The following is a 144179-nucleotide window of genomic DNA, read 5'->3' on the forward strand; positions in this document are numbered from 1 at the left end:
TTACTAAAAGTTGTTTAACTAATCAAGTTAGCTCAATTTTCCTAGTTGAAACCATAAAATGTAAGAAAATATAGTGTCAATATCTTTTATTTTCTTATTAAAATAGAAGATAAATTATTTTTTCTAATTTGTCGTTGCATTTCATTCTATGTATGTATATAAGATTAACTATGCAATTAATGTGTGTTTATCTATATGCAGATTGTCCCAACAATAAAGGAAAAGTGGCCGGTCAATCAATCAAAATAATGCAAAATTATATATAAAAGAGGATGATACAAATTTTGTTCATGCCATTATTAGTGATGGTTTTTACATTGTTCTTATTCAATAACTGCCTAATTCTCCTGACATGAATATTAATAACTTAGGATGATTTCGAGCGATTCAAAGCTTACAAAAAGAAAAATCATGCAAGAATATCAATAAACTACTTGATGTTGTCGATGCAAGTTTCAAATAATTGACACCACAATATTTAAACAAAGTATTTTTAATTGTAAAAAATTGCATGATTTAAGTAATGAAGGTTAAGGGGGACAACTCATACAAAATCCCATATATGAAACAAGACCGTTTGTTGAGAGTCAACAATATCTCAAATCACTTAATTGTTCCCATAAAATTAGTGCATTAATGTATTCAATAACTAATTGAAAAAAGGTGAGGTAAATGGACTTGAAAGAGTTATGAATGATCTAGGATATTAGAGGTATGAAAACATGTATTAAAAACTCGTGTGGAAAATATGTTGTTTTTGAAATGTCAGGTTTTTCGACCAACCGAAGGCGGCCTTCCTTGAAGGCTTTGGCGCCAACATTCTGAAGGCGATACAATTTCTTACTTGATGTACAAACAAGCCATGCCACAGGCACAACGACGCAATTATCAGTGGTTGGCTCTACCACTATGCTAATAGCCTATCGTGCGAGCCTCCCGTTAGGGGCCCGGTATTCCAAAAGCGAGAAAAATCCCATCCCTTTTTTTCCTTTTTTCGCCCCCATTGCCCCCCGTGTGGTGACATGGGGACGTAACAAAGAGGATCCTATCAACTTGTTTCGACCTAGGAGAATAAGCTCATGAGTTTGGTCTTACTTCACTGTCGAGAAACGAAAGAAGACTTCCATCTCCAAGTTTTACTCACACATAGCTCCCTGCCTTTTGTTTTGGGTACGAAGCAGTATCAAACCAAAGTACCCAACAAACATTAGCTCTCCCTGAAAAGAAGGTGATCCATCCGTACCTTCCAGTACCTTATTACGACTTCACTCTTTAAAAAGGACTTGATGGGTATATAGATCTTTGATCTTGTTATCATTGCTGGATAAGAGATTTGTACACCTTGTCATTTCGTAGTTAAGCAAAAAGTAACTCATTATTTGATAAGCACCGGAAGATACATCATGACTTATAGGCGTAAGCATGTTTGATTCTTTTTTATCATCATACTCACTAAGGAGGATTTTTGCCATGAACTGAAATGGATCACTCGCATCTTTTTTTGTGCTTATTATATTCTCATACGAGTTCGAGATATAAAATTTCTTATTATATTATACCGTTCTATAGTCGTTCTATAGTGAAAAATGATTCAACAAGCTATCTCACTCTATTGACAGACTCTCTAATAGGTCCTTTGATACTCGTATAAGTGAGATTTGACTTTCTTTAAACTTGAATCCTTGTCCTAATATCGGGATTCTTTTATTGTCTTCCTTCTGTAGATGTAGTAGAATACAAGATTTCCAAGGTTTGTATTGATTCATAAACTGTGCGAGAACCCAAACTATTAGTACGTGAAAAGGTTGTGAATGCTATTTAGTGAAGGCCCTTCTTCAATAGAAGGAGATGAGAGAGAATTTTTATGAGAGAGGGATTTGGCCTTGCTCTTCGCCTTATTGAGTTGATAACATCTACACCGGAAACAAAAACTCTACCAACGGTTATTGCCAATAGTTCCTATGTTCACAGCTCAAATATTTCCAATGGATAGGCCACCGGAATGACAGCTCTACCCTTGAGAACTCTTATGATGAGGAAATACACTGGTTAGAAAACCAAGAGCAGATAGAGTAAGAGCTCTACGAAAACGGTTACATTTTTAACTTTCCTTTTTACAGGGCATGTCCTACCATAGGGTGCAACAGTGTGGAAAGAAGGCGAGTTGTTGATGATTTGATAAAATGCTAAGAAAGATAGATTGACTATGCTCTTTAGCAAACTGACTTCCTCCTTTGGTATGTGCATCATTTCTTCAGTTGATGGGACTAGGTTAATAGCTGAAATTTAATGAACAGAGTGATAGATCCGGCAGGAAAGGCTAAGCTTTGGTGCCATCGTTTGTCTAATATACTTAGTGTGCCTAGTGTACAAAGGAAATATGGCTTCGGGCAATGTCACTTCAAATGAAAATCCTATTCTATTGGATATTGAAAACTAGGATATTGATTTTGGTTCTCCATAATTGCTTCTTTATGTTCATGCACCGATGATAGACTATAAAAAAAACTATACTAACCATGACATAAAAAAAAAAAGAATGTACGGAGATAGCATAGGTGCTTTTGCTCTCGCATAGATTGAGTATGTTCGAGTTTCATCTTGGCTAGGGTGCTGGAAAAAAAAGTCATTAAAGCAAGCTCTTTAAGGAGTCAATGTCCTTATGCGAACCACTATGTACGGAAACAAGGAATCCATACCCGTATATACTGGAAAAGTTCATTAAATTAGAGGAAATTATTTTATTGGACGAAATGATAAAAGAATACTCGGAGACACATCCCCAAAAGCTTTCTATAAGAATCCACAAAGAAACGATCCAATTAGTCAAGGTACACAATGAGGATCGTATCCATACGATTTTACATTTCTTGAAAAATATAATCTTTTTTGTTATTCTAGGCAGTTATTCTCTTTAGGTAATAAAGAACTTGTTGTTCTTAACTCGTGGGCTCAAGAACGGTGGGTTGCCTGGGTTGCCTTTTGAATTTAGTAGATAGAATCAATTAATAGATAGATAAAAAGTAGGTGAGTGAGTCCTTACTAACTTGAGTGAATTCGATCACCTAGCAGGCCTTTGATTTGGTAGGTAAGATCGCCAAAGCGTATCATCATATTTGACTACGAAGAAAGGTACTCGAAGTGAGACGGAACCATCTTGTGGAGCGAAAATTGTGAAAATAATTTAGTGCATGTATTATTTTGTAAATGTTATGAAAACTTTGTTTTGGACAGGAGTACATACATACGTAGTGATGTAGGAATAATCTTTGTAATGAATGCAATGTTTGAAATGTTTGTTTTCACAATTTTAATTTAATGTCATGCTAAAAAAATTCGAGTTTACGAGTGAAAACACGATTCTTTTGAATATATTTAATAAGATAAAATGCAAGAAAGTGAACATCAATTCAACGTAGCAACAACAAACTATTAGAAATATTCACTAACAGTGAGCAACAGGGTATGCACATATCAATATCGGGATATAACAGATACATATTGAAGGACATCCAGGTCTAACAAAATGAAATAAAAACACAATAATATTCATCAAATTTAAAGATTTTATACGAAATTAGGTAATTGCATCAATAATATAAAAATTTTATATTGAATATTAGATTTTATGAAAAAATATATACATACTAGGAATTCGAAAAAAACTATTGTGGAAACAAAGTCTTAATTTTAAAAGAAAAAAGATAAGTAAAATGTTCAAGTAAAACCAACTGAATCCACTCTTTAACTGGACGAAACAGCTAATTTAATTGCCAAATACTACCTTGTAAGAATGTGCATAGAAGACCCTAAACTAAACAAAGCCTTGGAATTGAATCTCTCTCGTCTGCCTCAATATCTATCTGTCTCTTCTATCCATCTTTGCTGCTCGATATCAAATTCGCTAATGGCCGCAGCGGCATTTCAATTTTTGCTCTCCTCCTCCTTCCTTCAATCATCTTCGCGACCGCCCATCGCTAAACCCACACCCCCTCCTCAGACACTCCGCCGTCTACCAATCTCCTCCTCCTCCGCCGACACTCCTCCTCCGTCGCCATCAACAACGACCCTGAATCCTCCCCCGAAAAAGCACTGGAAAATCGGGGAGTATCCCGGTGTCTCTCAGACCTCCACTCCACAATTCTCAACCAACAACAACAACAACAACAATAAAAGGAGAACCCCCATTAAGAACATCAAGAAAAAGCTGGACAGGAAGAATGTCGCCAAGGCATGGGCTAATACTGTTACTGAATCTCTCTCCGAAGCCATTGACAAGAAACAGTGGCTCCGGGCTCTTCAGGTTCCTTTCTCTTTCTAACGTTTCTTCCTTCAACCCTATTTGCTTCCTCTTCGTTCTTTCTACCATTTTCATTCATGTTCCTTATTCTAGATTATAGCTACTTTTCCAATGGAAGAACAATCTCAACCCTCGGCATAATAATTATTGATTTCGATTTCTTTCAAGAGTTGAAGATTAGATTAGAGGGTAACGGTATATGTCCCATGTCCTGTGTATGGTTTTCTCAATTAAAAGACATAATAGCGGGCTAGAATAGCCTTTATGAACGCTGTGCTTTGCTTTTCTTTTAGGGGTCCGTAGTTACCTTTCAAGCTATGGCGATGGATACTTAGAACTCATGCATATTGTTGGGCATCAAAATTTTAGGTTTTTGGGATGCTAAAGATGCAACCCTTTTACCAGCCAAAGGAAGGAACTTATATGAAGCTCTTGGTTCTTCTTGGGAGATCTGGGCAACCTGGACAAGCCTGCCAGCTGTTTGATGAAATGCTTGGAGAAGGATTAGAGCCAACATCCGAATTATATACAGCATTGTTAGCTGCATGTTGTCGAAGCAATCTGATTGATAAAGCTTTCAACATTCTTGGACAAATGAAATCCCTTCCTCTTTGCCAGCCTGATGTGTACACGTACAGTATACTGATTAAGGCATGTGTTGATGCCCGTCGGTTTGAAATGGTTGAGTCTCTCTACGATGAAATGTCTGAACGTTTAATTGTGCCAAATACTGTTACCCAAAATATAGTGCTAAGTGGCTATGGGAAGGCAGGGAAATATGAAGAGATGGAGAAGATTCTTTCCAGGATGCTTGACAGCACGGCAAGCAAGCCCGATGTGTGGACTATGAATACTATTATTAGCTTATTTGGTAATGAAGGTCAGATTGAAATGATGGAAAGATGGTATGAGAAGTTCCGAAACTTTGGAATTGAGCCAGAAACACGCACGTTTAACATTCTGATTGGTGCCTATGGAAAGAAAAGGATGTATGATAAAATGTCATCAGTAATGGAGTACATGCGAAGGCTGTCATTTCCCTGGACAATCTCGACCTACAATAATTTAATCGAGGCATTTTCAGATGTCGGGGATGCAAAGCACATGGAGTATGCATTTAATCAGATGCGTGGGGAAGGCATGAAGGGGGACACGAAGACCTTTTGCTGTCTGATAAGAGGGTATGCTAATGCAGGCATGTTCCATAAAGTGGTTAGCAGTGTTGAGTTAGCCGGAAGATTGGAGATACCCGAGAATACATCATTCTTCAATGCAGTTCTGTATGCGTGCACAGGGGCAGATGATTTAATGGAGATGGAGAGAGTTTTCAAGAGAATGAAGGAGAAAGGGTGCCAACCAAATTCGGCGACATACTCTATAATGATGGATGCTTATAGGAAGGAAGGCATGAATGACAAGGTGTATGATCTGGAGCAAGAACAAGCAGAGCAGCTGAAGTTGAATGCTAATGCTGCTGAGATGATGATGGAAGGAAAACAGAATGTTGAAATAGAGGGCAGCCCTGATGGTGATCTGATGACAGAGTTGCTCCAATAAAAATGATCACTAAGAGATAATGAAATGAATGTTGGTGGTTGATGAAGTTGAGTTAGATGCTGTATTGTGTATATTCAATATTCATTTCTATCACCTGAAGGAAGGAAGGTCTTGCAACTGGAGTGGAGTGACATTAGCATGCATACATACATACTTACAATCTCAGAGGATATTTTGGAGATGGCAGATGATGAATTCGTTCCAAGTCGAATTGCAGCATACATAGCATTGATGGAGGTGGAGGTGTTTCTGTGCTCAGTGAATTGGTACGGTAGTAGTTAGTGGTCACACTCACAATCACATTTCAAGAACAAGAAGGGGAGGGAGGGAGGTGTGTGTATGCTCATGCTCATGCTCATGCTCTACTCAAGGCATTATTCATTTGATTGTGTTTAGGGATGGAATTCGTGCTGTTGCTGCTGCTTTGCTTTGATTGTATGTATGTATGAATGTATATTAGGCGGTGGTTGGCTGAATTATTAGTGACACTTATTTATTAATCATATACTACTTTTTAAGTTATCGTGTATATGAATATCCCAAGCAGAGTCAATAACAAGCAACACCATCCAATCCTTAGTAAGAATACAGTTTTAGTTTTTTTTTTTTTTTTTAAATTCAAATTTTATGTTTTTATATATATATAACATATATTTCATTAAAATTCAAATTCAAACTAAAAAAAAAAAATAAAAAATTCAAAGAGGATTTGTATAATTTATAATTATATTTATACTATACGTATATGAGAGAGAGAGAGAGAGAGTGGATCAGTGGACTATTTTTTATCCTCCCTCTCCTCTCCATCCTGCAGTCCTTCTTCAGCGCATTGTGGGGTACCAGCTTCTAATTTATGAGATGCTGCGATGAAGAAGAAGAAGACTTATGAGGTATTGAGATTGAGATTGAGATGGCGTCGCAGCAGCAGCAGCGGAGGAGGAGTGTCGATGGAGGACACGCACGCACAGCCAATTATTCCTTCGATGACGACTTATGTCTTAACATTTGATTAATTCCTTGGGCTTTTCCAACGAATGCGACCCCTTCCCTTTTCCCTGCCTCTCCTCCTCTCGACTGCTGTTTTTCCCGATAATTGTCGAATCGGGTTAGGTGCCGCTGCTTTCCATTCTAATAGTTCCATCTCCGGTTATTTGCAGTTAAGATTCAAGCAGCAGGCAGCAACACGAATCAATCATACAATCCGGGGGTTCCTCTCTGTTCTGTTCTGTGCTGATCGAACACATTTTTGAAGCGGTCCTTGCTCTGTTTGCCATTTTCGTTACTTTGGTGAAGGTTCAAGTAAAATGGGATCACATGTCAAGTTAACCACTCTCAAACTTCTTATTCCTGAAGATTCTAAGTTACAGTTACTCGGCAACTTGTTGACCTCTTCCCACCTGCATCGCTCACTTGCTGTCCACAAATCCAAGTAAGTGTGTCGATTAATTTCTTTCCAACTACTGTTATTCACTGAACCCTATACCTCTATCTATGTATCTTGTATAGGAGGATGACAGGGTCTCTTAGAAGTGCTGCTGATGATAGTAGGCTAAATTCTATCCCCTCTAATGACCCCGGTGGCGGAACTCGTCTTATCAAGACTATCCAAGCTATTCGATTGAAGATACTAGCAAGGTCGAAGAAGTTGATGAAAAACCTGCCTGTTAAATTGTTCTCTTTTTTAGTTGGTTTCTATTGTGCCACTGCTTTTGCCACTCTGATTGGGCAAACAGGCGATTGGGATGTGCTTTCTGCTGCTGTGACTGTGTTTGTGGTCGAGGGAATTGGGGCCCTTATGTACAAATCCTCACTTCCTTTAGTGGACAATATAAGGAACTTAATTGTCGTCTTCAATTATTGGAAAACTGGGCTGTCCCTTGGACTTTTTCTGGATTCCTTCAAGTATTGAAAATGGGACTTACAACCTGTTTAAGTTGCATATTCCTGAAGACAACATAAAGCCTGCACATCTTGGAGAAACATACATGCCGGGAAATGTTTTCTAGGCGCAGACACTGTTGGTGTGGTTCATTTAACATGCTCAATGGCCTTCAGCTTCAGGTTTGCTTAATTCTTTCATCCCAGAGGTTCTTTTATTTATTTGTTTGTTTTTAGTTGAGGTGGAGGCATGGTGTGAGTCAATAATTGTGTAAAGAAGAATTTTTTTGAAGTATATATAAGTATACTGAACATTCCTTCAACAGATAATTACTCTTCACATTAACAAAATGCCATTGCCTTTGAGCTTCTACAGGTTTCTTTGTCTTATTTTCCAGGGCCAGACATTGGAAGGATCAATTCAATGAAGATTTTTGAACACCCATTTGTATATTTTTCTTAATATGAGGGAGTTGTGTGATAAACTCAAGAGCCAAATATAGAAAGATGCATGCCTTGCACAACTCTAAGGCTAATTTCTGTTCCATTGAATACTATTAGAAGGAATGGAAGGAACTGATACGGTAGCCGGAATTATAAGCACTTGTTAAATGTATGGCATTGGGAATGCTGAAGGAGCTATGATGGTTAACTTAGGAACACGTGGGTGTTAACGATGTGTGTATGTGTGATATCCCTTGTTCTTCTAGATGTTGTGGTAGTGGACAAGCTTGTCTGGATATTGATTAAATGGTTGAAGGAATGGAATAACTAAGAGATATTCAGTCAGCATTAAGTATCATTCATCGTTGTACTATAAATTATTGAAAAAGATGACCTGGCCATCTTCATCTCTTTTGCTGCCCTTTGTACATGCTTTGCTTTCAATCTGCTGGTGCTATCTGTTATGAATTCGAAGCTTCTGTCTCTTTACAGTAACAAGTAGCTGCGAAATATGAAGTGATGGCTAACATTCTTTTGGAATTCAGACAACATGGGAAGGAAAAACATAATGCACGGAGCGAACACAGTTCTTAGAATGGTTTTGAGTGGTGAGGCTGAGATAGAAATGATTGGAAGGCATGTAGAATAAGTAGCTCATCATGTCATGGTCATTTTACTGGTACTTGTGGAAAGAAGAGAATGTATGTATGAACATGCCATTTGCAACGAAAAACATAAGATCTTCGCAGGATGACCCGGAAGGGGTGAAGAAGCCAATACCTACTCCTCGTTTGAATGGAAGAGGGCAAGCCAAGGCAGATAGCATAATATACGTAATCGGATGGCTGTGGATGCTTTACTCTGGTGATGCACTTGTGTCTATATCTGGTGATGTAATTGGATGCTGCTAGATTGATTAATTGTTTTGTTTGTATTTTTACACGCCACATCATTCACTTATTATGTGAAGATAGATATATAGGTTTGAAAGATGAAACTTGCCTGGGAATTGGTAAGTTCATCATGCTTTCCTGGTACTTTTAAACGACAGACCATGTGTGTCGGGTAAGACCTGTAGGCATCAGAAGTTTGAACTCGTGATCCATTCCCGTAATACTACGTATCTTTACCGGACTTCTGTTTGGGTATTTGAACATAGTATTCATGTATACTTTCCTGGCGGAGAAATTGATATTGCTCTCGCAACCCTTGTCTTCAAATAAATAAGAGTAAATTACACTAATATTCCTATGTGTTTAGTGAAAAATTGCACAAAATACTACTCCCTTCCACATATTGGATGTTCTAGAGACGAGAATTTAGATTAAATATAACAAGTAAATAATTAAAAATGTATTAGTTCCACATATTAGATGTCCTAGACACGAGAATTTAGAATAAATATAACTAGTAATTTCGGGTGGACAGAAACAGTCAATTAATTATAAACAATCAATTAATTATGCAAAATTTAAAATTATTTAAGATATTTTACTTTCTTTTATTCTATTTATATATAATTTGCATAATTAAATCTGTATTTACAACTAAACATCAATTTTACAATTTTACTAAAAAATTATTTTATGCATGCTTCAACTTATAAGACAAAAAATTAAATATAAAGTATTTCATACATTTATATTAAAACATAAGAGCATATTATACAGTAATAATAATTAATAAATAAATGAGAATAACAAAGGATAAAAGTAAATAAATAGGAAAGGCAAGTTAGGAATAATGCAATATTATATTTTTGTTCAAATAAATTAAGGTAAACATAGTTTATACTATACTAACAAATGATTTGCTTGTTAGTTACATAACACACCAGACAAAGGACAATCAATCCCTTGTAAATATCCAAGAGCCACGTCTACACATTTTTTTTTCTTCTCTTCAATGTGGAAAATTTTTTCCAAGAACTAACAACAAATTTTCAAATGGCCATCCTCTGTTCCTACCAGAAACAGCCGTGAGAAAGGTAGGATACTAATGGCTGTCAATGCAGACATGTTCTTTGATTCCCCATCCGCCGTATACAGGTGCTGAGGGGTGACAGAATACTGCCCATCCTGTGTCAACCACATGTATGCACTTCAATATTCAAAAGCACATGAAGAAAAAAGAAAACGCCAAACAAATAAGATATCCAACCAGAGGCATGAGAGCATGTGCTCACAACCATGTAACATACACATTTAATCATACTGCTGCAAATTGGGGGAGTTTTATAAAAGGAAAAAAGATACTCTTTCTTTATTCGCGGTCTTCATAACTGAACAATTAATGGATCTTCTAACTTGAAACAAACAAAATGATCATGTGTTCCTGCTGTTATTTATTAATTTTGTTCTTGGGTGGAGGTGGGGGACGGATTATCCATTATTTAATACCAGAACATATCACACACACACACTAAGAGAGAGGTACCTCATCTGGAGAGCTGTTCAGGGAGGAAAGTCCAATTCTATTTCTGCATACTGAGATTACATTTTGCCCCCACACTGAGAAACCTGAAACTCCACTGCTATAACCTCTGAAAACTGTTTGTTCTGCTGTCCAATTCCTAAGAACGTTTCAGAAAAAACACAAGAGTAAGGGAGGGAGTGTCAGCAGTGCACATTATCATTTTTCAATGGATGCAGTGATGTACAACAAAAGCTTCTTGTTGCACATTATGTTCCATCACTATCTAATATCGCTGTCCACCAGCTGCAGTATAAACTATGCACCACAGCAATGTGCTTCACTCAAATCATTCTTGTCATGATTAAGTTTCCTTTTCCACCCAAATAAACTAAGACCATACACATGGAGTTAATAAAAATTGTGTGTGACACTCCAGGAACCCTCTTTGAAATTGCAGAAGGAACTAAGGCTCAGTAAAAGAAGTTGCTGTTTCCAGACTCCATAATTGAAATTTAGCCAAGAAAAATTCACCATCATTTTGAGGTTGATAGCAGACTAATACTTTCAGAGATGCAATTAGTTCCATGAATGCAATATAAGATTTACCTAAAAAAATCGCTACAATTTAAAAATGCATTTTGTATGAGTAGCCTTCTATGTAATGGAAATAAGACCCACTAATAAATATAGTATTTGTTCATATTTGAGAATTCCTAAAAAACTCTTGATATTTTTGCGTTATATATTTATATATAAAAGTGTTGATGATGCGGAAAGTAGAATATGTGGCTATTATTAATTGGAAATAGCTCCATGGAGAAGCTAGTAGGATATATGTGTAATATATCATTTGGTTAGAGATGAAATGTGGTATTCTATCTTCCTCCTCTAGCTTTCTGTTATCTTTTTTGGTCTCTGTTTAGCAAATTGTGATGTGATTTGGATGCAAAGATATGTAAGATTTGTGATATGGTTACTCCTAACTAGAGTGGTATAAGAGCACTCTTCTCTTAGGGACCTATGAATTGAATTCAAGAATTAAGATTTGAAGATAGATGGCTGCTACAAATCCTTCAGGGACAGGTCCTCCTATTTTTTACGGGGAAAATGATTTCATATGGGCAACTAAGATGAAGGTATATTTAGAGACTTTAATTTTATGGGATATTGAAAAAGAAAGAGACCCTCTTCCATTGAGACAATCAAACCCTAGCACAAATAAAATTACATGAAGAAGGGAAGGTCAAGAAACCAAAAACTGTCATGCATTTATTCAATAATGACAGAGACTGTGTCACCAAGATAATCACTTGCAAAAGTCCTAAAGAAGCTTGGGACAAAATGAGCTTGAGGGAAATGAAACGGTGAAATCTGTGAACGTTTTAACTCTCAAAAGGGAGCTTGAGTTGTTAGAAATGAAGGACAGTGGATCTGTTAAGGAATACTCTTCCAAGCTTATTGATCTTGTAAACGAAAATATATTAGGGTTTTGTACATTGTAAAATCATTTTTTTTTTGTCAATGAAACAGCGATATTCTTCCTGGTATTAGAGCCATCGTAATCCCGTCATCCATCCTACCCCGCTGCGCCGCCCCCCGCTGCGGCGCTGTCCTTTTTTCTTTCTTTCGGTCTGGCTGTCCATTAAGGCTGTTCGGTATTTCTCCTCCTAGGTTGGATTGTTATTAGGTTATGGCTTGGATTTCTGTTGCTTTTGTGATAATGAATTTATAGAGTTCTCTTCAATTCAAATATTGTCCCAAATATGTCTGCTTCAACGTCTTTTATGGGTGTTCTTTCTTTAACCCCAGCTATTGCTACCGAACGATTGGTTGGGGGTTCTAACTATGGCTCTTGGTCTAAAGCTGTCCAAATGTAGTGTACAGGTCAATGTTTGGCAAATCACCTTGTTATTTCTTCCGCTCAGATTGTTGACACTGAGAAAGCTGCATGGCTTAAGGTTGATGCTTTATTGTGCAGTTTGCTTTGGCAATCTATTGATCCAAGCTTTCATTCAGTTTTTACCAATTTTACAAACTGTTATGATCTCTGGAGACATGTGTAAACTTTATATACCAATGATATTCATTGCCTCTACAGTGTGGTATCTAATTTGGGCAATCTTTGTCAACACAGATTGACAATTCCAGAGTATCTAGGTAAATTTTCATTCATCAAAGTTGAACTCAATTCAGTTTTACCTCCAGGGAAAACGGTTGCGGAGGAGCTTACTCAGCCTGATACATTCTATACAGTGTTGTGCACTAGTTGGTCTTGGTCCAGATTTGAGTCCGGTTCGTGATCAATTCCTCTTCAGCTCAACAGTTCCGAGTCTTCATTTCATGATGTTTATTCTCGCTTATTACGTGTCTCATCTGTGGCACATCCGATTATTGATTCCGGAGACAAGTCTCCTCTACTAGCTTCACCTTCTTCACATATGCAAGGTGATCCTGGTCCTCATGGGAGCTCTCGTGGGACCTCTCGTCCACGCTGCACTTATTGCAACAAGTGGGGCCATGCTTGTGATAAATGTTTTAAATTGTATGGCCGGCCACCTTGGGCTGTTGTGCAGGTTGAAACTCCTCAATTATCGGGTAATTCTGTCACTTTGATTGGTTCAGACTATGAGGAGTATCTTGCATACCAAGCTTCAAAGCAATCATCTCATTTACTCGTTGCCTCTGTCGCTCACACTGGTACCTCTCTTGGACCATGGGTCCTTGATTCTGGCACCTCTCATCACCTATCTGGTAATCCAAAATTGTTTTCCAAATTTCATAAGTCTACCTTATTACCTGATGTTACTTTAGCTGCTGGGCCACGAGTTTCTGTTAAGACTCGGTGAAGCTCAACCATTGTCATGTGTTCCCTTATCCTCCATTCTTTTTGTTCCTCATTGTCCATTTAATCTTGTTTTTTGTTAGTTAATTAACCAAACTTTGAATTTCTCAATAACATCCGACTCCGATTCCTTCTCTATTTTGGAACGCAGAATGGGGAGGACAATTGGCAAAGGACTTGAGCTCCATGGACTGTACCACCTTGACCACCCTCCACAACCTTCATTCCCAATTGCATGTTCCACTCTCCTCAACTATTACACCAATGGTTGAGTCATCCAAGTCTCTCTAAGTTGTGTCGGCTTGTTCCAAGTCTTTCTAGTTTATCTTCATTGTCCTGTGACTCATGTCAGCTAGGAAAAAAAACTCGCGTTTCGTTTCCCCGGCAGGTTAATAATAGGGTTGATATGCCATTTGCTTTAGTCCACTCTGATATATAGGGTCCGTGTTGAACTACTTTTGTATTTGAGTTTCAGTACTTTGTTACCATTGTTGATGACTTCTCAAGATGTACTCGGCTTTATTTGATGAAAGTTCGTTCTGAACTATTTTCTATCTTTTAAACATTATGTTGAAATTCAAAATCAGTTTGGTGTGTCTCTTAAAATACTCTTCGGACGAATAATGCCACTGAATACTTCTCTACTCTTATGATTCAATTTATATTATCATGGTATTTTACATCAGTCCTCTTGTGCCTATACTTCTTAGCAAAATGGGTTGGCTGAACGCAAAAGTCGCCACCTAATTGAGACTGTTCGTACTTTGCTTGTCCATCATCATGTTCCTTTCCGATTTTGGGCTGATGTGTTACTGCCTGCTATCTTATCAACCATATGCCGTCCCCGGTTCTCCAGAATAAAATTCCCCACCAGATGTTGTTCCCTCAAGATCCTTTATATCATATATCCATTCGTGTCTTTGGGTGTACTACATTTGTTTCATGATCACTCATTGGGTCGGGAGAAGTTAGCTCCACGTGCGCTGAAGTGTGTTTTTCTTGGCTATTCTAGGGTTCAAAAGGGTTATAAGTGTTCCTCTCCTAATACTCGTAGGTATTACTTTTCAGCCGATGTTACCTTTTTCGAGTCCACATCTTATTTCTCTCTGTCATCTTTGATCCCGTATGTCAGCCACGTGTTATCTATTCCTTTCTCTTCTCCTCTTCTTTCGCGTCCACCTCTTCAGGTTTATAGTTGTCGTCCTCGCCCCCAAGTGTCCCCCTCCGATGGTTCTACCGCTCATGTTTCTCCAGCGTCTATCGATTGTCCTGACTCTCAAGACTTGCCATTGTCTTCTTCTCCTGCAGCTCCTATCCTTCCGGACCCTGCACCGTTACAACGAGGTACTCGTTCTTCTCGTAATCCTCATCCCATTTACAATTTTCTTAGTTTTCATCGTATGTCTCCCACATACTATACTTTTGTGTCAAACTTATCCTCCATCTCATTTCCTAAATCCCTTCGTGAAGCTCTTTCTCACCCAGGTTGGCGACAGACAATGGTAGATGAAATGGATGTTTTGCATGCTAATGGTACTTGGGACTTGGTGCCTTTGCCTTTAGATAAGTCTCCCGTGGCGTGCTGTTGGGTTTACGCAGTTAAGGTTGATTTGGATGGTCAAGTTGCTCGTCTCAAGGCCCGTTTGATGGCTAAAGGCTTCACACAGGTCTTTGGTAAGGATTATATTGAAACCTTCTCTCATGTTGCCAAAATGTCTTCGATCCATCTTTTTATTGCTTTGGCTGCTATGCATTCCTGGCCTCTTCATCAGCTTGATATTAAGAATGCATTTCTACATATCGAACTTAGGAGGAAATTGATATGGAGCAACCACCTGGATTCGTTGTTCAGGGGGAGTCTGGTCTTGTTTGCAAACTATGTTGTTCGCTTTATAAATTGAAACAATCTCCGCGTGCCTGGTTTGGTCGATTTAGCAGTGTTATACAGAAGTTTGGCATAATCCGAAGCGCATTAAACCATTCTGTCTTTTATATGCACACATCATGTGGTAAGTGCTTATACTTTCTTGTGTATGTTGATGATATTATTATCACCGGAAATGATCAAGAAGAGGCCACTTAGTTAAAACAACATCAATTTAAGCATTTTCAAACTAAGGATATGGGACCATTGAAGTACTTTCTTGGCATTGAGATTGCTCAATCACGTGACGGTATTGGTCTTTCATAACGAAAGTACGCATTGGATATTCTTGAAGAAACTATTTTGTCTAACAGCAAGCCCATAGACTCTTCTATGGATCCAAATTTAAAGCTTCTTCCGGGACAAGGGGAGCCATTAGCTGACGCATAAAGATTTCGTAGAATGGTTGGTAAGCTTAGCTATATCACACTTACTCGACCTAATATATTTTTTGTTGTAAGTGTTGTAGTCAATTTCTTCAATCTCCATGCGATAGTCACTTAGATGCTGCAATTCGAATCTTGAAGTACATCAAAGGGTCTCCTGGTACAGGATTATTATCAAGGTCATACTGAAGTAATTGGCTACTCAGAAGCTGATTGGGCGGATCCCCAGTTGATAGACGCTCTACTTCAGGATATTGCATATTTGTGGAAGGTAACCTTATCTAATGGAAAAGTAACAAACAAAATGTTGTTGCTCGCTCAAGTGTAGAGGCAGAATATCGAGTCATGGCATTAGCGACATGTGAGCTTATTTTGGTAAAATAGCTTCTTCGTGACCTCAAGATAGTGGAAGTTTCAGAAATGAAACTATTTTGTGACAATCAATCAAGTTGCCTTGCATATTGCGTCTAATCCAGTGTTTCATGAGAGGACTAAACATATAGAGATTGATTGTCATTTTATTCGGGAGAAGGTGTTATCTGGATGCATCGCCACTCACCATGTTGCTTCGAATGAGCAACTTGCAGACATTCTTACCAAATCTCTTAGAGACCCTCGAATTAAATTTCTATGTGACAAACTTGGATCATACGATTTGTATTCTCCAGTTTAAGGGGAGTGTTAGATATATTATGTATAAAAATATTTTGTATTTATAATAGTATAAGGACAATTTAGGTATTTTGTATAATTTTAATATATTATGGTTTTGTATATTGTAAAATCATTTTTTTTTTTTTGTACATCAATGAAACAACGATATTCTTCACAAAGGAAAAAAAGAAATCAGTATTGGTTTTGTAAGAAGTAAAGACATGTAGAAAAGAGTGGTAAACCTGAGCAGCAGCAACATGACCTGAATCAATCACAGCTTGCTCAACAAGCTAATATTGTGGAAGAACAGAGAGATAAAGGAGAAGTTAGCCTTTTATGATCTTTTTATTTTTTATTTTTTATGACGTGGAAACCCGCAGTCGCTACCCAAAAGTGCGTACTGGGTAAACTCCCGGCCGAACCTAGTACCCTGCAAACTAGGTCAGACAAAACAAGTATTTTATGGTTTATTGATAGTGCGTGTGGTTTAAACCTCACATATGTCACGAGATGAGAGTTTATACTTCAAACTTAATAGAACTATAGAGAGTCAAAGACTAGAGTGAAGATTGGCAATGGTCAGATGCTACAAGCTGAAGGGAAAGAAAACATAGAGGTGAAGACCAAGAAAGGTACTATGCTCATGAAAAACATTCTCTACATTCCAAAACTAGCACGCAAACCAAGTGTTGGTCAGTTCCTACAAAATAGATATGATTTATCTTTCAAGTATGAAGGTAAGGTTGTTTTATCTATGATATGCGCAATACCTTGCTTGTCAAATTTCCACTGGTTGACCGGCATTTTCCACTCTATATGCATACGGAGGTTGTTGATATGGCTAATATATCTAAGGTGTTTTTTTTGCTACTATATCTAAGGTTGATGTGTCAAGGTTGTGGCATAGAAGATATGGACATAATCATCATGGAGCTCTTAGTCATATGGTTAAAAATAACTTGGTTAAAGACATGCCATTTCACTCTAATCCAAATGAAGTGTGTACTGTTTGCCAACTTGGAAAGCAACACGAGTAATATTCTCAAGTCAGAAGCATGGAAAACTGAAAGAAAGCTACAACTTGTTCACTCAGATGTTTGTGGTCTTATGAAATTCGAATCTTGCAATAAGTCAATATTTGTGTTGCTCATAGATGACTTGACAAGAATGACTTGAATATACTTCATCAAGCAGATATTACAAGTGCACAAAGTGTTCAAGAGATTTGAAGTGAAGTTGAACATCAAAGTGGCTGCAAGTTATTAGGCATTCGAACCAATAATGGGATAGAGTATAATTCAAGTGCTTTCAACAATTTTTTTCATGATAATGGCATTGTTCATCAGCTCACAAGTCACAACACCATATTCTCCTAAACAAAATGGAGTTGTGGAGAGGGGAAATCAAACTATTGTTGAAATAGTGAGATGTATGCTACTTTAGATGAAGCTTCCAAGCAGAGGCTGCTTCTACTATTGTATACCTTCATAATAGGTCCTATACTACTTCAATGAGAGATACTACACCTATTGAGAGTTGGGTGGAAGCAAGCCATTTGCAAAGCACTAAAAAGTTTTTGGGTGCATGTGTTGTGTACATGTTCCAGCAACCACAATTGGAGCAAAAAATACAACCTGGAATTTTTCTTGGTTATGCTTCAAGAACAAAAGGTTACTATCGAGATATTTTAGATATTTAATTTATGGTTTAAATTAGATTTCTATTATCTAGATTAGGTCATTACTATTTGGTTATATTCATTAAATTAAGTTGTTCTTATTTGCGTCTGTTGAGTCTATATCATGCTTGTTTATAGGCCCCTGATTTCATTATTAATAATATACAATTTTTAAATTCTAAAAATATAACATGGCATTAGAGCCACGTTCCTTCAGGTACGTTCAACTTGAAATTTACTCGGAGATCTCTTGATTTTGAGATCCTCGCTGTAGTTGCTTTTGAAAAGTGTATGTTTGATCATTGATTGTTTGTTGTAATTCCATTCAAAGCTTGTTTTTGAATGCGTTTGGAATCTCATTTTCGACTCTACCTTCATATAAGCTAGTTCTGTTTGCGACTCTAACCCCATTATAAGCGAATCCCATTTCGACCTGAGCTATGTTGTGAGCGAGCCCCATTTCCAACGTTAACTTAGTTGAGAGCATTGCTTTTGACTCTGATACAGTGAACGATTTTGGCTACGTCATTTTCATTTTCAATCTCTCTTAGTTTTCGACACCACTTAGTTTAAAGGAGAATATTTATTGAGATATTTTAGATATTTAATTTATTGTTTAGATTAGATTTCTATTATCTAGATTATGTTATTATTATTTGGTTATATTCACTAGATTAGATTGCTATTATTTGAATCTATTGAGTTTTTATCATGGCCCGATTTTGAGATCTTGGCTGCAGTTGTTTATGAAAATTTTATGTTAGGTCTTTGATTGTTTGTCGTGATTTCATTCAAAGCCCCATTTTCGACTCTACCTCCTTATGAGCGAGTCTCGTTTCAAACTTTAATTCAATATGAGCGACTCTCTAACTCCATTGTAAGCAAGTCTCATTTCCAACTTCAACTCAATTGAAAGTGTTACTTCCTGAGCAATTTTGGCTATGTCATTTTTTATCTCTTGAAAAATTCAAAGTTGTTTCTTCGACACCACTTGAGTTTGAAAGGAAATGTCGAGATATTTTACATATTTAATTTATAGTTCAAATTAGATTTCTTTTATTTAGATTAGGTCATTATTATTCATTAGATTAGGATGTTACTATTTGAGTCAAACGAGTTTTTATCACGCATATCTATAGGCTTTTAATTTTATTATAAATAATATACAATTCTTAAATTCTACAAAATGTAACAATTACTGACTTTATGATTTGAAGAAAAATAAAGTGAATATCAGTCGAGATATTATCTTTAATGAAGGAAGCTATTGGAATTGAAAGTTATAACAAATAGAAAATTGAAGGATATGGGAGAGAATTCATCAAATGTTGACAATACCAGTTCCATTCTCAAATCAATGATGATAATTTAAATGAAAATGAGTTGTTTTTGGATAACAAATAAGACCTTGCTATCAAGTTGTTTTTGGATAACATATAAGACCTTGCTATGTCAAAGAATCTTGTTTTCCATGGCATAACTAAACACATTGGTGTTAACTTTCATTCAATAAGTGAAGCTGAAGCAAATGGTGAAGTTGGTATGGTTTAATGTCGATCTGAAGATCAATTGATCTGACATGATGACAAAAAGGCTTCTACACAATATGTTTGAGAAGCTTAGAGATCAGATGGGAGTTTTAGCAAAATCTCAAAGGAGGTGATCGTTGATATTTGAGATTTCCTAAAGAACTCTTTTTTGATATTTTGAGTTTTATATTTAAATTCAAAATGTTGATGATGTGGAAAGTAGAATGTGTGGCTATTATTAGTTTGAAATAGCTTCTTGGAGAAGCTAGTGGGATATATGTGTTTTTATATCATTTTGGTATAAGATGAAATGAAGTATTCTATCTTCCTTCTCTAGCTCTCTTCTCTATTTCTCGTTCTCCGTTTATCAGATTGTTATATGTGGTTTGCATGCAAAGATTTGTGATGCGTTAGTTCTATATGCAATATTAAACTCAATTTATATTTTTTTTAACTGCATGATCCAATCAATTTCACCAAAGATAAGAATACATCAAATTTGAGAATAGGTCAGGATTAAAGAAAGGAAAACATCAGTGCCTGTTGGCACTATGTGACAAGAAGTTTACCTTCTCAAATCCCAAATCTTCAAAGTTTTGTCAAGAGAGCTAGAAACAAGCTGCTGATTGTTAGCGGCAACTAACTGCAAGCATAGAAAAGTTGTGTGAATATAAACTGTTATCTCATTTTTGCATCTTGAAGCTGGCATACCTTCGTCACGTAACCATCATGAGCCTGCCACGATGCAATAATTTTTCCACTTCGCATATCAAATAGCCTGCAGTAGCCAGTGCTTAAAGCAGTTGCTATCCAGGACGGAAAGGTTGCAGTTTCATCAGGATTAACTTCAGCAGAGCTCGATGAGCAAATGGATGACACAAGGGGAGGGAAACCCGAATCTATGGATTCACTCCTCCAAAGTTGTAGTTTCTGCCCTTGATTGACGTCAATAAATCTGAACACAAGAACGGTAGTCAAGACATATCAATGTACAAAAAAATGTGATTAGCATTTCAAATAAATAAATACCTGAGAGATCCATTTCCAGTCCCCACCAAAAGCTTATCACTGAATTCCAAGTAGTTCATCGTAGTATATGAATTTCCATGAAATGCAGTACTAAGGATCCCACCAGGTAGTGGATTGAAATTAAGCACGTGGTCTAAATCTCTTTCAATGAATTGTGTAGACCCTGAAGAAGTCTCTGAAAACACAGAAATAAATTTTCCAGTTTGTCCATTCCATATATGTACTGTCCCATCACAAGAAGCTACCCTTGCAGAGGAAGCTAAGACACAAATGTCATTCACAACCTGACAATGAAAAGTCAATTACAGAGACGTCAGATATTTTTTTATCATTTATGCAGTGACAGAGCACAGCAAACCCTGAAAAAGCTAATACTAAAGCTAACCCTGAAAGGTCTTTACCCTCAAACCACATATCCATGAAACAATGAATAGACAACAATTTAAAATTCTACTACCTCCCTGTTCTACATACACAAGTATTTGATACTCAAAGTCTCAAACAATAGCTATATGCATTTTTACCAGTAAGCACTAATGACAAAATTATTGCACATATATTCTAGCAAAATCCTTATTAACCTGTTACTAATAAGCTGCATTGATTCTTGAATGGATGCAAAATACATATGGCTAGTCATGCAAAAGAGTAGGCGTGTTTGTTTGGGGGTTTGGATTTTGAGTTGGGATTTGAATAGTAAAAATTTTGAATTTGAATAGTTGTATGATGTGATATAAATAGGTGTTGATGTGATGTTTTGAATGTAAAATTGATTTTTAGTATAATATAAAAAATGAAAAATAGGTGTTTGATTTGATGTTTTTGGGGGGAAAATTTTGGATAAATAGTAGGATTTTATCAAAATCATACAAACGAACACACCCCTAGAAGACAGTATTCTTCCAAAGAACAGCAGAAACGCTGAGAAGCAAAGCATCCCACAGAATATCAACCTTGCATAAGAAAATTGTAAGAGAAATGAAATATGGAAAAACTAAGAATTGTAGAACAAAAAAACATAAGTACAAAACAAGCAGACAAATATTGACTTCTAATATGCAAATCTTTAATAGAATGAACAAATAGTAAATCTATAGTTCTGAAAGATTAGCCTGATTTGTAAACATGATCAAGTGTAAGAGTTAGCCATGCAGAAAGATTTAATATCAACTCAAGGATTATAAATACTTTGTAAGGTGTATAACTGTAGCCCCAATATGCAATTATGAATATACCACTTGGAAGAAATTTGGAACAAGACAAAGTATACAGTCAAAATGATGGAAAAAATAGAAGTAGAGAGTGCATTGTGTACAGTTCAGTTACTATCCAAAAGGGATGGAAACCATTGGCATACAGTTTGTTGATCTTTCACTCAATGCTCACCATAGTACCTTACAAATTTCATGAACTTTACATTTCCCATATATCTCCTCTTTAATTTAGATATAAGTGAAAAAAATAAATAAATAAATAAATAAAATAATAATAATAATAATAATAATAATAAAAGGAAAAGGAAAGCAAAGAGAAAATGATAATACAGAGGAAACGGTAAGTATTCGGAATGTCACAATGTAAACAAAATTCTTGCATTGCAAGACTTCAAAATCTTGCACATAATGTATTTTAACCATAAAATAAATGAAGCAAACCTCATCATGGCCATTATAGCCTAATATAGAGTTAACTCTTGACAATTCCCATTTCTGAATGCTTCCTTTGAATCCTGGGCCAACTCCAGCTGTGAATACTGTACACTCATTTTGACAAACAGCAAATGATCTCAGAGCTCCATGATGTGCACGGATGGATTGTATCACTGTTGCTCTAATTTTCCATGGTAGATCATCCTTTGGACCACCAGCACGGGCAGAAAAATCAACCCCATTCAAGCCAGCTGCAGGACTGGGGAACCAATACCAAGGCTCCTGCATCTCTAAATTTAAACTTGCTCCATGCCTATCTGCAAGGTTTTGATGATGCTCAGACATAACTTTGCTTGGAAGGAAACTTTTGGATCCTTTTTTACCCTGTGATTGTGGTCTTGACCATCCAACCCCATTGGGTGAAAAATGGGCAGGCACATTCTCTGATGTCGAGGCCCTGTTGTATGTGGATCTTCTTCCATTCATACTCTCTGAACTATATTGCACGAAATCTCCTGTATGCACCCACTGAAAAATGACATGCTAAGGCGTGAATGGACCAATTTTCAAATTCGGCTGTTCTATAAATTGACTTTAATGCATCTCCGTCTAAAGATAATATTGTGTCTCGTTGACTTTGAATTGACGAATTTCACAACACTTCACAATCATATTGGTGTCACCAGAAATTCAGAGTATTTCAATGTGAGATCTCAGGGTTTCTCATATAATGACCTGAAGTGCTCAAATGAAAATGCTAACTTCAAGATTCAATCTTTTCAACCTTGCGAAGATTATATGTGCATATTCCTTGCATGTTAAAATAAAATCTAGCCAACTACCAATGAATTTCTTGATCATTGATCATCAATAGCATGCAAATGGCCTTTGAGCACCACCTATAAACCATAAAAGAAGCATAAAAAATATATGTTGTTCATGTAGAGAACTCCCCATGTCATTATGGCCATAGTTGAGAGCTACATACGCCTAACATAAATGCCTGAGTTGCTTGTTATATTAAAAACAAAAGATGATAATGATCCGAGCAACACCATATAACATGCACATTGTGTTTAGCATAAGTCTTCCTATACCAAAAGCAATCTACAAAAATAAAAGGGATAACCTTCCAATTATGATGCCGCAGGAGGAACTGCTCAAGAAGCAGCCATGTGGCACAACAGTGACGAAGTTTCTCAATCCCAAGCAGAGAAGCAAACTCAGGATACAAAAGTAACCTGCCAAGGCTTAAATATTTACATATTTGCCCCAAATCACACGTGATAATTACCAGGAGATGTAAGCACTAATAATCAGAGAGCTACTTACGCCAAGTCCATGCGGTTAACAATGCTATCTTCTTCAACCGCATTCAGTTTAGTTTTTAATAGGCCCCCAACTAAATCTACAGAATCACTATTTTTTTGAGAGAAAGCAATCTCATCGAACAGCTCCTTTAGTTTTGGCAGAACATAAAACACAGTTGAATCTGGCCCAATCTGCTGGCAAACTCTAACAAGACTCTTGGCAGCTTTCTGGAAAATGGATAATTAGGTTCAACAGAGCATCAATTAGCTGTATGACAAGACAATATGAACTTTTAGAAGAAAGTGATGTATTAATTCAAAATATGGAAGATAATTCACATTAATCAAATGATGCAATAATCTCAAATAGATTGTGACTTCCTGAAGGATGCCTAAAAATTCACAGAAACCAAGTATAATGGAACAAATGCACCAGTGTTTAAAATACCATGGTTCCAAAAAGAATAAAATTGTATGTTAATGCTGAAGAGTTTACTAGAGCAACTAGGGGTGGACATGGAACGTTCCGTCTCATCCCAAAGCATTCAAAACAATATCAGTGGGGGACCACAATAGGATTTTCAGTCCCAAATCCCAATAAAATTTTAGGATGAGACTGGAACAAGGGGTGTCCCATCCCAAATTTCCTCAAACTTGTCTTGATTACCAACCTTATTTTGTAGTATAATTACATAAAATAATAAATAATATTAATAAATTAGCAATAGAGTTAATAAAACTCATCGATCCATATTTTAATGTTTTCAGTTACTACTGGTAAATGTGATCATATTTGTGCAACTTTGTTTTATCCTCCTTCAATCTCTTCCTTTGTGTAGTAAAACTATGGGTTTGTTTACTTGGGTATTTTGTGTTTTGGTTCGGGTTTTGGTTTGACTGTGATGATGTGGGAGAAAATGGTGGATTTTTATAGACATAGCAAGAAATTTTATACCCATCATCAATCTAATATTCTTATATATAAACATGACACTCAAATCGCATTGTGGACCTTCTACTAATCACTTTTCAGAAGAACTTGTAAGTATCAAGCAAATATAGAACCATTAGAGTGACGAAAAGTGAGATACAAAAAAAATTCCATGCAAGGTCCAAAGGATCAAAATGATAGAGACGTCACTTACAGGACCAAATTTGCAATTTTCTCTTATTTAAAATATCATGTTGTTATCCATATATACTGCACCAACAATATTCACCCTGATTCACCTATCAAGAAATTTAATTAAGAAATTTTACAAACTTCACAATCATATTGGTATCGCCAAAAACACTATTACTCCCACAGATAGAGGGAAGCCACAAGGCCAAGTTAAAATAAAAGGCATAAGATACCATCTGAATTTCAGAATACAATTGCAACAGGGACAAGTATAAATACCTGAAGCAAACAGATCCCAATATCTTTTTGCATGAGAATCTGAACATATGGGCAATTTTTTTCCTGCATTATTATAAGTTCATAATTATCACTATATTACTCAGTCTCAAATAACCATGGTCCGTAGCTTTTTACTGTGTTTTCAACTTTATTGTCTAATGAAACGGAATACCTCAATCAGCTCCTTGACAATTGTCTCGGTTGACATCGAGGGAACAAGACCATCTAAAGCTGTTAGACAGTCTACCAAGGCCAAAGAGGCCCAACTCTGAATGGGTTCAGCATTATGAACGAATGAAGCACTGATGCACGTCTCTATGATGCTATGTAGCAGGGGTATAATCTGCTTCATAATAAAATTTTCTCCATAAAGTGTACCTGAGAAAGCTAATTGTATAAGTTAAACTGGCATATTTTTAAAATTGTTACAATTTCGCAGGCCAATATCAGGAGCATACCAATCCTAACCAATGCATCAACTCCATCATTTGATAGCCCTTTCCCAAAAGAGAGTAGCAGAGGAATAATTGTCTGAAACAATTAATATACATTAGATTACTGTGTGTGTGTGTGTATTTATTTACATAGGAAGTACACTACAAGGATTATAATGTCAGATAATATAGGGCTTTCAGATTACATAACAGATAAAGTGAGCATAATCAAACCTGATGAACTGTAACAGGCACACCAAGCTCTTCACTAGATCCAACAAGTAGAACAGAGGCAGCAGAAGTGGAGCTCTTCTGATGAGCATTGTTCAAATTTGATATTATAAGTGGATGTATCATTTCCAAGTATTCTTGCTTACCTACCCTATTCCACATCTCCTGCATAAATGAGCCTTGGAGAAGAGAAACCTTCAAATGTGAATCCTCTATAGCCTGGATTGAGACAAATTTTCAAATGAGAAGCAAAGAAAGAAGAAAACAAAACTGCTGAAACAAACTTAACAACCCAAAAAAGTTCTTTATTTAGATCTAGAGGACAGGCTAGAGTTATTTAGAATTTGGACCTGTAAAATTTTCTGGATGGATGGCAGCACAAGCTTGATTACTGCCTCTAACTTGAGACATTTCAGAAATTCTGTCAAGACTACATAACCCAAATCTGCTTCAGTGTCTGAGCCAGAATTCACTACAAGGCGCAAGCAATAAGAAGCGCACATTTCAGCACCAAAAGCTCCCATCATTTTCAGAGCCCCTTGTTTTGTGATAGTTGCAGCATATTGAAGATGTGATTCCTCTTTTGCCAGAAGATGAAACGGAGCCAAAAACACGTAGGATGACTTGATTGAATTAGGGAAATATGGAGATTCCAAAAGGCATTTAGCAGATGGCTTCCTAAAAATTTGAAATAGAAAAGGAAACAAATTCAGTAAAAGTGGCCAGTACTTTCAATACAAAATAAGTTCCCATGAAATAAATAAAGTAGCTGGAGGGTTTCATATCCATACAGAAACTTTTCAATTGATGCAGGTAGTGCAAGAGGAGATAAACAAATCTTACCTATTCCATTCCTTCTGAATGCAAGCCTCAACAATTACTCTCATATGATGGGGAAGGTCGTGCACTGAGCTTGGTAAGACACCATCCTCCAAGTAAGAATCTAACGAATCATGATCAAAAAGAGGCTTTCCCAGCTCAAGTTCTGCTAAAATACAGCCAATACTAAATATGTCATTAGCAGTACTTTCAGAAGAAATTTCTGAGGAAGATGTTTGCCTCCAAAGCAGTAATTCTTGATATCCTATAGAATCATCATCCACCTCAAATTTATCAAGAACATCACTTGAATCAATGATTGTGGTCCTCTTACATTCCGTTCCACACTCGGTTTCTCTAGATGGCACATTCTCAGAGGTATCGATCAAATGGTCCTCTTTATGATGATTACTTTTCAAATGGGCACTAGCATGGACAATGTAATTAGGGGTTAAGTTCCAGGAATTGTCACAGAATGAAATAGCTTCTTCCAGTTTACTTAAATGACTCATTCCGGTATACAAAGCATTCTTGTCCTCAAAATAAATTGTTTCAGTTTGATGGGTGTTCTCCTTACAAGTTTCCTTTGTAATGATATGACGTGGAGGATGAGGTTGAGTAAAAAGCTGGCGTCGCCCGGTAGACCTGGGCAACTTTGAAGTTGATGAAGTCAACATTACATTCTTAGCAGCAACAGCAGCATCACCAGACATTTTGTAACCGAATGTAATATCAATCCACTGATGTAATTGGCATGAAACCCGGTTGCTCTCTAAAGCATCTCTATGCATCTTTATAAACGCCTCTGGAGTAGCAGCCCATGAAGGCACAGCCAAATTAGGCATGCCTTGATGTAGAGAATAAAATATGCTTGGATCACAATAAAACTCAGGAATGCACTCATCTGGAGTCCATTGATATAACCTTTGCATATTAGATGGATACTCATTAGGTTCATAAACTGAACGAACAGCTATCCGCAAAACACTAAGCGGCAGCCTCCTTGCTTTATAACTGCAAACAGCCAATTCAGAGAGACACTCTTCAGATACATGGTGAGGGATTTCAGATGTTGAGTAAGTGAAATCCAACTGCTCATCACCTTTTGCCAAGCGCCACTTGCTCTTACTTAGATCTCTCCACCCAGAATCAATATTGACATCAGGTTTGGTACTAAAATCTATGACCCAAGGCATGACCGTATAAAATGTGTGGTCACCCCACCTTCTCCCTGCTAGTCTATTTAAAATGAGCAGATACTCAAAATTACTCATCTCTCCTTTCCACCACTTATGGAAACTGGACTGCCAATTGTCAGATTGAGAGAGATGTAGATCAGCATAAAGGGCATGAGAGGAACAGCCTTCAAAACAAAAATCACCATATGAATGTTTATAGGCCTCATTAGTGATCTTGGATTTCAGCAACTGCTTCTTACCTAGTTGCACCCAACACCAAGATGTATCAGTTAATAAAATGTTTTCTGGATGTAAATTCCCATGGGCAATACCTAGACCATGCATGTAACAGAGAGCTGAGAGTAGCTGGTAGATTATAAACCGCACATGCCAATCTGATTTTATGAAACTAGGACTATAGTGTAGGACATTTTCAAGTGTATATGGAGTCTTTGGAACTACTAAACTAATTAGACTGGATGACTTCATCATTCCCAGAATGGGGCCAATATTTGGATGCCTTGTGCATCCAGGAAATCCATTTTCCTTGAATGAGGGCACTCCTACCAAACTAAGAAAGTTTATACTATCACGCCCCACAGATTTTCCTTCTATAAAATGGTTTACTGAATGCAAAATGTGATCTTCAAACAAGCCAGATGAGAAATATGAAGCAATTTCTTCAAATAATTCATATGATGCACACCCAATCTGAGGAGTTGGTGCCAATGAAGTAATTGCCCTTGAACAAGAAAATATACTGCTGATGTTACACAAATCACATCTAGTAAGGTATGTATTTCTGCCCCCACTCATGAAATGTCTACATTCAGTGTTCTTTGCATCTGAAGTGGAATGTTTATTACTAAAAATCTCATCACTAAACTCTGTTGCATCTTTCTTTACATAAGAGGAGTCCAAGTTCTCTCTGGTGCTACAATTATCAGCTTCAAGGGCACAATATTCATCACTGTAAAAAAGAATGAGATCTAGTCATCTAAAAGGTACTAAATTAGTATATATATACACAAATATATATTGTTCAACTATATGAATCATAACATCTTTCCGTCATGCATTCCTATGATATCTATTGAGGCACACGTTCATGATACAAAACTAATCACAATGAAACAGCAGCACAAAGTCACAAAAAAAAAAATACTACTATGAGGGGGAATAATTTAATGTTGGCATATATTATACCTACTCAATCAACATCAGTGATCAGATTAGTCATCAATCAAATCAGGCTATAGACATACACAGAGGAGTAAGTGTGTGTCATGTTTGGCTACTCCATTTGAAAACAAAACAACAGTTACATGAACGGGTACTAGGAATGGGATGGAATGGAATAGTCAGGATCCATCGTTACATGTATCGGGAAAAGCAATCCCCTGCACTATAAGGTACATAATTCAATACAAACTGTTGCTGCGATGCTACTCCACCAGAATTTGACACCTACATCCAACAAAGGAGATTACTGATACATAAAAACATATTTCAATTGAGCAAGTAAATACGTATGTATAAGTTGAAGACCTGAACGACTGCGCTAGAACCGAAAGGGAGGGGAGAACAGGTGAGACCGTGGACGAAAGTGAGTCTCCCGGAGAAATCAATTTCAATGCGTTGTTGAAGGCACTCGAAGCACATTCCCGGCTCACTTCCCATTTCCATTTCCATTTCATTTCCAAGAATGTCGACTGTTCCTTGAGAATTTTAGACTGCAAATCATTTCGTTCATTCAGAGCTGGGTTGAGAAGACAACTGCCAAAACGCAAGGACGTCGTTCCATCGAATTAATTATGGCCCATCTTATGGGCCTATTCGAAAGCCCAGCCCATTACTTATAGGTATAAATACGCAGCTGAGAGCTGACCAGAAATTCTGGAGGAGTTCTGAGCATTTCAGTTCCTGATTGGGTATGTTGATGAGAGAGACATAGAGAGAGAGAGGCTTTGGACTGGTTGGGGGGTTGCTCTTGATGTCTGCCGGTATAAGGCGGCAATTCTGATACTATGAAATACATAATACATTGCTGATAGCTTTTTGCAGGAATGGCAAGGTTGAGTTGCTGAGGAGATTCATAATGGTGAATATAATACATTGCTGACAGCTTTGAATGTGTTCTTGGTTTTGAAGGATTTTTTTTTTCTTTTTCGGATTTGATTTTGGTTTTGATGATCTTGAGGTGAGTAGTCATAGGAATTGATGATGTTGCTGTCCGCAAATTTGATATATTGAATAGCAATATATATATATATATATATATATATGTCTCTTTTAATTACGAAAGGCAGACTTTTTATTGTACAGTTATTGGAGAGCTTTTAAGAAATTGGAAAAACAGAGGGTGCCATGGTATTGGCGTTCAAATTGCTGGAAAGAGACTTAATGCTTGATCACTCTGTCAACTCCTCAGTGTAGGAGTGGAGGACCTAAGCATCAGGTCCGATGGTAATATCTCCACACAACTTTTACATGTTCATGTTAGGGCTATTTTCAGGTTTTTCAAACGGAATAATTGACATCCTGGTTGTGTATGTGGTACCGTAAGATTGCAGACATATTGAATTTACTTGCACTACTTGAATGGCTGGCTTATGAAGGTTCTTGAATATGTTGTGGCACTGTGCTGTCTAAGAGTTGTCAAGAGAAGTTTTACCAATGGATGGTGACCATATGTTACGTATTTGCTAATGAATATTGAAACTCTCTGGTCTAATGCATTTGTTTTTTATACAAAAGATTTTCTAACTACCTGAATCACCACATCTTCTCTTTTCTAATCCTACCCAATCTCCTTCCTACACATTCTAACTCCTCGGTAGACTTTTGACAAATTTGTAGTTTTGGGTATCACATGTTTGTTGCTAAATGTTAGTTCTTTTCTCTCTAAGAGTTATAATTTAATTTCTTCCTTTTCAGTTTCCTTTTTCTCAAGGCAAGGTGAAGTATGGATTAATTATTTTACTATTTGTCTGCGTAGCAACCTGTTTACTCTTACTTCCTTACGCACATCATTGAAAAGAGGTGTGGATGTCGGTATGTTTTCTCCATTTTAAATTTAAATTGGTGTCCTCCCCACGCAGAATGTGTCCGTTAGGATATCTCAGGGAAAAGAAACTCTTTTAAGGAAAAGAAAAGCTATGCACTCAATGCTGATACCGAATGATACACATATACAAAAGGGATTATCTCAGTACTTTTACTCTAATTCTACCAGAGTCCTTGTATCATTACTCTGATTATACATGCTCGGACAAAGTCTCTCCCTTTTGCACTTGCTGGGTGTAGACAATCGCCCAGCATCCGCCAATTATGGCCATGCCACACTCAGCTTTGGCAGAGGCTGGATGAACTGGTTTGGTCCCAGGCGGTCCATCTTGTTCACCTTCTACAAGGATATCAAAGGGAGATGCCACATCAATATTGGAGGTATTAGTTTACTCAGTTTCTGTTAGAAAGTCTTGGGGAACTTCAAAAAATTTGTTTGACGGAGGTACTTGCTGAGGGTCAACCAATTGCTGAATATGCTTTAGAGATGGGCTGATCCTGAATTTGTGTTTTGGTTTTTTAGTAAATTAGTAGTTGAATGTAATGTTTTGTACGAAAAAAATGGCGGTTTCTTTTAATAGAAAGTAAGGATTGCATAGTATACATAATTATATATAGATAGATATATATATATATATATATAATCCTTTTCTTGTGTATGTTTTCTTCTTTATTAATTGAGAAAGTTGAGGAGCTGCTTTTAAGTCTGCTTGCAGTTTTTTCTGTATGTGTTTTGGATGCAAATATATCATTAGCAATGAGGAATCCTTTGTCACTTTGTCTTCTAATGCCTTTTCATGGTGGGCTGATAATCTTGAATTCTTCTATGGGGATATATATTATATATTCTGTCGTTTTGTAAGAATAGTAACCTTATGTCTCTGAATTATCTTACTAAAGATCTCTGGTTTAGTTGTTGATTATCGAGTAAGATTTAAATAAAGGGTATGTATAATATTGCTTTGTTCCTTGACATGTGAAGTTTTACCCTAGTGGTTGGAGTGTTTTAATGTGATAAGAAGCATGTTTCTTCCCATGAAGTCGATTCAAGTGTGCGCACATCAAATGATTTTAATCTTTACCTGTCAGCTAAAGCAATTATTGCTTTTGTCATTAGTTTTTTAGAGGAGATTTGAAGGGATTAGGATACATGATTTTAATGGGGCCATGGTGTTAGTGGGGTTGTCTATTCCCACAAAGAATATATTGCTTGATCTCTAAAGTTATTTGCAGGTGTACCCATGAAAAGTTCTTTACAGGCATATTGTAAATTGTTTATTGTATATATCACAATGTGACACTTAATGAGCCTCTAAAATATCCTTTAACAGACCCCCAACCCTCACCACCTCTACTCTCTGACAGTTGAGAGGCTTCATAAATACAGGCAGGAGAATTCAATTAGTAAGTGCCTCGATCTGTGTTGAAATTCTTGCAAGTTAAGTATGGGCCTTATGTAGTTTTCACAGAACACGGATAGATGGGTTTTCCACAGGCTCCAAGCCCTCCTCACCAATACTCAGAAGCAATTCAGCTGAAGCTATACCAGGCATTCATATTTTCAATTCCCATACTCTTTGCAATCATTCTTATTCTCCTGTTCTACTTATTTTACCTCAAGAGAAGAGCCTCTGGCACATCGGCATATCCACCAGTTCTTCCGAGGACTATAAACGATGTGAACATCACAGCGGTAATAAACTCTAGCTTGGCCTTTATCTAGAAAGTTAATCATGCTTTTGCTATTCTGGTTTTTATTTGCCTTTCTATCTGTATGGTTGATGATCATGGATAGAGGAATTAATTTGTGGATTTTTATCTTTATTTTTCTCGGTGGCACGGGTGGTGGTGCAGCCTTCTCCTGGCAGTGATATGAAAGATGTGAAGATCAAGCTGTGTGCAGTTTTGTTTGATGAATATATGAAGAGACAGGATACACAGTAAGTTGTTAATTGTTTCCGTACTTGCTTGGCTGTTTGTTACTCCAAATGGTGCATTCATTAATCATATTTATGGAGGAAAGAATCATGCAGTAACAGTAGAGTAGTAGTAGAAGATGATCATAGAAGGAGGAATGCTTGTAAGTAAATGGTAGGCCTTCCTTGGGAAATGGACGATCCTGATTGTGATTGTGATTGTGTGGCTGGTTATAAGAATATTGGCACTTTTATTATTATTATTATGGAGACCTGAAAGTGGCTGGGTTGAGACAAGGACATATGATTCCACCCACTAACAAAGAACGCACTCTTTTCATGATATATTATTATAAACTCATCAGTTTCTTTTGCTTTCTTTCTTTCTTTCACCAGAATTGTTTACAATGAATATGCTGTCTGCTTGTGCTGGTCTTTGAGATTGAATTATTGTTATAATGCCAACATGAGGATATGTAATAACATTTACATCCTCCCCTTGTTCTTCTTACATTGTACTTATGACCTCCTCCTATGGTGAGAGTGATAGGTGCTGTGTGTGCTTGGGAGAGTATGAGGAGAAAGAGGAGGTGGTGCAGGTGCCATCATGCAAGCACATTTTCCACATGGATTGCATCCACCACTGGCTCCAGAACAACTCAACTTGCCCACTTTGTAGAGCCCCCGTTGTCTCTACCAACTCCTCCAAGTCACCCCACCACCACCACCACCACCACCACCAGCCACCAACGCCTGCTTCTCCACCAAATCTTATGTTTGAAGAGGAAGACGACAACAGCAGCAGCATCAGCAACAACTTTAATGACCTTCAGCTACAGCAGCAGCATAGTTCGAGGAGATCCCAAGGACAATCATCAAACAACAGCAGATGTTGAGGCTACATTGTTGTGGCACATCTATCTATACCTATATATATAATACACAACACAAGTTGTGCCTTGTGTTTTTACTCTGTGTCGAGTATAGCAAGAAAACCTGAAATCCCTTGTATGCTTAAAGGCAAAAGTCAGAAAAATGCATCAAGGAAATGTGATAAATTTGATCCCCTCTTGAACAAAATTAATTCAATTCCATTGCCTGCCTTCACAGACTGCTTTCATCCATTACCAACAACTCGACAGATTGAATTGGAAAGCACTCAAAAAGGCAACCCAAACTCCTAGTCCATCCAATCAAACAAATCCAACCAAACCAAACCAAACCATACCATACCATACCAGGACAGTAGTCCAATACAAACAAGAAAGTAACACATGCCTTCGCACCCTTGTCCCTCAAAAACAGGGGCCAAAACAACACTCACCAGTCACCATGTATGTAGCTCAAAGGCTCAAAACCCACCAGCACAGCACAGCACAGCACAGCAGTACATTGTTGCCGACCACAAATATAAATATCAACTTTCTTTATCCAGTACAATGAAATGTTATCTCATCCAGCACCATCATGGCTCTAGTCTTGACCTCCCACCAACCCGGAGCCAGAAGATTTGGCTTCATTAACTCTCACCAACATAGACCCTATGGTGACAACTTCAACAAGCTCACTCTCTTCAGCAGCAGGCAACAAGTATGGTTCCTCAGGGACTTCTGAGTTAATCTTCATCAAACCAATTTGTAGTTCATCTGCATCAGTGGGTACAGTCTCTTTGGAAACACCATCCCTTCCCATTCCTGTGCTCCTAACAGGATCTAAAGATACTTGCCCTTTTGACGGGGAATTGACTGCAGCACTCACACTACTCAAATTGTTGTCTTCATGCTGCTTGCTATCTTTAATATTTTGAACAGAAGTGAAACCACACTTTCTAGCGGAGTCCAAGTGAGGAGTGCAGTTTTGCACTGAAGAACTCCTCATTTGTAGCTTGGCTCTCTCTTCGTGCAGGATACGCTGCCTACTTTCATAGTACATGAAATCATCCATCAAGGATGTCTTAAAGGGATAATTCTGGAATATGTGTAGCATCTCCAAACCTTTCTTGTAGCTTATCTGTAAACAAGTGAATCCCCCAAGTTACAACAGGCATATCCTAAACTTCATATGGCCAAAATAATACAAGAGAATTCAAAACTAACCACAAGAAACTTGAATGAATGGTATTCAGCTAAAAAACAAAAAGCCAAATAAAAACATTACACTACTTAACAAACAATTAACAATTAAAAGCACACTAGGCATGGATCCTCACCACCCTACTGACAGAAAGGGATCAGGTTGATGGAATAAAAAACAAGCCATTTAAATTGACAAGTCAAAGAACATACCTAATATATACTCTCATTATATATGCTTTTATATAATGTGTATATTGAAGACTACCTCTTGTGTGTCTCTGCTATTAGTCACGGGCTTGTTCTCATTATTCTCTAGTATGATGTGCCGAAATTTGGGGTTTGGAACATCCTTTATGATGTGCCACTTCACGGGAAAGCTACCATTCCATTTATCCTGCTGCCAGAAATCCATGTCTTTGTGTGGATCCACAGTCCCAGTCATCTCTGCAACACCACAAAACTGGCCACTAGAATTGACCTAAAGTTCAGAACATTTGAACAAACCAAAAAAGCAGGAGGTTAAATAAGGAAAGAATATAGACTAGAACACAGATCAAAGCAACATTGTAGGATTTTTTTCCCATTAACATCGCCAATTTAGACAAGTTACTTACAGAAAACATGAGAAAAATGGGGCACCCTTGTGAATCTCCTGCAGCTATCCTCTGTGCATCTTCATATGCAGCATTAAGCTTCCGGTTACCATTAGGAGTGGATGACCACACATTATATTTGATACTCTTGTGCACATCATCCTCGCTATACGATTTAATCACAAAAAACTTGGCTTTTTTGGCATTTGTATATACAAGAGGGAAATCAACTTTATTATACTGATCCATATAGATAGTGATGTTTCCTTGTGCATCAGTAGTCCCCGCCCTTGAAGTGTAGGCTTTAACCACAAACTTGTTCGTATGTTTGTACATGTCATATCCCTGATTCTGTTCACTCAGTGAATCTTGGCTAACTTTTGCATCATTTGGAACTCTGCCATAGAACTTTCGGACAGCTTTATATGCTGGTGAAGCCTGGGCATGATTGCTCAATCCAGTATCAAATGATCCAATTTTCGAGGGCAAAGAAACCTTTGATTGACCATTACCAGAAAGAATCTCCTCATTTAATTTGTTTTCTGTGCCTTGAGAACTTCTAGCCTAAAGACAAGATTGTGATACAGATGTTTGCATACAGTATTAAAAAAATAATTTAAGGAAAATTTAATAGATATATCTTACAATAGTGTAAACTCATTGTATGAACACCAATGCAGTATTTCATAATAGAGCCTTTCACCTGTATGTATGGTGACCATGGTCGACTTGGCACGGATTGCTTGCCAAATCCAGCACTGCTTCTACTTCCTTCAAATACACGGGCAGTAGATTTCTGAGAGTTTTTAGCAGCTGGAGCATTAGCTTTATAGACAAATCCAGCAGTATCATAAACAGATGAATTTATTGTCCCATTGGCAGTAATATCAGGTCTGGGCTGAAGAATCATGGCTGCATATCCAGGTGCCGTGCCAAGATTATCATATGGGAGATATGTGTAACTTTGTTGGGGTGCCACAAATGAGCCATCCACTCCCATAGAGGCACCAGGTATACATGGATTGTAGGGGTTGTAAAGAGACTGAGAATATCCATAGTCAGGAGCATAATATACATATGGTAGAATTTCATTTGATGAAGCCTGCCAAATGTGAACCGCATTCAATAGGTAGAAATGTGAAACAGAAAATCTAGCAGACAAGCCAAGGGACTCACAGTAAACTGAAAATCTTGACCATCCAAACTCAAAACCTTATGCTGGTCCTCCCAGTCCTCAGTTGATTCGTATCCTACAAGTGCCAAAGGAACTTATTTAATAAAACATGACAAAAAATTGCCAATCAAGCAATGAACAGCGTGCAATATAGAAAACCCAACCTGTACCAATATATTGAGGATAATAGAAGCCATGGTTGAAGCAGAAACCTGAGGTTCCTTCTTTGTACATGCTTCAAGATTTTTGGAGTTATTGCTAAACACCTGCAAAATCAAATGCATTATGAATTGACTAAACTAATCAGAATATAATTTCTCATTGCAAACTTCAGTCACTCAATGGATGCGCTTCTCAAAGAATATGCCTAAATTTAACAGAAGGATTTATGCTTCCACCCGTATTGGAACAGAAGATAAAGAAGGGCCCATTCAGTAGCTAGGATTCCCAAACACCAAAGATTTGTAAGCCAGGGTAGAACTAGTGAAAAATAAGCTTAGAATAGCATTTCCACAAGGGGGAAAGGCAGATTGTTGACATTTCCAATAACCACATATCCTATGGAGTTTGAGATTGAAAAAAAAAAAAAGAAAAAGAAGAGAATAAAAACAGCACCCCGAAATTGAACACCCACAATCAGTTCAATGTAAAAGCATCTCTTAAAGGTATCAAGCACTGAAACATGCCCCAAAATAAATAGAAACTAAGAAAGATGCCGACAATAAATAATAATATCAAAAAACATAAACATTAAGAAAATAGAGCGGGCTAAATAAAAGGGCAGACCAAATAGTAAAAATAAAGGAGAACGGAGAGAAAATGATACCGATTGAGAGGGTGAAATGGAAAGAGACGATCGGAATGGGACAGCGTACGGGAGATCAAATATGAAATAGGTAGAGTTGAAGGATCGGTTTCGCGTAGCTCTGCAACTATATATACAATAGCTGAGATAAGAAGCGACGGCCTGTTTCCAAGAGGAGGCGTTGAAGAAAAAGGCGGTCGAAAGACGAAAAAGATCGAAATTTGAAGAGACAGATCTGTACTGTTTGAGAGAACAATTAATAGACCCAACAATAAATAAATATATAAAAGATTTGCAGAAAAGATTTGAAAATAGCAAAATGAAATAAATACTGTATTAAAAAAAAAAAAAAAAAAAAAAAGGAAAAGAAAAGGAAGGATACCTTCAACTGTTGCGGTGGGGTCAAAGGTAACCTCAGCTGCAAACTCAAAGCGATGCCCTAACCTCGACAGCTACCGGCTCCGGCACCGACTACCTCCCAAAGGAAAAACAAAAATCAAAAACAGATTTCTCATAAGCATGACGTCATAGGCACTGTAGATCATGGATCACTATCATAGTTGTAGAAAGGAGAAGAGAAAATTTTCGAGATGGATCTCATAAACGACAATAGATGGATAGGTGGATCGACTGATGCGGTGTGGCAGTGGGCAGATCACACGCATGTGCGTCGTCTCGTCTAGCTAGCTAGCTTGCGTAGAGAAATCCCCGGATTTTGATAGGTCACGGCTCACGCAAATGAGTTAATTAGTTAATCAATCAAAGATTAGATTAGAGGATAAAAAAATGAGGAAGGGAAGGGGGGCACGCGTCCAACCTCCAGCCTCCAACCTGGAAGGAAAGCAAGCAAGGAACTGTATTCTGTGAATTAATTCTGTTCCTCATTTGATGATGACGACGACGATGATGATGCACATATAGATGCCAATTAGAATCACTTTCTCTCCACTCCACGCTCCTCTTCACTTCTTCATAGTTGAGTTGAGTTTTGAGACCAAAAACCTACACACGCACAAGATTGTGTGCATGTACGTACGCACGCCATCGTTAATTTGGAGAGATTAAAGGAATCAAACAGAGCTAGCTAGCAATGAGTCAATTCGTGTCTGAATTTATGTCGAGTTGAATACTTTAAACGGGTTAAATTACTCAACTTTAACCCAATCCGTTTATTATCGTGTCGGATTCGTGTTGACTAGTTTATTATCGTGTCGGGTTCGAGTTGACCAGTATACATAAGTAAGTCGAATTTCTTGATTCAAATTAAATAAGTTTTTGTTGTGTTATCGTATTATGTTAATTTTATTGGTTTGAGCGTAAATTAGATTGAATTATTTAAAATTGAACTTAGTTTAAATTAATTTATGAGAAAATCAATAAATTATGATTATTTTACATATATAATAAATATATTAATCAATATTAATATATTATAATCGAGTTATCGTGTCGGGTTCGAGTTGAGAGTCTCAACCCTAACCCGATCCGTTTATTATTGTATCGGATTCGTGTCAACCCGTATAACTCAAATCTTTGACCCAAACTTAATTATTTCTTGTCGGCTTGTCGTGTCAGTTAGTTTTTGTCAGCTCTAGAATCAAATAAGAGTGTGTTTGTTTGGTAGTTTAGATTTTGAATTGAGATTTGAAATTAAAATAGATGTATGATGTGATATAAATAAGTATTGATATGATATTTTGAATGTAAAATTAATTTTTAATATAATATAACAATAAAAAAAATATATTTAATTTGATATTTTAAAAAAGAAATTAGACGAATAGTAAATTTGGGGTAAAATTCCCCAAACAAACACACCTGAAATTTGTTGCAGAAGAAAATTTAAAACAATCGCAAGGCATCATGGACTCTGTAATAATGGAGAGGACTTAGGTTTGTTTCTCTTGCCACCAAACTTTAAGTTCTAGTATCATACATTTAAAACTTAAATCAAAATTTTTTCAAATCTATTAAAACAAAAATAAAAAATCTTATGTATCTATCTATATATTAGTTTGAAAGGAATTATAATTCTCTTTTGCAATAAGAAAAATTGGGGCACGCATATACACAAATATAATATAAACACCAGCTTGATATAAAAAAATGTAATGAACGTGTTGTCACACAAAAAATTCTATCAATAAAAGCGGGCCGATTCCGAAGATTTCTAGCCGATCACCAAGCAATCCATTAAAGTGATGGCTTGGCCCAATAGATGATCATGGAGGGCTTTGTTTGATGGAAAAAAAGTGTGTAGATTACATAGGTTAATTGGCTATTAATCTCATTTTTATGAAGAGTTTGTACGGCCATTAATTGATCAATGAATAAGTGAAAGTAGTGGCGCAACCGTTACAATGATGAATTATGATATGGGTGATTAATGGAGAGCATTGAGTATGATGGTTATGTTGGAAAATCGGTTAATTATTTAATCGATGGAATTTAATTTTAAATTAAATTCATAATTTCGGAAATCGCTTATTCAGTGAATAAAAATGCATGTGGGTTGTATGGTGGTTATTGATAGTGTGGTTAGGCATATAAATGCCGGTAAATCACAGACACGCGTGCCACCTGTCTGGACCAGATAATTACATGCATATATGATAAATAATTATTTGAAATTTAAATAATATATTTATGACCGGAATTAAATTTGGTGTTTATGATCAGAATTAAATTGGTGTTTATGACCGGAATTAAAGTTGGTGTTTATGACTGGCGGTTACCGGCCATTAAACATCGACGGTTTCGACTCGGAATTAAACACTCCTAAGGTTGGAGTGCCTATATAAGGCTACTTTCACTATTCCAACAGACAACACCAAAATGAGTTCTTCCTCTCTAATACTCTCCACCCCACTTAATTTCCGGCGAGTTTTCCGGTAAGCTCCGGAATCTATCATTGTCTAGCTTCCTGACATAGCTTCAGTCCCCTTATTTTAGTTCGCTGGAGCTCCGAAATATTGGGGTGTCACCTAATTCGGAGACGAACGTTGTTTTATCTTTGGGAACGTTACGCCACGAACCGGAGGCACTACCGGGGCGTATTCGTTTTTATGGAAAGAGGTTCTACCTCGACTCGATGTGATTATCGAATTTATTTCGATAAAGTTATTGTGATTATCGAATTTATTTGATAAATAAATTATCAAATTTTTTTGATAAATTGATTATAGAATTTATTTCGATAAAATTATTAAATTCGATAAAATTATTGTGATTATCAAATTTATTCTTGATAAATTGATTATCGAATTTATTTCGATAAAATTATTAAATTCGATAAAATTATTGTGTTTATTAAAATTATTTTGATAAATTGATTATCGAATTTATTACGATAAAATTGTTGTGATTTTCAAAATTATTTTGATAAATTGATTATCAAATTTATTTCGATAAAAAATTGTCAAATTTATTTCGATAAAAAATTGTTGAATTTATTTCGATAAAAAACATTGTTGTGATTATCAAAATTATTTTGATAAATTGATTTTGATATTTTGATTATCGAATTAATTTCGATAAATTATTATTGATTATTGAATTTATTTCAATAAGATTGTCGTGATTATCGAATTTATTTTGATTGATTATTGAATTAATTCTGATAAATTATTTTGATATAGAATTTTATATTTCGATAATTATTTGATATTCTCACGGTATAAAATTTTGAAGAATGATAAATATGATGAGCATCCGGGTGAAACGACACCACATCTCAATCCGCAAAATTATCCTTTTTATTGAGAATAGTTGGGACAACAAGCATCCATCTTGTTTCCCTTGAATCGTTCTATAGTATGATTGTAGAGAATTTCTGTCTTGTTTTCTACATGCCTATTTCCTCCATTGAGAAACACAATTGTTCGGCCCATTTCGTCTTTTTTGTCTTCTATACATTTTCGTTGCATTTTTTCTTCTTTTGGTTTTTTTAGAATAATGTTGAATCGATCTTGAATCATTACAACTCGTTTGCGCCGTCTTTTCTTTTGATTATTTTTGTGTGATTTGTTCTTAAATTTATCGCATACCACCGGGGATTCGTATTGAGTTGCCCGAGAACCCACCAATACTCCCGACGAGAAGTTTTAAGCCGAAAAGTATTTTCCAGGCCAACAGAATAAAAAATCAATGATGCAGCAATTGAGCGCGAAACCTCCCCTATCAGACCAGGGTTGGTTCGAACTTTCTAGGGTCATGGCAAAAAAACATGCTCCTAAATATATATATATATAATATTCTTTATTTATAATAAAAGAATTAATAATTAAATAAAATAATTATTTTCTAATATTTTTCATGCAATATTAGCATTAAAGACAATTCCAAAATTTGGTAACCTTATGAAATAGAATCTAAACTTTAACATTACAAAATAATCTCACACCATCGAATTATATTTCTTTTAATTTCAAATAAATCAAATAAATTTTATATATAATAACTATATATATAACATAAATAATTGATAGGAACATTCATTTACATTGGACCGGGCCTCCCTAACCTAGGGCCCTCCCTGTAAGAGACAAAATCCGAAGACTATATAAATAGGTGTTATTTTTTCAAATACATATTAATTGTTTAGTCTTTTTAATGACACTATGATTTTATAACGATATATAATTTTGTTGGACCCCAAGTCCAAAAGGGTTTTAATGTCGAAGGTAAGGACTTCCATCATGCTGCGGACCTTCCATGGAGCAAAAAGATATGACTTCCATAGACCTTCGGACGACAAGCTCCATCAACTTTGAATCGGCAACCTCATGATACTAATGGAAGACCATGAAGAGTGAGGGTTCCATGTAACTCAAGGCTGTTGGGAACACATTCCCGTAGACCGGCTGGTAGTATGATGGAAACGAATCAGGGTAGGCTGCAGGTCTGATCTGAAGGCAATGGAAGAGATCCAAAGCGAATGAAACTTGATCCAGGAACGATGGAAGATGATCAAGACGAATGGAACCCGGTCCAGGAGCAATGGAAGCCGCTGGGAATTGATGGAAAGAGGTTACTTGGTGGTTAAGAGAGGTAGAAATCAGTGGAAGAATAATTGTAACCCCACCTGTTAGTGGGAGAAGTGGTTATTCTAGCCTAGAACTATAATTAGGAAAAAGAAACACAACACACACGCGCACAATAGAACAAATCGCATCTTTTCATATTTTTCCTCCTTGTTTTATTTTCGTTTATGTAATTTAATTCCGATTATATACTTTCTGCAATTTATTTACTCGTTTTCCGTAGTTAATCGTAGTTTAGTTCAGTAATCATGTGAAATTCGCATTGCCCGACGACGGATTGGCTCTCTGGAGTACTTCCGGAACCCATACTGACAAATCGACGAACATTCTTGGAATCTCCAAATTTTAGGATCCAACAATTGGCACACCCAGTGGGACCAAGTCGGGTTCGTATTCATATATGCAACTTCGCAGCGGTAAAGTGATCGCTATGGACAATCAGAATCAGGGTGCAGGATTTACTGGAACTGGAACGCCGGTTCATCCCAGTGGAAGCCGCATCCTAGGGCTGAGGAGAGATGAGGAATTATCGTCGACCGAGACGATGGTGACCATGGTGCGCAGAGAAGTGAATCAGTGTATTCAGGCTGGAATCGGAGACATCGCGTATGAAATTTCCAGGCAATTGGCTGATGTGATCCGGCCAACTGTAAGGAATGAAGCGTTTCAGATTCGGGAAGAAGAACGCCGAGCAGCGGATAGTGGAATCCAGAATTCTGGAATTACAGGAAACACATATGGAGGACCGAGAGGGATAACTCCATATGCTGGAGGGATTCCACCTCTCACAGGAAACGTCGGTTCTAACTGGGTTCAAGGAAACGCTGGATCACCTAAGGGACCGACGGGTGGAGCAGGGTTGCAGTTCGGCGATGTAATGATTCTCCAACGCTTGCAAGGAGGGCAAACCAGCGGAGGTGGTGGCCCTCAAATGGTGGTAGGACAAAATGTCGCAGGAAGCGGCGTCTACGGAGCCCCTCCAGGAACAGCGTTGTCAGGGCAGGTCGCAGGACAGCCTGCTTGGAACGCACCTCCACCGCCATGGGCGCAGCAGGCTCCTTATGCCGCTGTCCCTCAAGGAGGAATGGTTAGTCAAGCTTGGGGACCAGGAGGGCAGCCACTGATTCCTAATCAGCAGGAAGCCCGACCATTAATAGATACGGATATTCTAATGGAAAGTATCCGAAGAGCTTTCCCGCGAATGAAATTCGAAGAGCGACCGGTGTATCAAAGACCCTACCCAGCTTGGGTAACTGAGATGATGCCGTTGCCCGTTCGAAATAAAGCACCGGATTTTTCACTGTTCTCAGACGAAGATGAGAGATCAACGATAGAGCATATCGGGAAGTTTACAGCTCAGTGCGGAGATTTGGGAGTAAATGATTGGTATTATTTACAATTGTTTTCTTTGTCTCTGATGGGTACGGCATTTTCGTGGTATACATCGTTAGCTCCATGTACTGTTCAGTCTTGGTCGGATCTGGAGAGGCTGTTTCACGACCGTTTTTATGCGCCACCGGTGGAAACTACGATATCCCATCTGGTAGCTGTAAAACAGGGATATGATGAGCCTGTGGCACAATTTTTGGAGAGATTTCGACAAGCTAAGACTTGGTGCACAGTGCAGATACCTGAACAGCAGGCAACCGCGATGGCAGTGGATAATATGTGATCAGATCTTCGAGACCGGTTGGGAGTTCAGGATTTCCAGGATTGTTCGCATTTAAGTGCACTCGCAATGAGGGCAGAAAAGCTCATTCGAGAAAGACGGGATGCTGCTGTAGGTAGGCGGAAAAAATATGGAAAAACATGAATAACTTACTGTGCCGATGAGGAAAGTTCAGCCGACGAAGACTGTGGTGAGGAACAAGATGTGCTAGCGGCTGATTTGTTGAAAGGAAAAACTTACTCTTGTTCGGCATTAAAACCTACAAAAGGTAAAGAGGTCGGAGGCATGTAGTATACCTTCGATGTGTCTAAAGTAGAACATATTTTTGATCATCTGCTGAAGGACAAACAAATCAAACTCGAGACGGGCAGCGAGTGCCGTCACCAGAGGAATTGAAAGGGAAAGTGTATTGCAAGTGGCATGGGAGTTATACACATGCTACCGCCAATTGTACGTACCTACGAAACACAATTCAGAAGGCTTTAGACGAGGGTAGACTGAAGCTAGCAGAAAAGAGTATGCAGGTGGATGCGAATCCGTTTCCTGCACCATCCATCAATACCATATCTACAAGAGGTCTCAAGGGACAGAACAAAGGAAAGCAACCGGTTCGGCAATCGGTTCATGAATGACTCGGGCCCAGAATTCCACAACGGGGTTCAGTGTTCAATAGGTTGTCTTTTAGAAAGACGCCTAATGGAAATGTTGGAAATAAGGAGCCTAGGGTCGTAGAAATGAGCCCTAATCTGAAAGTGACAATTCCGAATGCCCAGGAAGTTCGGGAGCGTCATGCTATGATAAATAAAGCCACAGCTCCAGACTCCACTATTAAGCCGGATGCTACGGTGGCTGAAGTGAAAGTTGCTAGTGGGAAACGAGTCTGGACCATTATATCTGCCGATCAGATTACTATTACTCCAAGAAAGACACGGAAACCTCTGTCAGCCGTAGATTCGGAGAAATGGACTGTTAATGTGCCAGAGACAAATTCCAGGAGGGCAATGGGTGACCTGACACGTTCCCAGAAAAGAAGAGCACAAAGGAGACGACTACAGGCTAAGTTGGAAGCTGAAGGTGTTCAACCAAACTAGAAAAGCGCAGGGTCTAAAGGCAAGAGAATTGAATCGGAAATTCAGCAAGCAACAAGTCAAGGTGAAAAAGCCTCGGAAACCCGTAAGCAGAATGAGAGACCTCAAGAAAACCAAGAGTTACAACCTCGCCTAATTTTCTCTACTCCAAAAGCCGGACCAACTCCAAACTGGCAACGCCGATGGGTAACCGAAAACTACACAATCGAAGGAGTGTAATGCTGAAGGTGGTCAGCTATCGGTTGTGGGGGTATTGCCATCTGATTTTAAAGCTCCAGAAGGGGAGCAGAATTATGAGGGAGTGACTGTAGATGAAGAACCAGTGGCAGAATGGAACGAGGTAGTGACAACGGTCACGTTTGATCGGATTGGATCCGGGCAAAATAAACACGTAAAACCCTTATACGTGCGATCTTTAATGGAAGGACAACCAGTAGGCAGGGTACTGATAGACGGCGGTGCATTTGCCAATGTAATGCCATTTCGGTCGTTCAGAAAGTTAGGGAAGACAAGGGATGATTTAATACCAACTTTGGTGCGAGCTACGGATTTCATGGGAAACTCGTATAAACCGGCAGGAATCGCTAATATGGAGGTACAAGTAGGCACCAAGAAGTGGTCTTCAGCGTTCGTAATAATAGACAGTCGTCCTTCATATGCGGCATTATTGGGGCGAGACTGGATTCACGCTTGCGAGTGTGTACCGTCAACTTTGCATCAGAAGCTGCTGTTCTGGGATGCCGATGAGGTTCAAGAAGTGGAGGCGGAGAAAGACCCATTCGCAGCGGAAGTTACAGCTGTAGATGCAACTTTCTATTATTCGAAGATGATCCCGTTGTCTGAAGTAATCGCCTCCATGCCTAACGAGGGAAATTATGAATGCGTGTTTAGCGATAATCAATTCAGAATTCAAGCGAGGGCCGATCCACGGCCTATGAATGAAGAAGATTATGATGAATTTCGAATGCGCCGAAACTCAATTTGAGCCGCCCGGAACAGGCTCTATTACAAATACAGAGCCGTTCAGAGCAGGTTCCACAGAAGGCAATAAGCGATTCGAAACAGGGTCTGTAGCGAGTTCGGAGCCGTCTAGAGTTGGCCCCTTGGAAAACCCTAAGCCGCCCGAAACAGGCTTTGTTACGCAACGTCCAGAGCCGACTGGAGCAGACCCCGAGAAAGAAGCGGAACAACTTAGAGGAAAATGCACCAACGGTCCGGATCTGTCCAAGGAAAGTACTGGTGAAGTGGAATTACCGTCGCCTGTGCATAAAACCTATCCACCGTTCCAGGCCCAGGATCCACTGGGAGATGTTGACCTGAGTACCGATGAATCTCCGCGAATCACCAAAGTTAGCGCGCTGTTGAAGTCAGAAGATCGAGCTGCTTTGGTGACACTTATAAAGGAGTACCGGGACTGTTTCACTTGGGATTACGACGAAATGCCAGGCTTGGCTCGAGAACTAGTGGAACATTGGCTACCCATAAAAGCTGGATATAAACCTCACAAGCAGCCACCGCGAAGGTTCAATCCAGATATATACCTGAAAATCAAGGAAGAGATCCAGCAGCTTTTGGGAGCAAGATTCAATCGAACTTGTCGTTACCCGGAATGGGTAGCCAATGTCGTTCCCGTACTCAAGAAAAATGGAAAATTACGGGTATGCGTCGATTATCGCAATCTGAGTCTGGCAACACCCAAAGATGAGTACGTCATGCCTGTTGCCGATATGTTAGTAGATGCAGCCGCCATGAACGGGAGTTTGTCATTTATGGATCGGCTATAATCAGATTTTTATAGCCGAGGAGGATGTTGCAAAGACGGCATTCCGATGCCCAGGAGCCCTTGGAGTGTACGAATGGGTGGTGATGCCGTTTGGGTTGAAGAATGCTGGAGCGACTTACCAGCGAGCAATGAACGCTATATTCCACGATTTAATTGGACAGTCAATGGAAGTTTACATCGACGACATAGTGGTGAAATCCAAGAGTTTTCCGGAGCATATGGTGGATCTCGAGCAAGCCTTCCGACGAATGAGGCACTATAACTTGAAGATGAATCCAGCGAAGTGCGCGTTCGGAGTGGCCTCCAGAAACATTTTGGGTTTCATGGTGCATAATAAGGGCATTGAGGTGGATAGTAACAAAACGAAAGCTATCATCAATGCCCGACCGCCTGAGAATCTGAAACAACTTCAAGGATTCCTTGGGCAGGTCAATTTTCTCGGAGATTTGTCTCGAACGCTGCAGGCAAGCTTAAAGTTTTTTCTACACTGCTCAAGTTGCGGAAAACAGAAGAGTTCGTGTGGGAGCCGCTACACCATCAGGCTTTCGAAACCATTAAACGAGCTATGACCAATCCACTAGTGTTGATGCTGCCGCAAGCAGGCAAACCTCTGCGCTTGTATGTTTCCGCCACTGAGAATACGGTTGGTTGCTTACTGGCGCAAGAAGCTCCCGATAGAAACGAACGTGCCATTTTTTACCTCAGTAAGGTAATGAATGATGTGGAGACAAGGTACACTCCTATGAAAAAATTATGTCTCGCATTATTTACGCTTGTACGTAACTTGAATATTATTTAGCCCCGAGAGAAACAGAAGTGGTATGTCACGTCGATATTTTAAGATATCTTTTTAGGCAGGCCAGCTTTAAGGGGAAGAACAGCAAAATGGGCCGTAAAGCTAGCCGCGTTCGATCTACGATATGTACCGGTCAAAGCTGTTAAGGGAGAGGTTGTTGCTAATTTTCTAGCAGATCATCCGAGTCTGGTGGCTGACCAAACAGCTAATCGCATGGAAGCTGTTATTAGTCCGATGCCTTGGATCTTGAAGTTCGACGGGTCCACCACGCAGACTAATGCTGGGGCTGGGGTATTCATTGAGAGTCCCTGGGGGCAAAAGTGGACTGTTGCCAGGTCATTAACACCCGGATTCACTAACAATCAGGCAGAATACGAAGCCTTATTAGTTGGATTGAGAATCCTACATAAAAAGGGGGCTAAGACGATCAGAGTTCAAGGCGACTCACAGCTAATTTTGAAGCAGATTACTGAAGAGTTCCAATGCAAAGATGAGAGGATGAGAAATCTTCGAATGGAAGCAGTTAGGATGTTGCAAACTTTCGACGACGCGGTGGTGGAATTCATACCTTGAGCCGAAAACAGAATAGCTAATGATTTGGCTCAAGAAGCATCTAGGTACAAGTCTCAGCCGCAGAAAACTTCAAATAAGGTCGAGTAGATCTGTACCCAGTGGATGCGGAAGACTGGCGTATGGAACTGAGGAAATATTTGGAACAACCAACCGGTGAAACTCCGGAAAAGCTGCGGAAAGAGGCTCTGAAATATACTCTGATTGACGGAGATCTTTTCTGCAGAGCCGCCGATGGAATGTTAATGAGATGCGTAGATAATCAAGAAGCCATGAAGGTGATGGGTGAGGTGCATAAAGGAATTTGTGGAGCACACAAATCCGGGCCACTCATTAGATGGATGATCCGACGATATGGGTATTTCTGGCCATCAATGACGGAGGATTGTATCAAGTATGCTCAAGGATGTGAAGCGTTTCAGCGACATGGTCCTTTGATCCGAATTCCGGCAGAAGAAATGCACAAAGTGGTGAAACCATGGCCATTCCGGGGATGGGCGATGGATATCATCGGGAAGATCCACCCGCCATCTTCCAGACGCCAGTCGTTCATATTGGTGGCCACGGATTATTTCAGAAAGTGGATAGAAGCTGTGCCGTTGGCTAATGTGATGTATTAGGAGGTGATCAAGTTCGTTAAAGAGCACATTATTCACCGATATGGAATCCCGCAGACGATCACCGCCGATCAAGGTATTGTTTTTACCAGCGATAGAGTGGCCGCCTTCGCCGCAAAGTATGGGACCGCTCTTTTGCATTCGTCCCCGTATTATACGCAGGCAAATGGGTAGGCCGAAGCAGCCAACAAAGTCATAATTGGGGTAATCAAAAAGGCCGTAGAAGATAACCTGAGAAGATGGCACGAAGTGTTAGGGGAGGCCTTATGGGCTTGCAAGCAATACCAAAATAAAGCCACTGGTTGCACTCCATTCCAACTAGTTTACGGACAAGAAGCGATATTGCCGTTGGAAATCACGGTGCCATCACTACGAGTGTTGAACCAGAATTCTCTTAGTCCCGAGCAGTACTTTACAGCGATGTTACAAAGATTGGATGACGTACACGAGGATCGGATGATGGCTTTGGAAAATATCAGGGCAAATAAAGTGAAAGTGGCGCGAGCCTACAACAAGAAGATACATCGGAGAACATTCCGAGAAGGAGATTTGGTATGGAAGGCGGTGCTACCCGAAGGATTCAAAGACAATACATTCGGGAAATGGTCTCCTACATGGGAAGGTCCGTATCAAGTGAGTAAAGTGTTACCTAACGGTGCTTATAGATTGATGAATATTGATGGTACATAACATAGAAACGTTATCAATGCTAAGCACCTTAAGGGATACATGTCGCCACTCGAGCTCGGGTAAAGAAATGTAATATGCAAAACGAAAGCAGACCCTGTTTAGGCCACTAGATATAAAGCAAAACGAAAGCAGGCTATTAAGCCGCTAATATGTAAAACGAAAGCGGGCTATTAAACCGCTAATATGCAAAATAAAAGTAGACTAGCAAGCCGTTAATATACAAAATGAAAACAGGCTAGCAAGCCGTTAATATACGAATGGAAACAAAACGAAAATGAGCCATCGTAAATGGCCGAATGAGTAGTAGATCATAAAATCCAAACAAAACGGCGAGTGGATCAAAGAGAGGCGGATGGTTCCCAAAATTAACACACTGCATGAGGAGTATCTTCTGCTACTCGGTCCACAGTGGGTTCAGAGTTATCAAGACCAGGTGCGGTGTCCTTGGGAGTTGGATCTACCAGGACTGGGGTCGGATCTTCCACAGACGGAGCCGTTCCATCAAGGCTTGACGCCGCTCTCATAGGGACTGAATCTGTTGGAGTTGAACTCAAATTTGCCGAATATGGAGCCAATCCAGCAGGCTCTGGAACCGCTACCACGGGGATTGGACTTGTCGGGGGCGGAATCGGATGTTTGATAGTTGGAGCTGTTCCACCAGGAACTGGCACCGCTTCCACTGGAGTTGAAACGTCTAAGGTCGGGGCTGCTCTATCAACGATCGGAATTGTACCTGCAGAAATGAGACCCCCCGAAGATAAAGTTGTTCCACTAGAGCTCGAGGCTGCACCGGCTAAGGCCGAGCCCTCTGGGATCGATGCTGCTTCCTCGGAGACGGAGACTGCTGAAGTCAAAGGCAATCCGGAGACATTATGGTCTGCTGCCACTTCTAAAACCGACATCAAATCCCTCACAATGTGAGCAATAGACACTTGGACGTCGGCAACAGTCTGCAATGGAGGTTCAGCTTGGGAAACCATGGGAGTACCAGACACGGGAGCAGAGGGTGATGTACCCCCTGCATGTTTTTCATCAGAACTTAGAGATGGTGAAGAAAACACCTGGGCTGAAGGTTTACAAACCGCCCACAAAGAGGCTAGGGCCCCCCATTCCGACTCCAACTTCTTCAAAGTCACCTCCCCCGTTGGCGGCATTAAACTCGTATAGGACCTTTTTCTGCGACAAAGCGGCTATGGGGGCATTTAGATGCTGGGATTTCTTGTACAAGTCAGCTTGTATTCGACGTTTCTCCGCCAATAGCCGTTCCAAGCCCGCAATTTCGGGGCCTAATTGGGCGAGCCGAGCTTGGAGACGAGCCACCTCGGCTTGTTTTGCTAGCTGTTCGGCGTGAGAGGCTTCAAGCCGGCTCGAAGCATCGGAAGCTTCATCCTCAGTATACGAAAATTCGTCTTGCAAGGATTGTTTCTGATCCCGCAGCGTTCCCAGTTGATCCAAATGCGTCCTCCCGAAATCTCGGTTCTCTTCCGCCATGCTACGGCGTTGGGCGAAAGTGTTCACTTTGGAAAATAAGCTGACCCATTGTGCACGAATAGACTCGGGAAGATTTGCATAGGAAGGGGATTCCGCCAAATTCAATAGAGCCAGTTGGATGGAACTTAAAGTTTCAGAATCTCCCGGGGACGCCCCGAAACAGGCAGTGACAAATTGTTCATCCATCCCTTCGGGGAGCTGACCAGAAAAGGCAGAGACAGATGGTGCACCTTGATGTCCAATGAAATACTCCCGAATACGCTCTTGACTGATAACAGAATCGGAAGCAATGCGACCCGCATGAGGTGGGGCAGGAGTAAGGTCTGGAGGTGGAAATGGAGTATCTGACATTCTCAAAGATACATGCTGATAAAAGAGGTTAGCGAATAACATTCTAATATGAGTGTGAAGGGAAATGCAACTTAGGTAATGAGAATACCTTGGACACAGACGTTTTTGGCAGACGAACCTCGGAAGGGAGATTCACCGTAGGATAAGCTGTGGTCTTAGCCGCAGGAGTTGCCTCAACACCTTTGTGCACCTTCTTAGCAGGCTGGATACAACAATACATACGAGTGAGAAAATCATGAAGTGATCTTGGAAAATACATGGAAATGGATATGAACCTGGATGTTGGGAGAAATGGTTGCACGACGCTTCTCTGAAGGCTTTAGGGCAGCAGCTCTGGCTTTGGCATGTCGGGTTGATCTACGTACGGGGAAAGACTCTGTCACTGCGAACACAACAAGGATTAGCTGACATTTATTGATCAAAACTAAAGGAAGGGATGAACACCTACCTTCGATGATCTCAGGAGCCGCACTTTCGACCTCCTCGACGGCAGTGTCAGCTGGTTCACTTTGATGGTCAGAATCAGTATCGATAAAATGGCATAACCAGGAAGCCGGAGGCTTCGCAAAAAGAACGTCCTTTAAGGACGCCCACCAGCTCGAAAATTCCGAACCAACGGAAGGCTTGGTTTCAAAAACAGGAAGGGGTGAGTCCTCAATGGCTGCATTCAAGCCTCGGAAGATATCAAGACCTTCAGAGATCACATCCTTCACCACCAGCGGGAAGGGCCCTCGACAATGGAAACGGTACATTGGGACAGTCTCTCGGAGTCCGAATTGGCGTGCATACAACTGCGGGAAGTAACCTTCCACCCCAATGGGTAAAGAACGAGACGTAGGCCTTAGACCCAACAACAAAGGCCTTGCAGTCAGAACTTGATTCCATGACGAAGTAATGGAAGACCAATCAAGGGAGTCATCCTTTTTCATCGGCGGGGGCTTGGAGAATCAATCAGGCCCATGAGATCGTTCCGGTAGAGGGAAGAATTGTGCATCCTCACGTTCGCCGGACAACAAGAAAAAACTAGTAATTTGGAAAGCGTTACGGGAACATTCAAATCCAGATAAAAACACGCCGATACGATCTTCCTTCGGAATTTGGAACGGCCACGGTATGTCGAATAGCTCTGGAAATATATAAGCAGCCCAAAGCTGAAGAAACCACAAGGGTCCCCTTTGTGTGGATACGCGTTCCTTACGACTCAGGCGGGTATAAAGATCGTTAAGGGTCCGATACAAATATCCTAAGAAGAACTGAGCAAGCGCCAAATTATCACCCTCCATTATCGACACTACCAAGGGCTCATATTCCCTAACCAAATTCCTACCAGCTGCACCTGTGAAAAAGCGATTCACCCAGAGCATCAAGAAAGTCCTATGGTTGTCTAGCAAATTGGTTTTGGAGCTCAGCGCACCATACTTCCCATAAAGTAGGGCACTCGAGCTAGACTTCGAATAGTCTATACCAAAATGTACGGCATTCGATGGGGGAGGGAACAAAGCATAATCATCCTCTGTTACAGGGAGACCTAACAACACTGCAATGTCAAGTAATGTAGGCGAAATCATGCCGAAAGGAAAACAAAATCCGTTCACTACTGGACACCAAAAACCTAAGAGCACGAAAAAGAGGTCGGGATGGGGATGAGAAACCTGTGTGCTAACGGTGATCATGTCGTCAATTCCCCAAGCTTCCCACTGGGTATCGACCGCGCCGCCAAGGGTCGCCGTCCATTCTTTGAAAGTTGCGCCGTTGGGATATCTGGTCAAGACCCTTTCTTGTCGAAGAGCCAACGAGTAAAATGGTTTAATGATCAAGAAGGGGGACACACTGTCGCCGGCAAGGACTCGTCGGAGTTCCTCCTTTGGGAGATCTGTTTCCGCCGCCGGCGTCAGCACCCATGAACTCCCATCATCGGACGGGCGCAAAAGCTCCTCGACCGGCATCGAGTAGCGGATCGGACTCGGGACCGCCGTTAGTAGTGAAGGTTCAGCTACACTACTGGAAGGAAGGGCTGTCAAAGAAGCCATAGGGCTTGAAGCTCGCGTTCACCAAACAAGACAAATCCTTCGAAGGAAGAAGGGGGGAAGAAACGAAGGGAAGCGGAAAAGGAGAAGTAATGTTAAACCCTTAAGAAAAACCCTTGAATATCTTTTCTTCCTCATATGACGCGGGAATCGAAGGAAGCTACTGTCACATCAGGCTGAAGGGCTTTACGCAAGATATCAAATTGGGAGGAATATTGTGTTAAGGCCCAAGATGGTAAATCTCACACGAAGGAAATCCCAAAAACAGAGCAAAGTTTCACGTAGCTTATATTTCATCTCTTTTTGAGGAGGGCAATTGTTGGACCCCAAGTCCAAAAGGGTTTTAATATCGAAGGTAAGGACTTCCAGCAGGCTACGGAGCTTCCATGGAGCAAGAAGATATGACTTCCATAGACCTTCGGACGACAAGCTCCATCAACTTTGAATCGGCAACCTCATGATACTAATGGAAGACCATGAAGAGTGAGGGTTCCATGTAACTCAAGGCTGTTGGGAACACATTCCCGTAGATCGGCTGGCAGTATGATGGAAATGAATCAGGGTAGGCTGTAGGTCTAATCTGAAGGCAATGGAAGAGATCCAAAGCGAATGGAACTTGATCCAGGAACGATGGAAGATGATCAAGACGAATGGAACCCGGTCCAGGAGCAATGGAAGCCGCTGGGAACTGATGGAAATAGGTTACTTGGTGGTTAAGAGAGGTAGAAAGCAGTGGAAGAATAATTGTAACCCCCCCTTTTAGTGGGAGAAGTGGTTATTCTAGCCTAGAACTACAATTAGGAAAAAGAAACACAACACACACGCGCACAACAGAACAAATCGCATCTTTTCATATTTTTCCTCCTTGTTTTATTTTCGTTTATGTAATTTAATTCCGATTATATGCTTTCTGCAATTTATTTACTCGTTTTCCGTAGTTAATCGTAGTTTAGTTAAGTAAACGTGTGAAATTCGCATTGCCCGACGACGGATTGGCTCTCTGGAGTACTTCCGGAACCCACACCGACAAATCGACGAACATTTTTGGAATCTCCGAATTTCAGGATCCAACAAATTTGTAGAGAATAAATTTATACAATACAAATAAATAAATAAAAATAAAAATATTTATTTATAATTAATATAAATTAATACTCAAATCATACCGTTATTAATTTATAAATATAATTTAAAACACATTTACATCATTGCATCTATTAACTATCAAATTAATATACATCAAAACTTTCAAACTCATGTACATAGGTCACTCCCATTAGATCACTAAACCGGAAATTTATTATAGAAGATATAAAGAGGTGTTTGGTACAACAAATTTGTGATAGAGAAACGACAATAAATATATTTCTCTTGTTTGTTTATTATTGAATTGAGAAATGAAAATTAATTTATTTCTAATTCTTTAATTTCTATTTTATCATATATGCAAATAAATAAATAAATATATAAAGAGAAATGAAAATTATGAATTTGAAAAAATATATACATTTAGAATTTTTATCAAATTATATTTGTTTCGTATTAAAAAATTCTTTTTTATTATTCATTCATTTAAATCTTATTATCCGTTTTCGTCGTTATCATTATACCACCACCACCCGTCACTATTGGATAGTACATCAGTGTGTTTGTTTGAAAATTTGAATTTTGGGTTTGAGATTTAAATAATACTCTCTCCGTGAAACTCTAACATTTATATTTATTTTCTACATGGAGATTAAATGGTGTGTTTATTCGTGGAGTTTTGGTTTTGGGTTTTGGTTTTGAATAATAACATTTTGAATTGAAATTATTGTTTGATGTGATATAAATATGTAATGTATCTTTTATGTGGTAAGAATTGTTGTTATGGATTGATGGATCTCCTCACTTGCTTATTACTTGGTTGGATGTTTGAAATGCTTGTGTTTGACGGAACATAATGTTGAAGTGGAGATGTTGCTAGCCTTGTTTGATGGGTTAATTTACTTTGTTTTTTGCTGGAGGACATCGAGTAGTAAATACTGTTATGTTAATATCCTATGTTGGGATTTCCTTATAGTGTTTATTGTTTGCAATTATAGCCGATCGTAATATTTATAGCATGGTTGTATAAGAAAGATCACAGCAGGTTAATTTTGTTACGCACAAATTCAACTGTTCCATAACAACTCGTTTTTATGAGACGCTATTTTTTCGTAACAAAAATGAGAAATGATGTAACAAAATGTTGGTTTTGGTGTTTGTTGTTACGACCGGTTCTGTGACCATAAGAATGAATATTTTTGTTAAGAGTTCAATGACGTAACAAAAAAATAAATCACGCAACAAAAAAATGAAATGATGTAACGAAAAGTGGTTTTTCGACGTAACAAATATGAAGGGATATTTTTGTTACGGCTGGTTTCGTGACCATGAGAGAATATATTGTTAATTACGGCTTCAATGACGTAACAAAAAATCGTAACAAAAACCGTACTCTGACAAGGGATCAAAGTAACATTTTTTGGTAATGCGAGGCATTGTTGTAACAAATATCGTGACTAAAAGACTTGGCACACGCGTGGAAAGCTCGACTTTTATTACGAGAAAAAATTTGTAACAAATATTGTAACAAAAAGCTTGCCATAAGGATCGTTGACCAAGAGTAGTAGTTACGAAAATGTGCGTGGGAAAAAACATTCGTTACGCGAGTACATATTACGGATAAAAGTCGTCACTAAGGCGTAGCAAATACGCAAATTGCACAAAAATTGGCTTTTTGTTACGAATTTCTGGCCGTAGCAGAAAAAGGTTTTTTTGGTAGTGGTATTAATAGTGTCATCAAAAGGTATGTGAGTTCTAAGAATCCTTTACGAGTGTTTTTTGAACGGTTCGAAAAATTTAATTGAATCTCGCCGATATGAGGAGTTGATTCTTGATTTTAAAGTGTGTACAAGTGCTCCAGTCTTTCCTTTACCTGTTCAACTCTTGAAACATGCTGCAAATGTGTATACACCTAAAGTTGTTAACGGTTTTCGTAATGAACTAGAGAAGATTATGATTGTACGGTGGTTCTTAATGGAACGGATGGAACAGTAACAGTTTAACATGTCAGTTATTTGGGAAGATCAAGGCATCGTGTTGTGATCTTTAACTCTTTAGACGATATTGTTTCTTGTAGTTCCAAGAAGTTTGAATTTGGAGGTTTGTTAAGCACTCATGTGTTGAATGTGCCCACAAATAATAATGGGTCTATTTACTTGTGGGGTTTTTACCCTGATTTTACTATTCAAACTTTTTTTTCCTCAAAAAAATATCAAATCAAATACCTATTATTTATTTATTATATTACACAAAAGTTTCGTTTTACATTCAAAATATCACATCAATACATATTTATATCAAATCAAATAACTATTTTAATTCAAAATTTTACTATTCAAAACCAAAATCGAAAATCAAAATCTTACAGCAATATGTGATAAAAAAAAAGGACAAAATCGGCTAAGATGAGATGAGTGGTTTTCTTGGAAGATGATGTAAATGATCCAAAGAAAGTGGTGGGAACGAGGTATAGGGATTTGAGTTTATTTTTCAACAAACTAGTGATAAGGGCTTCAGAAACTAAAGAAACATATAAACTGGCGAAAGAATCATTTGGGAAGACTACTGAGAAGGTGAATAAGTATTTACACAACATAGGTGAGTGATCATTTTTTAGAGATAGTCAAGCATAAAGGATTGGAGGGACTGTGGGGAAACAAGACTACGTACACGTGAAGGGTATAAAGCCAAAGCAAGGATCCGTTCCGGTAAAAGACCAAAAAGTGGATTAAAAAAAAACTTCAAGATTAAAAAAAAAAAAAAAAAACAAATAGAGGAACAATTAAATGCATTATTAGTTTAATAAAAAAAATATTAATTTTATTGCTTTGTTAATTACTTTTTTTATTGTACATAATATAATTTTATTATTTCTTTCACGGCTATCCATAAATGAAACATATGTTGAAGGACCTGACAATGCATTGGGGCAAGATCAAACAGCCCCACAAAGGTTTATTTATTAATTTTATTTATTTATATTTACTTTGCCATATATTTTTATAGTTGTGCTTTATTTCTAATCATATTTTTAACTATAGATTGAGACGTTTCATTCAATGGCAAACATACATTCTCAATGCTCCTGTGACCCGACTTATGCTCTAAATTTTACTGAATTACTTGAGGTATTTTTTATATTGCACCTCGTGGTCTAATGAAATAAATTTTTGTATTTTCACTTCAGTACTAACACTTACATCTATACAGGTTCAATCATCCCATAGTTTTGAGTTTTTTCCATGTAGTCCACTTGAAACTGCTAATGTGTCGGGAAATCATACTTCATAATCATCCAATTTGGAGTAAGGGACATGCATTTGGAATAATGTCTTTTGTATTAGCATCAAGATTATTAGGTGATTTGTATATTTTGGTAAGTACTTATGTGAGTTGATATTTTTATCTTAACTTCGTGTACCATGATTCGTGGATCTTGGGGTGACATGTAGTAGTTTGGTAGTAATTTGTAATCTAATGGAAATCGTGTATTTTGCATCTAAAATATAATATTTGCATATGCATTGTAGATGTGGATTTAGTTTAAGAGAGGCCAACAAGATTGCTGATCATTTTCATTTCCAGTTCCAGCTCCAAGATCAGATCATGATAGAAAATGTTGAAAATATATATGGCAGAATGTGTAGAGTTACAGCAGATCAGATCTTTTTTTGGATAGATATATTTTCATTTGTATCAAATATTTTACTTCAGAAATCAATTAGTTGCATCTGTTTCCTCTTAGATTGTACTTTCTTATTTATTTAGCTATTATGTGATATTGTAGATATTTGAAAACAAGAGAGAACTTCAACAATATTGTCATTCCAATAAAAAAATACTGAAAAAAATTTGCACTAGCTTCTATTGCATTAATAATTTATCATAATTGTGAGTCTACTTCAATTTCATAGTCTTTACAACAATCTAATATAAACCGTTAACAAAAATATACTCCCTCCCTCCCAAACAAGGTGCAACATTTGCTTTTGACATGGATTTTTAGGTGGATAGTATTAAGTAGGATAATTTAGAAATTAGGAGATGTGATGGAGAGAGAAATATATATATATATATATTTATTGGTATGATGTGAGTGGATAAAGTGTGGGGTAGAGATTAAGTATAATTAATTATTTCCTATTGGGACATACCAAAAAGGAAATGTTGCAGGGTGTTTGGGACGGATGGAGTAATAAACAACCACTTCTGCACATTTATATTAAGACAGTTTTTTCATGGCAATATTTTGAGGGAGCTCTTAATTATTCTCATGGAATTATGTGTGTTCACACCGTCGAACACCAATCTTTGCTAGTGGTGATCACTAATGAGAATAGCTTCAAATCCAATATCCTCGACGGCTTGCCGTATTTTTTTTGTATTCCAAGATGTTAGGATTATAAATGACATCAGCTTCCATTGTTGCTAAGGCCACTTATACTCGTCATATCCCGTGGAGACTTTAGAGACTAGATCCACTGTTGTATAATATGATGTGCAAATCATTCCATATTAAACTTGTATTTTTCAAAAAAAAAAATTGCAGTCATATATCATAAGAAATATTTACAGCAACTTATAAACAATACAATTATCCAACCAAGTAACTTCCTAGAATAATTCACATTGCAAAAATTTCTAGTAAAGAATTAGATGAACATCAAAAAATTTTGTTCCACAATAAAACAAATTTCATTCCAAATTACTCAATAATCATGATGTTATATACATTAGATAATATTTCAAATGCATTTCCATCATTCCAAATAGCTACCAAAATTGAAAAAAAAAAAAAAAAAAAAAAAACCCCACTTTAACAACACCCATTAAAATTTACAGCAACAAAACTTGAAATTAATCCAACAAAATTATATTGAAATTACAAAAAAAAAAAAAAAACCCAAAATATCACTGTCTACCTAGGAAAAGGGCGGGATGAGCGACGACGGGCTGGTGGACAAAAGAAATAAAAAATATAACAACATGCTAAAAATTAGAACCAAGAACAACAAATATAATAAGACTCTGGAAAATTAGAAAAAAAAATTCAAAATCTTATTGAACTTGTTTTTTCTCCAAACACTAACAACCAATTTCCTACCAAGAAAGTGTACCTTTAGAAGAGAAACCGGTGACGATGAAAAGAAGCCCTTAATCAAAAAAGGTGGAGAGAGGAAAGGACGATGGAGGCGGCGACGGACTAGACGGCGGGGGGCGAGCGGCGATGACGGACGGCGATCCGCTAGTGGACAGAGGGAACGATGCAAGAATGACTATCTGGGGGAAATTAAAGTAACTTTGGTTTGGGATCAATATGTACTATAAAAATAAATAAATTAAGAGGCGACGTACGTCCATTTTTCTAGTGATAGACAGGGGCGACTGAACAACCCTCCGGACAGACGATCCGAAGCCTTATTTTTGAGTTTTAATAGGAGAATAACATGAAAATCAAAGATTAATGAGAGTCTAAGGAATAGATCATTTTTGTGCACCTGCTGAAGAATTAAGAGTTTGAATATAATTCAATATTTTTAAAATTTATATAATGTACCGATGATAGTGGTCATTGAAATTGTAAATAAAGATATTCATGTTGGAGATTAAGGACAAGAACGATGAAATCACTCACAACTTATGTAAAAAATATACTCCTAAAAAATAAGTCATAAGATTGTTGTAATATCTCGGTCGACTCAAATGAAATATTAAGCCAAATCGAACTATAAGATCGATTTTTGCTCATTTAATTCAATATTAAGGATGATTTAATATAAATATAAAATCTAGCATGCATACATAAATAAGTATTTTTTAAAAAAATATGTTAAACACTTGTCATTGTTTCTACTCGTGTTTAAGTTGATTAGACTTATAATAAATAATCAATTAAGTGTTCTTAACTCTGCATAAATTTCATCATGATGTATAGAGTCAATTATTCTCTTTTAGATAAGATTTAACATTATTTGATCAATCAGCACCATGCTGATTTAATCCGCGCCGTCAGTTGAAAAATGAAATTAACGGATGAGATTTGAATGAAGGATTAAAATGTAATTTTATACAATAGTAATTATAGTAACATAAATTTATTATATCAATCTTAATTAATATGATTTACATATGGAATAGCAATATTTTGGAAAGAAATTAAAAAAATATATCCACAAATTTTTATACCATTTGTTTTACATTTATCCTTATGTTATTTCGAAATTTCTTCCTGAACTCTTCAATCTGTTGATTCTTTGCCACGTGAAGTAGATGAACAATATTTTAGGAGACGCGCATCCCACCCCTGCTATCGCATACAACAATAATGCATCAACTTCGTCACCAAACACAGGTAAGCTTGTATACGCATTTTGCTGGCTCGTTGATCGGAATCTACTCAACAACATATTTTATTGTTTTTAATAGCATATTTTTCTATACTTGACATCATGTAAGTATGATACGAAAAGCATCTTAAACTTAAATAGCATATGACTAGCATTGATCGGATTATACTCAATAGCATATTTTATTGTTTTTAATAGCATATTATTCTATACTTAGACATCGTACAAGTATGATACGAAAAGCATCTTAGAATTAAAATATCATATGATAAGTGTTGCGCTGAATGCATGCTTAATTAAGTAAAATGTTCACGTTTTTATATATTTATTTGACTGGAGAGATCTTGAATTTAGTACACCCAATGAAGCGTACGAGTTCTATTGTGGATACGTACATAAAAAACGGTTCGCCGTCAGATTAAGATGCGACGGCACGGCAGTATAAAGTGCAACGACGGCGGAAGAGCAATAGGGAGGATCGATTATGTCATCGGCCGGGAGAATGATAGGCACAGTGAAATATTTCAAAAACACAGTAAATTAGAGTTTAAGGAAAAAATAAATATCATAAATACATTTAATAGAATTTGTTATTATAAATAATATATACAACATACACCATACATGAAAAAAACATATTATATAACTACGGATAAAATATATATTGACGATGGCATAACATAATTAAATTTTAGATAAGATTTGAAATCATAATTAATTAGATTGTGTTAATTAGAGTAAAGTTTGTAATTAATTCAAATATTTGGAAAAAATTTTAAACCGAAATTAACGTAATTTTTGTAGTTATGGTAATATATATAATTAATGTCAAATCAATTTTTTACTTTATTGAACTAATTTTTATAAAAACAAAATATTGGTGAAAATATTTTATTTTAACAAAAATAAGCCATATATAATAGAATTTAAAATTAATTCAACAAATAATATGTAGCAAACAGTGTATAATCGTGACATCATATCATCGAGTTGTTGGTAGCATATGTATATACAGCTGATAGCATAACATCATATGAGTTAAGATTTATATAAGATTTGATACCATAATTAATAAGATTTTTTATAATTATGGTAGAATTTATAATTAATATCAACTAAATTTTTTGTTTTATTTGAACTAATTACTTTAAATAAAACTATTGGTGAAAATATTTTTATTGTAAAAAACTATGTCATATATACTAGATATAAAGTTTAATTCAACAAAGTACATGTACAACAAACAATGTAGAACGTGAAATCATATCATCAAGTTGTTGATAGCATATGTGTATACAACCGATAGCATAACATAAGTTAAGATTTACATAAGATTTGATACTATAATTAAAAAGATTTTTTTATAATTATGGTAATGTTTATAATTAATATCAAATCAATTTCTTGCTTTATTTGAACTAATTACTTCAAATAAAACTATTGACAAAATATTTTAATTTTAAAAAAAATATGTTATATATAATAAATATAAAATTTAATTCAACAAATAACATGTACAACAAATCGGGTATGACGTAACATCATATCATTGAGTTATTGATAGCATAGTTGTATACAACCGATAACATAACATCCTGTGGTACTATCTAGATAAGATTTAATAGCATAATTAATAAGATTTCATACAATAATTATTGAGATCATTTAATTATAGTAACGTTTATAATTAATATCATATCAATATATTGACTTAATTTAATTAATTACTTAAGTTAAATAATATAATACCTTAATAAAATAATATTACGTAAATATAAAATATTAATTCTGCAAGTAACCTGTTAAGTAGACATTATAAATCATGAATAAAGCATATTACAAAATCACATATATCATATGCATATCTAGTTGATAGCATATTGAAATATGAGACAATATTTGAATAAGATTTGAAACTATAATAAAGGTAATATTGATAATTACCGTAATATTTGTAATTATTATAATATCAATTTCTTTCCTTAATTGAACTAATTTCTTTAAATAAAATTATTGTAAAAATTATTTTAATTTAAAAAATAATTGTCATATATAATAGATATAAAATTTAATTCAACAAATAACATGTACAACAAGTAGTGTATAACGTGGCATCATATCATCTAGTTGTTGATAGCATATCTGTATAAAGCGGATAGCATAATATCCTATAAGACATCATATTATTAAGTTATTGATAGCATATGTGTGTACAGACGATAGCATAACATTCTATGGATTAAGAAATAAATAAGATTTGATACAATAATTAATGTTATCGTTAATTATAGTAACGTATCTTATTAATGAAATGTTATAATTGACTAACTTAAATTATGTATATTAAATAAAACCATTCTTAAATATCTTGCTATACAAATTTACAAATTTGTCCCTGGTTATTGATGTCAATTGGATCGATAATTTAAATCAATCAACGGCTCTAGCGAAGTAAGTACGGTGCTGATGATTTTACAACATCAGCACCATAAGAGCCGCCTTATTTGATTGTTTATTAAGTATAAAAAACTTAGATACAAAATACAATTTAAATCATTAATATTTATGACTTTAATTTACATATGTCATGATTGTTTGTATATTTCTCCGTTATATTTATCATGTTTAATGACATATGAAGCCGCAAAAGAAAACGCCACTACACAACAAGAAAATTTTGACTCCATATATTGTAATATTTCGTATTTTTTAAAATCTCCCACATTATGTCATTATGCATAAACATCGATGAATCACCCCTTAGAAGCATATGCACATGACACATCTATCGTGTCGTGTACAATATCACCAACAACACAAGATAAGCATAATTGATTCAATATTAGTCCAAACCGATTAATCAATAAGAATATCCATCTAGGAACAATACATAAAACACAATAAAAGTCCATCAATCAATAATATGAATAGCCAAAATATATAGTCATTCACTACAAAACTAGAATTCGTGGTAACAAAGATAGAACTATCCGGTAGATCTATCTCGTATATACAGTGAATTCGTGCATCTTAAAAATTTGAAAATTCGAAAATTCTACTTGTGCACCTATTCGGGATTATATTTGAAGTTGATCAATGATCTTGATTGGCGGTAGATACCACTGATGATCAAGTGGACCAAACTTGCACGGTAATGAATAAATATGGGTTTATAAGGACTCTATACTAACTATTGCAAAATATAATTTGTGTAAGTGCACATGTCTTCAAAATTCAATTTTTCTCACGAAAACATACTATGTTTCCACAAGAATACTCTCGAATTAAAAAATATCTATTTTCAGCGGAAATTTGCGGAAACATCATTGGTTTTTGCCGAAAATATGTACTTTTGGCATGAAAAATTAAAGCTTTGTATTACACACTTTCTTAATTCTTTTATTGGTATTACAATAATCTTCTTATCGTTGTTCTTTCTATACATTACCATATTATGATAAAAAAAATATCAACAATGTATTAGAACATATTCTCTAAAAATCTTAAAAACAACAAATAAATAGTATAAAATTTATCAATAATTTATATTTTAAGTGCAGAAAGAATCCGATTGATGAGAGAAAAGTCAAGTTACAAATTTTTTATGAAAATAAGTACAAAACGGTGATCCAATGCTCATGATTATGGTCGGTGAGAACGATGGAATATATATTATTTTTGTTTCACTTTTAGATTATAAAAGCATATAAATCTTTTAATATACTAATGGTTGTGGACAAAAAATTTTGTTATTTTTAATAAATAAAAAATTTGTAGATTTGGGTTTAAAGCGGGTGATATTCTCTATATGAGTCTTTTGATTATCTTTCCGGGTCGATTTATTTTTCAACTTGATTTTGAATGGCTTCTTTGATCCAAAGGGATTTGGTCTTCGGTTTGACGCTGCCAAACTTTGGAGGGCTTTGGTCTCGGTGTGGACAATTTGATCGCGGGCTTTGACTTTGGTGTCTTCTTTGGACGATCCGAAGGATTTTGATATTCGGTTTGGCTTTGCCAACTTTTGGAGGGCTTTGATCTCTGTGTGGGCGATTTGATTGCTGTCTTTGGATTTGATGTCTTCTTTGGACGATCCGAGGCTTTGATCTTTGGTTTGGTTTTGCGGGCTTTTGGAGGGCTTTGGTCTTCGTGTGGGTGACTTGATCGTTAGCTTTGGATTTGATGTCTTCTTTGGATGATCCAAGGATTTGACCTTTGATTTGGCTTTGCCGGCTTTTGGAAGGATTTGGTCTCCGTGTGGGCAATTTGATAGTCGGTTTTGGATATGATGTCTTCTTTGGACGATCCGAGGCTTTGATATTTGATTTGGCTTTGATCTTTGATGAGGTAGATTTGGTGCTCCTTAACGCTTTTTGGTGGCATGTCCCTTTGACTTTGGGATCGAAGAGGGTCGGGTTGATGCTTTGGTGAAGAACGCGATGAACATCTTGAAGCTTTGGGAGGAGCTTTGGAGACTTTCCCTTGGCTTTGACGAATTCCTCAACGGATTTGAGAGCTTTGATCCTTCCTCCGGCTTGGGCATACGACGAAGAACGTTAACTTCCTCGATTCATCAACCAATATTGGATCATTTGTCTAAATCGGCGACTTTTCGACAAAGAACGCTTTCAATGACACGAAGAATACGAAGAACAATACAGAGAGAATCGAGAGACTTACCCCTTTGTTTGAATCATCGATGTAACTTTGGTGTGCCAAATGAATTGGCCATGACTCCTATTTATATGGGAGAGGTGGCCTCGGCTTCCTTTTAGAATGATGTCACATGACGCGACCTGATTAGCCAATTGGAAGATTTTATCATCTTTCTTTTTCATCATATGTTGTTTTCCATTATTGACGGATTTGATTGTGCACATTTCTTTTTCGTCAAGATCTTTATATCATTGTCTTTTCGAAATATATTAATCATAATACTTCCTTTATTGATAAAATTTATTTATTTTACTATCAAATTTATTTTAGTTCTATTTATGCACGTAATATTTATATGATATCTTCCATCTTAAATAGATTTTTGTATTAATGGTTGATATTTATTGTACAAAAATTAACATATGTGTATAATTGAATATCACACATTTATTATATCAAAATTTTACTTTCTTCCAATATATATGATATTTAATTTAATTTAGGTATTTTACTTTTTAATGCCTACAAAATGCCACTCAAAACTTGCTTAAGCTGACGCAAAGAATTTAAAGCTTGAATAAATCTTGAAATATCAAATCAGTCTATTCTTTTTTAGACTGAAATTATATTTTTTATGGCTATCATTTTTTTGTATATTTTTTTTGGCCAATTTTTTTGGAATGACTTTTTTTGGACAAGATTTTTTTTGTCCAAATAATTTTTTTAAGCCCGATTTTTTAAGGCTTTTTTTTCTTTGCCCAATTTATTTTTTAGGGCTTTTACTATTATTATTTTTTTACATAATTGATTGTACTCGAAGTTATATTCCAAGTTGCATATGTATCCGGTGAAGGAATAAAGTAATAACGTAGTTTAAAACAAATTAAATTTGTTTGTTTTTGTTAAATAGTTTATTCTCGTGTTAAGGTGTCTTGTAGAAAGTTTATCCTTATTTCTAGAGGATTGAAGAAAGTTTATCCTTATTTCTAGGAGGCTGTAGAAAGTTTATCCTCGTTTTCAGGAGATTGAAGAAAGTTTATCCTTGTTTTTAGGAGGTTGTAGAAAGTTTATCCTCATTTTCAGGAGATTATAGAAAGTTTATCCTCGTTTCCAAGAGATTGAAGAAAATTTATCCTCATTTCTAGGACACTGTAGAAAGTTTATCCTCATTTATAGGAGGCTGTAAAAAGTTTATCCTTATTTCCAGAAGATTGCAGAAAGTTTATCCTCGTTTCCAAGAGATTGCAGAAAGTTTATCCTTATTTTCAGAAGATTGCAGAAATTTTATCCTCGTTTCTAGGAGTGTTGAAGATATGATTGCCCCCACTTTTTGAAGTGTTATATTTCCCGTCGTCTAAGAAATCTTGGGTAGGCGGTTTATATATTCTACTCGACATCATGCTCAATTCTATACATGAGCACGAGTGGCGAGTTCTTAAAAAATATGGGGTCGGATCCCTTGTAGGATGTATTTCAAACCCCACTGCATTCATTGACATATTTCTATGCCGGAAGCCTCGGAAAGATGGTCTTTGCAGTTGAGACTTAAACTTCACCATCGGTTGATGTAGTCGATTATTGACTCATCTTTGCATTGGCGGTTGTTGGTAAGTTCGGTCATGCTGACGCTTCTCTGTGTGCTGTAGTACTGATTCAAGAACTCGTAGTTTAGTTGTTCCCAATTTTTTATGGAACCAGCCTTTAAGTCGATGTACCAGTCGAAGGTGTTGCCCTTTAGTGACTGCACAAATTATTTGACTAGGAGGTCTACATATGTTTCATCATCGTTGCATATTTCAACAAAGTGCCCTATATGTTGTTTTGGATTGCCTTTGCCGTCAAATTTTTGAAACTTTGGTGGTTGATAGCCCGTTGGCATTTTGAGGGTGTCAATCCTTGCAGTGTAAGGCTTGGCGTAAGTGTGCGTCGGCCTTGAACTCCCTTCGAATTCTCTTTTGATTGCCTCTTTGATGTATTTGTCAAGTTGGGATATATGGATGAATGAGTTAGATGATCCTTGAAATGGATTTGGTTCCGCTACCTTTTCTTTACTATGGTGTTGATCCACGGATGTTTTTGCTTTATTTTGGGCCACCGGGGAAGATGGTTTTTTTTTCGATGACATGACTGTATTCTTCGGGCTTGTCCAGCTTGGTGAGACATTTTTCGATGAGGGCGCCTTGTTGTTGCATGTGTTGAGACATCCCTTCAACGATTTTGGCAAATGTTGCAAGTTGGTCTTCTATATTTGAAGCATTGATAGTCATCACCGGAGCAGAGCTTGATGCGGTTGAATGACTTAAAATTGGACGATGAGCAGGTGTCATGAAAGTGCCTTTGAAACATTGATCTTCCTTGCAGAGTAGACTTTGATCCGCAATCTTTAGGTCCTTAATATTTGAAGTGTTGGTAGTCATCATCGGAGTAGAGCTTGATGCGGTTGAATGACTTGCAGTTTGTTAAGGAGTGAACGATGTGGCAGCACTCTTGAAGTTGTCGTCTTCTTTATAGAGTAGACTTTGCTATGTGATTTTTGGAGAAGTGTCTTCAGAGAACGACAATGCTCTTATGGTCATGCCTCGTGTTGTCATTCCAACATATTTTTAAGCGCTAGAGTAGAAGTTTTCAACGCAATGTTAAACGTCTTGATCTTGTAGACAGCCATTGGTTGTTGAAAGTTCGTCGGAAAAGGAGATGAAAGGTAGAGAGGTCCCACTGGGCGTGCCAAAAATCTCTGGACAAAAATTTGTGTTATTTTTAATAAACACAAAATTTGTACAAATTATATTTGATTTGGATTTAAAGCGGGTCATATTCTTTATATGGGTCATTTGATTCTCTTTCCGAGTCGATTTATTTTCCAACTTGGTTTTGAATGGTTTCTTTGATCCAAACAGATTTGGTCTTTGGTTTGGTTTTACCAAACTTTTAAGGGCTTTGGTCTCGGTGAGACAATTTGATCGTTGGCTTTGACTTTAGTGTCTTCTTTGGACTATCCAAAGGATTCTGATATTCGGTTTGGCTTTGCCGACTTTTGGAGGGCTTTGATCTCCGTGTGGGAGATTTAATCATTAGCTTTGGATTTGATGTCTTCTTTGGACGATCCGAGGCTTTGATCTTTGGTTTGACTTTGCCGGCTTTTGGAGGGCTTTGGTCTTCGTGTGGGCGATTTAATCATCGGCTTTGGATTTGATGTCTTCTTTGGATGATTCGAAGCTTTGATCTTTGATTTGGCTTTAATATTTGATTTGGTTTTGATCTTTGAGGAGATAGATTAGGTGCTCCTTAACGTTTTTTGGTGGCATGTCGATTTAACTTTTGAATCAAAGAGGGTCGGGTTGATGCTTTGGTGAAGAACGCGATGGACATTTTGAAGTTTTGGAAGGCGCTTTGGAGACTTTCCTTTGGCTTTGACGAATTCCTCAACGGATTTGGGAGCTTTGATCCTTCCTCCGGCTTAGGCATATGACGAAGAACGCTAACTTCCTCGATTCATCAACCAATATTGGATCATTTGTCCAAATCGGTGACTTTTTTATGAAGAACGCTTCGAATGACACGAAGAACATGAATAACAATACAGAGAGAATCGAGAGACCTACCATTTTTCTTGAATCATCGATGTAACTTTCGGTGTGTCAAATGAATTGGCCATGACTCCTATTTATAGATGAGGGGTGGCTTCGACTTCCTTTTAAAATGATGTCACGTGGCGCGTCCTGATTGACCTATAAGAAGATTTTATAATCTTTCAATTTCCATCAAATGTTGTTTTCTATTCTTGGCGGATTTAACTGTGCAACTGTCCTGGCGGAAGACTGGCAAACCAAGAAAAAGTTGTTCTGGTGAGCGATAAGCCGAACAACTGCAATTTGTGAAACGGATTATTGACCACTTCCCCTAGTTGAGCCGTGAAGCGTCCCACATGCTCTATGGTTGAGGCTTCATCTTCTCCTGAAAAGGAATGAAAATCTGGTGGCCTATAATTCCTCGGGAGTGGATGCTCATTGATAATTCTCTCTGTAAATGGCCTCTGATATGCCGGTCTGTTCACTGTTTGAGGGTTCATTCCGAAATGCACCCGCAGAACTTGAGCAATGTCTTCTGGATTCACTCTGGGTGCAATAGGTCGAACACAGGAATGGGATTATGAGCCTGTCCTCCCAATCTATCTTCTCTGGAGAAGGTTGGTTCAGTTCTGACACCCAACGGAACATTATTTGGGTATGTCAGAGGAGTTTTTCCCCTGTCAACCCTAGTAGTGGCACTTGGAAGAGTGTTGTCTATATATGAAGGCCCCGCAAAATTTGCTCACACAACATGAGATTTTGTTGCTCACGCAACATGTTTTGCATAGCCAGAGTTTGTTGATTGTTCAAGTGTTGAACATAAGACACCCAATCGGCAGGTGCTTGGGGGACTTCCCCTGCATTTGGCATGGCAGGTGGTGAAATGGTTTCTCCCATCGGTGTTGAAGATACTTGGGGCTGTGAGCCTGGCATATGGATCCTTCCGATGATTCGGCCAGACCTCAGTCGTATGAAATTCTCTGTTGACGTAAGATCAGAAATCTTGCCTTTCTCTCACTGTGGTCGCCAAATTGTTGATGCAGATTTTCAACAATAAAAAGTAAAATCCGGAAATAGAAATTATCTTCGAATTTGATAAAAATAAATGCATGAGATTAAGAATCTCTAGACACCGTACGATACATAAGTAAACTAGGAAAATAAATACTACAGACTGAAAAAGTAAATGGTGATCCCCAAAAGCAATTCACTGAATTTGATGTCGATTGAAGATGGTTTCTCCAGTTGCGAACCCCCTCTTTAAATATTCCCTAAAGAAACGTTTTGGAACCGTCGACTGTTCGGTTACAGCAACCGCCGTCAACCGCCCACTAATTCCTCCTCCATTGACACGTGTTTTAACCGTTTCACCAACCGCTCCCAGCAGTTACAGAACTCAACTGACTCGACCGACTGCCTCTGGGCACCTTACCTCCTTAAATGGACGGCTAGTCCCGAACGACTACTCAACCGCCCAGCATACTTTAGACAGACTGCAGGCCGACCGACTGAACCTACCGCATGACCCAACGATTGACGAACCGATCAATCCAGATACTAACTAGTCGCTAGACCAAACGACTCATTGGTCGGCCCGTCAAGCGACCACGATCTGGTCCTTTCAATTGGCTGAGCAACCATTCGTCCAGACAATTCATTGGTCGCCCAATCAAACGACCACCATCTAGTCCTTTCACTCGGCTGAACAACCATTCGTCCAGACGATTCATTGGTCACCCAATCAAGCAACCAACTGACCACCCTTTTCAAGCGACTGAACTACTATTTGACCAAGTGACCGGCCAATCGATCAAGCGATTAACAGGTCGCTTAATTAAGCGACCAATTAACAGACCTTTATTAATTGTCGGACCTCCGTGTCTGCCATCTCATCTTTCTTCGTCCGACCTCATCTTACCCGACTTTGTATAGGTCGTCTCATCCTTCTTCGCCCGATTTCATTTTGCCCAACCTATATGCCGTCCGACCTGGATGCATATCGTTTCCTTCGTCCATCTTCTCCTTGCCCGACTTCCTACTCATAGGCTTTTTTCCGAGGAAACCCATTTCTTAACAATACTTGGGCTCATATTCAGACCCATTTTTAAGGTCCCACTGCTATTGATAGGCCCATTAGACTCTACACTAATTTTTAGTCCAATTTTATAGGCCCATTCTCGAAAACCCTACATATTGTTTTTTCTTGCTCAACAAATATCTCTTATTTTAAACAAATTTTTGCATTAATGGTTGGTATTTATTATACGAAAATTAACATATGTACATAATTAAATATTACACATTTATTATATCAGAATTTTATTTTCTTCCAATATATATGATATTTAATTTAATTTAGGTATTTAATTTTTAATGCCTACGGTAGTATTTAAATATTTTTAGTAATATAAAGCGTCGAAAGATAGAGATAATTTAAGATGAAGAATTAAGAACATCTTCTTTATTAATTTTATGATTATCTTCCATTTTTACTATAATAATATTTATTACATTTAATAAGAAATACAATTATTATATATTTATTAATTTTTTAAAAAAATATTACATTCGATAAAAATAATAAAACAATAATTAAATATAAACCAAAAATTGTTGAAATTTTTGTTAGAAATATAATAATAATAATAATAATAATAATAATAATAATAATAATAATAATAATAATAATAATAATGATGTTATATTGCAAGAATATACTTATCGAAATAATTAAAGTCGATATCACAATAATTTTTTACCGAAATAAATTCGATAATCACAATAATTTATTGAAATTAATTTCAATAATCCATTTATCGAAATAATTCGATAATCACGTCGAGTCGAGTCGAGGTAGAACCTCTTTTCGTAAAAACAAATACACCCCGGTAGTGTCTTCGGTTCGTGGCGTAACGTTCCCAAAGATAAAACAACGTTCATCTTCGAATTAGGTTGCACCCCAGTATTTCGGCCGGATAAAGAATAGAAAACTCTCCGGAAAATTGGATTGTCGCCGGATATATAGGAGAAGAGAGGAATGAAATGGGAGATATTGTTTATGTTGTGGTTGTGTCTTTTAATAAGAGAAGATGAGGCTTTATATAGGCATCCATCCGGTGGGAAAATTAATTCACAATTGAATTTCCAATTTATTTTGTGAGCTATTGGGTTTTGAAACCGATTATAACCAATTATCCATTTAAATGCAATTTGAATCGTATACACGTTAGAGTATTCAAACCCACTTAATACATACTTACGTGCATCATTATTTATCATAATAAATGCATCATGCAGCATGTGCATATGCATTCTACGCATTCATTTGCTTGAAATAATGCAAATATAAAATTGACATGCATTTTATCATGTGCGTGAGTATTTATTACAATTATACAATTGTATTTTTGGGCTTTTTTATTTTTTTCTTGGGCTTCGATTTCAATAACATATTTTGTTGTTTTGATTGGTCCTCGGAGCATAGTAGACTTTGTCAAGTCTAATACCCAAGTCTTAACCCGCGACTACATTATTTGATCCGGGTAAGCGGCGCGCCAGTGGCTTTCCGGCATTTATATGCATAAACCATATCTTATAACCATTATAAAGCCCACATGCATTTCAACTCACTGAATAATCGGTTTCGAAAATTATGAATTTAATTTATAAGTTAAATTTCATCGATTAAATAAATAATCGATTAACCGATTATTCAACAATTTTAAAGTTTGAAACTCTAAATTTAACAAAAATTATTTATAAATATATTTAAAACTCATTAACCAATTATTACGTTTCATCTATCATATTTTAAAATTATTGTTTGTTCTCTATATTTTCATATTTAATTTTTAAAATAGTAAATTATATGGTTAAGATTATTAAAATTTATATTGGTCAATATTTAAAAGTTAAAATACAATACTATCTTTGTCTGGATCTTAGGGTCACAATTATTTTTTGTGTGTTGATATTTGAATATTAATTATTATATTAAGATATAGTACAAATCTAAGGAAAAAAAAAAGACAAAAATACTTCTATTAATGTCTTATAATACTAATATAATAATTTTGTATAAAAAATTATACAAATATAATATTTTTAATAATAAATACAATCATGTAAAATGTAAATGTATCCCTTAGAGGCAAACGGATGTTATTATATAAAAAATATTATTAGACAATAAAAATATGCATAAAAAATAAATAAATTATTTAATATTATTTATATTATTACATAATAAAAATATATATAAATAAATAAATTATTGTGGATGGATCCTATAAAATAATAAAAGTAATGAATTGAAGGCGATTTAAGGGCTGATAAACAAAGTAATTTAATATTGAGATGAATATGATGTAAATAAAATAGATAAAATAAAAAAGGTAAAATTGCTTATAATTCCCGTATGACTTCGAAATTCAGTATAAAATCTCTCTATACTTTAAAAAAACGTTGCATGAAACCCCACCGCCATGAAACTTTCATTGTGTGATGAGAAAATAATTTCCTATTTATGCAACATTTTCTAAAATATAAGGGCATCATACAATTTTAAAATAAAAGTGGGGATTTACGCTGAGTTTTAAAATCACAAAGGGATTTCATGCAACGTTTTTGAAAGTATATGGGGGCGCGTCGCAATTTTTAAAGTAAAATGAGAATTTACGCTATGTTTCGAAATGATAAGGGTTATGAACAATTTTGCAAAATAATAATAATAATAATAATAATAATAATAATAATAATAATAATAATAATAATAAATTAATTAATTAGAGGTAACGACTATCACAAATGCTTTGATGAAAAATTATATGAAAATTGTCTTGAAGAGATTTACGTGGAAAAGTCCCTTAGGTTGTGTTCTTTTATGGGTTTAAGATCATCGTCAATCAATTACTTCATTTTTGTAGTAGTTACGATAAAAATGCAGTTGATCTACAGTAATTTTACTTCAACCATATAAACTTCAATTTTCATTCTAAAAAGTATATTATCTATATATTCTTCTTTTATATTATTTTATACTAACTTTTTATATTTATAAATTACACCCCAATTTTAATTTATTTTTACAATATAACCAAAATATATATAATTACACATTATATATCACTTTAAAAAAATAAAATTATACACTAATTTTAAAAAAATAAAATTATATTACTTTTCAAAAAATAAAATTATACTTATTTAAAAAAAATAAAATAACATATAATTTTTAAAAAAAATAAAATTACACAATATACCACAAGAAATAACAAAAATACACAAACCCCACTCCAAAAATGGAGTGGAGTGTAGTGTTACTCCAAAACATTTTGGAGTAACACTATACCGCGCCCCAAAAATGGGGGAGGGGTAATTTAGGGTGGGTTGGACCCCTCCCCAAAAAAATTTATTTTATACTCAAAGTATTACATCAATATCCATTTCTATCATATCAAACAATTATTGAAATTCTAACTTTTTTATTATTCATAAATCCAAATCCAAACCTACAAACAGACACACCCTTAGATACTCCATTTGTCCCGGCACATGTCCCGCCACGCGATCACAAATGACTCATTTTCTTATAGTTCGTCTTACATAAAAAAATTTTCTATTTACGATAAATTTAACAATTTGAATATATATAATAAATATAAATTAATTTAATTAAATTCATATCATTCAAAACTTTTTTTTATTTATATCTCCTCTTAATAAATAAAGATTTTTATTATTTATATTATATTAATTTTTTTTTTTTATAAAATAATATTTTTATTATATATTTTTTATTTATATATATTATTTAAAATATTTAAATACGTGTTTTAATTTTTTTTTAATTATACACATCATGATCCAGTCAAAATCTTTTGAATTTTCTATTTTAACATGTACATTCAAATTTTTTCATTCCATTTTCTTAAGTATAATACATTTTATATAAATACAAAAATACCCATATTTATTATTATATAATTATTTTTACATAAAAAAATAAGAATAAAATTATTTTTACATGACTTCAATAAAATATTAATATACTTATTTTCTAGTACCAAAAATAAATAAAAAAATAGTGAGTAATAATTAATATTAAAACAATGCTTTCTTCCTCCTTAATCAAATGAGTCTCATAAATTTTGTTCTTTTTTTATTTTATGCATAATAATTGTGATATATTTGTAGTATATTTAAAATTTAAATAAAAATTAAATTGATATTAATATATAATTATTTTTTTATTTAACTTTAAAATAAAACAAATAAAATATTTTAGCTCTTATAATTAATTTATTAAGGGTGTGTTTGTTTGGGAGTTTGGATTTGAATAGTAAAAATTTTGAATTTGAATAGTTGTATGATGTGATATAAATAAGGTTTGATTTGATGTTTTGAATGTAAAATTTGATTTTTAGTATAATATAAAAAATAAAAAATAGGTGTTTGATTTAATGATTTTGGGGAAAAAAAATTGAATGAACAATAAAAATCCACCAAAATCCTTCAAACAAACGCAGCCAAAATTACATGAGATCTCCTTAACCAAGAGAATCTGAACTAGGGGTAGGGAGTATAATAGTATTAAATAAATAATAATAATTAAATAATAAAAGCATTTTAAAATCCCCAAACAAAATTTTAATCTGCCAAACCCGACGGCCCACGCGACGCCGCTGGAAGCTTCACCGTCTATCTTCTTCTCTTCCTCCCGTCTCCATCAAATAACTTCCTATTTGCCGCCAGTTCTCTATCTTCTCTACTCCACGCCCTAGTTTTCCCACGCTTGAATTGCTCCCCATTCCCACTCTAGCAATGGCTATAGAAACTGCAGACGCCACCGCTACAACGGCCTCAGAATTCGCTTTAGCCGACACCGATATCAACTGGGACAGGTATTTCTTAATCCACTGCAGCTGCAACTGCTACCCTTGTTTCCCCCTGTTAAAATAGCATTTTGCTCTAGTCGAGTGGGTGATCACGGTATTTTGACTATATGGGGACTGGGAGCTAGGTCTTTAAAATGCTCTCTTTGGTTACCTTTTAACGTCACGTATAATGTTCCGAAGCGTCACTTGCGACAGCAAATCGTTCGCTATGGTGTATAGTTCAATGTGGAACAAAGAGTTGTTTTTATATGGATTTTTTATTTGGATGAAGATAATGACAAAACCATAAACTAAAACTGAAGTAAATGGTGCATGTTCACCAGTCACCACAAATTAGTCTTAAAACATCACCAATATACATACACAGACACGTGTGTGCCTGTGCTGCATCAATGTGGAAATCTGGTACACACGCCATTAAAGGCTCTATTTTGTTGCAATAAGGCACTGCTTTGTCGCGTTATGAAGTGTCAAATTCTTCTCCTAGCTGTGAAGCAAATGATTTATTCGCAAGGTGCAATATTTACTGGAAATGAAAAGAGTTATCTAATTCTAGGGCTTGTTTTTTACTGTATTAAGTTATAATTGTTTATGCTATAAATGGTGGCCGAAGTGAACAAAAAGCACAAGGTTGCAAAAATGGTTCACTCTGGCATTGCTTGCCATAAGATTGATTTTGTTGTTTTGTCAATAAGATAATATTTTACATTGTCTCAAGTGATTGCTTAGGGATAATTACATTCATGATTGGGGGGCTTAGGGATCTTTTTCACTCTAAACTGTTGTTTTAGTACTTACGGTGGTCTGTGTGAGATATTAAAGTTAAAACTTCATTTATAGCTGTCTAGTCTAAGTTAGCACATTTCATGCTAATTCCTATTAGATGGGTTCTTAGGTTTAGTAAGAAATGGAGGCATTAACCATTTTTAAGATATATCAATGGGCTGGTTGATTTCCTTGTGCCACAAAATGTAGGTTGGATAAGACGAGATTTCACATTATTGGAGCCATTCTATTTACTGTGCAGTCAGCTTTGATACACCCTACAGCTGTTGTGAAGACAAGAATGCAAGTGGCTGATTCTGGCTTCTCTCAGATGTCTGGATTGTCTGTTTTTAGACACATTATAAGGAGTGATGGCATTCCAGGCATTTTTAGAGGCTTCGCAACATCAGCCATTGGATCCTTGCCTGGTCGAGTCCTTGCTTTAACTTCCCTTGAAATGTCAAAGGATATGATGCTGAAGTACACGGAGGACCTGAATATGCCAGAAGCAACACGAATTGGTTTTGCAAATGCAATTGCTGGACTGTCTTCCAATTTAGCTTCTTGCATATACTTTGTTCCTTTGGATGTGGTGAGTATTCTATTCTATCACCCTATCTGGAGATTGTTCTTGTACATTTGTTTAGCTTTAGATGGTATTCAACTCAAACAAGCAGCAGGAATGATTACCAGAGGAGATAACTTCTTATATCCAGTTGTCTATAGTATAGTTCTAGAAGTAAATATTTCATCAAGAGTTCTTAATCTTTAATAAGTCATTTATGTGGTGAATAGGTGCTAACTAGATTGAAGAGGAAATTATTATTATTTAAAAAAAAAAAACTGTTCTGACATTTGTATCTGGTGGATGTGCCATCCCCTGGATTCAGCTTTTCATATTATTTACTTCTTTTCCAGATCTGCCAGCGGCTAATGGTTCAAGGGCTTCCTGGGAGCGCGCCTTGCAATGGTCCATTCGATGTTATGCAGAAAGTTATAAAAATAGAAGGGCTTCGTGGCATGTACAGGGGCTTTGGATTAACAGCTGTAACTCAGTCTCCTGCATCTGCACTTTGGTGGGGAATCTATGGTGCTGCCCAACATAGCATCTGGAGGTAAACCTGTTGACACAGCAGTTTAAGAGTTGTAGTAGGCTTTTGATACCATCAACTTTCATACATGATCTTACTTGATGTGATCAATTCTTCATATGACATCTTAATTAGGGGTTTGGGCTATAGAGATGATTTAGAAAAGAAGCCATCTCATGCAGAAATGGCTGTTGTCCAAGCTGCAGCAGGAACAATAGCTGGTGCTTGTAGTTCAGTGATTACTACTCCTATTGATACTGTCAAGACACGACTTCAGGTGATGCCAATTATGAGTAGCAATAGATGAAATTATCTTAAATCACACCCATAAGGAAATGAAATTTCTGATTGATGCTTGCATTTTATCCGGTATGATATATAGGTTATTGATGATTATGGTGTAGGAAGACCATCTGTGATGAAAACTGTGAAGGCTCTTCTTAAAGAGGATGGATGGAAAGGCTTCTACCGAGGATTTGGCCCTCGGTTTTTAAACATGTCGTTCTATGGCACTACAATGATAGTAACTTATGAACTGATAAGTAAGATCAATTTTCATCTTTTAGAATTGAAGAAGTTGTGCATTATTGAGTTTTTGGGCAAGCAATCTTTCTCAAACAGAAGTCTTCTGAATGTGATCTAACAGCATTGAGCTATTGCTAATTACTTGTGTGCTATTAATCATGTATTTTATTTTATTTTTTTCAGAGAGATTGTCGTTGAAGCAAGTGCGCGAGTAGTACACTCCTGTGGTGCATCACTCTGCAATATTCCGGAACAGTGCAACTTTGTTTTGTTGGCAAATTTTCTAAGCTATCGGCAAAGAGCCCAAAATGAGTTACGGGCAACCTCGCAGTTTCTAGTTCATTTATTCATTTGTAACCTTGTTCTAAGAAATGGTTAGAAAAATTAGCTTAAGAAAGTTTTTGAATACTAAACTGGGATTATGTTAATTGTCAAATGTATGCATTCATAATAGCTTCTGTGAGGCTCTGTAGTTTTACCATCGACGCAATATAGTTTATTATTTTTGGCTCAAATGATAGCACATTCTTTTTGTATATAGAAAGCCTTAATTTGTGCATCTATATTGGGCACATGTATCATGAATGTAGCACAAATTTCCATTCTGTTTGTTATGCTAATTTCTTTTAGTATGTTGCACGTACCTCGAACAGTAACTGGCTATTTTTGTATAGCATCCGTTAGAGTCACTTTTTTTTTTATTATATTTATTATTGTTTTTTTCAGTTTTTACTATAATAAAATTTATTATATTTCATAAGAAATACAATTATTAAAATTTATTATTTTTCTCAATAATTGATTATTTTTTTAAAAAAAAACTAAATACTATAAAAAAAATTTGAAATAAAAAAATTTAAATCATAAATTTAACCTAAGTTACGTATAAATATATTTAAAATTTATTAACCAATTTTTATGCTTTATTTATCCTATTTTAAAATTATTTGTTAGTCCCTATTTTTTATACAACTAGTAAATATAACGATCCTTTCAATTCTTAAATCTGTTAAATTCATAGACAATGAATCAAATCAAGCTTCTTTTGATAATCTAAAATTTTAAAATAAAGATAAATAAATTATTATAAATTTATAAAATAGTAAAAGTATTAAATTGAAAATGATTTATTCTATTTTATAATTTGACTACTAAGATGAATATAATGTGAATTAACAGATATAAAACATAAATAATAGAACAGATGTAATGGCTATAAAATATGTTATTATATCAATGTGAGATCATGTCCAATTGTCCACCTACTATATAGGCGGTGGTATGATGAAGGGTGGAAGCCTCTTGTCTGATTTGCTATAATTATTATTGTTCTCATTTTTGGCGAGTAGGGACTAGGGACCAACCTCAACATACGCTTCAAGTTTCAACAACACTTTTTACCTCCGCCTTTAGAAATTGTAGGTGGAAAGGGATCTCTGTTCTCTTCCAATCCCATATAATAGATCCACCCGCAAGTAAGAAAAGCTACTTCTTTCTCTTTCTGTTTCTGACCTTTGCCCCTCATCACATTTGTGCTTTCTTTTGCTTCTCATATTTCTTACTCGACCGGGTCCCAATTCCTTTCCGTCTCTTCTTGCTATCTGAGCTGAGCTTGAACTCTGCTTCTTACTTTTGAAGTTTGTTCTGGAAGTGAAGTTGAGTAGGGTTCCGATAATTTTTAACTGACGGTAACTTCTGCTGCCAAAAGTAGTGGAATCAGCAGCTGTCGGAAGTGCGGCGGGCATTATACGATTATTTATATTATATTATGCGAAGCACAATTCCTCGATGAGGAAGTGGACTGGGGGGTTGCTGATTATTGGCCTGGGTTCGGTTTTGCTTGTCAGTTACAGTTTCATTCAGAAATCTGAACCTCCCAAGAAACACTCTCAGTCTGCAGCATACGATTTCTTTAATCCGCATCCAGTGAAAGAAGAAAATTCAGACGCCAATGCCAATGCTAGCGATGGTTTTCCACAAGCTAAAGCTAAAGGTGAAGACGAAAAACAGCAGCAGATTACCATATCGAAACCCCAGTTTAGAGATGTTGAAGGGCTGAATGATTTGTACAGCTTGAGTGTAAATCTGACCCGGGAAGACACTGCTAATTCAATGCTTGCATGGCGTCTGATGAGATTTTTGTTTCCAAGATCGGATGCATTGCCTGAAACTGCTCAAGGGATTAAAGAGGCTGCAGCAATGGTGAAAGATTTGCTTTCCATGATTAAGGATTATAATGCTTTGAAAGCTGCAGATGCTGTTCCGGACAAACTTTGCCCACATTTTGTTAGCACTTCTAATGCTACCCTGTTGAGGAACGAGAGTTTTCTTGAGATCCCCTGTGGTCTAGTTGAGGGTTCTTCTGTCACACTAATAGGAATCCCCAACTCGCGACAAGACAGCTTCCAAATTGAATTGGTTGGTTCACAAATCAACGAGGCAATGCCTCCAATTGTGTTGCAGGTTAAGGTTCTTTTGCCTGGCCAGGACTTGACAAAAGAGCCCATTACTATCCAGAATACATGGACTCAAGAATCCGGGTGGGGGAAGGAGGAGAGCTGCCCTCATCATGGTGCACCTGATCTTCTCAGAGGTACATCTTGCTAGAGAGCTTAATCTTGAAACTATTTATGTAACTTTATAATTGACCAATCTTGGCAATGGACATACATCTTTGCAGTTGATGGACTGGAGAAGTGTAACTCTCAGATTGTTCAAGTAAATGCAAGGGATGGTCTGAATGTGACACACTCTGCAAACAGAAAATTAAATAATGTTTCTGAAGGGCATACAAGTGCCCATGCAAGTGCTACTTTCCACTTTGTTGATGGTAACCCCTTCACTGCCACACTGTGGGCTGGTGATGAGGGGTTTCACATGACAGTGAATGGAAGGCATGAAACATCATTTTCATTTAGAGAGGTGAGCTATTTGTGCCATATTTGGGGTTTGTGCCATATTGATCAGCTCGTCTAATTATAAGGCTTATACGACAATTACAGAGACTTGAACCATGGCTTGTTAATAGAGTCTATGCAAAGGGTGGCTTGACTGTTTTATCTATACTAGCAAAAGGACTACCTGTTAGTGAAGACGTGGATTTAATTGCTGATGCTCGAGAGCTCAAAGCTACACCTGTTTATAATAAAAGTCTAGAACTGCTGATTGGAGTTTTCTCCTCAGGGAACAATTTTGAGAGGCGGATGGCGCTGAGGAGAACTTGGATGCAATATGATGCTGTGCGCTCTGGAAATGTGGTGGTTCGGTTTTTCATTGGGCTTGTACGTGAGTCACTGCAGAAACTGCTTGAAAGTTGTTTAATTATGCCAACACAAGTCTTTATGAACCTCATCTTATACTGCCTTCTGATGATATTCTGTCTATTCTCTTAATTGTGCACATCTAGCCATGTCTGTGTTTTTATTTTATTCCCTGAAAATTCTAGTTCGATAATGAGATATCACTACCAGAAATCAACTTAATGGTGCATTTTGATGAATGACAAATAGTGACTAATTCTGCTACTGCCCATCTAACTTTTTTTTTTTTTTCAATTAAACGTTGCAGCACAAGAATAAAGATGTAAATTTGAAGCTATGGAAAGAAGCTCAAGCATTTGGAGATATCCAGTTGATGCCTTTTGTTGATTACTATGGCCTGCTCACTTACAAAACCATTGGTATTTGCATTCTTGGGGTATGCATTAGCTTTTCTTAATGCTATTAGAGTCTGTGTTGTCGCTTGCTGTGTTTCTACTTTATTTTAGATCCTTTTTAAATATGCTAAATTTATAGTTCTTTATGATTTTGCTTGTTATAGTAAAAGTTTCATCCAAAGTGAAAGAATAGAAGTCTCCATAAAGACAGATTAGTTTGGCATTGTAGTAAAAAATAGTGTAAGATGATGGGATACTGTTATGAAGCCTTTTGGGTTTTGTTTTTTTCACCGTTTCTTGATTCAATGGATAAGCATGAGTTGCATTTGTTCATGGTTGCAACATGTATTTGAAACAGACTAAAGTTCTATCCGCTCGATTCATCATGAAAATGGATGATGATGCATTTTTAAGGATTGATGAACTTTTATCAAGTCTCGAGGGAAAGGCCCCCGATGGACGCCTGTACGGTCAAATATCCTTTGAGTCAGCTCCTCGCAGGGAGATGGACAATAAGTGGTTTGTAAGTGAAGAGGTAAGCATCATCATCCCTTATTACAGTGCAGTGGAGTGGACAATCCCTGATTGGGACTACATACATACATGTTGAATTGTTGATTGTCATGTCTAATATATACATTGGATCTTTCTCTCTCTCTTTCTTTCTCTTGGACAGGAGTGGCCACGGTCCTCATATCCTCCTTGGGCTCATGGACCAGGATATGTGATTTCCCAGGACATTGCAAGATTTATTGTTAAAGGTCACCAAGAAATGAACCTCATGGTAAAACTAATAGTTGAATGGATCATGATTTGAAGTTCATATATGAGTTAATTAAACTTGTCTTTTTTGTGGGAATTCCTGCAGCTTTTCAAGCTGGAAGATGTTGCTGTGGGGATATGGATGGAGCAATTTGGGAAGAATGGGAAGAGGAGATGCGAGTATGTCAACGATGATCGATTCTACATTGCCGGGTGTGAATCAGACTACATTCTAGTTCACTACCAGAATCCTAGGATGATGTTGTGCCTGTGGGAGAAGCTCCTCCATGTCCATGAAGAGGAGGGGAAGAAAGCTGCAGAATGCTGTGAGTGAAGTGGATATAATACCCTAAACCCCTTATTGCAACCTTTTCATTCACTTGTTTACTATTTATCCATTCGATTATATATGTTAAAGTTTAGGTGATTTCGTTAGGGTGTGCAAAATTTTAGATTTTTTATCACCGACTGAATTCGAATTAAATTTGAAATTTTGAATTCGGTAATTTAGTAATTTCGGACAATATTAGTATATGCTAAATTCAATATTTTTAAAATTAATTGAAATAATTATTTTATTTAATATTATATATACATATATTTTATTTTTCAAAAGAATTACTTTATATAACACAATTCTTGAAACATAAAAAAAATTATAATTTTAAATTATCATAAATTTGATCAATTCGAAAAAAAATAAAATTGGAAATATGAATTTAAAATTGAATTTGGTCGAATTTTTTTTTTAACAAATTTCCGAAAAAATCGAATTGAAGTATCCAAATTACCAATTTAGTTTTCCATGCACACCCTAGATTTGGTGTAGGATATGGATGGATGGATGGATCACTAATCCCACCGACATACTACAACAACTAAAATTGGTAACATCTGACGTCATCCTCTCGTCATGGCAAGCAAACCAATCCCATGACCTAATAATGACGTTGATTCATTCATACCGATACAAATACAAATACATACATATGGTGTTATAATTAATTTAATTTTTAAAATTTAATTTAATTAATTATTGGGGGCGTTGGGCTGCCGCGTGGAGCAAACCGCCGCCGACCTAATAAGAAGAAAGGAAAGAACTCTGGAAGGCAGTTTCCTTATAACAGAACAGAACACCACCATTACTTACCAATTTCTATTCGATTCGAGTCCAGTAACTTCTTTCCAACGACGTTTTCTCTCTATTCTTTTTCCTTCATAGTTTTCCCTTTTTAACAGTCAAGAAAAAAACGCGCACGCCTCCTTCCTTCCTTCAACAACGAACGAATCTCCTCTCCGATCACACGCAATTGCACATACTTCTTCTCCTCCTCTGCAACTTTTTTGTTACTCGCCCTACCCGGAACTTCCCAGTAACCGTGAAAATATGGTGGCCGAAGCGCAACTTGTTTGCCAACCTGCCGTCGCTCTTCAGTACCTTTGTGCCCCCGCCATCGAGATTCAGCCTCCTGATTTTCTTGACGAATCACGTCCCCCAACTGGTGATGTCCCTCTCTCCATCGATCCTCAGCGCCGTGAATCGGTACGCTTCCTTATCTTGACCTAATTTTCTTGAATGAATTTTCATTAAATCTGATGCCGCTTACTCTAGGGTTTCTTTTTTTTTTTCTCTCATGATTTTGAGGGTTTGACTTTGGGAATTTACCTTTTCGCCTTCTATTATTTGTGCCCTGTGAAGACGAGATTCAATTCCTAGTTGTGTTTCAATCGTGGATAATGAGTTTTTAACTGTCGTTTTTGGTTGATGCGTGCCTGTATGCTTATAGTGATGTTTTCTTCTCCTTGAATTTTACCGTCTTGGTGCCGGCCTAAGGTTTCCCGTGATGCCTCCGTTACTGTGTGATCGACATATTCGTCTTAAAATTGTTTACGCTGCCTTTTTTTCTTAGTAATTTCTTGAATTAACTAAATTTTAGTTAATCGTTGTCCAACAGTTTTTCTGTGCGACGAACTAACTAATTAGCTTATAATGAGAATCGCGAAATCAGGTCTTAAGATTCAGGCAGCAGAATGGTCATCCAATTTCTGAACAAGGGTTTGAATCTTTACCATCCTGATTACTGAATCAACCTTGTGTTTATACCTTTTTCCGAGTATTTTTGGGGAATCTTTAGTTTTACTTCTGATATTTCTTCTATGGCTGCTCAACTGTTTTGTTTAATGGCAACTCACAATTTAGTTTAGTTGGGAATCTTAAAAGGTGTTTCTTAAGACTGTAGCAGCAGAATCTTCATCCAATTTTGTGAACAAGAGTTTGAGATTTATATTATCATGATACTGATTCCTGGTGTTACCAACAACTGGATGAGGCTTTACTGTATTCAAGTAGCGCATGTAGTACGTAGATGAAACTGTGCTTGATGTTTGGATTTTCCATGACTAGTCAGAAGCCCCCTTGTCTGATTGAATGCGCATTAGCATTATATCGAATGCAAACTTATCATATCACATGACATGTATAAAATCCACTTAAAAATAGTTTGTGTATCTCACCTATCTTTTGGTTTACCAATGTGGTTTTTTCAAAACTTATGGTCTAATGGAATCTTTTTACCTGTTGCCAGGCTCTGAGTTGCTCAACGAGCATACATACTACTGCAATATCTAAAGCTACCAGAAAGTTTACTCCAAAAATTCGTTCCGGCAGCCATACTGATCTTGGTCCTCGCAGTTCCAATGAGGACCAACATGTTCGGATCGATGATCTGAGCAGCCACTTGGGGTCACTGTACAGTTGGCATGAACCAGGCTCTTTTTATGCAGTGTTTGATGGTCATGGTGGTCCTAATGCTGCAGTTTTCATGAAGAATAATGCCACACAATTTTTCTTTGAAAATGCTGAATTACCCGGAGCATCTGATATTGATGAAAAATTCTTGCAAGATATGGAGAAGTCCCATCTCAAATCATTTTTGTTGGCTGATCAAGCCATGGCTGATGAACAAGGTGGTGTTGATCCGTATTGTGGAACTACAGCGCTCACTGCCCTGATCCTCGGAAGGAATCTGCTCATTGCAAATGCTGGAGACTGTAGGGCTGTCCTCTGTAGGAATGGAGATGCAGTTCAACTGTCCCAAGATCACAGGCCATCGAGCCAGATGGAAAGAAAGCGGGTTGAGAACTTGGGAGGTACTATTGAGTATGGGTATTTAAACGGGGAGCTTGCTGTTACTCGATCTCTGGGAGACTGGTATATGAAACTTCCTCTTGGATCTGTATCACCTCTGACTGCGGAGCCAGAGTTTCGGTGGACTTTGCTGAGTGAGGATGATGAATTCCTGATAATTGGATGTGATGGGATTTGGGATGTTATATCAAACCAGGAAGCAGTGAGCCTGGTGCGTCGGGTGCTCAGACATCACAATGACCCGCAGGTTTGTGCAAAAGAACTTGTGGAACAGGCACTTAGGCAAGATACTTGTGACAATGTAACTGCTGTTGTGGTCTGTTTCTCGTCGTCGCCACCTGAGATTCGAGATTCTTCGGTGGGGGATCATCCAACAGGGCAAAGACCAAGGATGAGGTTCTGTATGTCTGAGGAGGCACGGAACAAGTTGAGGAGCTTATTAGAAGGCGGTAAGTGAGGTTCTGGACGTCCTGACCTGGTTGAAGGATTGATCACACGACAGTACTATGACGGGGTTTTGGTTGTACAGATTATTATATATTATATATATATATGGTGATTCTTGTTGGTGCTGGTGGGCGTTGGCGAGTTTGCGGGAAATGAAGCTGCAACCTTGCTGTGGGTTTGTGGCGGGCGTCGGAATGAGTCATGGATGCATAAGATGAAGATGAAGATGCAAGTTATGGATGTATGTATTAGGAGGTAATGATTATGGATTGATTGATGTTATTATTGGGGGATGGATTGATAAATTGAATGAGGAGCGAAGGAACAAACATAGGCCTGCCTGGCAGGTTAGTTGTTGCTGTGCCTGCGGACTGACCGACTGAGGAGGACACGACACAGCACAGCACACCACACCACACTAGTCTACCTCTCTGGTATTCGTTAGTTAGTTAATTGGTTAGTTTAGTTGTGTCTTGTTGAGTCTGACAATATAATACTTGCTGCACAATCTTTTTGTTTTTGTTCCTTTTTTTTCGTATTTGTATTTGTAATTTTGTGTGTCTGCATGTGTAGTGTAGCGTATGGTGTGGTATGAAGGATGGGTGATAGCTCGCCTCAAGTCTTTCATCCCATCCCATCCCATCCCATCCCCAATTTGAAATCAGAAATAATACTAATCATCGTAATCAGAAAAAAAAAAAAAAAAAATTAATTTATTGGCGTGTTCGTGGCATGGGATTGGCAGATGGATAGAATTTTACTGGTAGAGACTAGATAGAGAGAGAGAGGGTGGCGGGGATGGGGTTCATGCTCATGATAATGATAATGATAATGATAATGCTAGTGGTCATGCTCAACCACTCGCTCCCTCGTCAACCCTCCATCCTTTTTTTAGTTTTTATTTTTATTATTTTTATTCAAAAGTAAGCATTGGTTAAACTCCGATTCATCTAATACTTTGCAAACTAAGCCCGTCAGGCAAATGGGATCTCATAAGGATGACAACAAGGGATTAGCAATCATGTCCATCCTTTAACCCAACCTTACATGTAGTGCTGGCTGCTGACTCACTAAGAGCAACACAGCACCATTCTATTTGCAATGCAAAGCCGCCTTGATGTAGTCATAAATACAAAATGGCGTGGCTAATGATTTACCTAGGAGTAACAAAGACGCACACAGTTGGCTTATACCACTTCTCTTCTGATTCCTAATTTTTTATATATATATATATAATTATTCATTTTTTTATTTTTATTTTTTTATAACATAGGAACAAACAAAATTTATTCATTTTTTTTTTTTCTGAAATCATCTTACATCTATTTCTATTCATTAATAAAATACCACTAAAAACAAATGTATACTTTTTTTATTAAGATGGATTGAGAATAATCTTTTTCTGATATATATATTGTTATATTTTACATAATTTTAAAATTATATATAATTAATAATAAAATTAGAATAGTAAATTTAAATAATAACAAGCTAATATATCTAATTAAATTATAAATTATATAGTCAAAATATCTTAAATATCTCACCCTCCATCTGCATTCTGATCCTTATTTTTGGGACGACATTGTCTCTCTGATCTATATCTTTATTAGAGAAAATAGCATGGTAATAAGAATGTGAATGATTAAGGTCACAGATGAAGATGAGATGAGATGAGATGATATGATGAGATAGATTATACTAACAGAGATGGACGGACGGACGGCTGTGATTACTCCTCCCTCTCCTCTCTCTCTATTCTTCCTTCCTTTTATTTATCAATAGAATTGTTCCATCGTTCAACCCTCTTTTTCTCTCTCTCTCTCTCTGCACCATCGCACCTAAAATCGAAATCCAACTCAAAGACCAAAATGGCGATGGCGAATCTCGCACGGCGGCGTTCCGCCGCCCTCCTTTCCTCCTCCTCCTCCACCTCTCTATGCAACGCTTCCAACTACTCACGGATCCTTTCCACTCGCATCACCAGAGGATTCTCCTCTGCATCTGAGGACAACGATGTGGTCGTTATAGGCGGCGGCCCTGGTGGTTACGTCGCTGCTATCAAGGCCGCGCAACTCGGCCTCAAGACCACCTGCATCGAGAAGCGTGGAGCACTTGGCGGAACCTGCCTCAACGTCGGCTGCATCCCGTCTAAGGTATCATTCATTTTTCGTGCCCGTATTTCATTCTAGATCTTCTCAATTGTATTTGCTCAACGCTCGTTTCTTCCCTTTTTGAAGCCTTTTGCCTTCTCAATTCACCCGTCAAATTTCTCACAAGGAAATTTTGCGATGTGTAAAAACCTTTGATTGTGATTTGCGGCTTGTTAGATTCCTCCGCTACTGTGTCGCTCTGATATGAGCGATTAAATTTGATCTGACCTGTTCTGAAATTCAATCGAAAATTTTCTGTACTACTAAATATTTTCTTCTACAATTTAGGAATTTATGTTCTCTTCTAAATTTCCACGACACTCGATTCCATGTGAAATCCACTGCTCGTATCAATGGCTGCATCACTTAATTACTCTCAATTGTTTCTCTCAGCATATTTTGACTGATGATTAAGCTAATTACTAGGTTTGGGAGTGTATAGATAAAACTTATGAGCATTAGGTAACAATGGAACTATTTTTGAAGAGAACAGCCTATTTGGCGCTGATTGTGTTCATCATATCGTAATTCTGAGCGTGGCATGCATTTCTTTCACACTGTAGAATATTGCTGGTTAAGTGGAAATGATGGCCTATATCAATTTTTAGTTACTGTGTATTTTTTGTAAACCTAGTTTATTTGAACCATTGGCGTTTGCTTTTCTAAAAACGGTTGGTTTGAAAATTCTCTTAATTTAGTCTCCCTGTAGGGATATGTTTGCCGTTTACTCGGTTAAGACGAGGAATGTGGTTGGTAAGAGGAAGGAACTAGGACGCTTTTCCCAAGCCCTTTTTGTAACTCTCAAATCATTAGCTTTGAAGAATTTATCTTTGATTTGATTCTCTGTCTAGTTTTAGCTTTCTTATCCTTAATATCAATAGTATAATTGCCTTTGAAATGTGGAGAGAACCTTACACAGTTGCACAATCAGCTCTTCCTAGTAGTCTGTAATAATTATTGCCTCAAAAAGTATTATTTGTATATGTGACTTAAAGCCTGTAGTTTTACTTGTTTAGTTCATTGTGCAATTGAAGTTCTTGTGGTAATATTCCCTCCCTGGAATGAAATTCCTAGGTTTCTTAACAATATAAACAAACTGGCATTTGCATCTCATTTTTTCTCTGTACACTTCTATTTTATCAGTAATCATATTTCTTTATCTAATGGTACTTTGCAAGTCTAATTTGAATTCGTTTTGGTGAAACTTTCGTATTTTAATTTCTACCAATTGTATGTCATTCCATGTGTCCTTTGCAGGCACTGCTTCATTCCTCCCATATGTATCATGAAGCAAAGCATTCATTCCCCAGTCATGGTGTAAAGTTTTCTTCGGTTGAGATTGATCTACCCGCCATGATGGCCCAAAAGGATAAAGCTGTGGGTAATTTGACTAAGGGTATTGAAGGCCTGTTCAAGAAAAACAAAGTAACCTACGTGAAGGGGTATGGCAAGTTCCTTTCCCCGACTGAAGTTTCCGTAGACACTTTAGATGGTGGTAGCACCACTGTGAAAGGAAAGAACATTATAGTAGCTACTGGTTCTGATGTCAAAGGTCTTCCTGGAATAACCATTGATGAAGAGAGAATTGTATCGTCTACAGGAGCTTTAGCCTTGAAAGAGATTCCTAAGAAACTTGTGGTAATAGGTGCTGGGTACATTGGCCTTGAGATGGGTTCTGTCTGGGGGCGCCTTGGCTCAGAAGTTACTGTTGTTGAATTTGCAGCAGACATTGTCCCGAGCATGGATGGCGAAATCCGTAAACAATTTCAGCGCACCCTTGAGAAGCAGAAGATGAAATTCATGCTCAAGACGAAGGTGGTCTCTGTTGACAGCACAGGAAATTCCGTGAAACTAACCCTTGAGCCAGCAAGTGGCGGTGATCAGACCACTCTTGAGGCTGATGTCGTCCTTGTTTCTGCTGGTAGAGTTCCATTCACTGCTGGACTTCAACTTGAGAAGTTAGGGGTTGAGATGGATAAGGGTGGCAGGATCTTGGTGAATGAGCGGTTTGCTACCAATGTACCGGGTGTATATGCCATAGGTGATGTCATTCCCGGGCCGATGCTGGCTCACAAAGCTGAAGAAGATGGTGTGGCGTGCGTTGAGTACATTGCTGGGAAGGAAGGTCATGTGGATTATGATATGGTTCCGGGGGTTGTCTACACACACCCTGAGGTGGCAAATGTGGGGAAAACCGAAGAACAGGTTAAATCGATGGGAGTTGATTACCGTGTTGGGAAGTTCCCTTTATTGGCAAACAGTAGAGCGAAGGCCATTGATGATGCAGAGGGATTGGTGAAGATACTCGCGGAGAAGGAGAGTGACAAGATTCTTGGAGTTCACATCATGGCGCCGAATGCCGGGGAGCTGATTCATGAGGCAGTTTTGGCGTTGCAATATGGAGCATCAAGTGAGGACATTGCGCGCACATGCCATGCTCATCCAACCATGAGTGAAGCTCTGAAAGAGGCTGCAATGGCTACCTACGACAAGCCCATTCACATCTGATGAGAGAGAAGGTCTTGTTGCTGGTTGCTCGATTTTTGGCTGAAAGTTATAGACAGGAGGACGACGGTGGGGAGCCATCAGCAGTGATGCTGAGGTACTTACTAGATAAGTTTGTTGTTTTTCACCACAGCATTTAATATTTATTATCCTTGTAATTCTGAACCTGAACCTGAACCTTTTTGACGAAGACGACATAAAAAGGGGGCGAATAATTTGCTTGCTTGCTTGCTTTTGCTTGAGCTGTGTAATGAAAGCCTTGATTGAAGGAACAAGATTCTTCACAATTTGTTTGTTTTGGTGATTCTTCAATTTGCTTTTGCTGCTGGAATAACAATAACAGTAATATTTTCTCAATTTGGCAGTGTACCCAGTATATGTTGCTTTCTTTCAATTCCATGTGCTGCAATTGCAAAACATGCACTTGCTTCTTCAGCTTACTCCCTTCAGACTCCATACCTGCTCTTCTTTCTTGATATGATATGAATATGGCGACTCTATATAAAGAAAAACCACTTAAGGGTAGGTACAAGATGTGAACACATTAGATTTCGACCCTTCCTCGCATACAAAAGTGATGTCATACTGGGTAATAATAATATCTGGTTGTGAGGCTAGGCTATGCTTACTGCAATGTCTGCTTGTGTGAGTCTAGTGATGGATCTTGTTGTTGGCCTTTTTGGTTTTCTTCTGCTTTTGCTTAAGCTGAGTGAGCCCTGCAGCAGAAACCTTTGAATTACCAATGATAGCAGCAACAAGCTCAGGGTCTGTTTGCGCCTTCATCAACTCTTTCTCTCTCGTTGTTGCCTCCGCCATGTGACTGAACAGGTTCATTGCCGTCTTTGCCGCTGCCATGAAAAATGTAATGCATTATTATTATTATTATTATACAAAATCTCTTAAACTTCATGCACGAACTGGATTCAGAAAGAGGAGAATGTCATCCATGAAAAGGAACAGCAATGAGCCACAATATATACCTTTCCCTTTCTTCAGTGAGCCGGGAATTATCTTGACGCGGTATTTGTATGATTGTACGGCGCTGTATGGACCACAGACAGGTACGGCGTACAATAGGACATCATTAGGCAGAGGATTTCCAGTCAAATAGTCGACATCGTTAAGTTTCTCTTTCTCTTCTTCCCCTATTTCATTAATGTCATCCTCGTCCATGGTCACCCTATCTGCTGCCTCACTCCCACCCCTCTCTACTTCAGCATCAGCTTTGCTCCTTAGAGTTTCATCTGGCTGTTCCGGACAATCTCGGGATGTGTGACCTGCCTTCTTGCATTTGTAACATATCTTTGAAGCGTTTGCAGGGGCTGCAAACAAAAGTAGAGATCATCTTTGTATCTCAATGCATTGCATCATCAAAGATATATATGCTTCAGTGTAAAACATTGATACGTACAATGTACAATCACCAAGAGTTACACAACACAAAAAACTGAAGACCGGAACAGGCAGAGTCAGAATATTGGCACACTGGGTGTGTCCTTTCATCAAATTTACTCGGATTTCTACTATTCACTATTCGCTCCAAAAACATGAATTCAAGCATATAATATTCATTTTTCTATATTATACTAAACATTAATTACATTCAAAATATCACATCAATACCTATTTATATCAACTATTCAAATCCCAACAAAAAATTCAGATCCCCAAACATGATGAATCAAAGTAGCTCGGAAGTGATGCAAGGAACTAACATCAGAAAAATATCAATCCCATGTAGTGAACATTAGTAGACAGGTAATGAATCAAAGATCCATAAAAACAATTCAACGAACACGACGAACAATTCTCCAGGCGTACATGGGCCAAGTGCATTCACTAGCTTCACGTGTGGACCACATCACAAAGTGAATGACATAAAATTAGGCTTATACAAATATTAATGTGGGTTTGGAAGAGGTCGGGGAATAGTACAATTTTTAATTGAGATAGTTTTTTAATATGATGTAAATAATTGTTCGATGGGATGTCTTAAATACAAAATAAAATTTTATATAGCATTTTAAATAAAGAATAGATATCTAATTTGATATTTTTTTTAGGGGGAAAAAATTATATATGTGAGCCTTGGCCAAAACTTACATCCAAATACAACCAACTGCTAATGAGTTTGGCATCCTTTTCAGCAGTGATCACATGTAGAGTACTAGAGCACATTAGTTTCATGTGTGATTACTATCCATTAATAAGACAACCAAAACAAGCAGTGCAGTTCCCATAAAAAAAAACAAAATAAATCAAGCAGGGTAGTTTCCACTTTCCACATAATCATTTAGGCAGAATGTGAACGAAAAACATATAAGTCGTGTTACCTGTATTATGATCAAAACTGCTATTGGCGGTGGGATTGGTTCCTTTTTCTGCAGCTGACTGTCCATTTTCAGACTTCTCATTGTTCTTCTTTGGTTTTCCGGAAGCCTGCAGAATAATTGGAATACAATAAATCTGTGATTTATGATGTACTGTATAGCAGAATAAATTCTTGGAACACATGAAACTATATATAGCAATCAAAAGCAGAATAATTCCTGCTCTTTTGAAAGAAACTGATCAACTGCAATCACTGCCATCAATAAATGTTAGAAAAGTGACATCTTCAATTATTTGCACTCGCACAAACACAGATGATAATTCGGCTCAATATTTAATTTGATGATTTAGATAGCAATACTTACAGCCAAAAGAGCCATTCTAATGCTGCGTTCCTCCTCATCCTGATCAGCATATTTTTCCTTTATCTTTTTCAATTTTCCTTTTTGTCCTCGGGTAGGTTTTCCATGACCTGGCTTTGAGTTTTTAACATGATTGTCACGCCCACTTGCAGATTCATTACTTTCTTCCTTCCCCTTTTCATGTTCGGCTGACAAATGGACAGCATCATCCTTTTGACCTTTCTTTAGCTTTCTTCTTTCAGCTTTTGAGATATAGGGTTTATCTCTTGGGGATTTTGTCATTTCCCGGTCATGCTCTTCAACTACATCTTCTTGAGAGGTATGCAGCACATAACTCTTGGCGAAAGCAGTAGAAGATCCCAGCTCAAGAGCTTTATCCATTAAATCCTCCAAATTAGGTGTAACAAAGGCCGAGGCTTCACCTGAAGAATCAGGTTGTTTACTTTTATCAGAAATATCTACTTTAGTAGTCACATCATCTGATGAATCATGCTTCATAATTGCCTCAGGAACATCCAAATCATTGGAGGCCATCGATGAGAAAGCATCCCCTGATGGTCTTTCTAGTGACATGTCCTTAAGGTTTGCTGAATCATCAAATGTGGTCTTTTCACCTGACAGTTCCTTCTCAGAATCAGAACCAGAATCGGAAATTTCTTTGAAAGGTTCATCTTGCTCAGTGTCATTTATTCCTTCCTCTTCTCCTCGTACCCTTCTTTCATTCAGATGAGATCCCAAGGAACTCTCATCCAATCGAAATAGAATTCCAAAACCCATAATGAGTGGGTGTGGAGGGAGAAAATTCTTTTTACCACGAATCATGAAGCTTCCTACTGTGAGATATTCACCTGTGGGAGCTGTTTTACTGACCTGATTAGGATACACCCACCAGGCACTTGTAACAATCTTTGAATCCCAAGCCTGGCTGTGGCAAACCTACATGACAAACATAAGTCAAGATTTTGCATATTCCAATTCTGAGAAAAAATTACCATGAATTAGAAAATATTGTCATTGTAACCCACTGTAAAGCATCCGGCTTGATTCAAAGTGAGAGGAGGTACGGGGTTATCAGGCTTGTGATTCTTTATTACAGTACTAGATGCACCATGGAGTTCTGCATGGACATACCTACAGTATAGTAAATTCAAGACATTATCTAACAGAAGTATTTCCTTCCCCAAGATCAGTAATTTATATGAATTCACAGACAGAATGAAAGAATAACAAATGTTTTTATTTTTTTTTTTATTTTTTATTTTTTTTTTTTATGACAAGAATAACTAATGTTTTAATTAAACAGAAAGTGTATAGGCTTTCAGCTAATCATAAACTATCGGCAACAAAAGAACTGTTAAATGCTAAAGAGCAGAAAATAATTTTGACGATGTGTGATTCATTCATTGCTCTTATTAAATGCAACCTAAAGCACTAGAACTACAAAATCAAGCTTCAATGACAAACCCAAAACAACTTAAATTACAGGAGTCATCGAGTTAAGGATTGAACTCTATCTAAAGACCTTGATGTGAAGAGAAAGTGATTCCAAGTAATTTAAGTAGGTGAGAGATCTCTTACAGGTCTCCTTTGGACATGTAACGTTTGACTATCATCTCATTTTGTTGAGCATCTCTCCCACTGATTACCAAATAGTTCTCGCTACTGATGAACCAATTGAATTTTTCAAACCAATGAACCTTGCGCATATGTGTAATTGTGGCAACAGTTTTTTCCTGCAGAGTAAGCACACTTAGAATTCTAAGCTATTATATAACAAGCATATATTAAATACTATAGAGTGATCTAAATCAAAATAAAATCTTCAACATTATATAATAAAACATTATAGCATAATATGATTACCAGATACAACAGCAAGAGGTTGCATGCATAACACAAACAACAATAAATTTCGCATGCATAGTTACCCAACTTCATTTGTTTCTTTATTAACCCTTAGCATACCGATAACAAGTGAGATAGTATGTTATTCATCAAGTCCATTTATTTTTTTCATCAAAATTTGATCATTACGTTCTTTTATTGTTCAATATACAATCATAATTTATATCCGTATTTCAAGAGACATAATAGTCAGGTTTTCCAATATATACAGTACAACATTTCTGAGTTCATACTAATCAACATCTTTCAGAGGAAAACAGGAGTCGAACTGTGAACCACATCATCCTGATAGATATTCAGCATACACACCATATCAAGTAAGCATTTTTTTTATCGGAATATTATAAGCATTTACAAATCACAAGTTACAAAGTTTGATAATAGATAGAATCATGAAACTATAACTGGAAAACTACCATAAATTGGAAAATGAAAGGAAAGTCAAAGTCACTCCTTAGATTGATTGTTGATGCAAGACCTTACAAACAAGCTTGATCATGCCAGGTATTCAGTTAATAATGATCATAAATCAAATGAGTGACTAAACAGAGAGACCAATTATTGGAATATTGCAATCAGTAACCAGTAAACTTGATACACATCATTGGAGCATCAAAGGGCCCAAGTAACAATGAAAATCTAGAATCAGTTACTAAAGAAAGGAAGCATAACATGTAACAACTTCATTAAAAACAAAATAACAGAGCCTTTAAGCCACAATATTTTCAGCTACCTGTGAAAGTTGCTGGCGAGTTTTCTTCTCGGCAGCTTTGAAAGCTTTCTCATGTGCCGTAATGGTCTTCTCCTGTTTGGTCTCTTGTTTCTTCTTCATCTCATAATATCGACGAGCATTTGCATGGGCAGAAAGGGCAAGATCAACTTCAACCTGGAAAAAGCATTTTAGACAAATAGTAGAGTAAACTTCTACATATTTTTTTATCATCTCATCAATCCCCATGTTGCGCAAAACAATGATAGAGGGTTTAGGGCTTAACCAATGCAAATGAAAAATTCCAACGCTGCAATGTAATGGTTATCTCTTTTTAAAAATCGAGGCTGTGCTTACTGTGCTTTTGTTATCAGTTAGGCACTATTCAATCAACAGTGCATTTTTATTTTTCCTTAAAGCATCATCACACAAAATACTTATTTTCTATACAAAATACTGCAGCTATATCACCCATTTTCTCCTAAAAAATTTTCAAAAATCAAAGCAACCCTAACACCGAAATACAAGTAATAACGCCCTAAAGAATGCTCGACTTATATTTTTAATACCGCATGCTGTTAAACGCAGGTCATGAAAACATTAGTTAATGATTCTAAGTTCATCAAATACCTTATCCACTGGTTGAGTTTTTTCATCATCATCCATTTCATCCAGATTGTTGCTCAATAAAAGTGTCATGCAATTTCTTTCTAGATGAAGCTTGTCAATGAGGCCAGCTACAGGGTTTCCAGATTTCTTCTCCTCTTTCACCATGCTAGCCAAATCTGACCAGCTCATACCATTTGCTAGAGCTACACGAACTGCTAAGATGGCAGCTTCTACATCTTCTAAGTTGTATTCTATCAATGTTGCCATTTTGACACACTGCTCAACTTCTCTCTTCAGTGCATGGACACGGTTTTCCTGAGGTGTCAAGACAGCTTTCAATACTAGAACTCTGATATTGAGATATTTGAGAAAAACCTATCAATTTCAAGAATATAGATAACATAACAGTCTTTCATCTCAAGCATCTATTAAGGTATTTCACATATTATACATACATGAAGAGGAACAGGAACACATACAATCTGCAATTTTTTTATAGACAGTAAAACATGTAGATACAACAAACCTGATCAAGTTTGATTTTATCAAGCTTCTGCATCGCAGTATTTTCTTTAGACTTTTGTTGCTGTTCTGAGCGTTGACTTTCGATCTTACTGTAGAATTCATCCAATGCTGCATCAAATAGCTCAAACTGCATAGCATCTCTAGACTTGAACTGGTTTAGCAACAGAGGGCAGAATTCATCGTAGATCTGCAAAAAAGTTAATAATTAATTGAAAGGCAACTGCACGAAGAATATATTTTCCACTTCTACTTAAAATGCTAAATGCCATAAAATAGAAGAAATAAAGACTACAGCATCAAAGATAACCTGCTCCGAAGTAACTTTTCCAGATATGAAATTATGATTTTTCCCTAAACTTTTCTGCTGCATCAAGATATACCCTTCCGGAATTTTTTCACCAGATATAACATCTGCTAACCAGTCCTCAAACCTTGTTATAGCTTCAAACAGCACCTGGGAGGTATTTTCATCCCATTTAAAGTCCTTACCAACCTTTGTATTTGGTATTAAACCAGCATCTAATATAATATGTTCTGACAATGCTGGTCCATAACCCAATGTTTCCCCAAGAACAACTTTCAGTGTTGCTTGCTTAGTCTTATTTTTCTGGCTTTCAAGCTTCCCATTGGGAATATTTGAACTATTGTTTCGAAGTTCAGAATTATTTAGATGGTCACTTCTATTACTGTCTACTAAAGATTCCAGAATTGTCAACATCTTTTCTCTAGTTGTACGCTCAAAAGCACGGGATTGTTCAACTGGATATCGATGTCTGGACATGATTGCTAATCCCTTGTTGTCATCCCTGTTAATATAGATAACTATTTTACTATTAGAATTACTAACATCCTTTTGGTACAAAATAAAGCCAATGTTTTGAAGCTGTTTACAGCTAGAGAAAAATAATGAAGTGGCTTAATGAGTTCAAATGGGATCATGAATAACAACATCCGAGACACTGACCTATGAGATCGAAGTAGAGTCAAGACTGTGAATTCAGAATCTGTAAGAAGAATATTTCCTTGGGCATACAGCTCCAAAATGACATAGTGGGTATTAACACCCAATCCAAATTGAAAGAGAATTATCTGTTTGCAACACAGAAGTCAAAGTTTCAGAAAATTTTTAATCATTGGCATTCTTTTTTCTAACAAGATGATGGAAAAGAGACATAGGGTACCCTATCATAGCCAAGTTGGCGCACATCCTCAAGCCTTCTTGTTCTTATATGTTTTCTTAATTTCAATGTAAAACCTGATGGGGTATTGCTTTTGTCCCTGTACAAGCAACAACATTATCATTCAGCATACACATAGATGTTCACCCCTGTCAAGTCCTTTTATCAATGCAAAATCTGAACAGCATCAAAGCCATATGTTCTAGAAGAGAGATTCAGAATGCCTAACATAAAATTATCTGGAAATTTGAAGGAGTGTGCCAGACAGATTAAACACCTCTTTCCCTGCTAGATGTCCCTAATATAAAACACCATTCCAGCTGCAGGCTCAATGGCTTCAAAGTTACACTTTTTCTTCATTTTATAGAACTAAATTACTAAAGCCTCTTATTTTCAAAGATCTTCGGGCAACATATTAGCTTCACATATGAATTTCAGTAACACTGAATTTTGTTAATCAATTAAGAATCTATTTCCATACTTCCCATAAGTTCTTTCAGAATCAAATAGAGTATGCATAGTTGCAACATAATTGCCATCAAACTTTCTGTCATTCAGATCAGAGCTCTTTGCATCTTTAGCATTCCTAATTGTCAATTTTAGCACATTACAATTATGAAAACAACCTGCTTGGCCTCACTTACATGTATGGTAACTCTATGTAAATTGTTTTCTATATTTCCCTTTTCCTTAAAATTCATCCCAGAATAAATGGCAAATGCATAAGGCATACAGAGAAGTGCAACAAGATTTTACCGCATATAGACTGTTGTATGCAACCTGACGCCACTTTCCATCAACAGCAAAACCTTCTCACTCTCCCCAGACTCGGTCACTCCGCTGCTACTCATCAGCTTAAACACGTACGTCTACAATATATTTTCCACCAACTCAATGCACAAACATAAATTCAAAAACACAGAAAAAAAGTTCAAAAAACAGAAAAAAAAAGGAACTAAATTTGCCCGGCGATTTAAAAGCTCTAAGGGGAAAAAGCAAACTCATTAGGTAGCTGAAAAAGCCTAACCAGTCTAGTATCGAAAAATTGGAAACACATTACTCAACTATTAGATTCTCCAATTCCTGGCATAAGTTTAAACACATGCCCTCAAGTTATTCCACTTACAATTACAAACAAAAGGAACCAAAACCTTAAACAAGAAATCGAGTGAGCATACATTAAAAAACACAAACTTTTACCTTTGGAGTAAGATCGTAAACATTAGAGCAACGCATCCCAATCAAACGACGGAGGCACTTGACCTCCGCCGCCACGTCAGCGGTGTTCATCCGCACCTTCACCATATTTCAGGGCGGATGGATCCTGCGTCTCTTCTGCTTCCAAACAGACACTGATATTCAATCCAGGAACACAGGTTGCCAAATCGATTCCTAACGGAAGCAATTGTAGGTAACTGCTACAAATAACAAGCCGGATTGGAACGCAATGCAGTTTGTTGATGGCAATAATGACTATGGAAGGAACCTCGGCTTGGGCTGAGTAGTCGTCTTCAATTGGAATTCATTGCGCCTAATAGTAAAATCAATGGATATACTTGGGCCAATTGGGGAGTATTATTACTTAGTCTGACAATAAATCTATTATTGTGTTGTTGCCAATTTGTCCGGCCCAGCCTTGGTAGGTAGTTTTAGAAGTTAACACAGATTATAACAAACGCATATACATCAATCTGCCACTTTTGTCTCATGTCTTATGTCTTATATAATAATTGAGATTTATTATATTTAGGATTTTAAATTCTTACCTATATTTGATTGGTAAAATTAAATCTAATTTATATTTCTCATATCCTCGTATGAGTTGAAAGATTTAGATTTTTATATTCTTAATAACACAATTGTCCTCTTATATATAGGTTCGCGTAAACTCGAGACCTGACCTATTTATTTGAAGTTGAATCCAATTATTTGGATATTGGGTTTGGGCCCGGGTCATGTTCCGGTTAATATATTAATAATATATCAACTACACATATGAAAAAATAATTTGTAAGAATATAATTATATTAAAAATATTTTGAGTTTAATTTATTATTATTTTATTATAACATTTTTTTTAATAAAATACATAAATTTTAATATATGTTGGGTCCGGTACATATGCAATTTTGTATTAAAATTTAAGAATTGCTAAAAAAAATGAATTTGTCGAATCCATCCGGTCTTACCGGGTATAGTTTCAGTCAAATCCGGTATAATCGGATCCAATTTGGATCTCAAATTTAACAATATATATTTGGGACGAATCTCAGTTCTAGCTTAATCAAGACCCATTGCCATTCTAAAAAATGAGATTTAAAAGTAAAAGGGTACTTCATTACAAAAAAAAAAAAAATAAATCATTCATTTGTAGAATCGTTGACCTCTCTCTCTATTTTATTTTTTTTAAATTTCATCATTTTAAATTTCATCATCTTTTTTTTAATCAAACATGAATTTCATGAGATTTTAAAATCCAAATATCATGTAATCTCATTAAATTCTTAAACCAAACCACCACTAAAAGTTACATAATTAATAAGAAATTAAAAAAAATATTTTAGTAAAAATGTTTAATAAAGTATAATATACATAATTAGGAATTAAGATAATTAATTAGTTTATTAAAATTTTAAAAATATAAATTAATAAATTTAAAATATTATCAAACGGTGTATTATTTTTTTTCTTTTTTTCAAAATGAGATAGTTGATGTAGGATGGACTCAAAATGGACATGAAAAAAATATGGGAAGGATGAGGTACTAATATTTATCCAAGGATATAGTCGTGGACATTGATACAAGATTAACGGAATATGGAGTAATAGAAAAGAAAACTAAGTTTTATTTTTCAATTCTTTTTCACCACAAAATTGTTACAATATATATAAATATATATAATGGATAAACAAAAATATCACTAATTTATCCAATATTCATTCAATCATATATTATTATATAATTTATTATTCAGTAAATCAAAATATATACAAAATTTTATTATATAATCACCAAATTAATATAAGATTATTCTTCATGAATATCACAATTAAATTTTAACACCCTCCCTTAATTATGATATTATGCCGAAATCATCCCAAGCATTTTCCATTTTAAGATTATTCCATTTTAAGTTTTAACTTCACAAATGATTGGTACTTCAATGGCTTTGTAAAACCTCAATTCAATCTTCCTTTCATTCACGGTTTCCCTCAAGAAATGGTAACGAATTACTATGTGTTTGCTTCTCTCATGCGCTATAGGATTCTTGGCTAAATTAATTGCCGAAACATTATCGACTTGCAACTGTATAGAACCTTCAACCGGAATGCCAATTTAATACAACACATTTTTCAACCAAATAGCCTGATAAGTACTCGTGAACGCAACAACATATTTAACTTCACAAGTTGATAGTGTCACAAAAAATTACTTTTTCAAAAACCAGGAAATAACAGTAGAACCATAAAAAAAAAAAAAAAAAAAAAACAATTTCAGGAAGTACTATTTCAATCCTCAAGACCTCCTCCTCAATCGCTCAAAATCCTTTTAGCAAGTTGAAGATGCGATTGGCGTAAAGATTCCATGAACCTGCTAATTAGCCCAACACCATTATATCCAGCCTCGAACATGTGAGATATCGTAAGCTTTCAATAATTTGCTTGAAATATGTCAGATCGACGACAGACTCATCTTTACTTATCATCAACCTCGTGCCAACCTCCATTGAAGTTCGTAAAATATTGCAATATTGCATGTTAAACCTTTTTAATATTTCAGAAAGGTATTTCTGTTGTGCAACAAAGAACCCACAATTTCTTTGGGTAATTTAGATTATAAGAAAGTATGGCATCAAACCCATGGTCATATCAAACTCGCGTTTCATGGATAATTTAAAATCCTCAATCATGTGAGGATTGTTCCCTGCAAAAATTAGATCGTCGACATATATACACAATACCAACTTATCGCCAGTAGGAGTGACTATGACATAAAGAACATGTTCACTTGGACATCTTTGAAATCCAATTTGGAGAAGAATGAATCAATCCGCATATTCCATGCTCGCGGGGCTTGTTTGAATTCACGCAAGGGCTTCTTCAATTTATACACCTTGTGCTTACTTCCATGTGATTGAAATCCGGGAGGCTTATTCACATAAATCTCCTCTTGAAGTGGGCCGTGCGAAAATGCGGCTTTTACACATTTGATGTATATTCTAACAATTTTGCGCAGCTGAGACTATCAACAACCTTATCGTCTTCATTCGAGCTACAAGCGCAAATATTTTTTGAAAGTTGAATCCGGGTCTTTCTTCATAGCCTTTCGCCACAAGCCTCGCTTTATACATTTCTACTTCGCCATTTGCCTTCAACTTTCTTTAAAAAACTCATTTGACATCAATGGGTTTGCAATCATATGGAGCATCCACAAGCTTCCAAGTACGAATTTTCTCAATGGAATTCAATTCTTCATCCGTAGCTTTTACCCATTTTGTATTTTTCATCGTCAACTGTGGCAGGTTCACAATCTGTATACATAGCCATATGCACAATTTCTCCATCATTAGAAATGACATCATTAGAAATTACCTTATAGTCACGTAGTGTGGTTGGAAGTTGTCGTTGACGCCTTGGCCTTTCATCGAAAGTATTGACTTGTGTTGGTCTTTCATTGGAAATATTGACTTATGTAGCTTCTTCAGTAATACTATGAATTCTACCTTGAAAAGCACATTCAAATAATTCAACAGACCGATTTTGAGTGACTTGAGGCAAATTCCATCTCCATGTTTCATCCTCCACAAAAATGGAATCTTTACTGATGATGACTTTATTTATTGTTGGATTAAAAATTTTGTATCCACCATGCGTATAACCCACAAAGATGACATTTTCTCCACGGTCATCAAGCTTTGTTCGAGTGGCCGCAGGAATGTATACGTAGACCACGTAACCAAATACTCTCAAATGTTGAACTTTACGTTTGATTCCGGACCATGCTTCCACTGGAGTCAAGTCACAAATAACTTTCGTTGGAGGCCGATTCAGCAAATACACTGAACAAGCGACAACTTCTCCCCAAAAAGAATTTTGGCAACCCTTTGGCTTTCAACATGCTCCTTGACATATCCAAGATGGTTTTATTCTTCCACTCCGCAACTCCATTATGATGAGGAGTGTAAGATGGAGTTATTTGACTCTCGATTCCATGATCCTCTGGGAGAACTCTTGAAGTTGGAAGAAATATATTCACCGCCACCATCTGTTCGCAACATTTTTATAGAAAAGCTACTTTGTTTCTTTTATACATGAGCTTTAAATTTCATAAAGGCTGTGAACACTGCAGATTTCTTACGTAGCAAATAAATCCAAATATTTCAAGAAAAATCGTCAATAAATGTCAAGAAGTACCTGTTATTGTCATGAGATTCAACACTCATCGGGCCACAAACATCGGAGTGAACAAGGCCCAGTATGTGATTCGCTCGCCAATTACTTTTAGCTTTGAATGGTTGCCTACTTTGCTTTCCTAAAATGCATGCTTCACACACTTGATTAGGGTGATTGATCTTTGGGAAGCCTTTCACTATAGTCCTTTGTGCAAGCATTTTCAAGCTTTAAAAATTCAAGTAACCAAAGCGAAGATGTCATAAGACTCATCTTTAACCATTGCATTAAGACATGTATACACATCACCAAAAATATCAACATGAAACATACGATTCTTTGTTAAAGTAGTCTTCAAAATAAGTGTACCTTTAATGTCAAGAATCGACAAATCACACCCTGTAGAGTGCATTTCATATCATTTCTCCAACAATTGACTCATGCTTATGAGATTAGTTTTCATAGCAGACAGATAGAAGACGTCCGATATGAAACTGTGATCTCCTTTCCTTAGCTTAATAAGGATACATCTTTTTCTCATAACCGGCATTGTGCTATCATTGACAAATTTAACTTGGGATCGGACAGATTCGTCAAGTTCAACAAAAAGCTCGCGTGTACCGCACATGTGATTTGTACACCCGGTATCTAGAAACCATGTATGAGAGTTTGACACTTCATTTGTGGAATTAACCATCAAAAGAGCATGGCCATGATCATCTTGATTGTCATCTTCTTGTGCATAATGCGTCTTTTGGTCAATTCCTTTGTATATGCATTCATTAGAATAATGACTAAATTTATGACAAGTATAACACTCAACATTTGACTTGTCAAACCTTCATTTGTTCCGACCACGCCCTCGACCACGATCTTTGTAATTTTGACCTCTTTGATGGCTTTGATTGAAATGATCAAAATTATTCCATACTGCCCCAACTTTTCCGTGTCGGTATTGTATGTTATGGCGACCACCACGACCACGTTCTCTTCCATGTGAATTGTCACGACTTGTAGCTTCATCGTTTTGTTTGGTATTAAGCGACACCGAACCTTAGAAGGCTTTCTCAATTGGCTTCTCCATTTTTTTTTTTCATTCATACGCTACTCATGGGCTTATAGTGTGCCCGATACTTCATCAACAGACATTGTGGATAAATCGTAAGCCTCTTCAATGGCTACAACAATATGCTCGAACTTTTCCATTAAAGTTCTCAATATTTTCTCCACCTTGGCTTGTTCACTAAACTCATCTCCACTTGTCTTCATTTGATTTGTTAAAGTCAAAAGACGACTTACATAATCCGTCACTGACTCAGATGGTCCCATCTTCAGAAGCTCATATTGTCGTCTCAATGTTTGCAACCGCACTCTCGTAACATTCACATCACCTATATATGTCGTCATTAATGTATCCCACACTTGCTTTGATGTGGTAGCTCCAGCAACTTTCTCGAACACTTCATCAGTAACACTTTGATTAATAAGATAAAGGGTTTTTTTTTTTTTATCTTTTTTTCTTATTCTCTCGATTGGTTGTCTGCTGTGCAGCAGTTGCACCATTCGGTAATGTTGGAACACCCTCTTCAACATTAGTCATTAATTCATGAAAATAAAAAAGACGATCCATCGATTAAAATTTTTTCCATCGAGAACCGGCACAGATAATAGGATCGAGCCGTTCATGGCTTTGGCTCTGGTACCACTGATAGAAGATTAACAAAATATGGAGAAATAGATGAAGAAAAATAAACTTTATTTCTCGATTTTTTTCACTACAAAACTATTACAATATATATAAATATATATAATGGATAAATACAAATATTATTAATTTATTATCCAATATTCACTCAATCATATATTATTATATAATTCATTACACAATATTCACTAAATCAAAATATATATCCAATTATTATATAATTACCAAATTAATATAAGATTATTCTTCAGTATATATATACATGCTCTATTTCCATTCCACTCTTACGAATCATTTTAAGTTTTGTAGTAAATTAAAAAAATAATAATATTTTATTAATTAGTGGAAGTATATATGAGATTTTGAAAATTTTGCCATTTGAATTTATGTATAAAGTAATTGTATGTGTAATGATATATTTGTAGTTTGAAGTAAAAATTAAAAGTATTTTAGTATTAGTATATGATAATTTTTACTAAAATAAAAAATAGATACTTTGGAGTTAGACAAAAATGATAAAAAAAAAAAAAAAAGTACTTTGAGTTTAACTCGAACATATAGAATATATTTTCAAAATTTATTTTAACAGTAGTAATATTTTAAATATATATATATATATCATATAGAATATTATTATTATTATTATTTTTTTACGAAATATTACGTTAAATATTTAACTTTTTACCGTTCTTAAAATTTTATAAAACTCCAAAATCCTCCGGTCATATTTTTAACTTTTCACCAGCCAGTATTATTACTGGGTGACTCACTCTCATTCACTGAGTTCCACTTAAACTTCCAAAGTCCACAACTACATGCACGTGCTGCTCTGCCTCTGCATGCATCATATATTTTTATTCATTAATAATAATCATAATATATATATATATATATATATATGTATGGGAAGATCATCAGAGTCAGGGTCAGGGTGGATCTACCTCCACTTGATAAATTTCAATTTCAATTCTTGTATGTTAATGTATGCAAGTGTCAAGATTTTCAATTAGGTTTTCTAGCAGATAATTGAATTACTGACACCATATATGTATTTTGCATGCACTATATATATATATATATATATATGTATTGAATTGGACTTGCAACTTGAGGATCCGTTGACCTTGAACAATATAAATATGGTGATGATGATGGTAGGTAAGTATTTTATTTTATTGGAAAAATTGATTAACTAATGTAGAAAATATGTATGTATGTACATTTATTTCAATGATCAAGGGATAATCAATTAATGGTGTTAGGTTTCACTTATTTGATATATATATATATATATATATGTAAATTTTATGAAATTAAATATTGTGTTTGATGGGTTGTATTGTAGAGCAAATTAAAAGGTTGTAGTGTATACCCTCAACTTGCTCCCCTTAATTTGATTTGTCAACTTTAAGCTATTATAAATTCGGCTCCCACCACCACATAAATAGTTTTTAGTTATTTATGCACATAATGATCATCACTGTTGTTGTTGAAGTGACAAAGTAATTAAATTTATTTATTTATTTCCTATATATATATAAGACTAAATGTTGATGCATTGTCTAACATTAATTAGTTAAAATTATTTATCAGTTGCAACTTGACAACCATTTGGAATTGCATCGAATGATGCTTTTGAAAATGACTCAAGGTTGGTTCATGATATAAATTATATTTTAGTTTATAAGTATATAATTTAATTAATTATTATTCTAATTGTATAAATTAATGTTGGGGTTGGACTTCTCATCAGTAACCCTATATCAATTGAATAGAATAAATAATTTGCACCAAAAAAATTAGTTAGTTAAAACCAAAAAACTTGATATGATTGAATTATTGGAACATATATATATATATATATATATATGCATGCCATTAATGAATTAATTTTCAACTGGATCGTCGTGAGTGGAAGAAGATGGTGAATGAGTTCCCAATGGTGCAGTAGTGGCGACGAAGAAATTAAACTTAGGGCACACCAATTATGCATTGACTATTATATTCATTGTTGGTGGAATTTAGAGACAAATTAAAATCTTGATTCTGGAAGTATCTATATATATATATATCTATATACACATTATTATTATTATATATATATGGATGAGTAGGAGGGTCAAAAAATTAATTAAAATCAGGCAGAAAATGACACGAACGAATCTGATTGTATTAGACGCAATGGGGAATTAATTATATAATTAATAAATTAATTAAGGTATTAATAACAATTAGAAGCAGTAAACACAAACAGAGCTTTAATTTGCATGCATATTATTGTATTGTGTTGTGAAAAACAAAATCAACAATAGTATTATTATTTATTGAAAAAATGTCAATTGGTCAAAGGTCAACGCGGCAACGGTGACGGCGAGCCCAACAAAGAATTATAGTCCAATTAAAATAAGGGAGGGTTGGGAGTGGACGGACGGATTGAATTGGATCAGATCAGATCATAGAAACTAGTGGAATTAATTTAATTTAATTTAATTTAATTTAATTGGATCATATGGGAATGGCAAAATGCAAGGGTAATGGTAATAAAATACTAAAGGAATTTATAATTAATTAAGGTAGCTTAGCTGCTAGCTGTCCTTTGTTGACAAGTAAACACACGGCCGCGCGCTGAAGGACAGGTCAACTGCAAATGCTGCCTTTGACTTTCTAGACTCCCTAAATTAGCCTTTGAAACCTACGAACGCCACTCCACTTTCATTCATTACAATATTGCTTATTATGTTAGGAAAAGTTGCGCCTTTAACTCTCAGACATATTTATATTTATATTTATATATAATGTCATAATATTATTTTTATTTGTAATATACAATTATTAAATTATTGAAAAATAATGAATATGAAAATGAAACAGTGCGATTACCGGTAAGCATGCAAACAATTCATGCGAGAAGAAGAAGCAATTAACAAATGGAAAGCCGCCCATTCGCTCGTGTCATGACATGACATGAAATGAATTTTATTTTATTTTATTTAAATCTTAAAAGATGTTTACAATGTGGACACATATATATATATATATATATATTCATCTATTTTTATCCGTATTTACATATACATGCACATTTTAAACATGATTCTACGATATATTTAGGACAAGATCAATATAATTTATTTAAAGTCCAATTTTAATTATATTACTCACTTTCAATAAATTTTGCAGCCCAAATAATAATAATAATAATAATAATAATAATGGATATGGAGCATCAAATTCAAGTCCATTGTTAAGCCCAAGTATAAATAAAATAAAAGAGAATTAATTAAAAATATTAATAATTAGGATGGGGAATTGTAGGGAGTAATTAAGTAGTGCAATTATGAATCATCAGTGGAACAAAGTTGGTTTTTATAATAATATTAAATAAATAAATAAACAAATTAATAGGAAGTAGTAAAGTTGGTGTTGGTGTTGGTGTTGGGGCTTTTGACAACCAATTGTCTCTCAGACGTGAGCAACCTTGTTCAGTTCAGACCGGACATACATCCTTTCACTTTTAACTTTAACAATTACATACTATTATTTAAACAAACAAACAAACAAATATATTCATCCATACGTCTATCTATCAATTATTACTACGATTGATTCCTATTATTACTTTACTGAAATATATAGAAATAAATAAATAAAATAAAACAAATTGGTAGACGACAAGTATATATAATTACAATGATATATACATATAATTCAAAGTAGAATAATTTAATTAATATAATATCAGTACCAAAATTCCGAATGGGGCAATTAGATTACGAAGGCGATGAGCAATTACATGCGTAATCTCGCACAAGAAGTTAATACGCCCAACCCAATAATATTTAATTAGTTAAGTTTCCATCTATGGAAAAAAAATTAAATAAATGTATAGATAATGTTATGACCAAAACATTATAAATTATAAATATACAAGACTAGCTAATGGGCCGGGCCGGGCCGGGCCCGCCAATTTCCTGATGGGAGAAAATGTTAACAAGTCACAACTACTGTCCCAATTAAATAATTATCCTTTTTTGTCTGCTACAGTAACAAATACTAGTATTTTATTAGAAAATTCGTGTCATGTCATGTCTCGATGACACGACAAGTACCCTTGTTTCAAAGTAAAGGATTGACTGAATGTGTATAATTTTAATTACAAATAAATAAATTGTAATAATCCAGTGAGCATCAGCTATATATGGTTAAGGTACGCATGCATGCAGCTGCCATTGAACCTGGACGTCATGACCTTAATTAATTATAGAATTAATTAATTCCATGTAATTCAATTTGCCTAATTCTTATATGTATTTTTTTATTTATAAATTTAAATAGCCATCAACATCTAGTTTCTTTTCATGCTACTGTATTATCTGTATGTATGTACGTGTGTGACCTGAATTCATTAACAGTGCAGGCTCGATTATACCACATGCAATGATGGTTGTACAGTGCATATATGCCTGTATTTACACAGAACAGACCAGCACCAATCCAGATACACGTACGACAAATTTCAAGTTAAATGAATTGGCCCGGAAAATTCTTACACACGCAGAGACACGTGGCGTATTGGGATGGGTTGTGTTGTAGTACTATTACATTACATTACACTGACACAGCAGATTTGACTTTAATTTAATTTGAGGGGTGTTTTATGGTCTTCTCGATCGTATCTCAGAACAGCCCCATGTTTGTTTATTTATTTATTTATTAATTTATTTATTAGTTTATCTGATTGAGGTTGCATCCGTGTGATTGATTCTCAAGGGATTATTGTTAGTTAACTACTTAAAAATAATACATTGTAATAGCAATAGTAGTAATAGTAGTAGTTTAGATCTAGCTACTTATGGGTTCAAATCTCGCGTTTTCTGGTCTTGCTACGCATGATTTTTGTCGGATCTAATTTCCAGGCTATTAGATTTAGTTAGGAGTTTATCCAGAGCACACCGCTGGTTATCAAAAATTAAAAATAAAAAATAAAAATCCGTCGCTAGGTCAGTTAGATTATTTCACTTGATCGTAGTTATAATCAAATAATTATTAATAATGCTACAATATTCGCCCTTAACTTTTTTATTTTTCTAGAATGTCAAATTTTCGAGCAACCGTCAAAAGAACTTATAATACATATAGCTTCTTTTTAAATGCTATTCTCTTTTATTCCAAACAGCAAAAAATAAATAAAAAAATAAAGATAAATAATTAAAGACTTATATATATATATATATAAATTTATATTAATTTCTTCTCTCCCGAAAAGAAATAGGAACTATGCATGCATGTATGGGTACTGTCCCATTTCACATGCACATTTGATTTTGTTTGACCTTATCATTTAACTGTTATTTCTATATCTAGAAATATACATCACATCTATCATAATCACGCACACTCTCACATATATATAATTAAAAGTATATGCCAAGTATATACCCGGCCTATATATATATATATTCAATATAAATTATTTACATATTTAAAATGCGAAGTATTATATATATATATATATATTCGTTTTTAAGATAAAATGATATTCATATGCATAATGAATGAGAGATGATGGGACTGGTTACCATGTTGTGTTACTTGAAAATATATATTATTTATCAAAAAAAAGCACATAATTTTATTTCAAATAACATGCTACCTGCATATTATACATGCAATATATAATTGTTTTACATGTGTTAGATTGTCCAAATTAACACCATAATCACTTTCGTATTAAAATTATATAATCTACTACAATAATGACAATAGAAGAAGCAACATTATATATATACATGTTGTAGGTGATATTAGCTACAAGGTCTTTATATATAATGAGTGTATCCATGCATCCAGTTTCAACAGTAGTAAATATATTTACATACCAATAATATATATATATATAATTATATTTGACTGCCTATCTAATAATTAAATAATCACCTATTTTCTATATATATATATATGTGTGAGGTAGTAATTCAACAGATGGAGCTGGCGTGGCCTGGATTTGATACGGTACTGGTGAGATCTTCCTTGGTAATCTTAAATTTGAACAAATGTATGTAATGTAAGCCTCTAACATCCACGTGCTGAGCTGAGCTGAGCTGAGCTGAGCTAACGACTTCTCAAAAAGAATCTATCTATCTATACATTGGCATGAGCTAGATAATATATTGAATTCAATTAAATAATGAATGGATGTGGTAATTATTATAAATTATAATGCATGTAGATATATGATTTGACCCCTAAATAGTAAATATATAATATTAATATTAATTTTACTTAATAGAGTGGCCAACGCAACTTAGCCACCGCTTCAACACACACTCCCTCCAATTACATTACACGTTGCCACATGTCTCTTATATTATATATATATAATTAATTAAACTGATCTAGCTCGATCTACTACTACTACTACTACTACTAGTGCTAACTGGGATATCCATAATCCATTGCATATATGATGTAATAAACCCCTTAATTAAATATTAAAATCTGTACACATATTAGAAAGACACGTGCACGTAGCTATATATATATATATATATATATATGAACATAATTGCCAAAGCCCATTCATCAATAATACTTTAATAATTCAGAGAGAGAGAGAGAGAGAGAGAGAGAGAGAGAGAGAGAGAGAGAGGTATATATATATATATAATTAAGGGTGAATTAATTAATTAATTAATTTAATAATGTAATCTAGAGACCACAAATGATTAATTAAACCTTATAAAAGTAAGTTGAGTATAATAATATTAGTAGGAAGCGTGTAGGCAAAGGCAATCATGATGCTGCCATTTCCATTAGTTCAATTCCTCCTTTGATTTAAAATCTGTTCCCTCAATTAATTAAATTGCTTTTTCGTCTCAAAATTCTTACTTAGCTGCCCCAGAAACACCTTATAGCTACTACTGCTATTACTTACTTAATTAATTAATTATACTATTATTATTATTATTATTATTATTTAATTGGTTAATGTAGGTCTCGGAAGTGGGATGGTTCATACTTGACAGTTGCACGTGCATGAGGAAATGACTATATATATGTACATATTTATAGAGAGAATTAATGTCATGTGAAGAATGAAAAGACGAGCCAAATGGGTAATAATTAAATAATTATAAATGAAATGAGTTGATGAAATTATAAAGATGACAGAAAGTTCACTAATTCCCTTAATTAGACTTTTTGACAGTCGAGAAGTGTATGAATGCATATATATATATATATATATATAGATAGATAGATAGCATTAAGTGATCAGTTTGGTAATTAAGCAAGTAAGTAGTAGTAGTAAGTATACGACTGGCTGACTAACTGAAAGGCAGCTAGCTAGATTCATGTATGTATGTATATATATATATATATATTAATTGTGAGGTTGTATTTGTATTTGTATTTAATTTGTATTTGTATTTGTAACTGTATTTGTGTGTGTGTGTGTGACTGCATTTTCTACATTGACCAAAAAAGATATATATGCAATGATATGATTTATCATCTACAAAGATGATGATGAAGAAGAAGAAGAAGATCTGTGTATGTCAAACCTAACTTGGAATAATGAAGCCTGCTTAATTGTTCATGTGTAAGTACCACAAACATAAATATATAATTAATTAATTATTTATTTAATATACAGAATATAGTATAAATAAATAAATAAATGTGTGTGCTTTTTTGAGCTTGGGGTCAAAATAAATGGGTTAGCAGCGTTGATAACATTCAAGTAGTAATATTTATTTATTTATTTATTTATTAGTTAAAACTTGACAGCCAATGTTTGGGTCAAAGACGCATCGTTTATGGATGTGGACTGAGAATTTACACACACACACATGTACATAGAGATACATATTGAAATGAATTCCAAGAATCAACCAATGACGTGAGAATATACTCTCTCACATTTTTTTTAATCTTTTTTTTTTATATTATTAATGACGTGAAAATCTGCATCTGCATCTGTCAGACCCCGATAATCCATTTAGGAATTACTACAAATTAATATGATAATTTTGTGCAGACACATGTGTAAGTATGTATGTATGTATGTATGTATGTATATAATTAAGTGGTTGTGATGCAACTAGTGTGAAGTCATTTGAGTTATTGTTAATTTTTCATTAAGCACGGTTCAAAGTCATTATATAACACTACTAATTAATAAATACTTGAACTCGAAAATTCGTTAGAAACTAATATATATATATATATATTAATTGGACAATTAGTGTTTTTTCACAAACACGAGTCATGCATGATAATGATGAAATATTTATTTATTTATTTATTTATGTCAAACTTCAATATTCTATCAACTTTTGAGTATTTTCAAACCAACTCAAATTTTAAAAACACTTGTAAAACATAGATCTAAAAATGCAACCAAATTAAGTATGAAAGTGTTTTGGAGGGTTTTGGGTTTTTTTTTTGAGATCTTTAAGTGTGTGTGTATATATATATATATATATATATATATAGTTTCAATGGAATGTATGGGAGGGTATAGATAAATTTTATAAGTTGTATGATCATTTAATTAAAGTTGCACTACAAGAAAAAAAATCATTTTTGTAACAAAATATTTGTCTTTAAATCTACTTTTTCCGTTACTAATGACATTAGAGACGGAATTAGGAATTGAATTACATTAGCTACGTGAATTTTAGGGACGAAATTCTGTTACAAATATATTATTTTTTGTAGTGTTGGTTGATAATATACAAATAAAAATATGATGAAATGTAATTAGTTAAAATTAAATTAAAGGTGTGTACCAAAATATTTTTAAAAATATGTTAAAATAATAATGTTATATGTGTGATTTTATAAAGAATAAAATTTATATAATATATACAAATAAAATAGATCAGTTTTTTAATTTGAGATTATTTTATTTTATTTTATTATTATTTTTTTTTTTACATGAGATATATACGGAGAATCGTATCGATAATCTAAAAAATATTTCATATTTATTGATAAATTATATTTAGTGTTGAATTATTGAGATGATAAAATATAAGCATTATATATGCATTAAGAATTGTTTTCAACAAAAATTTATTTGTGTGAACCTATGTATTTACAATAAATTTAGTATTGAATTATTTATTTAGTTAAAAGATAGACAAAATTAAAAGAAATAAAATTACAAGCAAAAGACGAGTAATGTGAATGCACAAAGGTGTCTAAGCTAGGGCAGACAAGTTTCACATAATGACTTCTACCTTAAATTAAAGTATACGTATTTTTTTAATATAAATATGTTGTATGAGCGAAATTATTTGAAGCACTAAATACAAGAAAATAATTAGCACGTACAGTAGATGTCCTAATACCTTTTTTTCTGATTAAAACGACATCGTAATGTGTGTGTGTGTATATATATATATATATACAGTTTAAAATAGGTTGAAAATTGAGGATGAGATGGATGTCCAATAATAGTTATCCAAATGAAAGCTAGTTCATCTGTCAATGTCACGCATATAAATGTCTTAATAGAAAATTTTAAGATAAAAAATGCACATCGATCGAGCTAGGTCCATTTTTTTTTATTTCCGTGGATGCTATTTATATTATTATTTTTATTTTTTAAAATAATTATATATTTTAATTTTATTTTAAATTTAATAGTTTATATTTTTTAAAAAATTAATTAATTATTTTTACCAATATATTTTAAATTATTTACTAATTATATTCATACTAAATTTTTATGTCTACCGTAAAATATATACCGTAAGAGAGACGGAGAAAATATATATTATTGTAAATAAATAGATATATGAGAGAATTATAGCCGTCCACAGGGAATTGAAGAAGGGGAGAAGGTGAGGTGGAGCCAAAAAAGCAGAAAAATGAGGGCAATCTTTTTGACAAAATTAATAATAATAATAATAAAGACAGCAAATGTATTAATTAATTTTATTTTTTTGTTGATGTCCCTCTCAGGGAATCACTGCTACTATTCCAATTTCTACGCTTTCATTTCTATTCCCTTATTATTATTATTATTATTATTATTATTACTACTATTATTATTATTATTATTATTATTATTATTGAATATACTTTCAATATACATACATGCATATATTAATTACATAATCCACCAAACTCGATTTAATTAAGCAAACTGACTGAATTAACAAACTCTAATTAATATATATGTACGTAATTAACTTAATACAAAAATAAAAAATAAAAAATTATTTATTGCATAAACGTGACATGGCATACATGCAATGAAATGAATATTCGTGTGTGGTAGTCTAGTTGAGTTTTAGGAACCACTATATATATATATTGCCTTAATGATTAATATGCATGCTTAAATTAAATAGAAATGTACAATTTTCATGATACATTTGTTGCCTGAAGAATAAATTAATGCTAGTGTTGATCCACGGTCCGGCTATGGAATTCAACACTATGCTGAATGAATCTTAGCCATTAGATGAGAATAAAGATTAACAAATGAGATTAATTTTATGGGTAAAAAATCATTTTATCATTAATATCAATTATACCATTAATTTCACTATTTATGGATTTAAATTAATCATTACAAATATAAAAAATATTTGATTATATAAATGATTTCTATTTATTGTGGGAATCATTTTTCACATACATAATCCCAAAAGATAATTATTACCTCAAAATCACCCAATCAAAGAAAAAAACATTCAAAAGCGATATTTCAATTATAACATATTTCAAAATATTGACACCGGAGATTATAATAAAAAAAACTTCGAATTTCAGTAAATTTTTAGTTTGAAAGAAAATTTTTAAATATTTTTATACAACATCATATATCGATTCTATCACTACAACAAAACATTCATATTTATATGAAATTAGCTATGGAAATTTTTAAAAATATATGTAGCTAATGAATTTGTTATAAAATTAGCCATGAATATTTAGTGGCTATAAGCATAATAGCTAATTTTGCTGCATAAATTATCATGACAATTTGCAATATGATGTTCCACAAAATTATTTGACATACTAAGTGTCACAATAATAAGTTTGATATATATTTTGTTACATCTAAATAATAATTAATTTACAAAAAATTTTCATACAAATTGCTACGATCTATTTGAAAATTTTTTGTCATGAATAATTAATATTTTAATTTTTCATGTGCATAGAAATACAAATTTGATGTAAAAATAAAATTGTAGAATTCAATATTATAAATATTAACAATAAAAAAGCATTAATATAACATTATATATCAGTTAACAAAATTAATATTTTTAAATACATATAGTAACATTAATATAATATTTAATAAAATATATTTTTATCATACTACTAAAAATACAAAACACACATGTAACTAAATAAGTCCTAAAAAATTAACAATAAAAAAACTAAAAAATAAATCATTTGTGATATAACAAATACTAATTTAGTGGGGAATAAAAAACTAATAATATACATAAAAATATTAGTAATTTGAAAAAAAAAACAAAATAGTGAAAGTAAATTAGAAAAAAAAAACATATGAAAAAAGAACAAATTTTTTTTTTTAAACGGCAAAAAAAATTGAAAAAAAAAACCTTAGTATGAGTATTAAAAATAGAAAAGGAGGAAAAAAATAAAAAAATCTACAAAATATTAGTGAGAAGAATATTATAAAAAAGAATAAAAACTAACGATTTCGTAAAGACACAAGCAATATATCAATATATAAAATTAAAATTGTTCAATTAACGAGTATTCCAAAAAATAAAATAAATTAAACATTATTATATCAACAAAATAAAAATAAAAGAATTCAATTAAGTTTTGGCAACATCAAAATTATACCATAAAAAGATACAAATATTTAGATTTTACCTTTAAATTCATTAACAAGAAGAATACTTGTTATTTATATATACCTTCACACCTACAACAACCAAAATTAATGAATAACGATTTATATTTTTGAAATAACTACATAAGAAGAGAAATAGACTTTATGATAAAGAAAAATAAAAGAGCACATAACAGAGAAGAAAATAATAAAAATTTATATAAAGGAGAAAAAAAACGTAGAAAAAGATAAATGAAATAGATAGAGAGGAAGAAGAGAGGAAAAAGAAAGAGTGCATAAAATAGAAAAAAAAATGAAAATAGATAGAGATGAAGAATATATGAAAAAAGAAAAAACTATACGTAAAATTGAAGAATTTGTGTAAACGTAATGGAAGTTGTAACTATATACATGGAGTAATATTATAAAAAATTAATTATATAAATAAATTTTGACAATTTAAAAGTTATTCTTAATAATATAATTATATTATATAAACATTATAATTTAATATATTATATTTTTTTAATTTATTATATAATAAGTATATCAATATATAATAGCATAATATATGTAGATAGATATTTGACTATTTCAATCATATTATTTTTAGTTCTACAAATAATTTATCTATAAATATTATACTTTAATAAATTGTAAAATATCAATTTATTTTAAAGTAAGATATAATAAATGGTAGATAAATTCTAAAAATATTAATTTATTAAATAAGATTTAAAAATTATAGATAAATTGTATGTATATTTATAGTAAAAATTATTATGATTTTGAATGGTTAGTTAAATAATTTATTATACAATATTTTTCCCACAATATTTTATATGAATATTTTTATTTTTTTATTTGTTTATATATTTTGGAATAAATGTAATATAAATTGCTATGAAAAATAACATGCATTCTAATTTGCTTTAATATTACTTATGGAAAAATGCATAACAAATTTTGCTACAAAAATAATTATATTTTTATTTTTTATTGTATTTTTGTGACAAATTATGTGACAATTTTGACATATAATTATTTTATAGCAAAATTTAGTAGCTATATCAAACCTGTAGTGTGTTTGTAGTGTGTTGATCGTCGGTTCGGCTATGGAATTCTATTAGATGATAATGAATATTACGAATAAGATTAATTTTATGTATGAAAATATCATTTTATCATTAATATTATTTATAGCATTAATTTCATTATTTTTATATTTAAATTAATCATTACAAATATAAAAAATATATGATTACATAAATTATTTCTATTTATTGTGGGAATCATTTTATACACACATAATCCCAAAAAATAATTATTACCTCAAAATCACCAAATTAAAGAAAAAAATTCAAAAAAGAAATTATAATTATATTATTCTTTACGAAGAAGAATATAACATATTTCAAAATATTGACACTGAATATTATAATTAGATAACTTCGAATTCCAGTAAATTTTTAGTTTGAAATGAAATTTTTAAATATTTTTATATCCTATCATATATCGATTATATACGTAGTGTTTGCTAAAATTAATCAAATCAAGCAAGAAGAATCAAGGGCGACCAAAAATCTGCAAGAAATTAAGCTAAAAAACAAAGATTATAATCATTCATTCGGATTCAGAGAAATGGAGATGTAGCTCGATAAAACTGCTTCCATAACAAATTGAAAAGTCGATAGATACAAAAAACATATACATATCTCTACACTGAAAGAGAGGGAGAGGGAGAAGAAGAGGGAGAGAGTTCCGACAAGGAGAAAATACGAATGGCGATTACTGGATTTGGAGAGGGAGAGAAGATGATTTCTCGACGAGAAGAGAAAAGTCGGAATTAACGGTATCATTGAGGAATATTAATTCTTCAGGTGTTTTCTACTTGGGTTTTGTTGTAATGGTTTTTTAAAGTTCATTAATATTATTGTAATGAATATCATATGTCTTGTCTTTTAGTCATTATTGCAGCATGTTATGGAACAACGATATCCTTGAGAACTGTGATGTTATTAAAGTCAAATATTCTACTTTCTTATATTCCTCTTTATTTAATGGAATATTTTAATATATTGAAAATAAGGTAACAAAATATTGTTATGAACTATTATATAATACAATTTTTATTTTTATTTTTTCTATAGAGAATACTATTAGATGTTAGATTTATTCTTTTGAGTGGATTTATTAGTTATTAAAATTCTAAATATTTGAATAAATATTCAATATGATATATATATATATATCAAAATTATGTCATTTGTTGAAACTGCTAAATAATTTATTGATTTTATTTGTATAAAATATTTTAGAACAATAAAATTATTCAATTTGTTGCGATTAATATTTTAAGAAAATAAATATATTTGACTTAATTAAAATTTTCAATTAAAATCATAATTTATGAGAATAAATTTAGTAGATTATCATTGTCTATATTATGAATCAAATTTATGGTATTATGATTAATTAGATTATCATTTACTAAAATATAAATATAAATTAAGTTATTTTAATTTATATAATTAAAGTTGACTAAATTATAATATATGACAACTATCAAAATGAACTTTTATATGAGTTTTGGGAATAAATTTACTAGGCAAATTTTTTGGAAATAAATATATACATAGTTTTAAAAAAATAATGCCGATTTTTTTTTTTTCAAATTTGATAATTGAAAGGTCTTTACGGATGAAATATAAAAGTAGATATAATATATCGTAATACATTATAAATTTTGAAAATAGTCATATCTAAAAATCATATTTAATATTTTACAAAATAAAAAATAACAATATGTTGAACGTCTAATATAAAATTTTTATTTTATGTTTTATAAAACGCTTCAATATATAAATATGATATAATTTTATATTATTGTGTGCAATAAATATTTTATGAGTAGGATATCAATATATCTTCATTTTGATTGTCATATTTTAATTTTGCAAAACCACGATTTTTTGGATTTATAAGTAACCATACTTTTATAAGTGTAAAGACAATAAAGATCTCTAAATTGCCAAAAGAAAAACAATAGTTTTGTTCGTCTTCTCTTCTTATTCTTAGGGTTTTATTTTTTTTTATCTAATTAGTTAATACTTGATTTTGAATTTTTAAACGATAAATGTTGAATAAAAAGTTTTTTTTTTTTTTTTAAAAAATAATAATTAGAGTAAAATATCATCAAGATGGTGGTAGCACATTAATTGTTATACCTCAATCCCAATGTCCGATTTAAACACTACAAGACAAGACAATATTATTGTGACGTATCTTCAACCACATGGATTTGTGTTACAATCAGATCAAATGCATTAGCAATAAGTTTTTATTTCTTCTATTTTAAATTAATATCACATAATTAATATAATTATTAACTAATTACGGTTTTATATTACATAGATAGTCATGAATGAGGTTTATATTCAACAATGTGACATTATATTATAGTCTTATCGAATCGCACGATAGTAGTTTTTTTTCTGATTTTTTTTTTACCTATAATGGATTTATTAGAATAGTGTTGTTATTTTGTATAATTTTTTAACGTGGATTTAGTCACTTAATTTCTTACAAAATATACAATCTCAATAACATAACGATTTGTTTTTTAAAATACTGTATGACTACGGTTCAATTTCAAAGAAGAGACTAACATCCGAATATTAGTGATGAACAATACTTCTCTCGTCCACTTTTAAAGGTTATATTTACTTTTTGCGTTGTATTTAACATTACAAATATCATTATATTTGTGTAACTTTTTGTACAAATGTCCTTATATTAGTATTATAAGACACTAATATAAGTATTTTTGTCAATTTCTCTTGATTTTGTACTATATTTTGATATAATAATTAATATTCAAATATCAATAATAAAAAAATAAATTGATCCCTTAGAGCCAGACGGAGGTAGTAGTATATTGTTTAAGAATATATGTTAATAATGTTTAGTAATGCATTTGTTCTTATATTATTTCAATTACTTCACATAGATATATGTTATATTTTTTAGTCATGTAGTTTTAATTCAAGTTCATGCTATGTTAATTTAATTATTTCAATTACTGAATATAGCAGCCGAAGGATTTCAAGAATAATTTGAAATTTTATGCAAATTCATCGGCCCCCGATGCTACAAAGGCTGATCGTTTGCTTGAATTTCAGGGTAGATTCTTCTTGAGGGCTTGATTGTTTATATCATTTACAAATATTGTCTGAAGGTATCTAATTCAAACAGACTTTGTTAATTTTTATAGTTTTTTGACATGTATATTGCTTAGTTAGGCTTTTGCTATGTTATTTTAGTGCTTAGTGTAGTTGTTCTTCTTGCATTTCGATAGTTTTGATGTTGTTTATTCTTTACTTCATTTTTCGGATATGCACTAACATATTTGTTCAACCATTTTTTTATATTAATATATTTTTGATATTTTAAAGTTTCATATAATCATTTAAAAATATAAAAAAAAAGATCCACTCATACAAAATAAAAAAAATAAAAAAAAAATCATTACTAAATCCATTAGTTTGACGCGAATAGAAAAATGCTTGTAATTACAGATGATGACATAGATCTTGTTTGGGTGGAGCCAACTCGCCTTGGCTTCCTCCGTGATCTTGGCAACATCCAAGTCTATCATGTCTAAAATTTGAACTTTATTACTTTATAATACCAAAGTATTTTTTAAGAGAGAAACATGCACACAGACACATATTTGAGCCATGCTTGTTTTTGGTAGGATGACAACAATAACATATTCAATTTTAAAGATATAAAAAACAAAAACTACCGCTCAATAATGAAATAATCTTACTACCAATTAGTACAAGAAACCAAAAAAAAATAAAAAATAAAAAATAAAAATATACTTACCATAAGATATTTGGCAGTTACTTCACACTGTTGAATTCAACAAGCTATTTTGCTTACAATAGTAATTAAACAAATCATAGAGAATACATATGACAAAAAATAGTAGATAATACAATAAAAATCCTAATAATAATAATAAATTAAAACAAAATTCAACTTAACTATTACCTCAATTTTCAAAAACTTCATAGCTCAAAACAAAAAAAACAAAAAAAAAACAAAAAAATCAGTAGAAAAATTGGGACAATCAATTCAAGCACTAACATGGTGATCACGCCCAAAATTTAGCAATTACATCTATAATATTAAACACAAAATAATACATTACATAATTGTACAACTATGAATACAACTATGATAACATTGTCAAAGTCATGAACATAGCTACGGATAAAACACACTGCATTAGAATTGTATAAATAAAATAATAATAATAAAAAAATATGAATATAGTCTACTTTACAATAATATTACAAATTCTCCACTAAAAAAAATATAAAAAAATATAAAAAAATCAACTACAATTAAAAAAAACAAACAAAATAAAATAAATTTTTTAATATTTCAATTCATTCTGGATTTTTTAAAATTTTTTTTGTATTTCAAAAAAGTCTTAACCCTTTCAAACTACTTGAATAGTTGAACATATTCTTTTATCTCTCTGTTGTCATCTCTCCGGTTGAAAAAATGACAGTCATTATGATAGCCAGCATTCTACATCGTGAAAATCTTCTGTCTGGATTAAGTTTTGTTCGTAACGTCTATACTTGAACAAGAGTATTGCATGAACAAACCTTCCCCAAATTGAATGAACCAGTCGATGAAGACGTTATTTTTCTCTTTTCAAATAATTTAAAATAGAAAACAACATTTAGTAACTATATTGGCTAAAAAAATTTAAATAATTCATTCAATGTATTCAAATAAAATTATTGACAATAATTTTATAGACGACTTAAATATGTGCAAACTACAAAGTATGCTTAAATTTCTTTATCTAAAAATTAACTTATTAAGCAGGTAAAGAATTCAATTGTCCAAAACTCAGAACACTTCCGCATTAAGTTTCTTTATTAAGTATATCGAAACAATCATAATCAAGAAGCAAACAACCCACAAATCCAATATGAAGGTGGCAAATAAACTCGAAATTTCAATTTCGCTTAATCAACATAAAAATTAAAAATACATGAAATTAATTAACAAGAGTCAATTAAAAATAAATAAATAAATAAACTCTAAATCAACCAAAATTTATTAAAATTTAAAATTTCTCAAAATTAATAATATGAAATCGAAACAAATAAATTGTAAATCAACAAAACAACTAAAAAATTACTGTAAATTGAAGATTAAAATCAATGAGGATGTATTTTTGTATAATATTTTCTTTCATGTTAAAGTAAAAAAAAAAAAAGAATTATTCTAAAAATATTATTGGTGTTACAAGAGAGGAGTGGACATATTGATAAGGTTAGAAACATATAAAAATTGTAAATGAAAAATTAAATAAAGGAGAGAGTATTATACGCAAAAAAAATCATTTTATGTTAAAACAAAAATAAATAATTTATTTTGAAAAATTATCTAAAGGGAGAACGAAAAACAACGGATAACCGAAAAAGACTGGAATTGGACAAAAGAATAACACCGGTCACAACAAGAGGAACGACGACGACAATATCCACGTAAAAAATGATATGGTAAGAGAAGATGAAACATGACAAAATTGTAATGACTAGTCAAAATGATAGAGTATATTTTGAAAAATTAGATTGATTTGCAATTTAAAGACTAAATTGCAAGTTTGTAAATTGATGTTGCCAAAAATAAAAAATATTTCACTAAGCATTTGTCCTTATTAGGTGAAACAGAGGAACAATGGCGAATATGGGACAAACGATCCCGTATGCCATTACATGGGTTTTTAGTTTGATTTCTTATTTATAAAAATTTTAAATCCCGTATGTCATTATATAGGTTTTTAGTTTGATTTCTTATTTATAAAAATTTTAAATTTATCTTTCAATTTGAATACGAATTTGATATGCCATATGTTTGCCTATAGGGTAATTTTTATCCTAATTATTGAATTTACGCAGACTACTTCTTAAAATATTTTCATGAAAAATATTTATTGGTTGTTGCAATAATTCAATTGACCTACGGATAATACTGACCAACCTCTTCTTTTATCTAACACTCATAATATGCATATAAATGGCTCTACTAGTCATCTTTAGGTATTCGAAAAAATATGTTTTTATCTCATTAATATAGGAATTGAGAGGCATTTGACAGTCAAAGCGGAACCAACAACAATATAGCTCGATTAAACAAAGATGTCGGTTATAGTGGTAGCCTTCTATCCGAAAGAGTTTGATGGCTGATATAGGAAAATTTCCTTGTCTTGTTCGATTTGGTCTTATGTTATTTGACATGAACATGCATTAGTTTAAGAGTACATTTGGAGATTAGTATGCATGATTGTTTAATTAATTAGTTTTTGTCTATGAGTATGTATAATTTTTTATTTTATACTACCCCGTTCACCTCTAAGGGTCTTATTTACTTTTTGCATGTTGATATTTGAATATTAATTATTATATTAAAACGTAGTACAAATTAAAAAAATATTGCAAAAATACTTCAATTAGTGTCTTATAATACGAATGATATTTGTACAAAACAATTATACAAATATAAGAATATTTGTAATGTTAAGTAGAATGACGCAAAAAGTAAATGAGACCTTAAAAACAGACGGAGGGAGTACTATATAACTATTATTCAAATCAAATCGATCCAGCAATTTTTTAGGAGGCTTGATTAATTAAACAAACTATAATGCAACTCAATCATTATGGTACATTTTTATTGGAACTCAAACTCAAATTCATGATTTGTGATATATGGAAAAAAAAAAAAATGTTGCTAGTTACTACCAGAAAATTGAGCTATAGTTACGGTAAAAAAAATTATGATTTTAATACAAATTGATGACTTTTTTATTAAAAAATCAAGGGAAAATATACAGAACCATTTCCGTGTAATTTTTCTGGTGACTTTTTTTTTTTTTTTTTTTAAATTGGTGACATTTTTGTGACATTTCTGTGACAATAAGTCACATAATAATACCAGGTCCGTGACTTTATATAGCGACAGAAGTTGCAACAAAATTTTGTGAATATTCGATAACGGTGATACTTTTGTGACGATAATAATACTATTACACTTCCGTGACTTTATATTAACAGAAGTTGAAATAATTTCGTGACTTTATAGTTATTAAAGACCTATAACGACTTGTTATGCCAACTTAACTATCTATTTTAAATTATTAATTTTTGTTTGTTATTATATTTTAACTATATAAATATTATTTGTTATAAATCTATCTTTTACCCGTGTATATATATATTTATTTAATATATATCATAACTTTTTAACAAAAAAATTACCTTGTCTATTTAATATAAAAAAATATTAAATTTATTTAACATAATGATATATTTTTTTTTTTTAGTATTAAGACTTTTGAGTTTCATCTATTGTTAATAAATTATTTTTATTTTTATTTTTATTTTTTTAAAGCTCAATTATTTTTAAAAAATATATCATATAAAATTTCAAAGTTAACACTACATTTACATCTATTATTGATATAGTTAAAATAAATTATTCAATTATAAAACAAGTAAAAAAGTAAAGATATTAAAGATAGAAGATGATTTTATTATTTTGTTATTATTTTAAATATCTACGAACAATAAAAATAAAAATAATTATGATTGTTTTTGTTACTTATGTCGTGACATTTGACTTTAAAAAATCACGAAAATTATACCATGACAATATCTGTAATAATTTAAAATATTGCAAGTATTTTGGTTATTTTTGTCGCAATAAAATAGTTACGAAAAAATTTCATGACAATTTTTGTGACAAAATAGTCAAAAGACACAAAATAGAAATATTTAGACATCTTTGTTACTAAGTCGTTACTTTAAATAGTAAGGGAAAATTGTTTGTAATTTTTTCTGCAAATATTACATACAGAAAAAATAAATAAATAAATACGACATAAATTTGTCACAAAATTACTCTATATAACTTTTAATTGTCACAAATTAAAATATGCTACGCAATTATCCATATTTTTTCTAATAGTGACTATAAAATTTGATAGTATATGATTTGTTGAGAACAACACATTAACTATAAATAACTAATATAAAATATATCATTATATAATACAAATATAAATATGACTTTTGTAGGCACATACCAAATAATACACCCGGTAAACTTAATAAATAAAGTATGTTTAAATATCACATCCTATAAACTGCAAATTTAACACATTATTTTAATTAATATATCGTATGTATGTTGGGTTAACTAAAATCATATATTTTCTGTATATTTTCTATTTGTTCAATTAACTTTATTAATTGGAAAAAAAAAATAAACCAAGTTAATTTATTACTTCCTCCGTTTCACATAATTTGTCCCTATTTTTTATTTTCGTCCGTCCCACATAATTTGTCCATTCCTTTTTTGAAAATATAATTATACACTTTAATCTCATTTTAAATTTTAAATTTTATAATTTTTTTAATCTTAATTAAACTATTTAGTTATCTTAATCTTAATCTTAATCTACAATTATTTTTATTATACGATAATTATTTTTACTAATACACTTCTTAATTACTTACTAATCACACTTTACCTAAATTCCCGTATCTATAGTAATAGACCCATAATACATGGGACGGAGGGAGTATTATGATTAATGTTTTGAACTCGATTCGAACTTACAATTCAAACTCATACAACAATCATATTTATAGTTAGATGAAAGTGTATTTCGAGATATCGTACGTAATTACAGTAATCGGTTTAACGTAATATTGTATTATTGATATATATATTTATATTATATTATAATAGTCTATATATGTGTGTGTGTATGTAATAATATTGGTGGTTCCTAGATTATGGTCATAGTCGATGTAAAAGATTTTTGGTCCCCAGGGCAATGCCAGGCAATATATATGGAGCCAAGCCAGCTACCCACCTATCCCTATTCTAAAAGCGTTGCTACAATAGCCACACATATTAATTTCCATTCCAGCACATTTCTTGATTCTTCCATTTTTGACTATTGATTATTCATCTTACTGCACATTTCTCAAATAAACAAATAAATAAATTAAATAGTTACATTTATTGACATATATATATCAATTATCCACCCATAAACATATCATGTCTGCGATATTTAGTTGTAATGAAGAGGAATGGCAATAATGTACAAGGTTAGCTAGCTAGCTAGCTAGCTAGGACACACCCCAATGAGAGTCGTTTTGGTATTAATCTCGTCCTAATTTTATATAATTCTATATATATATATGTGTGTGTGTGTGTGTAATTCAAGTCAAATTAGATGATGATCCAGTCGTCAGTCTTAAACAGATTAGATTATGAAAGATTTGATTTTATGTATTTATGGGATGGGATCGTGGAGATGTAACGATAGGCAAGAAAGAGCAGTGAGGAAGTCAAAACTCGAGGACACGACATGAGTATATATATTCAAGTAAATTTGCAAGTTGATGGATATCATATATAATGTAGATTTATTGGTTATATTTATATTATATATATATATAATATTGGTAGAGAGAGAGAGAGAGAGAGAGAGAGAGAGAGAGAGGAGAACAGACCAGACCAAAGCAACATGAGCACGAGCCTTAAAATAAAAAAGAAATGAAAGAAACAGCAAAAGAGACACCCATTTTCCACACATATATATGTAAGAAAGTCAAAGCGTCAAACTTGATTATTAAAATATCTTCACATAAACTATATAAATTACTAAAATATACTTATGTTTTTGTGTGCGTGCGTGTCCGTGTGCGCGCTTAAATTCAAGACCTATTATTTAATCATTAAATTAAATTAAAAATTAAAGACCCCCCCCCCCCCCCCAAATGCCCAATTGCGGCTCTCTCTTTCTCTCTCTATAAATCTCACACACACACATCCCACCATTTTCAAACTCTTTCTTTTTCCTCTCTCTCTCTCTCTCTTCCCTTCTATATAAAGTCCCTCCCCACCTTCTCTCTATTCCACCACCATTAACTCATTTCATCATCACCATCAATTCTCCATATCCACACTTCAACAATTTCTCTCTCTCTCTCCCCCACCAAACCATAGAAGAAGAAAAATCCCCCCTTTCTCTCTCTTCGGATTCGCTCGTTCTTGTGCGAATCCATCCATCCATCAATCAATCTGAGATTCTTTGGAAGCTAGCTAGCTAGCTATCTATCTATCTCTGGAGAATTAGAAACATACAGTAGAGAGAGAGAGAGATGATGAACATGATGATGATGGAGCAGCAACAGCAATACTCAGCCGCCGGAAACACAAACAGCCCTAATCAGCAGCAGCAGCAAAATCATAATAACAGCAGCTCTGAGGCTGAAGATGAAATGGAGCTTCGAAGAGGGCCATGGACGGTTGAAGAAGACTTCACCCTCATCAATTACATCGCCCATCACGGCGAAGGCCGCTGGAACTCCCTCGCCCGCTCCGCCGGTACCTACCCTACCCTACCTACCCCTCCCCCCCCCCCCCTCTTCTCCTTTATTTTTCATATTGCGTGTGTGCAATAGTAATAAATTAATTATACATACATATATTTATGGATGAATTTTATTCCCACTACTTGGAATTTATGATTTCCGTACCAGAAGAGAGAATAGAGAGATCATCTACATCATCCACCAAGCTCAATCGGATAAAGTTAATCGCCACTCTCTCTCTCTAATTAATTAATTAATTAATTATCCCCAAAAGCCTCCAAAAAGTATATGGAAAGATTCATGAATCATATACTTATATACATATATATATATATGTATGTGTGTGTGTGTGTGTAATAGTAGTGTTTTCGCAATTAATTACTTTAGCTTATGCGTGTTTTAAATGAACGAATTAATTAATCAGCTGATTACGTTACGTGTGGTTTGGTGTGGTGTGGTGTGGTGTGCTTTATCAATACTAAATTTTCATTTAATTAATTATGCGCATTGATACCAGTTAATTAATTAAAATTTATGCAGGTCTGAAGAGAACCGGAAAGAGCTGCAGGCTGCGGTGGCTCAATTATCTCCGCCCCGACGTCCGCCGTGGCAACATCACTCTTGAGGAACAGCTCTTGATCCTCGAACTCCATTCCCGATGGGGCAATAGGTATGCATAATTTCATTAATTAATTAATTATTAATGCGGTTAAATTAAATAATTAATAAATTAAATAAATTCGCAGGTGGTCGAAAATCGCGCAGCATTTGCCCGGAAGAACCGACAACGAAATAAAGAACTACTGGAGAACTCGTGTCCAGAAGCACGCCAAACAGCTCAAATGTGACGTCAACAGCAAGCAATTTAAGGACACCATGCGCTACCTATGGATGCCACGATTAGTCGAGAGAATCCAAGCCGCCTCCGCCTCCGCCACCGCCACCGCCGGCGCCGCCGTCTCCTCCGCCCCACAAAACTCTAACATCAATCTTCACGACAACATTTCCACAGCCGCAACGGATCATCATCACCGCCAGATTCTGCAGGTTCCACCGCCGGCCAACATCGCCGCCGGAGTTAACCACCACCACCACCACCACACCTACACGCCAGAAAATTCCAGCGCTGCGGCGTCGTCGGCGGACTCTTTCGGGACGCCGGTTTCCGACCTGACGGAGTGCTACAACAATTATCCGGTGAGTCAGCAGGGTCAAGATTATTATCCGGCGGCGGCGGCGAGCCAGTTTTGTTACGGCGATCAGTCGCTGACAAGTCCGACGGGTAATTACTTCAACCTCGGGGTTGAATTTATGGAGCAGAGCAGCCAGTGGATGGACGGCGGCGATGTCTCCGACAACCTCTGGAGCGACGTCGATGACATGTGGTTCTTACAGCAGCAGCAGCAGCACAGCGGCGGCAATGTCTACAACAGGGACAAGTTTAATTAATCGAATCGATCCTACCAAGCTACAGAAAATAAGCAAATTAAATATCCATAGAATATTGATTTTTAATCTTTTAGCTTAATTTGAATAGTGTTTTAATTTTATTTTTTTAATGTTTTTTTTTTTTTTTTTTCCTTTTCCATTCTTTCTCTTCACATAGATTTCAATTAATTTAAATTAATTAGCTAGTGGGGGGGAAGATTAAAAACTGTAACTTTATCAGGGTTTTTGGAATCATTGTTTGTAATTGATGATCCATCATTATTATATTTATATATGTATACACACATACATACATTATTAATTGTGTTCCATTTAAATTGGCGTATTGTTGTCTGTGTGCATGAAGTATATGGAATTGATTTTAATCATGATTTAAAATAAAATAAAATAAACTTAAGTGTAATAACAACATTGGTTGGAGGATTGGAATAGCACAGCTGACAAACAAACCGCCCTTTTAACTTCAATTCAAAATTCAAGAGTTGACCAAATTGCCTTTGAGTTCTTCATTAATAGTAATAATAAATATATCCAAAGGGGATTGGACGGATTTGAAAAACGTGACGGAATTGAACAATGGGGCAATGGTAGAAAATAGAAGAGAATAGAATTGTGTATGACAGACAGTATATGTATTATGTACGTACGTAGATGTATGTAAGTATTATACTTACAACATATATATATATGTATATGTACTATATTGTAGTGAGAACGAGGGGGGAGGGGTGGCGGCGGGAATAGGAAGTAGGCCGCGTGCCTATTAGAGAAGCCATCGGAAGTGGTCCTCCAAGGGGGTGTTGCGCAGCTTCCACGTGTCCACTCATCTAATTTAATATTGATTATATATTAATAATTAATGATGTGGTCGTGTCGTGTGTGTGTGTTGGAACCACTCACGGCCGAAACCCTTGAAATAAAAACCCCACCACTCCCTCCCTAGAATCTCATAATTAATTAATACTACTATAGTACAATGCTAATGATGCCATAATATTTACATTAATTAATTTTCTTTGCCTTTACTACTAATATATTAAATATATATATATATATATATACATATAATGTTAAATCTAGATGCCGAGTAGTACTTACCACTGCGTACACACACATTTGAATTAAAAAAGAACAATGCCATTAGCAATTATCCAAATACAAAGAATGAAATTACATATATATATATATATATAGATAGGGTTAAGATGTTGATTATTATTAATCACTATTTTAACTATTTGTTAATATGATGTTTACTTTATTCGATTACATATAAAATTACAAAGTTATAACTATTACTTGAATAAATTAATTTTATTCATTTAAGTAGGATTAATTATCATTGATTAGAATATTAGTGTAGCATACTCGGATAAAATAGTGATATTCACCGTAATCGCTCAAAGTAAACAGTGTATATATGTATGCAACTCATTTATTATATTAATTAAAATTATATGCTGACAGTTCATATTTTACAGTCCGTTTTATGAATATATTTCATTTGCTGAAATCAATGATAGTGCATGTTATATGAAATTATTGTCATAGATTGATAGTTTATAAATATATTTGTATTATATTAATATAAATTCAATTTAAAAAATATTTTATGTATTGTATATATATATATATAATTCTAGAATTAAGGAATTAAGTAAGTTTGAGGGAGTGAGTGTAATAATTGTGGTGGGGTATGGCATAGAATGGAATGAATTAAGAAGCGTAGAGTTATTAGGAAGCTGATTTGATGGTACAAACTACAAACCCCACTTTGGCTTTTATATAATAATAATTAATAAAAAAGCATAATGCATATTGTTGTTGTTTAGTGACAGACAGACATGTAGCTTACGGCTACACGAAACACAGATACATACATACATACATACATTCATTAATCATAACATCGTATCTTTTAGGGATTTGTTTTTTTCTTACATTAATGGGTCTCATAATCTCATAATCTTCCTAGCTATCCATCTCTATCATATGTCACTCCACCACGAAATTTACCTACATACCTACCCACCACATGAATTCTACTATAGTAAGTACTACAAACGCATAATCAAACTACACTTGGAAACAATCCATGGTTTCCTTTCATAATCTCCAACGTTTCTCCTCTATCTTCATACAAGACTACTCAATGGTTGGAACCTCCTTCACGACTCATTTTTCAAACCACGGACAAATTTATTCGGGGTATGAGCACACTGTTTTGATATCAAATGTTGGAAAATAAGAACCGATCACTATACTCCTCTTAATAAAATGCGAGCATAGTGATGAAATCATAATGGGAATAGATCATATACTGATCCGGATCAGATCATCATATATTACGCATGTAAACCTCATATGTTATACTCCCTCCGTCCCAAAAGTATATTCTTATTGTGTTGGGCACAAGATTTAAGGAATATTGATAGTTGTTAAAAAGTAAGTTTACCCTTGTGAGTATATTAATGTAAAAAGTAGTGACAATTGTATAATAATAATGAAAAGGTAGGGATAGTTTTATGGTGATATGGTTATTTATGGAAATGAGACTATTATTTTGGGATGGACAAAAATGGTAAACAAGACTATTGTATTGGGACGGAGGGAGTACATATATATATATCACAGCGTATGATATCTTATAAAACGTAACATAATATATTGTATTATGTAGAAATATATATTATTTACCTTTATGGAATATACTGATCCGGCCGGATCAGCACGGAATCCAAGTCCAATCATAATAGGTTTGCATGTCTGTGAAATACGTAGTTGTTTCGTGGTTCTAATTGTAGTGTATTTTTTTTTAATGTAAATTTACTCATTACTGGTTAGATTCATAAATAAACGAATAACACACAATTCTTGTTGATCAAGTTCGGTATAAAAATTTACATATAAGAGACTCAATTCAAGATATATCCAATAACCCCTATGATCATGCACGCAAAAACAAACGGAACAACAAACATCAGAAATAACATCAGAAATAAATTATCTCCTACAACCTCTTTGCATTGTCATAAACAAAAAAACTAGTGACCATCCTACAGTATAATACAAATATAGTATTTATCTATTGAAAGTAAGTGTGTTCATGAATTGGATGTCTTTCTCCAATTTAAATTCCTATTTCTCCTCCTTCGAATGAAGTTCAGGGCTCATTAATGTTCTAAAACATATTCAATAGAAAGGGACTGAAAAAACACAAATTATGAGAGCAAACTCGACTACTGTTTTTTCTACAAAAATTTATCATATGTTCCATAATCCATCAATCAGTTAACATATTAGTTTTGTCTTATATTTGAATGACAAAACTTAGACTAAATATATCTACAACACTTTTAAATCTCATTTTATTTTCTCTAAAACGGTATAGACATTTGACTTTGTAGGTCTTGATAATATTTGGGCACAAAAGATATAAATAGATTATACAAAGTGTGTTCAGACGTGTAAACTGTCTAAATAGAGACATGCATAAAGGCAATCTTGATCATCCCACTTTCGATTTCGAAGTTTAGACCGCTCACAGGAGTTCTACCTGTAGAAAAGATGATCAAAGAGGAGACAAGAACCTGCCCTTGGAGGGGAACAACAGCTGGACACATTTATTTTCTTTGTATTAGCATCGTGTTTCGACATTATGTGTAACAAATTAATGTACTATATGCCAAAAGTAAAAACAAAATTGTATTTTATGAACTTCTTTGGAATCATTTGTGTGTTTCTTCGATATACATTCATGTACGACGGCGTATAAGTAGATGAGTGAGTGCATGATTAGCTAATTATATTTGAACACCACGTACTCAAAGTTGATACAATCAATGAAAAGTTAAATGGTACGTGTACCATGTAGCAACAAAATATTAACCATCTTCAACCTCACCCCTTTTACTTGTTTCAAATGTTCAATGAACTACCTATACATAAACTACTTTAGTTTGACTTTGCACATCTTTTTCATTGTAAATTAATTACTTCAACATTCTTATTCCTTCAACCACGTAGGAATATTACTTTTACTCCATTCGCCACGTGGGAGCTAGTAATAACATGCTTTTGGGTGTGGTTTCTTTAACACAAAACTCTTATCTATATATTTTTAGGATTTTTTTGATTTTTTGATTTTTTTTTATTTTACAGTTTTTTATCATGATAGTACTAATTATATCTTCATAAGGTGTATTTTTTTATAATTATTTTATTTGATCTGTATTGATTTTAGTGTCAATCATCAAATAAGGTGAATATTTTTTTTATAAATAAATAATTATAATTTTTCTTTAATAATTTATCTTGTATATCATTGTGTCTATATATATATATATGATATGAAATATCAAAGTTGTTAGCATCTTTATATTTTTTTTAAATAGTTTTATGGAAAAAATTTAGATATATTTATATATAATTTTAGATAGTTTTAATATTTTTTAGGAAGATAATGCATATGTATTAATTAAAAATTTTGAATTACTTGTTTTTTTCTAATAAGTAAATATATATTTCTTATCTATTTATCTATATATTATGTATTTGAGATCAATCATTATGACATTTTTGGGATTTTTCTGATTTTTTTATTTCTTTTTGTTTTACAGTTTTTCATGATGATAGTACTAATTATATCTTTGTGGATAAATAAGGTGTATTTTTTTTTATAATGATTTCATTTGATCTGTATTGATTTTAGTGTCAATCATCAAATAAGGTGAGTATTTTTTTTAATATAAATAAATAATTATAATTTTTCTTTAATAATTTATCTTGCATATTATTGTGTCTATATATATATATATGATATGAAGTATCAAGGTTGTTAGCATCTTTATATCTTTTTTTAGATAGTTTTATAGAGAAAATTTAGATATATTTATATATTTTTTTTAGATAGTTTTAGTATTTTTTAGGAAGATAATGCATATGTATTAATTAAAAATTTTGATTTACTTATTTTTTCTAATAAGTAAATATATATTTCTTATCTATTTATATTTATATAAATGGAAAAATAATGCCAAAAAATTATTTGACTGCATTTATTGATCGAGCGTTCACATTCATGTTTATGTGCCTCTAACGTTTGGAAGGCCAGATGTTCCATATCCGATGTTTCAAGTTATGACCGTAGATTGGTGTGAAGAATATTCACATATTTTGAAAAAATCTCCACAATTATAACTATTTTTTTTTCTATTTTTTTTTGGAATTATATATTTTTTTCCGTAGTTTAGAAAATAAATTTTACTTAAATGTTAGGATTTATATTATATACGATTTCATCTACAATATTTTATTTACTTTTATTATATATATTTATTTGATAAATTATAAATAAATCATATATGCAAAATTTATCAAATATATAATTACATTACAATATTATTTTAAACATATTTTAATTATATATACACCCGTGCATAGCATCGGTTTAAATGCTAGTAGTTTATTATTTGAACTCTGTATGTTTTTAAAAAAAAAAAAAAGAAATTACAAAATATTTATTCAAATATTATTTTAATACAAAATCCAAACTAAGTCTTCTCAAATCAAATCCAAAAAACAAATTCTAGTGTTCAACTAGGATTAAAGACAGACAGTTCCTTGCATATTATGTGGTTGTCTGATGAATTTGCAAAGTATTTTACATTGTTTTATTGATAAAAAAAAAAATCATATTACTCATTATACCATTTTACTATATGAAAAGAAAAAAGCAACAAAAAATGCATATTGATATCAATCTTTGCTTGAAAGCTTGAACACGAGTTTAAATGACGGGAAATATTATTTTACTGTTAGTAAAAAAAATTAACATCAAATTCATATTGTTGAATATGTTTCACATAAAAAAAAAAAAAAAAAAAAAATGTAATAACAAGGATCTCTCTACTTAATACCAATTAATTAGGGGTGTCAAAAGTAAATCCGATCCGAAAAACCGAACCCGTTCGACCTGAAATTTTTCAGGTTCGGGTTTGGGCATTTCGGGTTTGAAAAAAATCGGGTCGACCCGAACCTGAAACGAAAAAAATTCGTGTCGTGTTTCAGGTTGACCTGATAACCTAAAATATAAAAATCAGGTTAGGTTTTGGGTTTCGTGTTACCTGAAATTTTTATTATTATTATTTTAATTTATAATATTTATATTATTTTAAATATAAAATAATATAAAAATAAAAATAAAAATGATATTTTTTAGGTCAATCTAATTTTTTTTTTAAATTTTCGGGTCTGTATCGTGTCGGATTCGTATCGGGTTTGTTCGGGTTTCGGGTGACCTGAAACTAATTCAGGTCAACCTTAACCCGACCTGAAAGAATTCGTGTCGTGTTCGGGTCTAGGGTTTCAGGTCAGATTTCGGGTTCAGGTGGGTTCGGGTTGACAGTTTTTTTGTTATCCCTATGGCTCAACCCGACACGAACACGACCCAAAAACACGAATTGACACCCCTACAATTAATTTTAAGATGAAGTGTGTTAACCCTTCTTGACACATATTCCTTTGACTATACATATTGATACGATTGATCTCTTGTCCTTATTCATGAATTAACATCTTACAAAAACGGATATTTTTTTAAGTGTGATAATTAACGTCTAAATCGACAAGTATGTTTACTCAATCCGAAGCCTTAATTAATTACATGTATATCTATACACATATATATATATATATGTGTTAAGTAAAGATAGCAATCAATAAATTGATTTAATTAGTTAATGTCCCATATTTGTAGAGAAAGCGTTGCCAGGGCGCAACACGCACAGGGCTACATGCACTTTCATTTACCTCATATATACATACATATCATTACATTTGCATTTAAGCTTGTCCGTACCGTACGTACGTATTGCGACAAAATTAAAAAATAAAAAAAAAAAAAGCCTTTCATCTGTTCGTTGCAATTTTTGTAATAAATAAATAATTAATTCGTGCTGATGTCGATTGCATTTATTCATATATAGTTACTTGATGATGGGTTAATGCATGGTGTCCACTAAATGATTTCATTTGTACCTTACGTGATGCTAACACATTGCTAATTAATCATTATTATTATAATTATAATTATAATTATAATTATAATTATAATTATATATTTCATTTTTATTTATATATATATATATATCAACACCTTCCTTTAATATCACATTTTATGACGACACATACTTTTGTGTTCATCCACTATTTTCCCCGAATTTAATAAAAATTAAGGATATGATCGTATATCTAATACAATTCTAACTAACTAATGATATATATAAGCACCCGTGTCATCGACGAGCTTCGACTAACCAATCACGCCACGACATCAATGTCGAGCATATATAAAGTTTATTATATTTCTAGGGGCGGATCTAGATTAGTCGAGCTTCAACTAATTAATGAAGTGCCCTTGTCACATATTCCTATTTATTTTTTATTCGTCTTTTTTAAAATATATGTATATATATAGTATAGAAAAAAATTTAAAAGAAATAAAAGAAAAGCTATAATCCTTAAAATGTGTTTATTTACAGTTTTTATTTTTATGTAATTCTCAAAAAATAAAATCATCTAAAAAATATAATATATAATACTACAATATATATATATATATAAATATCGATAAAAATTAATAAACACAAAATATTATTTTTTATAATTTTCTATTACTCTTAATAAAAATATGTTTAAAATTAAAAATATTAAAACAAATAAATTTCTTAGTTGTGAGAAACAATCTTAATAATTTTATTTTATTTTTTATTATAGTGCTACTGGTATAACCTATATTTATTATTTATCAATATTTTTGATTTGGAAATGCTACAACTCAAGGATACAATTGTCGACAACATAAAAATATGTCTTTTTTACATGTATAGGTAAATTATTTTATCCTAAAAAGTTTGGAAAATTCCCTTACGGCGGATTATGATATAGCCTTGATTATTTCCATCTAATTAATAATTTTAATTGAATCAATTACTTAACTGCATGCACCCATATTTCAATATTTTTATTTTTCAATAATGTACAATTAATACTCCTTTCGTCCCATCTACCGTGTCCACATTTCCGTTTCTATCCGTCTTATATCTCATGTCATTTTCTTTTTTTAAAATGATTGTACACTTTAGTCTCGTTTTAATATTCTTTTTTTTTTTATTTTAATTAAACTAATTAGTTATCTTAACTTTAATTTATAATTATTTATATTATAGTATAATTATTTCCACCGATACATTCTTAATTATCTACTAATTATACTTATTATAAATTCTCGTGTCTACAGTGACTCAGACATTTAATGTAACATGGCTGCTGCAGTCTCACTTTGCATATGTTATATTATTAATTACATGTATGCAATAAATTAAAATCAACGTGATCAAGCCAATTTATATGTAGAGTGTATTAATTAATCAATTATCATCCATCTAGAATATGTAACACACAATAACAATTGTAATGCAGTTGGAACTAATGTGACAAAGTAATGTCTGCGTGCAGTTACGTTTGATCAAATTAAATAATTAAGGCTCCCAGACCAGACCACAAACCCAATAAATTAAATGAAGTCGTAAGATAAGACCATATTGTACACATGTACTTACAACATTAATATGCTTTTGTAATTCGTATTATATATAATAGTTTGGATCAAATAATAAGGATAATTAGTTAGTTAACATAATAATAATAATAATAATAATATTAATAAAGACCAAGTTGAGATATTGCAAGATTCATTGAATGAAGGCAAGTCTGATCAGCTGAGACGACTGCCTCTAAATTCTAATTGACCTCTTTTCCCTTATTTTCTACTTCATTATATATATATATATATATATATATATTAAACCAAACATGAGGAGGTAGATAATTAATTAATTAATTAATCAACTATAGTAAAAGGGCATTAGTTTCTTAATTAAAAAGGCTCTGTCGGATTGGTGGAATTTGGACACTCTTCCTTTCGTCCGCTTCCACTTACACTTGTCTGATACCGACCTCAACAACAAATCAAAACAAACAGGATTTCAAACTCAATTGGATTAATAATTAATTAAATAAATACTGAAACTTTTGTATTTGGGGTCTGCCCCTCCCATTTGGGCCATAATGGGCCGACACCAGCCCATTGTATATATCCACATGAAAAATATAAGAGAAGAGATAATCACAAATATGTCCATGTCCAAGTCTGACGTGTTGGTTCAAATAAAACCAATCCAAAAAGGGCCCTGCCCTGTCCCAATTCTTGCACATGTTTTTCTTTGGTTTTTAAAGTTCCGTGTCATAACCGACCTCTCTGACACAAAAAACACGCTCTTAAATTTAAATGACAATACACACCTTCCCACATAATATTTTATATTAAATAAATAATTATTATTTGCTAATAAAATTAACATGGTAATTAATTGTCTGCACCTCAAACTTTGCAAACCATGTTCGTGAAATCTTTATCGTAATTGATAATAAAAATATCTTTCATTTTTTTGAGAGCCCGTTATAAATAGCAATAAATAAATAAGCCCCTAAATATTAATTCAAGTTGAAAAATCTCAACGGCTGGAGAGAGGATAGAAATGGAATTTCAGCCGTTTGGTCCATTTGCTGAATTTGTTTGTTCCTTGAATCTTCGCACTTTTCTGCATCTATATATAGTCATAGCCATGGCGGCCGAAGCAACCAACTGTTTCGCAAAGCAACCTCCTCCTGCAAATCTTTCTCAGAAATATCAACTGTTGTAACTTGTAAGTCTACCCTTCCCTTCAGTTTCTTAGATATTAATTACTTCTTTTTTGTATATACTCGTCTCCTTCTCTGTTGATTTATTAGTTCTGTATATACGAGCGAGCTCGATCTCATTTTTTGAGGGAGGGGCATATTGAATTTATTATCAGTTGAGATCATTCGAGTCTTAGGCGCGTCATTTGTTGTCTAATTCAGCTCTTTAGTTGAAATTGCGTATAGGAAATTAGGGTTTTGGGTGTTGTATTGGAATTTGTAGCATGAAGCCTTATTGCGACATATTGATTCTCGGGAGAAATTCATCCCTTTTTGGATGTCCACTTCCGAGACGTGGTCAGTTTTCTGACCATAATTTGCCGAAATCACAGTCGAAATTGTATTATTTGGTGAAAACAAATTGTTTTCGTAGAAATACTAGTGTGCTAGGACATAGGAGTGTTAGAGACCCGAACCGGAGGAGTTTTTTTGGCTCAGGTTCAAATTGGGGTCAGTCTAGGGTTAGTTCCCCCAAATGGGGGAAGAACATCAAATTCCCGAGGCTGCTGGCAAATGTGTCTTCAGATATTAGGAACCATTCAAATTCTGTTGAATCCCATGTAAATGAACGTAGTTTCGAGAAGATATATATTCAAGGTGGTTTGAATATAAAACCCCTGGTAATTGAGAAAATAGAAGAGGATCAAGTGCAAGAGAAGGAACATAAGATTGAGGGGAATGATACAGATCAGTCGAGTAAAGAAGGCGTTTCGGAACCTAGACAGCTTTCTGATGCGGAAGAAGAGGCCTGGAAGTTACTCCGAGGAGCTGTTGTTAACTATTGTGGAAACCCTGTCGGCACTGTGGCTGCAGCTGATCCAGCTGATAAGCAGCCACTCAATTATGACCAAGTATTTATTCGTGACTTTGTGCCGTCAGCACTGGCTTTTTTGCTTAATGGAGAAGGTGATATTGTAAAGAACTTTTTGCTCCATACCCTGCAGCTGCAGGTAACTAGATAAGCTTTCGATTATACCACTGTTAAGGCTATCTTATACATAGTATAGATAGGTGTACATTTTTTTCCTCATTGCACAGGACAAACTTACATTTCTATTCTTCTTGTCAACTAGAGTTGGGAGAAAACTGTAGACTGCTATAGCCCGGGGCAAGGGTTGATGCCTGCCAGTTTTAAAGTTAGAGCATCTCCTCTTGACGGGCGAGATGGAGAATTTGAAGATGTTTTAGATCCAGACTTCGGTGAATCAGCCATTGGACGCGTTGCACCTGTTGATTCTGGTATGTCTTTTCCTATCTTGTATATGAAGAGTTTGGAGAGTTAGAATCCAACACCTATTCTTAAACAACATGGATATGAGTCAAATGAGTGGGTAGCTTTGCTCATCACAATCGTATGCTTTTGTAAATATGGATGATGGATGATGTTGTGCTGGGATATGATCTTCTTATGTTAATATTAATACTTGTATAGGATTGTGGTGGATCATTTTACTGAGAGCCTATGGAAAAGTAACGGGTGATTACACATTGCAGCAGAGGGTGGATGTGCAGACTGGCATTAAACTAATATTAAGTTTGTGCTTAACTGATGGATTTGACATGTTTCCTACGCTCCTGGTTACTGATGGTTCCTGTATGATTGATCGAAGAATGGGCATTCATGGGCACCCCCTCGAGATCCAAGTGAGTGAATTGCAGACCATGCTCTCATTTTTGCATTGCAAAACTTTTACCATGTTGCATATTTTTATATGGATAACATTTAGAACAGAACCAGATGGATGCATGCTATCTTCTATCTTCTTTAGAGAAGTGCATTTTTTTTTTTTTAAAATTGAGTTTTGCATTTATTACGTCTCGTCTCAGATGAAAGTCAAACCATACAGGTTCTGATGTCTGTATGTTGATGATATCATCAAGCTGTTACTTTCTTTTATGTAAATGAATGTTGTATTTATTTCAAACAAATCCTAACTTGAATCTCTTAAATAAAAAAATCTCTCTTTGGCAAACTAGGTCTTGTCACTTTCCAAGGTTGCTGAAAAATTTTACATTTTTAGTTTGTTGAACTGGGCCGTGCATACATTTGCAGATAATTTTTGTGCAACTCTTGTCTTCTAGAGACCTTTAGTAACTCTAATTGTACTATTTCACCGGAATAACTAGGCATGCTTTTTATGTGGGCATTACTTGTAGAGTGAGGCTAGAATATTGCATATAAAGAACTCAATATAATACAACCCATGGGTGAGTAAAATATTTAGCTCTGAGACAATTAGCATCATGAATAGAGCAGAATTAATGTTTGCATTTGGAGAATCCAAAAGTTTTAATGGTCTTTCCATTTGTAGATATGACTATCATCTTTTTTTTTTATGTAATGTAGTTGCATTATGTGGGAATTACTCGGTTGCACTTCTCTGTGAAGGAGATGCTAAGTCAATTAACATTTTGGGCATTGTAGGCTCTATTTTACTCTGCTTTGCGCTGTGCTCGTGAGATGATTACAGTCAATGATTCAACCAAAAGCCTCGTTGTTGCTGTCAATGATCGACTCAGTGCGCTGTCTTTCCATATGAGGGAATATTATTGGGTAGACATAAAGAAAATTAATGAGATTTATCGCTACAAAACAGAAGAATACTCGACAGATGCAACCAATAAGTTCAATATCTATCCGGATCAAATCCCCGGCTGGCTTGTGGATTGGATTCCAGAAACCGGTGGCTATTTCATTGGCAACTTGCAGCCTGCTCATATGGACTTTAGGTTTTTCACTCTCGGAAACCTTTGGGCCATTGTTTCATCACTGAGCAGCCCCGAACAGAGTGAAAGTCTTTTACATTTGATTGATCAAAAATGGGATGATCTCGTTGCACAAATGCCTCTCAAGATTTGTTACCCTGCTCTAGAGGATGAGGAGTGGCGCATAATCACTGGCGGAGACCCTAAGAATACGTAAGACATTGGAGTCGATCTTAATTACATTTTACAAGTTGATAATTTTATTGAATGAGATATTTTGTGTGCAGCCCGTGGTCGTACCACAACGGTGGATCATGGCCAACACTTGTATGGCAGGTATTGTTTCGTAATTCTCTTCATTCTGTGTGAGTGATGAGAGAGTGTCAACTCACTCACTCACTCACTTGGCATATTTGACGTGCAGTTCACTTTGGCGTGCATTAAAATGGGGAGACCGGAGATGGCGAAGAAGGCAGTTGCTTTAGTGGAGGAGAGGCTTCGAGCAGATGGATGGCCGGAGTATTATGACACTAGACATGGAAGGTTTGTTGGAAAACAAGCCCGGCTTCGGCAGACATGGACAATTGCTGGTTACCTGACCTCAAAATTGCTTTTAGACAATCCAGAAATGGCGTCTCTGTTGTTCTGGAACGAGGATTATGAACTGCTCGAGAATTGCATCTGTGGTCTCAAGCGCAAACACAATAAGAAGTGCTCCCGCCGGGCTCCCGGAACTCCTCCTCGTCCTCCTTCCCCGACTAGTATTGCTGCTGATTAAGGGTTATTCATTTATTTATTTCTCTCTTGATGGAGTTGCAGCAGGAGGAGATCTGAACATTCTTTGTTTGATTTTTGCATCATACAGCTAGCTGGCTTGGCTGGCTCTCTACTAATTACTAAATAATTTGAACTGTAAAATAGAACCTGCCTGCCTGCCTGCCTGCCTGCTAATTTGATGCATCATCTTCATTGTCTGACTTAACGAATATTGTCAAGAAAATTCATCCATACTGTCTCGGTTTCTATTCATATATGCTGGAAGTTGGAAGCTCTCCTCCTAGTCACTCCTAGTCCTGCCTGCCTATACAAGGCCTTGTTTCTTCTATAGTTTGGACTTGAATGAGAATGGGGGCTTGAATTTTTTTATTTAGAAAATATCTCATGTGATATTT

The 144179-nt window shown here is 34.5% G+C and overlaps 13 protein-coding genes across 27 annotated transcripts; 10 read left to right on the forward strand and 3 right to left on the reverse strand.

Annotated features, from left to right (window-relative positions):
* Positions 1-3792: 3792 nt before the first annotated feature.
* Positions 3793-6375, forward strand: LOC127250624 (pentatricopeptide repeat-containing protein At3g06430, chloroplastic). Its single transcript, XM_051273998.1, has 2 exons — positions 3793-4303; positions 4670-6375. Exons 1-2 carry the CDS (start codon positions 3794-3796, stop codon positions 5855-5857), a joined length of 1698 nt encoding a protein of 565 aa, XP_051129955.1. The 5' UTR covers position 3793; the 3' UTR covers positions 5858-6375.
* A 257-nt stretch (positions 6376-6632) lies between these two features.
* On the forward strand, positions 6633-9335 carry LOC127250658 (ycf20-like protein). 5 transcript variants are annotated; one of them, XR_007838740.1, is made up of 4 exons: positions 6633-6747; positions 7015-7286; positions 7364-7918; positions 8134-9335. XR_007838740.1 is itself a non-coding variant. In XM_051274040.1 (2 exons), exons 1-2 carry the CDS (start codon positions 7162-7164, stop codon positions 7764-7766), a joined length of 528 nt encoding a protein of 175 aa, XP_051129997.1. In that variant the 5' UTR covers positions 6635-7161; the 3' UTR covers positions 7767-9335. The 5 variants fall into 5 exon arrangements, 1 of the variants encoding a protein (XP_051129997.1); XR_007838739.1 differs by having other exon boundaries at positions 6635-7286; positions 8112-9335; XR_007838738.1 differs by having other exon boundaries at positions 6635-7286.
* Positions 9336-9913: 578 nt separating this feature from the next.
* Positions 9914-29519, reverse strand: LOC127250452 (protein GFS12). Of its 4 annotated transcripts, none has more exons than XM_051273744.1 (16): positions 29208-29519; positions 29038-29126; positions 26506-28629; positions 26013-26340; positions 25666-25881; positions 25456-25528; positions 25170-25375; positions 24998-25060; positions 23618-23823; positions 23415-23526; positions 22292-22813; positions 20637-20920; positions 20319-20562; positions 20177-20250; positions 10616-10751; positions 9914-10257 (listed from the first exon to the last, which is right to left on the reverse strand). In XM_051273744.1, the coding sequence occupies exons 1-16, from the start codon at positions 29349-29351 to the stop codon at positions 10108-10110; spliced, it is 4971 nt and encodes a 1656-aa protein (XP_051129701.1). In that variant the 5' UTR covers positions 29352-29519; the 3' UTR covers positions 9914-10107. The 4 variants fall into 4 exon arrangements, with proteins under 4 accessions (XP_051129701.1, XP_051129704.1, XP_051129702.1 ...); XM_051273747.1 differs by having other exon boundaries at positions 28985-29126; positions 29208-29267; XM_051273745.1 differs by having other exon boundaries at positions 28925-29126; positions 29208-29267.
* A 73-nt stretch (positions 29520-29592) lies between these two features.
* On the forward strand, positions 29593-33699 carry LOC127250454 (probable E3 ubiquitin-protein ligase RHA4A). 3 transcript variants are annotated; one of them, XM_051273753.1, is made up of 5 exons: positions 29593-29859; positions 29985-30125; positions 30761-32418; positions 32580-32665; positions 33184-33699. In XM_051273753.1, the coding sequence occupies exons 3-5, from the start codon at positions 32206-32208 to the stop codon at positions 33578-33580; spliced, it is 696 nt and encodes a 231-aa protein (XP_051129710.1). In that variant the 5' UTR covers positions 29593-29859; positions 29985-30125; positions 30761-32205; the 3' UTR covers positions 33581-33699. The 3 variants fall into 3 exon arrangements, with proteins under 3 accessions (XP_051129710.1, XP_051129711.1, XP_051129712.1); XM_051273754.1 differs by having other exon boundaries at positions 29593-29760; XM_051273755.1 differs by having other exon boundaries at positions 29601-29859; positions 33192-33699.
* Positions 33700-33841: 142 nt separating this feature from the next.
* LOC127250453 (YTH domain-containing protein ECT2-like) lies at positions 33842-38260 on the reverse strand. 4 transcript variants are annotated; one of them, XM_051273751.1, is made up of 9 exons: positions 38106-38260; positions 37671-37759; positions 37310-37523; positions 36648-36749; positions 36486-36559; positions 36013-36411; positions 35331-35873; positions 34982-35194; positions 33842-34651 (listed from the first exon to the last, which is right to left on the reverse strand). In XM_051273751.1, exons 4-9 carry the CDS (start codon positions 36715-36717, stop codon positions 34115-34117), a joined length of 1836 nt encoding a protein of 611 aa, XP_051129708.1. In that variant the 5' UTR covers positions 36718-36749; positions 37310-37523; positions 37671-37759; positions 38106-38260; the 3' UTR covers positions 33842-34114. The 4 variants fall into 4 exon arrangements, with proteins under 4 accessions (XP_051129708.1, XP_051129709.1, XP_051129706.1 ...); XM_051273752.1 differs by lacking the exon at positions 37310-37523; XM_051273749.1 differs by lacking the exon at positions 38106-38260 and having other exon boundaries at positions 37671-38099.
* Positions 38261-48896: 10636 nt separating this feature from the next.
* LOC127250168 (uncharacterized) lies at positions 48897-49543 on the forward strand. The gene is made up of 2 exons (XM_051273326.1): positions 48897-48929; positions 49028-49543. The coding sequence occupies exons 1-2, from the start codon at positions 48897-48899 to the stop codon at positions 49541-49543; spliced, it is 549 nt and encodes a 182-aa protein (XP_051129283.1).
* A 26196-nt stretch (positions 49544-75739) lies between these two features.
* LOC127250214 (uncharacterized) lies at positions 75740-78940 on the forward strand. Of its 3 annotated transcripts, none has more exons than XR_007838590.1 (6): positions 75740-75969; positions 76939-77320; positions 77647-77843; positions 77955-78096; positions 78224-78361; positions 78528-78940. XR_007838590.1 is itself a non-coding variant. In XM_051273374.1 (6 exons), the coding sequence occupies exons 1-6, from the start codon at positions 75890-75892 to the stop codon at positions 78557-78559; spliced, it is 993 nt and encodes a 330-aa protein (XP_051129331.1). In that variant the 5' UTR covers positions 75740-75889; the 3' UTR covers positions 78560-78940. The 3 variants fall into 3 exon arrangements, 2 of the variants coding, with proteins under 2 accessions (XP_051129331.1, XP_051129332.1); XM_051273374.1 differs by having other exon boundaries at positions 78202-78361; XM_051273375.1 differs by having other exon boundaries at positions 76991-77320; positions 78202-78361.
* Positions 78941-79670: 730 nt separating this feature from the next.
* On the forward strand, positions 79671-83284 carry LOC127250677 (hydroxyproline O-galactosyltransferase GALT3). Its single transcript, XM_051274075.1, has 7 exons — positions 79671-80937; positions 81025-81266; positions 81347-81625; positions 81912-82040; positions 82358-82534; positions 82676-82783; positions 82868-83284. Exons 1-7 carry the CDS (start codon positions 80133-80135, stop codon positions 83093-83095), a joined length of 1968 nt encoding a protein of 655 aa, XP_051130032.1. The 5' UTR covers positions 79671-80132; the 3' UTR covers positions 83096-83284.
* Positions 83285-83882: 598 nt separating this feature from the next.
* LOC127250406 (probable protein phosphatase 2C 47) lies at positions 83883-86882 on the forward strand. The gene is made up of 2 exons (XM_051273688.1): positions 83883-84304; positions 85347-86882. Exons 1-2 carry the CDS (start codon positions 84149-84151, stop codon positions 86364-86366), a joined length of 1176 nt encoding a protein of 391 aa, XP_051129645.1. The 5' UTR covers positions 83883-84148; the 3' UTR covers positions 86367-86882.
* A 1210-nt stretch (positions 86883-88092) lies between these two features.
* Positions 88093-91301, forward strand: LOC127250125 (dihydrolipoyl dehydrogenase 1, mitochondrial-like). Its single transcript, XM_051273284.1, has 2 exons — positions 88093-88512; positions 89767-91301. The coding sequence occupies exons 1-2, from the start codon at positions 88228-88230 to the stop codon at positions 91015-91017; spliced, it is 1536 nt and encodes a 511-aa protein (XP_051129241.1). The 5' UTR covers positions 88093-88227; the 3' UTR covers positions 91018-91301.
* Positions 91302-91544: 243 nt separating this feature from the next.
* On the reverse strand, positions 91545-100143 carry LOC127250124 (uncharacterized). The gene is made up of 14 exons (XM_051273283.1): positions 99834-100143; positions 99390-99502; positions 98637-98733; positions 98420-98544; positions 97763-98261; positions 97457-97642; positions 96952-97245; positions 96346-96498; positions 95286-95440; positions 94733-94838; positions 93711-94643; positions 93348-93453; positions 91995-92336; positions 91545-91862 (listed from the first exon to the last, which is right to left on the reverse strand). Exons 1-14 carry the CDS (start codon positions 99936-99938, stop codon positions 91666-91668), a joined length of 3411 nt encoding a protein of 1136 aa, XP_051129240.1. The 5' UTR covers positions 99939-100143; the 3' UTR covers positions 91545-91665.
* Positions 100144-128518: 28375 nt separating this feature from the next.
* LOC127250081 (transcription factor MYB78-like) lies at positions 128519-130766 on the forward strand. Its single transcript, XM_051273236.1, has 3 exons — positions 128519-129064; positions 129592-129721; positions 129798-130766. Exons 1-3 carry the CDS (start codon positions 128839-128841, stop codon positions 130498-130500), a joined length of 1059 nt encoding a protein of 352 aa, XP_051129193.1. The 5' UTR covers positions 128519-128838; the 3' UTR covers positions 130501-130766.
* Positions 130767-140192: 9426 nt separating this feature from the next.
* On the forward strand, positions 140193-144162 carry LOC127250245 (alkaline/neutral invertase A, mitochondrial-like). Its single transcript, XM_051273422.1, has 6 exons — positions 140193-141251; positions 141375-141540; positions 141734-141945; positions 142727-143220; positions 143295-143343; positions 143432-144162. The coding sequence occupies exons 1-6, from the start codon at positions 140526-140528 to the stop codon at positions 143783-143785; spliced, it is 2001 nt and encodes a 666-aa protein (XP_051129379.1). The 5' UTR covers positions 140193-140525; the 3' UTR covers positions 143786-144162.
* Positions 144163-144179: the final 17 nt, after the last annotated feature.

Source organism: Andrographis paniculata, unplaced genomic scaffold, assembly GCF_009805555.1.
Source record: "Andrographis paniculata isolate CXL003 unplaced genomic scaffold, ASM980555v1 Contig37END, whole genome shotgun sequence".
NCBI classification, from domain to species: Eukaryota; Viridiplantae; Streptophyta; class Magnoliopsida; order Lamiales; family Acanthaceae; genus Andrographis; species Andrographis paniculata.

Excerpts from the sequence above, each read along its gene's own strand:
- LOC127250124 (XM_051273283.1), bottom strand. The coding sequence starts at position 99,938 with ATGGTGAAGGTGCGGATGAACACCGCTGACGTGGCGGCGGAGGTCAAG. Across the intron at positions 99,503-99,833 it reads TTTACGATCTTACTCCAAAG|ACGTACGTGTTTAAGCTGAT; the intron begins GTAAAAGTTTGT and ends AATATATTGTAG. Across the intron at positions 98,262-98,419 it reads ACTCTACTTCGATCTCATAG|GGATGACAACAAGGGATTAG; the intron begins GTCAGTGTCTCG and ends CTATATTAACAG.
- LOC127250168 (XM_051273326.1), top strand. The coding sequence starts at position 48,897 with ATGGAATCCCGCAGACGATCACCGCCGATCAAG. Across the intron at positions 48,930-49,027 it reads GACGATCACCGCCGATCAAG|GCCGAAGCAGCCAACAAAGT; the intron begins GTATTGTTTTTA and ends GCAAATGGGTAG.
- LOC127250406 (XM_051273688.1), top strand. The coding sequence starts at position 84,149 with ATGGTGGCCGAAGCGCAACTTGTTTGCCAACCTGCCGTCGCTCTTCAG. Across the intron at positions 84,305-85,346 it reads ATCCTCAGCGCCGTGAATCG|GCTCTGAGTTGCTCAACGAG; the intron begins GTACGCTTCCTT and ends ACCTGTTGCCAG.
- LOC127250125 (XM_051273284.1), top strand. The coding sequence starts at position 88,228 with ATGGCGATGGCGAATCTCGCACGGCGGCGTTCCGCCGCCCTCCTTTCC. Across the intron at positions 88,513-89,766 it reads TCGGCTGCATCCCGTCTAAG|GCACTGCTTCATTCCTCCCA; the intron begins GTATCATTCATT and ends TGTCCTTTGCAG.
- LOC127250081 (XM_051273236.1), top strand. The coding sequence starts at position 128,839 with ATGATGAACATGATGATGATGGAGCAGCAACAGCAATACTCAGCCGCC. Across the intron at positions 129,065-129,591 it reads CTCCCTCGCCCGCTCCGCCG|GTCTGAAGAGAACCGGAAAG; the intron begins GTACCTACCCTA and ends AAATTTATGCAG. Across the intron at positions 129,722-129,797 it reads CATTCCCGATGGGGCAATAG|GTGGTCGAAAATCGCGCAGC; the intron begins GTATGCATAATT and ends ATAAATTCGCAG.
- LOC127250452 (XM_051273744.1), bottom strand. The coding sequence starts at position 29,351 with ATGGAAATGGAAATGGGAAGTGAGCCGGGAATGTGCTTCGAGTGCCTT. Across the intron at positions 20,251-20,318 it reads ATGATGGTTACGTGACGAAG|TTAGTTGCCGCTAACAATCA; the intron begins GTATGCCAGCTT and ends CTATGCTTGCAG. Across the intron at positions 10,752-20,176 it reads AAGATTTGGGATTTGAGAAG|GAATTGGACAGCAGAACAAA; the intron begins GTAAACTTCTTG and ends AAACGTTCTTAG.
- LOC127250624 (XM_051273998.1), top strand. The coding sequence starts at position 3,794 with ATGTGCATAGAAGACCCTAAACTAAACAAAGCCTTGGAATTGAATCTC. Across the intron at positions 4,304-4,669 it reads AGTGGCTCCGGGCTCTTCAG|GTTTTTGGGATGCTAAAGAT; the intron begins GTTCCTTTCTCT and ends TCAAAATTTTAG.
- LOC127250454 (XM_051273753.1), top strand. The coding sequence starts at position 32,206 with ATGGGTTTTCCACAGGCTCCAAGCCCTCCTCACCAATACTCAGAAGCA. Across the intron at positions 32,419-32,579 it reads ACGATGTGAACATCACAGCG|CCTTCTCCTGGCAGTGATAT; the intron begins GTAATAAACTCT and ends GTGGTGGTGCAG. Across the intron at positions 32,666-33,183 it reads ATGAAGAGACAGGATACACA|AGTGATAGGTGCTGTGTGTG; the intron begins GTAAGTTGTTAA and ends TCCTATGGTGAG.
- LOC127250658 (XM_051274040.1), top strand. The coding sequence starts at position 7,162 with ATGGGATCACATGTCAAGTTAACCACTCTCAAACTTCTTATTCCTGAA. Across the intron at positions 7,287-7,363 it reads CTTGCTGTCCACAAATCCAA|GAGGATGACAGGGTCTCTTA; the intron begins GTAAGTGTGTCG and ends TATCTTGTATAG.
- LOC127250677 (XM_051274075.1), top strand. The coding sequence starts at position 80,133 with ATGAGGAAGTGGACTGGGGGGTTGCTGATTATTGGCCTGGGTTCGGTT. Across the intron at positions 81,267-81,346 it reads CATCATTTTCATTTAGAGAG|AGACTTGAACCATGGCTTGT; the intron begins GTGAGCTATTTG and ends CGACAATTACAG. Across the intron at positions 82,041-82,357 it reads TTGGTATTTGCATTCTTGGG|ACTAAAGTTCTATCCGCTCG; the intron begins GTATGCATTAGC and ends TATTTGAAACAG.
- LOC127250214 (XM_051273374.1), top strand. The coding sequence starts at position 75,890 with ATGGCTATAGAAACTGCAGACGCCACCGCTACAACGGCCTCAGAATTC. Across the intron at positions 78,097-78,201 it reads CTGTCAAGACACGACTTCAG|GTTATTGATGATTATGGTGT; the intron begins GTGATGCCAATT and ends TATGATATATAG. Across the intron at positions 78,362-78,527 it reads AGTAACTTATGAACTGATAA|AGAGATTGTCGTTGAAGCAA; the intron begins GTAAGATCAATT and ends TATTTTTTTCAG.
- LOC127250245 (XM_051273422.1), top strand. The coding sequence starts at position 140,526 with ATGAAGCCTTATTGCGACATATTGATTCTCGGGAGAAATTCATCCCTT. Across the intron at positions 143,221-143,294 it reads GGCGGAGACCCTAAGAATAC|CCCGTGGTCGTACCACAACG; the intron begins GTAAGACATTGG and ends TTTTGTGTGCAG. Across the intron at positions 143,344-143,431 it reads GGCCAACACTTGTATGGCAG|TTCACTTTGGCGTGCATTAA; the intron begins GTATTGTTTCGT and ends TTTGACGTGCAG.
- LOC127250453 (XM_051273752.1), bottom strand. The coding sequence starts at position 36,717 with ATGTACAAAGAAGGAACCTCAGGTTTCTGCTTCAACCATGGCTTCTAT. Across the intron at positions 36,412-36,485 it reads GTCAAGATTTTCAGTTTACT|GCTTCATCAAATGAAATTCT; the intron begins GTGAGTCCCTTG and ends CACATTTGGCAG. Across the intron at positions 35,195-35,330 it reads CCATTTTTCTCATGTTTTCT|GTCAATTCTAGTGGCCAGTT; the intron begins GTAAGTAACTTG and ends TCTGAACTTTAG.